Here is a 144179-nt window from a genome sequence, read left to right as displayed (position 1 = left end):
TATAGGGCTTCTTAACTGGATCTTGGAGTGCCCCAGCGTTGATTTTCCTGCAGCATTGTTTCTGTTGCCGTCGCTGCATTGGGACTATATTGATAATGATGGAGCGGATTAGGCGGTGGTCCGTCCAGCAGTCGTCCGCTCCTGTCATGGCACGGGTGATACGCATGTCCTCGTTCAGACGATGTCACAGTCGAGCAGATGCCAGTGCTTGGAGCGAGGGCATTGCCATGATGCCTTGTACTTGTCCCTCTGATAGAACATGGTGTTGGTGATGACAAGGTTATGTTCTAGGCATTTTGTCAGGACCAGTGTACCATGAGTTGGTTTTCCCTACCCCTTCTCTGCCGATTGCACCTCCCCAGAAATCTGTGTCCTTACCGACTCTGGCATTTAAGTTTCAAAGGAGGATCAGTTTGTCATCCATAGGGACTCGAGACAGGGATTCTTTGAGTCTGGAGTAGAATTCCTCTTTGGTCTCACCTGTTGCTTCGAGTGTTTGGGCGTACGTGCTGATGACTGGCACACTGGCTCTGGGCAAGGGTGAGCCGAAGAGTCATGAGACGTTCGCTTATCCCGCAGGGGGAGTCTGAGACTCTTGGTGTGGCTTCACCAGTACCCTGTACAATTGGAGCCGGACTTCTCTGCTTTTATACTCTATCCCCTTGCAATAAAGGCCAACATTCCATTTGCCTTCCTGATAACTTGCTGTACCTGCATACTATTTGTGTTTCATGCACAAGGACTCCCAGGTCCCCTTGTACTGCAGCACTTTGCAATTTTTCTTCATTTAAATTATAATTTTCTTTTCTATTTTTTTCTGCCAAATTTGGATAACCACATTTTCCCACATTATACTTTTTGCCCACTCACTTAGTCTGTCTATATCGCTTTGCAGATTTTTTGTGTCCTCCTCACAATTTTCTTTCCCACCCATCTTGGCTACATTACACTCGGTCCCTTCATCCAAGTCATTAATATAGATTGTAAATAATTGAGGCCCCAGCACCGATCCCTGTGGCACCTCACTAGTTACTGTTTGCCAACCAGAAAATGACCCATTTATCCCGACTCTCTGTTTTCTGTTAGTTAGCCAATCCTCTATCCATGCTAATATATTACCCCCAACCCTGTGAACTTTTATCTTGTGCAGTAACCTTTTATGTGGCACCTTATCGAATGCCTTCTGGAAATCCAAATACACCACATCCATTGGTTCCCCCTTATCCACCGTGCTCGTTATATCCTCAAAGAACTTCAGCAAATTTGTCAAACATGATTTCCCTTTCATAAGTTCATGCTGACACTGCTTGATTGAATTATGCTTTTCCAGATGTCTTGCTACTGCTTCCTTCATAATGGACTCCAGCATGTTCCCAATGACAGGTGTTAGGCTAACTGGTCTATAGTTTCCAGCTTTCTGTCTGCCTCCTTTTTTTAAATAGGGGCGTTACATTTGCCGTTTTCTAATCCGCTGGGACCGCCCCAGAATCCAGGGAATTTTGGTAGATTACAACCAATGCATCCACTATCTCTGCAGCCACTTCCTTTAAGACTCTAGGATGCAAGCCATCAGGTGTAGGAGACTTGTCCACCTTTAGTCCCATTATTTTACCTAGTACTACTTCTTTAGTGATTGTATTAAGTTCCTCCCTCCCTATAGCCCCTTGATTATCTACTATTGGGATGGTTTTAGTGTCTTTTACCTTGACGACCGATACAAAATATTTGTTCAAAGTCTGTGCTATTTCCCTGTTCCCCATTATTAATTCGCTAGTCTCATCCTCTCAACATTTACTTTAGCTACTCTTTTCCTTTTTATGTACGTGTAGAAACTCTTACTATCTGTTTTTATATTTCGTGCTCTATTACTTTCATAATCTATCTTCCCTCTCATTATTTTTTTAGTCGTTCTTTGCTGGCTTTTAAAATTTTCCCAATCCTCTGGCCTCCCACTAGTCTTGCCCACATTATATGCCCTTGTTTTCAATTTGAAACCATCCCTTATTTCCTTAGCCACGGATAATTATCCCTTCTCTTGCAGTCTTTCCTCCTTGTTGGAATATATTTTTATTGAGAGTTATGAAATATCTCCTTAAATGTCTACCACTGCCCATCAACCGTCCCATACTTTAATCTATTTTCCCAGTCCACTTTAGCCAACTCTGCCTTCATACCTTTGTAGTCTCCTTTGTTTAAGCTTGGGACACTGGTTTGAGATCCAACTTTCTTGCCCTCCAACTGAATTTGAAATTCACTCATTTCTAGAGGATCCTTTACTGGGAGATCGTTTATTAATCCTGTCTCGTTACACAGTACCAGATCTAAGATAGCCTGCTCCCTGGTTGGTTCCGCAACGTACTGTTCAAGGAAACCAAGCCGGATACACTATGATTTCTTTGTTTCAGGTGATTTCTTTGGGCAGTAAAGCACGGAGTACAGGGGCTTCCGGGATAAATAGAGACTCCTCACGTTCACATGCTATTATTCAAATCCAGCTTAAAGACCCAGCTCATACAATTGTTGGAAGGTAACCTTTTCTTCTTTGCATTTCAAAATTTTAAAATCTGATGAGTTGTAAAACATTAATTTAAAGCAAATACATAATTGTTTTTGTATTTTACGAGTATTGTACAAATAATGTGTTTCTTTGATGATATTGTTAATCTGAAGATTATCAGTATTATATGGAAACATCTTTCTGCAAGCTGTAAAGGTTATGGTTAGGATAATGGGAGTATAGTATTGTGAGTTGAGCAAGTGTAACTGGAGCTCAACACTGGATTCAATCGATTATACACAGTAACGATGGCAGCATGCTATCAGAAAAACATGATATTGGAATGATACAAAGCATCGCTATTGTTATAGTACTGGACTAGTACCCAGAGGTTTAGACTTGAAATCCCACACTTGTAAAATTGAATTCAATAAAGCAATAATTTGTGGTCTAGCATCATTTAATTTAAAACAAAATTGCCAGGTTGTCTGAAAACCCATTTGATAATTAGTTTACTAATGTCCTTCAGGTAAGAGGACTTGCTACCACAATCCATGGCAACATGTAACTCCAGTTACACACATTGTGGTTGATTCTTAATGACATCTGAGTTGGTCTAGCAAGCCACCTAGTTATCAGGACAACAAAGGAGGGACAATAAATGTTGTCCACATCCCAAGAACCAACATTAAAAAAAGTTTTCAAGAACACATTAGACTTCACTGCAAAACGGGAATCTTCGTCTCTTGATATTCACAAACAAGTATAACTCCAGTGTCTAATACTGATTTTCTTCCCAGGATTTCTTTCATTGACCTAGCTGGGAGTGAGAGAGCTGTTGATGCCAGAGATTCCGACAAACAAACTAAACTAGAAGGAGCAGAAATAAATCAGAGTCTCTTGGCTGTAAGTTGTTTGTACAGATAATCTGGGCTTTTCTAGAGAATACAATCACCTTTTTAAAAAAAAAAAACAACTAAAATGTACAATTGGCCAGGAGATACACTCTATTGTGGGCTGCACTACAGGGTGGTGTAATGAAGGGGATGATTTTAACTCCCAGAAGGGAAGCCAGAGAAAGATGACCGGCTTCCTGCACGAGAGTCTCAGTGGGAGGCCGTGCCAATTTTAACTGTCTGCCTCATTTGCACCTTGCCAGCCAGTTGTTTGGCTTTTGAGCAGGTCAAAATTGCAGATACTGGAGGCTGCCCGTCACCACTAAGGGTGAGGGATGGAATCAGGACCATGTCGTGGGTGTTAACTGGAGGGGGGGCAGCTGAGACAGACTTTCTATGTGGGGTCCGGAGGATATACAATACCTTATATAGACATCAAGGTGCTCAAAGATCAGCATTGAAATTTGTCATGAAGAGGGTTGTGATTCAAACCTCTTGAATTCTCACCTCCTGTCTAAACAAGAATTCATAGTGTTAATCGGAATTGTTGGGCAGAAAAGATGAGGGCAGGGGAATGGCAGTTTTGTAGCTATTGCATATACAGAATTTACATTGAGGAACAGTGAAATAACATTGTTAATTCAATTGTGAGGAAGATGATCCTGACATGGAACAACATGATATTTCACTTGTATCCATATATGTAGCCCATATTCTACAATAAAATTGTGCTTGTTACTCTTCCTTTTTTAGCTTAAAGAGTGTATTCGAGCTTTGGACCAGGAGCATACTCACACACCCTTTAGGCAAAGCAAGCTTACGCTGGTAAATTGTTTGTTTTCTTATAAGGCTTTATACAGATATTCCTCTTCATAAAATTTAGCATTGCACACCAGTTGAGATTTTTAAACAAGAACTGAAAGTTTCACCAGTGACTGTCCAATCCCATTTTTTCGGAAGCCTTTCAAAATTTATTCACATCTATAGGACTCGCATGCTTTGATATAGCAAGCAGCAATCCTCATGGCTATGAATTTAAGAATGTCAGGTGCATGAAGTAATTGAGGTTTTGGCATACCTTCTGAAGGCCATTTTGAGGTGGTAAGTTTAGCAGTGGCAGGACAAAAAATAGCTCTAGGGGTAGAACTTTACGTGATGGTAATTCGTGATGGTAATGCATATCAGCAATTCTTAAATTGAATAAATTGTGAAAGGCTTTCCGAAAGGCATAGTTACCTCTGCAGTTCACTAAGAATTCATCCTCGCCCCCTTCCTGCTCATCTATATCTTATGTCGCTTCATTCATAAGTAAGAGGCCAACGTTCAGATGTATGATCATACCTACTCCCCTAAAGACCATGACTGCCTTTCTGCTATCGGGCTGCCTGTTGACATTATGTTGTGGATGAACCAAAATTTGCTCCAATTGAACATTACAAAGCCCAAAGCCATGGTTTTCAACCACTGCCAAAAGCTCCACATGGTTCCACAGACCCCTTCTTTCATCAAGTCTTTGTTTAGACAAGGCACAACTTCAGCATTCTCTTCAACCCAGAGTTCTGTTTCAAACTCCATATGCTATCCATCTCTAAGACATCTTTTGTAACATTGTCTGCCACCATCCCCAACTTAACTCCATTCTCAGTAAAATCTTTATCCACACCCTCATCACCTCTGGACTCGATTTCCCCAATGCTTTCTTTGCCAGTTTTCTCTCCATAAGGTCCAAAACACTGCTGCCTACATCATGTCCTTCACTAAGCCTTCTTTACCCAACACCCCATCCTCACTGATCTACATTGGCTACCTCTCTCCAAACAAACCAAAATCCTGTCCTTATCTACAAATTCCTCCAGGACGTTGCTCCATCCTACTCAACTTCCACAACATTCTCGAGGCTTGCGTTGCCTCCTGTGTCCTTCAGGCTTCTGACTCTGGCCTCCTGTGCATTTTCTCCTCTCCCTGCTCGACTTTTGGTGACAGTCTTCAGATGTGTCACTTTTACTCTTTAGACCTCCTTTTATAAACCCCTCAACCTTTCTGTCTCTCTCCCTGCATTTAAGATGCCCGATTAGTCACCATAGCTCCATAGATACCAGAAAATTTGACATTTATGTCTGCTGACTATTCCACATGTGACAGAGCAGAAGAATGGGAGTCAGAGAGAGGATTGGGAGACTGGGAGCCAGATAAAAGCAACCCGTGGTGGAGAAGCCAAAAAAGATAGGAGTGTGGAATTGAGCCTGGAGCAGATAAATGCACTCTGCTGAGTGAGATACAGTACCATTCATTGCAATGACTTATGTATAAGATGATACTTCTGTCCCCTCATACATTGTCAACCCCAACAATGACCTAAATATATATGCAAGTGTGTATGTAGTGATGGGCTTAAAGGAGCAGTAATCTTATAAACAGCTGATCAAAAAATCTTCTTGTACTTCATTACTTGAATGATTTTAGACTGCATAGAAACATAGAAAATAGGTGCAGGAGTAGGCCATTCGGCCCTTCGAGCCTGCAACACCATTCAATATGATCATGGCTGATCATGCAACTTCAGTACCCCATTCCTGCTTTCTCTCCATACCCCTTGACCCCTTTAGCTGTAAGGGCCACTTCTAACTCCCTTTTGAATATATCTCACGAACTGGCCTCAACAACTTTCTGTGGTAGGGAATTCCACAGATTCACAATTCTCTTGAGTGAAAATGTTTCTCCTCAGCTTGGTCCTAAATGGCTTACCCCTTATCCTTAGACTGTTACCCCTGGTTCTGGACTTCATCAACGTCGGGAACATTCTTCCTGCATCTAACCTCTCCAATCCCGTCAGAATTTTATATGTTTCTCTGAGATCCCCTCTCATTCTTCTAAATTCCAGTGAATATAAGCCTATTCGATGCAGTCTTTCTTCATATGTCAGTCCTGCCATCCCGGGAATCAGTCTGGTGAATCTTCGCTGCACTCCCTCAATAGCAAGAATGTCCTTCTTGCCAAAACTGTACATAATATTCAAGGTGTGGCCTCACCAAGGCCCTGTACAGCTGCAGTAAGACCTCCCTGCTCCTATACGCAATTCTTCTTGCTATGAAGGCCAACATGCCATTTGCCTTCTTCACCGCCTGCTGTACCTGCACGCCAACTTTCAATGACTGATGTACCATGACACCCAGGTCTTGTTGCATCTCCCCTTTTCCTAATCTGCCGCCATTCAGATAATATTCTGCCTTTGTGTTTTGCCACCAAAGTGGATAACCTCACACTTATCCACATTATACTGCATCTGCCATGCATTTGCCCACTCGCCTAACCTGTCCAAGTCAGTCTGCGGCATTTTAGCATCCTCCTCACAGCTCACACTGCCACCCAGCTTAGTGTCATCTGCAAACTTGGAGATATTACATTCAATTCCTTCGTCTAAATCATTAATGTATATTGTAAATAGCTGGGGACCCAGCACTGAACCTTGTGGTACCCCACTAGTCACTGCCTGCCATTCTGAAAAGGACCCGTTTATTCCTACTCTTTGCTTCCTGTCTGCCAATCAGTTCTCAATCCTCGTCAATACATTACCCCCAATACCATATGCTTTAATTTTGCACACTAATCTCTTGTGTGGGACCTTGTCAAAAGCCTTTTGAAAGTCCAAATACACCACATCCACTGGTTCTCCCTTGTCCACTCTGTCTTCACAAAGGAAGACACAAATAACCTTCCGGAAATACTAGGAGACCGAGGGTCTAGTGAGAAGGAGGAAATGAAGGAAATCCTTATTATGCGGGAAATTGTGTTAGGGAAATTGATGGGTTGAAAGCCGATAAATCCCCAGCGCCTGATAGTCTGCATCCCAGAGTATTTAAGGAAGTGGACCTAGAAATAGTGGATGCATTGGTGATCATTTTCCAACAGACTCTGGATCAGTTCCTACAGACTGGAGGGTAGCTAATGTAACACCACTTTTTAAGAAAGGAGGGAGGAGAAAACGGGTAATTATAGACCGATTAGCCTGACATCAGTAGTGGGGAAAATGTTGGAATCAATTATTAAAGATAAAATGGCAGCGCATTTGGAAAGCACTGACAGGATCGGTCCAAGTTAGCATGAATTTATGAAAGGGATATCATGCTTGACAAATCTTCTAGAATTTTTTGAGGATGCAACTGGTAGTGTGGACAAGGGAGAACCAGTGGATATGGTGTATTTGGACTTTCAAAAGGCTTTTGACAAGGTCCCACACAAGAGATTGGTGTGCAAAATTAAAGTACCTGGTATTGGGGGTAATATACTGACATGGATAGAGAACTGGTTGGCAGACAGGAAATAGAGTTGGGATAAATGGGTCCTTTTCAGAATGGCAGGCAGTGACTAGTGGGGTGCTGCAAGGCTCAGTGCTGGGACCCCAGCTATTTACAGTATACATTAATGATTTAGATGAAGGAATTGAGTGTAATATCTCCAAGTTTGCAGATGACACTAAGCTGGGTGACGTTGTGAGCTGTGAGGAGGACGCTAAGAGGCTGCAGGGTGACGTGGACAGGTTAGGTGAGTGGGTAAATGCATGGCAGATGCAGTATAATGTGGATAAGTGTGAGGTTATCCACTTTGGTGGCAAAAACACGAAGACAGAATATTATCTGAATGGCGGCAGATTAGGAAAAGGGGAAGTGCAACGAGACCTGGGTGTCATGGTACATCGGTCATTGAAAGTTGGCATGCAGGTACAGCAGGCAGTGAAGAAGGCATAGCTAGGGGATTTGAGTATAGGAGCAGGGAGGTCTTACTGCAGTTGTACAGGGCCTTAGTGAGGCCTCACTTGGAATATTGTGTTCCATTTTGATCCCCTAATCTGAGAAAGGACCTTCTTGCTATTGAGGGAGTGCAGCGAAAGTTCACCAGACTGATTCCTGGGATGGCAGGACTGACATATGAGGAGAGACTGGATCGACTGGGCCTGTATTCACTGGAGTTTAGAAGGATAAGGGGGGATCTCATAGAAACATATAAAATTCTGACGGGACTGGACAGGTTAGATGCAGGAAGAATGTTCCCGATGTTGGGGAAGTCCAGAACCAGGGAACATAGTCTAAGGATAAGGGGTAAGCCATTTAGGACTGAGATGAGGAGAAACTTCTTCACTCAAGAGAGTTGTTAACCTGTGGAATTCCCTACCGCAGAGAGTTGTTGATGCCAGTTCATTGGATATTTTCAAAAGGGAGTTAGATATGGCCCTTATGGTTAAAGGGATCAAGGAGTATGGAGAGAAAGCAGGAAAGGGGCACTGAGGGGAATGATCAGCTATGATCTTATTGAGTGGTGGTGCAGGCTCAAAGTACTGAATGGCCTACTCCTGCACCTATTTTTCTATGTTACTAGTTACATCCTCAAAAAATTCTAGAAGATTTGTCAAGCATGATTTCCCTTTCATAAATCCATGTTGACTTGGACCGATCCTGTCACTGCTTTCCAAATGCGCTGTTATTACATCTTTAATAATTGATTCCAACATTTCCCCCACTGCCGATGTCAGGCTAACCGGTCTATAATTCCCTGTTTTCTCTCTCCCTTTTTAAAAATGTGGTGTTACATTAGCTACTCTCCAATACATAGGAACTGATCCAGAGTCTATAGAATGTTGGAAAATGATCACCAATGCATCCACTATTTCTAGGGCCACTTCCTTAAATACTCTGGGATGCAAACTATCAGGGCCTGGGGATTTATCGGCCTTCAATTCCATCAATTTCCCTAACACAATTTCCTGACTAATAAGGATTTCCTTCAGTTCCTCCTTCTCACTAGACCCTCGGTCCCCTAGTATTTCCGGAAGGTTATATGTGTCTTCCTTCGTGAAGACAGAACCAAAGTATTTGTTCAATTGGTCTACCATTTCTTTGTTCCCCATTATAAATTCACCTGATTCTGACTGCAAGAAATTTGTCTTCACTAATCTTTTTCTGTTCACATATCTATAGAAGCTTTTGCAGTCAGTTTTTATGTTCCCTTCAAACTTACTCTCATACTCTATTTTCCCCCTCCTAATTAAACCCTCTGTCCTCTGCTGAATTCTAAATTTCTCCCAGTCCTCAGGTTTGCTGCTTTTTCTGGCCAATTTATATGCCCCTTCCTTGGATTTAACACTATCTCTAATTTCCCTTGTTAGCCACGGTTGAGCCACCTTCCCTGTTTTATTTTTATGCCAGACAGGGATGTACAATTGTTGAAGTTCATCCATGTGATCTTTAAATGTCTGCTTTTGCCGATCCACCGTCAACCCTTTAAGTATCATTCGCCAGTCTATCCTAGCCAATCCACATCTCATATCATCGAAGTTACCTTTCTTTAAGTTCAGGATTAACTGTCACTCTCCATCTTAATGAAGAATTCTACCATATTATGATCACTCTTCCCCAAGGGCCTCGCACAACAAGATTGCTAATTAATCCTCTCTCATTACACAACACCCAGTCTAGGATGGCCAGCTCTCTAGTTGGTTCCTTGACATATTGGTCTTGAAAACCATCTGTTATACACTCCAGGAAATCCTCCTCCACCATATTGCTGCTAATTTGGTTAGCCCAATCTATATGTAGATTAAAGTCACCCATGATAACTGCTGTACCTTTATTGCATGCATCCCTGATTTCCTGTTCGATGCCATCCCCAACCTCACTATATTACTGTTTGGTGGTCTACTCAACTCCCATTAGCGTTTTCTGCCCTTTGGTGTTCCGCAGCTCTACCCATACAGATTCTACATCATCCAAGCTAATGTCCTTCCTTACTATTGTGTTAATCTCCTCTTTAACCAGCAACGCTACCCCTTTCCTTTCTGTCTGTCCTTCCTGAATATTGAATGCCCCTGGATGTTGAGATCCCAGCCTTGATCACCCTGGAGCCATGTCTCCGTAATCCCAATTACATCATATCCGTTAACAGCTGTCTGCGCAGTTAATTCATCCACCTTATTACGAATGCTCCTTGCATTGAGACACAGCCTTTAGGCTTGTTTTTTTTTTAACACTCTTTGTCCTTTTAGAATTACGTTGTAATGTGGCCCTTTTTGATTTTTGCCTTTGATTTATCTGCCCTCCACTTTTACTTATCTCCTTTCTACCTTTTGCTTCTGCCCCCATCTTACTTATCTCTGTCTCCCTGTATAGATTCCCATCCCCCTGCTATATTAGTTTAAACCCTCCCCAACAGCACTAGCAAATACTTTCCTTAGGACATCGGTTCCCGTCCTGCCCAGGTGCAGACCGTCCGGTTTATACTGGTCTCTCCTCCCCCAGAACCGGTTCCAATGTTCCAGGAATTTGAATCCCTCCCTCTTGCACCATTCCTCAAGCCACCTATTTATCTTAACTATCCTGCTATTTCTACTCTGACTAGCACGTGACACTGGTAGCAATCCTGAGATTTCTGCCTTTGAGGTCCTACTTTTTAATTGCAATTGCACTTCGCTTAATCATATTTTTTTCTAATGGTAAATACAAAAATTTAGTTGTCCCTAAACATATGTATGCATTTTTTAAGGTATTGAAAGACTCATTTATTGGGAATTCTAAGACCTGTATGATCGCTAATATTTCACCTAGCCACATAGCCACAGAACACACCCTGAACACTTTGCGCTATGCAGACAGGTGAGCAGCAAATTGCAAATTCTTTTACTACACCTGTTGTATTAAGATGAAGGGAAAATTGCACAAAGGAAACTGTGGGATAGTGGCTTAATTGTAACTTCTCAAAAAGCTTTTACTGAGGTTAGGGCTGATGTCACATGGTTCTTCTTCACACAAAGAGTGATCCAACACATAGAATTGACTTCCAGGTAATGTAGTGGAGGTGACAACCCTGGAATATTTTAAGAAACAGTTGGATGCTGTGATTGGGCAAGATTTGAATCTAGGTACCAGAAGTAAAAGGTTATGTGCAAACTCATCTTGGGAGTATGTTTATCCTGGCTGGGGAGTCCAGAACTAGAGGTCATAGTCTCAGAATAAGGGTTGGCCATTTAGGACTGAGATGAGGAGAAATTTCTTTATTCAAAGAGTTGTGAATCTTTGGAATTCTCTACCCCAGCATGCTGTGGATGCTCAGTCGTTGAGTATATTCAAGACAGAGATCAATAAATTTTTGGATATTAAGGAAATCAAAGGATATATGGATAGTGCGGGAAGGTGGAGTTGAGGTAGAAGATCAGCCATGATCTTATTGAATGGCGGAGCAGGCTCGAAGGTCCAAATAACCTATTGCTGCTCCTATTTCTTGTGTTCTTATATGCCACCCAGTATCTTGATTTAATAATGTATAAAATTAAGACATGGTTAAAATTCTAGGACTGTTTTTCTCTCTCTTGGGCTTTCTGACTAGTGTCTTGTAGTACTCGCAGAAAGAGACATGGTCATCTGGATAGCTGTGCCTAATGACTTAGCAAGTTTATCCAGTGCATAGCTAGCTAGCCATAGTTAGTGCTGAGTTAGCTGGTCTCAGCAGGGATAGTGGTGCAGGGCTATTGGTGCCCCTGGGTTAGAGAAGGGAAATTGGCCAGTTCAAGAAATAAATAAAACACCCTGAATAAGAGGAATAAATTAAATCTTCATGGAAGATGATATTTTGCTTACTTTTACATTTTTTATGTATTTAATGTTTTGAAAGCTTTAGAATTAGATAGATTTATTGAATCTTTTCTTTTGCTTTTTTTAAAATTAGCATCATAGCTTTTCAGCTAATTTGACTGTTAACATTTTCAGGGTAAAAGAATTAAAGAGAGGAGCCAAAACATCCAGCCCAATTATTACTAGATGTCAAGGAGTTAGAAGTCCATCTCCAAAACGTACCAAAGAAACACCTTGTAAAACATGGGGAGAAAAATCAGTGGTGAAAATGATGAAGCTGAGAATTCAACAATCTCATTGTGCAGCTGAAAATACAATGCAGCCTAAATCATCATCAGTTTATCATCCTCCCAGTGTTCTTCTTTGTTCCATACCAAAAATAGTCAATAAAAATGGCCTTTCCCGGTCCAGCTCAAAGGATATGTTACTTAGTCACACTACACCCATTAAGGGAAAGTTTAAGAAAGGATCCTTAGATGTCGACAAGAATACAAAGGATGGGGGTCCAACTGATAAGAGAATTACTAAAGAGGGTTTACTGAATAACTCTAAATCTGAAGCATCTAGAAGAATGCAGTGTGGACACAGGAATAATCTGATTCCAGAAAATCAATTTAGTGTAACTAGAAATGTGAAAGTTCAAGCAGTTTATCCCATTCAAAAAGAAATCATTTCAAGAAACAGGCTTCACTTTACTGAACAAGTAACAAAAAATTATTCACCCAATAAAGAAAATAATGCTGAAAGTTTTGAAAGTGACTGTCACAAGAATCCAGAGGCAACAGTGAACATGCATTTTCTGCAAAAGGAACGGGAAAGACACTTGCGTATTTATCATCAGCAACTCCAACAATATCAGCAGCCACCATTGCTGCAGAAGAAACTTCGCTATCAACCCTTGAAGGAGCTTTTCAGGCAATTCTATCAACCTAAAATTGGAATGACTGATGAGAAAAATGAGTACATTTCCTCACTGCAGAGTACTGTCCAAATGTTGTATGATCAGAATGAATGCCGTAGTAGTTGTGATTCATTTTCTGATTGCCAAAGCACGAATGATAAACAAAATCAGACCGATGGTAATCAAGATTTCTTCTGTGAAGTGGCAGCGGGTGAAGGAAGTGGAAGAAAGAATATTCAAGAATTCCTGTTTTTTCAAGATCAAAGTATTAGCCCAAGGGCAGAAGACAGCAATGAAAACAGTTCACTGTGGAGTACAGAAGAAGATTGCGTTGTCACCCATTCATCGGGAGATAACCCCACAGAAACATCCTATTCACAAAACAATATTGATAGTGGTCAAGAGAACATAAATCATTTATCACCTGACTCCAAAAAAACTCCACGGAATAAAAAGCAACAGTGTTTTTCAACTTATCACCAAGATGACAATGTTGCTATTTCACAGCATTCATTAATGCACAGTAATTTGTCTCTTGCTATAGATTTAAAAGCTACTGAAGCTGGAGATACCACTTTGTTTCAATCTAGCAGAAATATTGATGCCCATTTGAACTCACAATCTTCAATAAAAGGGATAACTGAAGATGAGCAGGTATGTAATGCAATTACGACCACTGACTGCATTTCTGAAGATTTAGTGATTGTTTCAGATAACCTTCTTTCCATGGAGAGGTCATTCTCAAAATTTGCACTTCCTGCTGATGAAGGAATGACAATCTCATGCAACCACCACTTTGCTGAGATGGAGGTTTCACCAGCTGATCCCTGTAACGAAGTTGAGGTTTCATCACCACCAACCATTCAGTTTGGAAACTGGGTGACTGTATCACATAACTATCTTGATAAAAATCAGAGTTTTTCACCAGATTCATTCCTCGATAATAAACAGCCTTGTCACAATCAAGAACTTATTTTGAATGATGGAATTAAAGTGCAGATGGCTGCACAAGATGAAAATGACCACTGTTCAAATATTAACTATGTAAACTCTTCTTATAAAGACCTCAACATTTTAACACCAACTTTGTCAACTAATGAAAGTTTAGGTTTTCAAATTCCATCGGTGCAAGACCCGAAGCATGAAGCATCACCTGGTGCCTCACTATGTGGGAGTCTGCTCTCCAAAGATATTAGCCAGACAAGCGTATGTAACGATTACAAACCAGGAATTAAGTGCTTTAAAAGTGAGCTTTATGACGCTGGCACTGAAGAAACTGAAATAAATTCTTTAATTTTACGCTTGCATTGTGGTGTAGCTTCCTCTGCTGGGGACAAAGCCATGGCATATCAATATTGTTCAGGTGCTGGAGAACAAAGCACTACAGCTTCATATTTTAACCAAATTCAGGATATCATTTCCACCCCAACAATTTCAAATAGCAAAACAACAGAACCGAGTGTGGATATTAAAGAATCACAGCAACAAACAAAAGGTTTGGTATCTGAAAGCAGTACTGAAGTGACCCTTAATAACTGTCATAATGAATATGAATTACAACTTCGGTGCAAGTCCAATCATAAGAATTTGATCGGCATATTTAAAGAAAAATTACTTCAGAATACTTCTGTTCAGTTAAGCCATCTTAATGCAGAGCAAGATTCAATTCCTACTACCAAAGAGTCTGTCAACCATAATAAAAACAATAACGAAGCAACAAGTCCTCAGGCAGATGGTAGTCAATCTGGAGGTTTACTAGTCCAGCACCTAGAGGCAATGGGAAAAGTGCAGTAAGTATGAAAATAAGTAAACTTTTAAATTGATATTTTCTTCCTTATTTAAAAGTCAAGATACCCTGTAATGGGCTCAATTTTGGCCCACCTCTTTTTTCGGCGCACTTAACGGCGATGTGGCGCTTTTCTCTGTTCAGAAGTGCGCCGAAAAAATTCCTCTCCACTTTGGTCGCTGTCCGGCCTCTCCCCAGTCATCGCACAGCGTGGCCAGTCGAGTCGGGGGTGGAGCCATCATCCTGCGCTGAAAACAGTGCTGGGACGACGACACATGCGCATTGGAGTTGGGATGTCCGTGCATGCGCAGTTGCGCCGAAATTTGGCAATCGGACACTTTTAAAAAGAATAGTAGCTGCTTGCGTTTTGCTGTCCGGTGAGTTTGCTTCCTGCAGCGTGTGTGTGCTCCGATGTCGACAGTTCCCGCCCCTATCCCTGGCTGAGTGGTCTCCCAGTCGTCCCCCACCTATCCCAGGCCGAGTGGCCTCCCGCACCAGCCAGCCCACTGTTGAAGTAGCTGCTTGTGTTTTTCCCTCGCTGCAGCCTGTTGCAGCCTATCCGGTGAGTTTGCTTTCTGCAGCCTGTGTGTGCTCCGATGTCGCCAGTTCCCGCCCCTATCCCTGGCCGAGTAGTCTCCCGGTCGTCCTGAACCTATCCCAGACCGAGTGGCCTCCCGCACCAGCCGTCCCGCTACCTTCCTGGGCTGAGTTTTCAGATGAAGGTAAGACTTAGTTCTATTTTTTATTTATTATTGAATGCTTATTACTTCTTGTGCTTTGTTTAGTGCTTTGTAAGTCTTGGTGCTTTAGGTAGGCCAAATGGCCTCCGATGTATCTATCTGCACTGATTTCTTAACTCTCCAAGGGTTTTCTGAGGTGGCCACATACGCTGGCCTAAGTAGATTTGGAGTAACTATTAGCTGGCCAAAGTGGCTGGTAACGCCCCCGTTTGAGAAAAACTAAACTAAACTAAAAAAATCGTAACTAACTCGCTTACACTACCGCAAATTGAATATGCAAAATGTGGATTTTTAAGATACGCCAGAAAAATCAAGTTACTCCAAAAAAAAATGGAGCAACTCTATCTCTACTATCAATATTTACTATAAATCTGGATGGCTGCTAACTAAGCCAATAATATAATTCCTGTTATTTGTGGCACGCATACAGATGAATTAATCTGTGCAAAATGTATGTGTAGCAGGTTTTCACCCACCTTATTAAAGACACCTCTCAGCAATCTTTGACATTTCTTTTCAAAGCTAGTAGTTTCTAGACTAGGAAGAGCAGGCAGTGTGAATCCTGTACACTATAAATCCATTTGATTTTTGGCTCTTCACAATATACTGTTTTTTTGTAAAGGATCACATCAACCATTTGATTATTAGCGCATCCAGAGAAATTACGGTCTGCCTGGGTCAACATTTTTCTAAAAAAGTTTTCAGATTGCCAATGGATGAAATTCTTTCTGCCAGTGATTTTAGCAAAAATACTGTTTTATACTTGTGTCAAAGCAAAATAAGAGGCACAAAGGTAGATGGTGGAGCAGTCAACCATGAAATAAACCCAAGAAAGAAATCTTTTCATAGTTTTTTGGTGCGTTAAATCAACCTCTACCTTTACCACTAGCAACGTTTATATGGACATGATTTATGTTCAGTGTTAGTTAGGCAGTAACTATGTAAATGGAAGTATAAGGAGGAAGTTTAAGTGGGAGTGGGTTTTGGGCTGGCGGGAGCCAGAGTGAGTGAGTGGCACACCTACCTAATATCAGCAGTGTGGGGCCTGGTTGATTTTAACAACAGGCCTCATTTGCATCAATTGGCAGGCTGCCCACTCGATTACAGCCCACTCACGTTTAGGGCGGGGTTTGCATTGGGCCTCCAGAAACCTATAAATCGTGAACGTACCTCTTAAAGGGAGGTTGCATTCACTGGCAGATTTGTTTCTGCTACTTTTTGTAAGGAAGAAATGAGTTACAAGGCTGCCCACAAATTCTCTGGTGCCTTTTTGGAGGTATTGATGGAAAAGGTGAGGGCAAGGAGTGATATTTTTCTCACTAATGGGAAGGAGAATCCAAAGGCCAACTGTACAGCAGTTCTGGAGAAAGGGTGCAGAGATGGTCAATTCCAATAGCATTACCCCCAGGACCTGGATACAATGCAGGAAACATGTCAATAACCTGACCAGAGCAGCGAGGGTGAGTACAGCTCTTCATTTCTCCATCTCTCTGTATAACACCTAGCAACAGTCCTTTCCCCTGCCCCCAGTACTCTCAATGCTTCACCTCCTTCTCCAACAATCACAAAGGGACACCATACAACTTCTTATCCTCATTCCAAACACAAACTCAGCTCTTGCATACTGCCTTCACAGTAGTCACTAGCAGCATTCTGTTCTCCGATGGTTGTAATTACTGAACATGGAATTTCTCTGATCATTCTTTCTTCACTTTACAATCCAGTCACTTTCTTTCTGTTGAACATCTCCCCATAGTGCTTGCTGTTTGTTTCTTCGGACCCTCAGCATAAGCACTACATGGGGTAATGCCACACATGTGCCCATTCCTTCTTATTAGCTACTTTCTAATTCTCTTCCCTTCTGCCAGATAAAATGGTTCATATTAGGGGAGGACCACCCAGCATCCAGGCACTGAGTGAAATGGAGCAGGCAGGCCTGGATATTATTAGCTTAGCAACAGTACCAAGTTTTTATAGATGACGAGGCTAAGGGTTTAAATGAGCAAAGTGTCTGCCTATTATCGGTATCCTTATACTTACCTCAAACAATTGCACATTCAAGCAGCTTAACAGTTTTATGATGCATAATTAAGTCTGTAATCTGCTAATGTCTAGCCTGCCTGTGCAATGTTAACTCTTATCCCTTTCTCTATTCTCTAGGTCCCCCCCAGCACCTTTACCCCATTGAGGAGGACTATCCTCCGGAAAATTAACAGTCAAGCACTCCATCCCTCCCAATCGCATTCACAGATATTGGCACCTTGGATGGGTTAGACCGTGAGTTCGAGGGGTAGGCACTTGATGAAGCACTCATATGAGTGAGCAGGGACTTGTGGAAAGGACAGCCCTAGGGATAGTGCTGGAGGGAAAGTTCTGCTCTAAGCTGAGGAGGACAGAGATGTTGACTTCAGTTGTTCAGCCTTCAAAAGAAAACTCTTTCCTGCACACATGCAATTATATGATTTATTGGAATGACTGCCAAGGAGATGCCATATCATGTCCGAAAGTTTGGGGGAGTCCACTTCCAGCTTGTGTGGCATCCTGTGGCAAGGCATTAGCACACTGTTGTCTTTCTTGGAGCATTTGGCAATCTCTGTGGACACCCCCACACCAGGAGTCTGTGTCACCAGCTCAAACTGATGGAACCTCAAAATTGCTTCCATCCAGATTCTCGGCTCCAACATATGCTCCACTGGTGGACTACGTTGATAGGAGCTGTAAAGGCATCACTGATCTGCTCAAGTCTGCTTTCCTTAAGTGGGAGTGATGAGGTGCAACCCTATGGGTGGAACAGTATCGCAATGGGGGCGGCCCATGTTGCCTGTACAAAATTGACAGGCTGGAAAACACTAGGTGCTTCATCAAGCCTGCCCAACACCATGATGGCCGGACCATCATCATCCTCTCTCAGGATGTCAGTATGCCTGCTTCTTTGCCAATACCCAAACTGCCCTGGCAGCAGCTGAAGTGCTTTCAAGCCCAAACTCCTAGAGGTCACCTGCTACAAGCATCTCAAGGGTCCTCACATGAACACCAGCAGCCTTCCACCAGCTATGCTGTAATCCTGGGGGAGCACCTCGTAGGAATGGTAGAGTTAGGAAACCATAATTGAAGAAAGACGCTATGGGTTGACATTTGGGTGAACAATTATTCAGGGCAATCAGTCTAACATTTAAGAATTGCCCTTTTCACATTGGGCACTTCTATCTGTAGTGTGGTTTCATAACAGCTCGTGTGTATTAACAGGAAGTCATAGATATGATAGGTGAATAAATGTTTCAAATGTCCTTTATTGCAGATTTGAGGGAGTGGTGAAGGAGGTAGCAAGGACTGTTAATGCAGAGGGGGATTGTGGAGCATTTCAGGGGAATGAGCAGGTCAATCGAAACACTCAGCTATCAAATCATCTCTGGCTGTGGTATTGTAATGGCCCTCCTTTTCTGATCCTTCCTCACCTCCCAAATCATCCTCATCAGGTGATGAGTGTTCCTGCTCCATGTGCAATCCTCTTTGTATTGCGAGGTTGTGCGACATGCAGCTCACGACTGTGATGCATGAGCCTCCCTGTGGGCTGTATTCAAGTGAGCCCCAGACTGATTGAGACACCTAAACTGTTGTTTCAGGAACCTTAGTGTGCTCAATGATCATCATGGTGTTCTGATGACTCTGGTAACACTTCAGTTGTTCAGGGGGCTGGGGTTGCGGAGGGGTCTCATCAGCCATGTGTGGAAGGAATAACCATTGTCCACAAGCAGCCATCCTCTAACATTCCTGGATACATGGCAGAGTGGAGGAATGGTTGACTGGCACAGGATGAATGCTTTGTGACAGGCCAAGAAACCTGGCACCTGTGCATCATTTGTTGACGGTGATCACAGATGAGCTGAACATTGATAGAATACAATCCCATCCTTTTAACAAATGATGCCCTGATGACTACATGACTACATAGGTTATAATCACTTGCACACAAGGGAATCCAGCACTGCGGCAAATCCCAAAGCCTTTTTATTTTGACTGATGGTGTCTATTGGGAAGGAGATGTGGTTGTTGTCCCTGGCAAAGGGGTGACCTGCTTGATTGATGCACTTATAAACTGCAGACTGTGTGATGCAGGAAGTATCCCTGTAGCAAGCTGTCAAGATCCTGAGGCAAAACATTTAAGGGCTATGGTGACTTTGACTATCAGAGGCAAAGCATGGCCACTTGAGCTAACAGGCAGTAGGATTTGTTTCAGAAGGCAGCTAAGGTCCGTGACGGCCTGCCTAGTGAAGCAGAACCTCCTCCTGCACAGCTCCTCAGAAAATCCAGGAAAGTTACTCGGGTCTTGTAGACCCTTGGAGCTGGATAAGGCCTTCTTTGAGCAGTCACTCTCACTGTTGCCTTCTAAGAGGCCCAACTGGTGCTCCTTGTGGCAGAGCAGCAAAGATTACTGTCTAATTACTCTTACTATAAAGTGTGCTTGTGTTGAGAACAGAATTCTGCTGTGATGCCTTCCACAGCTTAGGGGCCTGGACACTCACTGTTTACGAATGGTCACTTGGACTAAGTAGTGAGCTGGCCATACCATGGAACTGAACCCTGCAGGAGTCAGTGCCTTCAGGAGATCAGAGGGGAAATTGGTGAAGGTGGGAAGTAAACTTCCCTTTCAGTGGCTCCAGAAAGCCTTTGCCAGTAATTAGAACCCTTGCATTTTTCAGCTTCAAAGCTAGCTGGGAGCTAATGAACTGTAGTTTTAGGCAGCCTAAACCAGGGTAAAGTATAAATAAAATATGCTTGAAACACTCCAAGTCAGGCAGCATCTCTGGAAAGAGAAACAGAGTTAACATTTCAGACCGATGACCTTCGTCATAATTTTAAAGACCTCTATCATGTCTCCTTTTGAGTCTTCTCTTTTCAAAAGAAAAAGCCCCAACCTGTTCAATCTTTCCAGCATATTTTGTTTATACTTTTAAATTATGAATGTTTGAACAAGGTAGATGTGGAGAGAATGGCCCCAAATTTGGCCAGGAGTTGCTCTTTTTTTTTTGGAGCAACTTGATTTTTCTGGAGGTTAAAAATCCTCATTCTGCACATACTCCTAATCTTTGCTTCCTGTCTGCCAACCAGTTCTCAATCCAGGTCAGCACACTACCCCCAATCCCATGTGCTTTAACTTTGCACATTAATCTCTTGTGTGGGACCTTGTCGAAAGCCTTCTGAAATTACTTAAAATATTACATTAGTAATATTTATTACAGGGGCCTGATTATTAACCTGAAATAGGACTGCTATTCATTTTTAGAACGATGACATGAAATACAACTACAGTGCTGTTTCCTTTAAATCATTTAGATTTGGAATTCTGGGGCGTACATCAACTGGTTCTCCCTTATCCACTCTACTGGAAACATCCTCAAAAAATTCCAGAAGATTTGTCAAGCATGATTTCCCTTTCACAAATCCATGCTGACTTGGACCTATCATGTCACCTCTTTCCAAATGCGCTGCAATAACATCCTTAATAATTGATTCCATCATTTTACCCATGACCGATGTCAGGCTGACCGGTCTATAATTCCCTGTTTTCTCTCTTCCTCCTTTTTTAAAAAGTGGGGTTACATTGGCTACCCTCCACTCCATAGGAACTGATCCAGAGTCTATGGAATGTTGGAAAATGACTGTCAATGCATCCGCTATTTCCAAGGCCACCTCCTTAAGTACTCTGGGATGCAGACCATCAGGTCCTGGGGATTTATCGGCCTTCAATCCCATCAATTTCCCCAACACAATTTCCCGACTAATAAGGATTTCCCTCAGTTCCTCCTTCTTACTAGACCCTCTGACCCTTTTTATATCCGGAAGTGTGAGCTGCGAGGAGGATGCTATGAGGCTGCAGAGTGACTTGGATAGGTTAGGTGAGTGGGCAAATGCATGGCAGATGAAGTATAATGTGGATAAATGTGAGGTTATCCACTTTGCTGGTAAAAACAGAGAGACAGACTATTATCTGAATAGTGATAGATTAGGAAAAGGAGAGGTGCAATGAGACCTGGGTGTCATGGTACATCAGTCATTGAAGGTTGGCTTTCAGGTACAGCAGACGGTTAAGAAAGCAAATGGCATGTTGGCCTTCATAGCGAGGGGATTTGAGTACAGGGGCAAGGATGTGTTACTACAGTTGTACAGGGCCTTGGTGAGGCCACACCTGGAGTATTGTGTACAGTTTTGGTCTCCTAACTTGAGGAAGGACATTCTTGCTATTGAGGGAGTGCAGCGAAGGTTCACCAGACTGATTCCCGGGATGGCGGGACTGACATATCATGAAAGACTGGATCAACTGGGCTTGTATTCACTGGAGTTCAGAAGAATGAGAGGGAATCTCATAGAAACGTTTAAAATTCTGACGGGTTTAGACAGGTCAGATGCAGGAAGAATGTTCCCAATGTTGGGGAAGTCCAGAACCAGGGGTCACAGTCTAAGGATAGGGGGTAAACCATTTAGGACCGAGATGAGGAGAAACTTCTTCACCCAGAGAGTGGTGAACCTGTGGAATTCTCTACCACAGAAAGTTGTTGAGGCCAATTCACTAAATATATTCAAAAAGGACTTAGATGTAGTTCTTGCTCTACTAGGGGGAATCAAGGGTTATGGCGAGAAAGCAGGAATGGGGTATTGAAGTTGCATGTTCAGCCATGAACTCATTGAATGGCGGTGCAGGCTCGAAGGGTCGAATGGCCTACTCCTGCACCTATTTTCTATGTTTCTATTTAATTTGCGCCAGTGTAAGAGAGTTAGTTAGGATTTTTTTTAGTTTAGTTTTTTTTTTCAAAAGGTGGTGTTACCAGCCACCTATGCCTGTTTTGGCCATTTAAGGCAGTTTGGACAGCTAATAGTTGCTCCAAACTAACTTAGACCAGCATTTGTGGCCGCACAGAAAACCCTTGCGGAGAGCCTCCAAATGACAGTGTTATGATAGGAATGCTAATTTATTTTTAAAATCCCAAGCGGCAAGACTGGACAGGGTGTAGGTGCTATCAGCCTGATTAAACTGAGTATGGGGTTTTTACAAGAATAAAAATGATCTTGTAATGAAGGCTGAAGTATAGGGGCCACTTAAGCAAGGGAGGGTTTTCTTTGTAAATAATAGATCAAGAGCACTCGCGCTCTCTCCTAATGGATTTGTGTGCAGCATCAGAACACAGTGGATTTTGACTTCTGCAGCACCAAAGAATTGCCCTGACTAGGTTTAGAAATTTAAAATGTTAAACTTAACAAAAAAATCATGCCAAAATGTAAATTTAAATTTTGGTGTTCGGCATTGCGTAGTGTGACTCTGATAATTAGTATTATTTTAGAATTCTATGCAGTAGTGGGTGAGCTGTAAGATACTGCAGATAGGGAACTTTTAGTAAAGATAGCTAGATATTAAAGTACTGGAAAATCTTTGAAGATTCTTTCTTCCCCCCCCCCGTCACCAACCTGTTTCTTGTAGCCCTCAGCCCTCAGCGCGGGAAGGCAGCGGTCAGCCTGTGCGGCAGGCCACTCGGCCCGGAATAGGGGCGGGGCGTGTTGGGTCCCATGCTGCAGGCATCATCATCACAATCATGGGGGGAGCTACGGTGCACACGCGAACCATCCACTGCGCATGTGGACAGCTGCCACCGTTGTTTTCAGTGCAGGGTTGTAGCTCCGCCCCCCATTCCATGAGAAATGCCGCGCTGGGGCCTGGGACACACAGCAGAGCGGCCAGAATTGTTGGTAAGTTTTTTGGCGCCGTTTTGAGCGCACAAAGTCGACTCGTCTCGGGAGAGTGCGCCGGAAAAAAGGGTTCGGGAAATTTGGGCCCAATGTTTCCACTTGTGGGAGAATACAAAACTAGGGACCATAAATACAAGGTAGTTACTAATAAATCTAATGGGGAAATACGAAGAAATGTATTTACTCGGAGAGTGGTTAGAATGTGCAACTCGCTGCAAACTGTCATCTGGTACCACCCTTGTAACTTTTTTTACATTTTCTCCGGTGCTTCTAGGTCCTTTTTATAATATGAAGACGAGAACTGGACACCGTACTCCTCTAAGTGCGGCCTGACCAGGGTCCTATATAAGTTTAATATAGCTTCACTACTTTGGAATTCTAAAGCCCTAAAAATAAATCCCAGTGCTTTCTTAGCATTTTTACTTACTTTTCTGACCTGTAATGCTGCATTTAGCAATTTGTTCACCAGTATCCCTCGATCCCTTTGCTCTTCTACCCCATTCAATTTTTTATTTTCGACGGTATAGGTGATCTTTTTGTTTTTCCTAGCAAAGTGCATCACCTCATATTTATCTGTGTTAAAGTTCATTTGCTACTTAACTGCCCAGTCTGCAAATTTTTGAATGTCTTGTATTACGTTGCATTCTTCCTCCATGTTAATTCCCCAATGCCTTTCATATCCTCAGCACATCCCAAAGCACTTCACAACCATTTAAGGACTTTTGAAGTGTAGTCACTAGGGAATTATAGCAGCCAGATTGTTTACAGCAAAGTCCCACAAACAGCAGCGAGGTAAATGACTGGATAACCTGTTTTAGTTATGTTAATCGCTCAACCATTGGTGGCCGTGTCTTCAGCTGCCAAGGCCCTTACCTCTAATTCCCTTCCTAAATCTCTCCCCTTTCATAAAATCATAGAATGGTTACAGCACGGAAGAAGGCCATTCGGCCCATCGAGCTCGCACTGGCTCAGCTAGTCCCACTCCCCTGCCCTTTCCCCGTAGCCCTGCAATTTTTTTCCTTCTGATACTTATGCAACTCTCTTTTGAAAGATAAAATTGAGTCTGCCTCCACCACACTTTCCAGCAGTGCATTCCAGATCTTAACTACTGCCTGCATAACAGTTTTTTTTTGTTGCATCGCCTTTGATTCTTTTGCCAATCACCTTAAATTTGTGTCCTCTGGTTCTCCACCCTTTTGCCAATGGGAACAGTTTCTCTCTCTCTACTCTGTCCACACCCCTCATGATTTTGAACACCTCTATCAAATCTCCTCTTGGTCTTCTCTGCTCCAAGGAGGAGAACCCTAGCTTTTCCAGTCCATCAATGTAACTGAAGTGCCTCATTTCTGGAATCATTCTTGTAAATCTTTTCTGCACCTTCCCTGAGGCCTTCACATCCTTCCTAAAGTATGGTGCCCAGAATTGGACACAGTCCTCCAGTTGGGGCCGAATCCGTATTTTATACAGGTTCATCATAATTTCTACACTTTTGTACTCTATACCTCTATTTATGAAGCCCAGGATCGCATAAACCTTTTTAACCACTTTCTCAACCTGCCCTGCCACCTTCAACGATTTATGCACACATACCCCCAGATCTCTCTGTTTGTGCACCCGCTTTAGGATTGTACCATTTAGTTTATATGTCTTCTTCTCATTCTTTCTACCAAAATGCATCACTTCGTATTTTTCTGCATTCACTTTTATCTGTCACGTGTCTGCCCATATCACCAGCCTGTCTATGTCTTCCTGAAGTCTATCACTCTGCCCCTGACTGTTCACAATACTTTCAAGTTTTGTGTCATCTGCAAATGTTGAAATTGTGCCCTGTACACCCATGTCCAAGTCATTAATATTTATTAAGAAAAGTAATGGTCCTAGAAGCGTCCCCTGGGGCATACCGCTGTATATCTTCCTCCAGTCCGAAAAACAACCGTTCATCACTACTTTCGGTTTCCTGTCACTTAGCCAAGCGGCCACTGTCCCTTTTATTCCATGGGCTTTAATTTTGCTGGCAAGCCTATTATGTGGCACTTTGTCGAACGTCTTTTGGAAATCCACGTACACTACGTCACCTGCATTACCCTCATCAACCTCCTTAATTACCTCATCAAAAAACTCGATCAAGTTGGTTAAACAGGATTTGCCTTTAACAAATCCATGCTGGCTTTCCTTAATTAATCCACCCCTATTCAAGTGACTGTTAATTTTGTCCCTGATTACTGTTTCTAAAAACTTCCCCATTACTGACTGACCTGTAGATGCTGGGTTTATCTTTACACTTTTTTTTTTGAACAATGGTGTAACATTTGGAATTCTTCAGTCCTCTGGCACCACCCCTGTATCTGTGGAAGATTGGAATATTATGGCCAGTACCTCTGCGATTTCTGCTCTCAATTCCCTCAGCATCCTTAGATGCATCCCATCCGCTCCTGGTGACTTATCTACTTTATGTACAGCCAGCCTTTCTAATACCTCTTTATCAATTTTTATCCTATCAAATATCTCCACTATCTCCTCCTTCACCTTGTCTATGGCAGCATCTTCCTTGATGAAAACAGATGCAAAGTACTCATTTAGAACCTCAGCCATACCCTCTGCCTCCATGCATAGGTCTCCCTTTTGGTCCCTAATCAACCCCATCACTCCTCTTACCATTTTACTATTTAAATGCCTAAAGAAGATGATTGGATTACCTTTTATGTTGGCTGCCATTCTATTCTCATACCCTCTCTTTGCCACTCTTCTTTTTCACTGCTCATCTGACCTTTCTATATATAGCCTGATTCTCGGATGTATTTGCAACCAGACATCTGTCATACGCTCCTTTTCTGCTTCTTCATATTCTCTATCTGTTTTGTCATCCAGCGAGCCCTGGCTTTAGTTGCCCAACTCGTGGGAATGTACCTCGGCCATACCCGAACTATTTCCTCTTTAAAGGCAGCCCATTGTTCCACTACAGTTTTCCCTGCCAATCCTTGAATTCAGTTTACCCAGGATAGATCCGTTCTCAGCCCACTGAAATTGGCCTTCCCCCAATTAAACAGTTTTGCTCTGGATTGCTCCCTGTCCTTTTCCATAGCAAATCTAAACCTTATGATACTATGATCACTGTTCCCTAAATGTTCACCTACTGACATCTACTGACACCTACAGACCATCAACAGTAGTAGTGAGGTTGGGGACAGCATCAAACAAGAAATTAGGCATGCGTGCAATAAAGGTACAGCCATTATCATGGGCGACTTTAATCTACATATAGATTGGGCTAACCAAACTAGTAGCAATACAGTGGAGGAGGATTTCCTGGAGTGTATTAGGGATGGTTTTCGAGATCAATATGTCGAGGAACCAAATAGAGGGCTGGCCATCCTAGACTGGGTGATGTGTAATGAGAAAGGACTAATTAGCAATCTTGTGCGAGGCCCCTTGGGGAAGAGTGACCATAATATGGTAGAATTCCTTATTAAGATGGAGAGTGACACAGTTAATTCAGAGAGAAGAGTCCTGAACTTAAGGGAAGGTAACTTTGATGGTATGAGGTCTGAATTGGCTAGGATAGACTGGCAAATGATACTTAAAGGGTTGACGGTGGATAGGCAATGGCAAACATTTAAAGATCACATGGATGAACTTCAACAATTGTACATTCCTGTCTGGAGTAAAAATAAAATGGGAAGGTGGCTCAACCATGGCTAACAAGGGAAATTAAGGATAGTGTTCAATCCAAGGAAGAGGCATATAAATTGGCCAGAAAAAGCAGCAAACCTGAGGACTAGGAGCAATTTAGAATACAGCAGAGGAGGACAAAGGGTTTAATTAGGTCGGGGAATATAGAGTATGAGAGGAAGCTTGCCAGGAACATAAAAACTGACTGCAAAAGCTTCTCTATATATGTGAACAGAAAAAGATTAGTAAAGACAAATGTAGGTCCCTTGCAGTCAGGTTCAGGTGAATTTATAATGGGAAACAAAGAAATGGCAGACCAGTTGAACAAATACTTTCATTCTGTCTTCACGAAGGAAGACACAAATAACCTTCTGGAAGTACTAGGGGACAGAGGATCTAGTGGGAAGGAGGACCTGAAGGATATCCTTATTAGGCGGGAAATTGTGTTAGGGAAATTGATGGGATTGAAGGCCGATAAATCCCCGGGGCCTGATAGTCTGCATCCCAGAGTACTTAAGGAAGTGGCCATAGAAATAGTGGATGCATTGGTGATTATTTTCCAACAGTCTATCGATTCTGGATCAGTTCCCATGGACTGGAGGGTAGCTAATGTAACACCACTTTTTAAAAAAGGAGGGAGAGAGAAATGGGGTAATTATAGACCGGTTAGCCTGACATCAGTAGTGGGGAAAATGTTGGAATCAATTATTAAAGATGAAATAGCAGGCATTTGGAAAGCAGTGACAGGATCTGTCCAAGTCAGCATGAATTTATGAAAGGGAAATCATGCTTGACAAATCTTCTGGAATTTTGTGAGAATGTAACTAGTAGAGTGGACAAGGGAGAACCAGTGGATGTGGTGCATTTAGACTTTCAAAAGGCTTTTGACAAGGTCCCACACAAGAGATTGGTGTGCAAAATCAAAGCACATGGTATTGGGGGTAATGTACTGACTTGGAGAACTGGTTGGCATACAGGAAGCAGAGAGTCAGGATAAACAGGTTCTTTTCAGAATGGTAGGCAGTGACTAGTGGGGTGCCGCAGGGCTCAGTGCTGGGACCCCAGCTCTTTACAATATACATTAATGATTTAGATGAAGGAATTGAGTGTAATATCTCAAAGTTTGCAGATGACACTAAACTGGGTGGTGGTGTGAGCTGTGAGGAGGTCGCCAAGAGGCTGCAGTGTGACTTGGACAGGTTAAATGAGTGGGCAAATGCATGGCAGATGCAATATAATGTGGATAAATGTGAGGTTATCCACTTTGAGGGCAAAAACATGAAGGCAGAATATTATCTAAATGGCGGCAGATTAGGAAAAGGGGAGGTGCAACGAGACCATGGTTCATCAGTCATTTTAAGTTTGGCATGCAGGTACAGCAGGCGGTGAAGAAGGCAAATGGTATGTTGGCCTTCATAGCTAGGGGATATGAGTATAGGAGCAGAGAGGTCTGACTGCAGCTGTACAGGGCCTTGGTGAGGCCTCACCTGGAATATTGTGTTCCATTTTGGTCCCCTAATCTGAGAAAGGACCTTCTTGCTATTGAGGGAGTGCAGTGAAGGTTCACCAGACTGATTACTGGGATGGCTGGACTGACATATGAGGAGAGACTGGATCGACTGGGCCTTTATATACTGGAGTTTAGAAGGATGAGAGGGGATCTCGTAGAAACATATAAGATTCTGACGGGATTGGACAGGTTAAATGCGGGAAGAATGTTCCCGATGATGGGGAAGTCCAGAACCAGGGGACACAGTCTAAGGATAAGGGGTAGGCCATTTAGGACTGAGATGAGGAGAAACTTCTTCACTCAGAGAGTTGTTAACCTGTGGAATTCCCTACCGCTGAGAGTTGTTGATGCCAGTTCATTGGATATATTCAAGAGAGAGTTTGATATGGCTCTTGCGGCTAAAGGAATCAAGGGGTATGGAGAGAAAGCGGGAAAGGGTACTGAGGGAATGATCAGCCATGATCTTATTACATAAGAACATAAGAATTAGGAACAGGAGTGGGCCATCTAGCCCCTCGATCCTGCTCCGCCATTTAAAAAGATCATGACTGATCTGGCCGTGGACTCCGCTCCACTTACCCGCCCGCTCTCCATAACTCTTAGTTTTTTAACCAATAAGGAATTATCTATCTGTGATTTGAATACATTCAATGAGCTAGCCTCAACTGCTTCCTTGGGCAGAGAATTCCACAGATTCACAACCCTCTGGGTGAAGAAATTCCTTCTCGACTCGGTTTTAAATTGGCTCCCCCTTATTTTGAGGCTGTGCCCCCTAGTTCTAGTCTCCCCGACAAGTGGAAACAACCTCTCTGCCTCTATCTTGTCTATCCCTTTCATTATTTTAAATGTTTCTATAAGATCACCCCTCATCCTTCTGAACTCCAACGAGTAAAGACCCAGTGTACTCAATCTATCATCATAAGCTAACCCCCGCATCTCCGGAATCAGCCTAGTGAATCGTCTCTGTACCCCCTCCAAGGCTAGTATATCCTTCCTTAAGTAAGGTGACCAAAACTGCACGCAGTACTCCAGGTGCGGCCTTACCAATACCCTATACAGTTGCAGCAGGACCTCCCTGCTTTTGTACTCCATCCCTCTCGCAATGAAGGCCAACATTCCATTCGCCTTCCAGATTACCTGCTGTACCTGCAAACTAACTTTTTGGGATTCATGCACAAGGACCCCCAGGTCCCTCTGCACCGCAGCATGTTGTAATTTCTCCCCATTCAAATAATATTCCCTTTTACTGTTTTTTTTTCCAAGGTGGATGACCTCACATTTTCCGACATTGTATTCCATCTGCCAAACCTTAGCCCATTTGCTTAACCTATCGAAATCTCTTTGCAGCCTCTCTGTGCCCTCTACACAACCCGCTTTCCCACTAATCTTTGTGTCATCTGCAAATTTTGTTACACTACACTCTGTCCCCTCCTCCAGGTCATCTATGTATATTCTAAACAGTTGTGGTCCCAGCACCGATCCCTGTGGCACACCACTAACCACCGATTTCCAACCTGAAAAAGACCCATTTATCCCGACTCTGCTTTCTGTTAGCATGGATAGAGAATTGGCTGGCTAATACATTTCCGCTGACTCCGCGTACCTTTATCTTCTGCAGTAACCTTTTGTGTGGCACCTTATCGAATGCCTTTTGGAAATCTAAATACACTACATCCATCGGTACACCTCTATCCACCCTGCTCGTTATATCCTCAAAGAATTCCAGTAAATTAGTTAAACATGATTTCCCCTTCATGAATCCATGTTGCGTCTGCTTGATTGCACTATTCCTATCTAGATGTCTCGCTATTTCTTCCTTAATGATAGCTTCAAGCATTTTCCCCACTACAGATGTTAAACTAACCGGCCTATAGTTACCTGCCTTTTGTCTGCCCCCTTTTTTAAACAGAGGCGTTACATTAGCTGCTTTCCAATCCATTGGTACCTCCCCAGAGTCCAGAGAATTTTGGTAGATTATAACGAATGCATCTGCTATAACTTCCGCCATCTCTTTTAATACCTTGGGATGCATTTCATCAGGATGAGGGGACTTGTCTACCTTGAGTCCCATTAGCCTGTCCAGCACTACCTCCCTAGTGATAGTGATTGTCTCAAGGTCCTCCCTTCCCACATTCCCGTGACCAGCAATTTTTGGCATGGATTTTGTGTCTTCCACTGTGAAGACCGAAGCAAAATAATTGTTTCAGGTCTCAGCCATTTCCACATTTCCCATTACTAAATCCCCCTTCTCATCTTCTAAAGGACCAACATTTACTTTAGTCACTCTTTTCCTTTTTATATATCGGTAAAAGCTTTTACTATCTGTTTTTATGTTTTGCGCAAGTTTACTTTCGTAATCTATCTTTCCTTTATTGCTTTCTTAGTCATACTTTGCTGTCGTTTAAAATTTTTCCCAATCTTCAAGTTTTCCACTAACCTTGGCCACCTGAAACGCATTGGTTTTTAATTTGATACTCTCCTTTAATTCCTTGGTTATCCACGGCTGGTTATCCCTTCTCTTACCGCCCTTCTTTTTCACTGGAATATATTTTTGTTGAGCACTATGAAAGAGCTCCTTAAAAGTCCTCAATTGTGCCACTGTTTAGTCTATGTTCCCAGTCTACTTTAGCTAACTCTGCCCTCATCCCACTGTAGTCCCCTTTGTTTAAGCATAGTATGCTCGTTTGAGACACTACTTCCTCACCCTCAATCTGTATTACAAATTCAACCATACTGTGATCACTCATTCCGAGAGGATCTTTTACTTGGAGATCGTTTATTATTCCTGTCTCATTACACAGGACCAGATCTAAGATAGCTTGCTCCCTTGTAGGTTCTGTAACATACTGTTCTAAGAAACAATCCCGTATGCATTCTATGAATTCTTCCTCCAGGCTACCCCGTGCGATGTGATTTGACCAATCGATATGTAGGTTAAAATCCTCAATGATTACTGCCATTCCTTTTTCACATGCCTCTATTATTCCCTTGATTATTGTCCGCCCCACCGTGAAGTTATTATTTGGGGGCCTATAAACTATGCCCACCAGTGAATTTTTCCCCTTACTATCTCTAATCTCCACCCACAATGAATGGTGGTGCCGGCTCGAAGGGCCGAATGGCCTATTCCTGCACCTATTTTCTATGACACTTGCTCTACTTGACCCACCTCATTCCCCAGAACCAGACCCAGCAATGCCTCCTCCCTTGTCGGGCTGGAAACATACTGATCAAGAAAGTTCTCCTGAACACACTTCAGAAATTCTTCCCCTTCTCTGCCTTTTACACTATTACGATCCCAGTCTATATTAGGATAGTTGAAGTCCCCCATTATTACTACCCTATAGTTCTTCCACCTCTCTGTAATTTCTCTGCAAATTTGCTCCTCAATATCTTTCCCACTATTTGATGGTCTATAGAATATACTCAGTAGTGTAATGGCACCTCTATTATTTCTTAACTCGAGCCATATAGATTCTGTCCTTGACCCCTCTAGGACATCCTCCCTCTCCAGCACTGTAACATTTTCCTAAACTCATACTGCCACACCACCTCCTATCTTTACTCCTCTATCTTTCCTGAACACCTTATAACTAAGAATATTTAATACCCAATCCTGCCCTTTGAGCCAGGTCTCAGTTTTTGCCACTACATCATATTTTCATGTGACTATTCGTACCTGCAGCTCACTTATCTTGTTTGCTACACTTCGCGTGTTCATATACATACATTGTAAACCCATCTTAGACCATTCTGTATTCTCGCTTGGTTGGACCCCACCTAATACCTTACTATTTCTGACTTTCGTGCTCTCTGTCTCTCTCAATCCCTTGAGCGCTTTATTTCCCCTTTCTAGTGTTACATCCTGATGCCCATCCCCCTGTCAAATTAATTTAAACCCTCCCCAACAGCACTCGCAAACCTCCCCGCGAGGATACTGGTTCTGGCTCTCTGGTTGAGGCGCAACCCATCTGGCCTGTGCAGGTCCCACTTCCCCCAGAACCGGTCCCAATGGCCCAGGAATCTGAAGCCCTCCTTCCTGCGCCATCTCGCCAGCCACGCATTTATCCAGGGGTAATCTACAGATTACTACCTTTGAGTTCCTGCTTTTTAATCTCTTTCCTAGCTCCCTAAATCTGCCTGCAGGACCTCAACATATGTCATTGGTACCAATATGGATCACGATTTCTGGCTGTTCTCCTTCCCCCCTCAGAATGCTCAATGGCTGCTCAGTAACATCCTTGACCCTGGCATCAGGGAGGCAACATAGAATCCTGGAGTCATGACTGCGGCCGCAGAAACGCCTGTCTGCTCCCCTAACTATCGAATCCCCTACCACAATTGCTCTTCTACTCTTCTTCCTCCCCTCCGTGTAGCTGAGCCACCATTGGTGCCGTGGACTTGGCTCTGGCTGTATTCCCCAGAGGAACCATCACCCTCATCAGTACTCAGAACCGAATACTGGTTGGAGCGAGATGCACTCAGGACTTCTGCACTACCTGCCTAATCCTCCTTTCCTGTCTGGCGGTCACCCATTCCCTCTCTCAAGCTGTGGGGTGACCACCTCCTGAAACATGCTATCCATTCAGCTCTCAGCCTTGCGGATGCACCGCAGTGACGCCAGCTGCTGATCAAGCTCTGAAGCTCGAGTTCCTCCAGCTGACAACACTTCCTGTGCATGTGTTTATCCAGGAAACTGAAAGCATCCTGGATTTCACACATGGCGCAGTATGTGCATTCCATGTGTCTGAGCTGCCCTGCCATCCCTCTATTCAACAGATTATTAATTACTATACAGAAACATAAGACTAAGATTTATTTAATTCAATTTATTAATGTATATTAACAGTTACTAATTTAATATAGAATTAGCCGTTACTAATTTAATATAGTATTAACAGTTACTACTCTGCTAGCTCCTGTTTTATCCCTCACCAGCTATTTAACCCCGGCCCCTGACTTGAAGGAAAAAAAGGCGGGGGGGGGGGGGGTGGAAGTGACCTTTCATCATCATCATCATCATAGGCTGTCCACGAAATCGAGAAAGACTTGCTTCCACTCTAAAAGTGAGTTCTCAGGTAACTGTACAGTCCAATACGGGAATTACAGTCTCCGTCACAGGTGGGAGAGACAGTGGTTGAAGGAAAGGGTGGGTGGGGAGTCTGGTTTGCACACGCTCCTTCCGCTGTGCGCTTGGTTTCTGCATGCTGTCGGCGATGAGACTCGAGGTGCTCGGTGCCCTCCCAGATGCACTTAGGGCAGTCTTGGCCAGGGATTCCCAGGTGGCGGTTGGCATGTTGCACTTTATCAAGGAGGCTTTGAGGGTGTCCTTGAAACATTTTCACTGCCCACCTGGGGCTTGCTTGCCGTGTAGGAGTTCCAAGTAGAGCTGGCTTGTATCCACTGGAGTTTAGAAGAATGAGAGGGGATCTCATAGAAACATATAAAATTATGACAGGATTGGACAGGTTAGAGGCAGGAAGAATGTTGGGGAGTTCCAGAACCAGGGGTCACAGTCTAAGAATAAGGGTTAAGCCATTTCGGACCGAGATGAGGAGAAACTTCTTCACTCAGAGTGGTTAACCTGTGGAATTCTCTACCGCAGAAAGTTGTTGAGGCCAGTTCGTTAGATATATTCAAAAGGGAGTTAGATGTGGCCCTTAAAGCAGGAAAGGGGTACTGAGGTTGAATGATCAGCCATGATCTTATTGAATGGTGGTGCAGGCTCGAAGGGCCAAATGGCCTGCTCCTGCACCTAATTTCTATGTTGCTCTGCTTGCTTTGGGAGTCTCATGTCGGGCATGCGGATGATGTGGCCCACCCAATGGAGCTGGTCGAGTGTGGTCAGTGCTTCGATGCTGGGGATGTTGGCCTGATCGAGAGCACTGACGTTGGTGCGTCTATCTTCCCAGTAGATCTTGCGGAGGCAGCGCTGGTGGTACTTCTCCAGTGCTTTGAGGTATATGGCCCATGTCTCTGAGCCATATAGGAGGACGAGTATCATTACTGCCCTGTAGACCATAAGCTTGGTGCCAGATTTGAGGTTCTGGTTTTCAAACACTCTCTTCCTCAGGCAACCGAAGGCTGCGCTGGCACACTGGAGGTGGTGTTGGACCTCGTCATCGATGTCTGCCCTTGCTGATAGTAGGCTCCCGAGTTATGGAAAATGGTTCACGTTAGCAAGGCCCCGCCATTGGTTTTGATGACCAGGGGGCAGTGCTGTGTGGCGGGATCAGGTTGGTGGAGGAGCTTTGTCTTACAGGTGTTTAGTGTAAGGCCTATGCTTTCATACGCCTCGGTGAAGATGTTGACGATGGCTTGGAGTTCGGCCTCTGAATGTGCGCAGATGCAAGCATCGTCCGCGTACTGTAGTTTGATGACAGAGGATAGGACCACCTTGGATCTAGCCTAGAGGCGACGAAGGTTGAACAGGTTCCCATTGGTTCTATAGTTTAGTTCCACTCCAGCGGGGAGCTTGTTGAGAGCGAGATGGAGCATTGCAGCGAGGAAGATAGAGAAGAGCGTTGGTGCGATGACAGCCCTGCTTGACCTTGGTCCAAACGTGGATTGGGTCTGTGGTGGATCTGTTGGTCAGGATCATGGCTTGCATATCATCGTGGAACAGGCGGAGGATGGTGACAAACTTTTGGGGGCAACCGAAGTGGAGGAGGACGCTCCATAGTCCTTCACGGTTGACAGTGTCAAAGGCCTTTGTGAGGTCAAAGAAGACCATGTACAAGGGTTGGTGCTGTTTCCTGCATTTTTCTTATAGTTGTTGTGCATGACCTCATCTCTCTTATCTGGAAGGAGGAGAGCATGCCAGGAGATCTCAGAGATGCCATAATCATGACTGCGGCAACTACAGGGGAATCTCCCTGCTGTCGGCCACTGCGAAAGTCATCGCTAGAATCTTCCTCAACTGTCTTCTTCCTGTGGCTGAAGAGCTCCTCCCAGAGTCACAATGTGGATTCTGTCCACTAAGGGGTATAACGGACATGTGATCTTTACCAACCAATCATTTACCAGCAATCCTGTGATGTCATTCCTGGATTTTCTTTTTCTCTGGACGCTGCTCTCTCTATATTCTCACTGCTGTTCGCTGCTTCCTCACAGGTCTGTGCATTGCTCGGCCTCCCGCTCCCAATTGATTATTCCCGCTGCTTCCTTGCAAGTTCGAGCCTCTACTTCTCTTTCCTCCGAAGACGCTCTGTAAAACCTACCTCTGACTAAGCTTTTGGTCATCTGCCCTAATATCTGTATGTGGCTCAGTGTCTAATTTTGTTTTATAACGTTTCTGTGAAGCACTTTGGGATGTTTTACTATGTTAAAGAACTATATCCATCTTAAGCATGGGTGGATGGGTTCTTTATTTACCGTCTGATCTAAAAGGCTATATTATACTTTAGGAAATGAAGAATGTTACAATAGCAAGTTGCTTTTATATAGCGCCTTTAACGTGAAAATATGTCTTATGTATGTAAACATTACCAATGTATAAGACTTGCCACCAGGGGGCGCACCTGTGGGTGGCCCAATGGTCACCTGCACACCCTGGGCAAGCAGGTACAAAAGGCAGTCTACCATGCTGCCTCCACACTCGAGTTACAATAAAGAGACCAAGGTCACAACAGTTTGAGCTTAAGATATACAGTCTTGTGGAGTTATTCTAAATGTAACAATGTCTAAGATACTTCAGAGGTGTAAGAGTGAAAAAGAACATTAAGCCAAAGAAGGAGCTGTTAGATAGGGCCTAAGAAGGTTACAACACTCATAAGAAAGGATTATTTAGCTCTACTTCATATTTAGCTTATCCTAATCCGTATACGATTGATTGGCCTTTCCAAGTTTGGCACTTTTGCCACCTGGAATGCTGGGTCCATCAGTGGTGGAGCAGGCAGGAATTCTGCTGGGTAGCATCTTCCCCTCAGTCACACAATTTTCTCTGATGCGGCCAGCAAAGTTCACACCCATCCTCCAGGCGAGATCCAAAATGAGGTGCTGTAAATGGGTCCACCCAGTTTGTGTCCCTGCTAGGGGCCATCCAGATAACTGTTCCATTGCGGCCAAAACCTCAGAAATTCACGAGTGTGTTATTTTCCGGCATTCGGATTTTCTACATTTCTATCCATCAGCTAAGTGTATTATGTGGGGAATTTGAACTGGAAACCTGCTGTTATGCATTTATAATTACTCTTTACAGGGAATTTGGGGTGCAAAAGGCAATTGACTCACTGACTTTTCCCTCCCTCCTTTTCCCTACTACATAATCTGCAGCCTGCAGTTCTCTGGGTGAGATAGACAGTTGATAACAAGAACTTGCCAGAAAGGGAATCACAAATGTCATCATGTGTCATAAGGCAATGAATTGCAGCTCAAGAGAGCTATGCTTTCATGCAACCTAAGGAAATTATTTCTAAGCTGAAAGATTTGTGTGCACAATAGAAATGACAGTATTTTGGGCTGTATTGGAGATTTCAAAAGCCTTCCTTCTGACTTCACTTTCAAGTCCCCATGTAACTTTCAATTAAAGTATGAACAACTTATTTTATTTAGAGCCTCTGATAATGCAGAACATTTGATCATTTCTTTAACTATGGGAAGGGAGAGGGATTTGGTCCGTTTTGTTTTTGTTTTCACTTTTTCTATTATTATTTATCAGTGACTATCTCCTGTCTCTACATATCACTGATTCCCAAGTAAAGTTTTCTATGTACTAGTTCTGTTTCAACAATCGGAAGCAATCATTTCAAACCATTTTGTTCTTTGCACTCTAGGAAACTTGTTGTTCAAGCCCATTGTGAGCAGCTAGAAGAAACGTTAGCTCTTTTTGAAAAGGAAGAATATTTGCTGAACAAACTAACAATGTTGGTAAGAGATTTCTTTGTAATCCTAAACCAGGCAAAGCTGAGGAATATTTTCAGACAACTGCATTCTTTAATAATAAAAAAACAAATCTTTTCAATCACATACTGCAGGCAATAATCTTAAACCACCAGAGTTACATGAGTTTTCATTATGCATTGAAAAAGCTCAGGTGGTGACAAAGTGGGCCCTTAACAGATGCATGGAGGGGGGAGGGTGATTTTCAAGTTGCTACCACCCTATTTGTACATAAACAAGCGGGAATATCAAGAAATGTTTTAATCAATGTCAGATGACCTTTTTTATTTATTTGTTCGGGGGATGTGGGCATCACATTTATTGCCCATCTCTAATTGCCCCTGAGAAGGTGATGGTGAGCCACCTTCTTGAACTGCTGCAGTCCTTGTGATGATTCATATTATTGTTTCTTATAGCGGTTTGTTACAACTGAACGGCTTGTTAGGTCATTTCAGAGGGAAGTTAAGAGTCAATTACATTGCTGTGGGTCTGGAGTCATATATAAGAACACAAGAAATAGGAACAGGAGTAAGCCATACGGCCCCTCGAGCCTGCTCCGCCATTCAATAAGATCATGGCTGATCTGATCATGGACTCAGCTCCACTTCCCTGCCTGCTCCCCATAACCCCTTATCATTTAAGAAACTGTCTATTTCTGTCTTAAATTTATTCAATGTTCCAGCTTCCACAGCTCTCTGAGGCAACGAATTCCACAGATTTACAACCCTCAAAAGAAATTTCTCCTCATTTGTGTTTTAAATGGGCGGCCCCTTATTCTAAGATCATGCCCTCTAGTTCCAGTCTCCTCCCAGTGGAAACATCCTCTCTGCATCCACCTTGTCAAGCTCCCTCATAATCTTACACTTTTCAATAAGATCACCTCTCATTCTTCTGAACTCCAATGAGTAGAGGCCCAACCTACTCAACCTTTCCTCATAAGTCAACCCCCTCACCCCCAGAATCAACCTAGGCCAGGCCAGGTAACGATGGCAGATTTCCTTCCCTAAAGGACATTAATGAACCAGATGGGTTTTTACGACAATCTGGTAATTTCATAGTCACCATTACTGACACTAGCTTTTTATTCCAGATTTATTTAATTAACTGAATTTAAATTCCTCAGCTGCCGTGATGGGATTTGAACCATCGTCTCTGGATTATTAGTCCAGGGCTACTGGATTACTAGTTCCCTAAATTAACCACTATGCTACTGTTCCCCTAGAATGGTGACAGCCACCACCAATTCCGTCTCTGCCTGCTGGATTACCAGCAGTTCTTGCTGTGGAAACCAAGATGAATGGTACAAGTCAGGAAGGGGCCATTTTGAACACCCATTAAAAGGATGTTAAGCTGCAGTTAGGTAAAGCGGGATGCAGGTTTGATACATATTTATGCAAATCATTTGTGGGTTTTGAAGCTTAAAGGCTTCCACCCTTAAATGTCCTTGCTTCTTTAGGTATTGCAAAAAATGTACCTGCTCATCAAAACTGGTGCTTCCTTTCACTCACGACACTCACCTCTCCTTTAAGGTGCTGCTACAGGCCCTTTAAAATGGGCTGCCCAATAAATTATCTGCCCCAGATTAGCAAGCTGCCTACATTGGTAGCTCACTAAATTATTGTAAATAAGACCCCGCCATGAAAATGGCATGGGCCCCACTCCTTTAGGTGAGCATAGCCGACGCTCACCTATTGCCAGCCCGATATATATTCCATCCAAAAATTGTCCACACGCTGCTTCCATTAAGCATTTTTTTTTCAAATTGCCCTCAACCACTCTGGTCTCCCAGCCTAACCCTAACAGACTTACATTTATATACTGCCTTTCGCAACCTTGGGACACACCAAAGCCCTTTACAGTCAATTAAGTATTTTGAAGCTTAGTTATTGTTGTATTTGCGCACAGCAAAGTCACTCGAACAGAAATGGGTTAAATGACTAGATAATTTTTTTAGCGATGTTTGAGGGATAACTATTAGTTGGGACACTAGGGAGAACTCTCATACTCTTCTTCGAATAGTGCCATAGGTTCTTCTACGTCTAGCTGAATCGGCAGATGGGGCCTCGGTTTAATGCTGCCAGTTACATACTGCACTTAAGTGAATCGTGATGATAAATCAAACATTCTCTCATGGCTCTCATGGGAACAGCAGATCAATTTACTCTACTCAATCCTAGAAATTACAGCAAAGAGATCATTCAACATGTGCTTGTACTAATTTTGCACTCCCCTCAAATTTAGTTTTCTTGCTCAGTGTCCATTTTGCTCCTTCTGCACGCACAGGAGCAAATGTCGGATACCAAATTTTGCGAGAAAGCATATCTTTCGGGTACATTGGATATTGAAGAAGTCTACAGATAATTAGCAATGAGTAGATGAATAGCAATGATCCCTCCTTGTTCATTGGAAAAATCAGTATTATCAGGTGGATCAATTGTGCTCCATAAAAACATTTAAGTGACGTCCACGGGCTAAAAGTTCGCCTACCTTGCGCCTGTTGTTTTGCCGATATTCTGCCATTTTTGGCAAAAAACGCAGAACTGGGAAATTCGGGGAAGTCTTGCGCCGGCTGTTTTTAAGTACCCCTGGGGGGAGGACTAAGGACGTGCAAGCCTCGAAATAGCGCTATCACCAAAAATCTGGCTCACAGCGCACCCGTAGTTATGAGGAAAAGAAATGCCCAGGAAAAATCTGCATTGCAGCCCTTGGACCTACCAAAAAAGTAAGTTAAAAGTTTTTATTTTTAAATTCTTTTGCAGCGATTCGATAGTCTTGTGAATGTTTTGTGATTTTTTTTTTTGTTGCAATTTTTGGGGGGTGTTTTCCACCCTCCCAAAGCCCCTCTCGCAGCGGTAGCAACCTCAGAGAAAAGTTGCAGAAGATTTGCGTGATGAATCCTCGTGCAACGCCAATTTTTGCCGCTGGACGAACTTAAGCCCGAATTTGAGACCTCGTAGCGGAGTCAAAGTGGTATTTTTGGTGAAAAAATACCACTAACACCAAATATGGAATTTCTAGCCCATTATCTTCCTTTATAGAAACTCTTCGATTCATATGTATAATATATAATGCATACTTAAGTATTTTCAGCTTTAGACAACTGCCTGAACAATTATTTGTATTTCTTGGCAGGACTTCAAGGATTATATAACACAGCTGGAAGAGCTCCTGTTGCTAAAAGCTAAATGCATCCAGCGCATGCAAGGCCAGATTGAAAAGTATCAAATTTATTCTGGGGCAAAGTTTGACAATTCAATCACCAAGCTGACTGCATCTTAGCTTAGTGTAAGTTATAGTGGAATAGCCAGAGACAACTAGTGCCTATATCTGACCTTTCTACAATTTTTGCAGTGGTTGTTCTCATTTAAATGCAAGTTACAAAAATAAATCTCTACATATCTTCTCCATTTTGAGATCCAATGTTAAACTAGCTTATGAAGAAATGGTCTTGAATCCTAAATTTAAAACTATTTTCGTCCCTCATTCTCCATGCCTCAGCCTTGTTGGCCTGTGGTTCCCATCTAAGTGGCCTTGTTCATGTATGCCTTGACCAACTAATGATTATCTTGGTGGGGCGGAGGGCGGGCAGAAGAGATAAAACAGTTTTGCTTTGAAGTCAAGGTAGATAATAAATGCAACACTTAACATATCCAATCAATGCAAAGCAACAATAATCAAATCCAATAGACTAGGAACAAGAGTAGGCCATTCAGCCTCTAGAGCCTGTTCTGCCATTTCATGAGATTATGGCTGAATGTTTAACTATATAGCCAAAAAAGTATAATGCAAGTCAGAGGTTGACCTAATCAAACAATATAGTGCTCTGGTCAGAACATACCTTGTGCATTATGTCCATTTCTGGTAGAAGACACAAGGGATACATATACACAAAGAATAATTTATAAAAGGTGATATTATGGAGGTATACGAAATAGTTAACTGTATGGAAAAGTAAATATGGAAAATGCTTTACAGTAAACTCTGGGAATAGGTGAGGGCTTCAGTTTCAGGCTAGTGTAGGCCAGCTGTATGACTGATTTTAGCAAGTTTTTCTTTAGCTGGAAGTCCATTCAATGAATCTTGCCTAGAGTAGAAGTGAAAAATCTGGAATCATTTAAGAATCAATTGGATGCTGCAATTACAGAACTAGAGATTATCTGGGTGAATGAATTAAGATGGGTTGAATAGTGCCTCTCCTCTAATTATTTTGGGAAGATTAGAACCAAGTCAATTGTGTGTGGCAGATTCAATAATCTGGTATATGAGCTAGGTAGATCCAATCCATTGTAGAGGATTTTGTCTAATTATGGGAGCTGGAAGGGGATAGAGCTGTAACTGTGGGCTGGGTTCCTATCCACTCAACTCCAGGTAAAACTGCACACCAGTGCCCTGCAGGTACAGTAGTGCTGGCTGGACTGCAGCAGAAAGCTTACCAATTGCTTTGTCCTGGAAAGTAAAATATATTTTGGCTCTTGCTAATCTGTGGCTAGGTTTTATGGGCATAGTTAAATGGAGTGCATCTCTACAAGGAAAGTATGTACACTCCATATCAGGGAAACTAAAACTTTATTTTTGCAATGGTTTGAAGACTATTGAACATTAGGATGTGATTCCACTCATTTCAGAAACGTGACTGACACAAAAAATGGGAACCCGAACAATAAATGTTATAAGGTTAATTGGCCACAGTCATCATAGCTTCCATCCTGTTCTCCCTGAATAACATGCAATCCAACAAACAAATGCTGTATTCTGTATGGATCGGCAATGCATTGGATAACCTGCTGAGCCACTTGGAGGAGCTCTTTCACTCCTTTCAACTTCAGTCATATGTTGCACTTTTCATCATTTACATTTATTAATAAAGCACTGGTAAGAGCGGTATTAAAGTGGTGATCCTGAATTTGGCCCCATGTAAACACACACATCTTGTTGAGGAATATTGCAAGTAGGGCCCAAAGAATGAAATGAAAAAGCTTAATAAATGCCGACCTGTAGGAAAACACAATTTTTCAATGATCCTAACACTACTACAGACAACCAAGAAAAGAGAGCTTTGTGTATACTTGATCTCATTGATAGTAGAAAACACTCCAATCCAGTTTTCCTCACTTTATTTGATACTGTAGGTTCTGGATTTGAGAATGGCAAAATTTTCAACTCTCTTAGGAATTGCTCCACCCATAAGCAAAAATTGATAACAGGCAATAATGGATTAAACCAGTTCTTGATATTTCAAGAATTGGATACTTTATTACAGACTACATATGGGCATACACTGGATGGATGAAGTATTTGAAGTACCATTTATTTTACAATATTTTATTGCATGTGTTTGAAACCATGCAATTTCCTTTGTTTTTTTTCTATATCTGGTATATTTTCCAGTTTGAAAATTGTATTGAATATTTCATATGAATGTTAAAATCTAAATTATTTTATCAATTGTATTTCAAATAAAGAAGTGAGAAAAGTGAATACATTTTAGTAAGTTTGCCTTATTTAAACATTGGCTGCAGATAAATAATTTGAAAACTATTGTTACCACTTCAAAAGTTAGAAAAATCATTAGCTTCAGCAGTCTTTTTTGTGTAATTTGTTTAAAGAATACTAATAACCACCTCATGGGCATTCCAACTTGAAGGATTACAACATTCAGCAGTGTAAGGAAACCGAACTATCATGCATAGCTGCAGTGCTTTGCGTTAAATCAGCTTCCTCAGATGGTCAACACATTTCCTCAATTACACCAGAAAAATCACCCATTTTGGAAAAAAATTTAAACTCAGTCAGAAACATTGAAGCAAAAGTATGGTAAACTATAATTGTGACATTAATTTTTTAAAAAGCAAGGAGCTCTAACTGAAGTCATTTAGAAAAAAGATTCTCTGCCGCTGAAACCTTGTACTTCCCAATAAAAGTATGTTTTTTTAAGTAATTAAGCAAATTTGACAATCTCTGCCAATTTTGCTTCTTCCATTAAAGGTAGTTTGATCAAATTCAAATGTCAAATTATTGAATCTTATTTCCAGTTAAATCATGTTTGCCAATATTGATCAGTACATCAGGAAAAGATTTACAAAATATTACAAAATTTGATGGACTCAAAACAGTAACTCAAGTGCAATAGTTCGGCTTGAAATAAATTAGGGACATTAAATAAATAGTGTAGGTGGGAGCAGGAGGTTGGAAAGGGACCTCGATTAAGTGAGTGGGCAAAACTATGGCAAATGGAGATTAATGTGGGCAAGTGTGAGGTCATCTACTTTAGACCTAAAAAATATAAATGGGAGTATTTTTCAGAGGAGCAAAAAGATTTGGGAGTCTTTAAGTACACATCATTTAAAGCTACTAGACAGGTACAAAATCAATCAAAAAGGCTAATTGCCTTTATCTCAAGGGGGCTCGATTTAAAAAGAGGGAGGAAGTTATACTTCAGTTATATAGAGCCTTGGTCAGATCCTATCCTGGAGTACTGCGTTCAGTTTTAGACACCGCAGCTCAAGGATAAACAATGAACCCTGTACAAACGGATACCCCCAAAAAACAAACACTTACTGACAGTCCCAAATAACTTGCATTGTTTCTGGATACAAGCTGTATCTTGAAAACACAGGCACTCAGAAATTATGAACGATGGACAGCCCGTCAATGCACAATCAATTTACAACTTAAAACACCAAATACGCAGGTAACTGCAAGGCGGCAGCAAGTGTAATGAAGACCGCCAGCAAACATAGAATGCCGTTTTCTCTGCCGCTATCTCGGATTGAATGCTTGCCGCTGCGGATGCTGGGTCAAGAGATCGCCATTGCACAAAAGCTGAGCACTGCCAGTTGTGAGGCAATCAGGAATCGGGTCTTGAAATCGCCAGGGTGGGGGGGGGGGGTAAAGGAGGGGAGAGGAAGACTGGGGAATGGGTGCTTGGGGAGAGATGGGAGACTGGAGGCTTAGGAGGAAGAGATGGAAGAATGGTTTTCCCATTGGCACCTGATCACGGTTAGCCTCCTGGTTCGTGGAATTTCTCACAACTGCTGATGCGAAAGCTCAAAAAGATTTCCAACTACAGGCTCCCAACTTTTATCATATAAATCCAATAACATTTGTAGATGTCATGTGATCTGATGCCACATGATCAAAGCTCCAGAAATGCCAATGAGAGTTGGCAACCCTACTCCACCAGTATGTGAGGTATTGATGAGCTAACGGCCCCCTACCCACTCTCTAGCACTTCAAACATTAACTGCAGCACACGGGGGAGGGGGCCCCAGACATTGGGCTACAGGTTATTAATTTCTCTCTTCCCACCCCAGCCAATTTGGCTGGGCTCTCTCAGGCACTCCGGCCGTACAGCAACCACCTCACCATGTGCATGCTGCCAATGTAGCAGATAAAGGATCAGGACATCTGTTTAAAAAAGGGGGCAGACAAAAGGCAGGTAACTATAGGCCGGTTAGTTTAACATCTGTAGTGGGGAAAATGCTTGAAACTATTAAGGAAGAAATCACGGGACATCTAGATAGGAATAGTGCAATCAAGCAGACGCAGCATGGATTCATGAAGGGTAAATCATGTTTAACTAATTTACTGGAATTCTTTGAGGATATAATGAGCATGGTAGATAGAGGTGTACCGATGGATATGGTGTATTTAGATTTCCAAAAGGCATTCGATAAGGTGCCACACAAAAGGTTACTGCAGAAGATAGAGGTACGCGGAGTCAGAGGAAATGTATTAGCATGGATAGAGAATTGGCTGGCGAACAGAAAGCAGAGAGTCGGGATAAATGGGTCCTTTTCGGGTTGGAAATCGGTGGTTAGTGGTGTGCCACAGGAATCGGTGCTGGGACCACAACTGTTTACAATATACATAGATGACCTGGAAGAGGGGACAGAGTGTAGTGTAGCAAAATTTGCAGATGACACAAAGATTAGTGGGAAAGCGGGTTGTGTAGAGGACACAGAGAGGCTGCAAAGAGATTTGGATAGGTTAAGCGAATGGGCTAAGGTTTGGCAGATGGAATACAATGTCGGAAAGTGTGAGGTCATCCACCTTGGGGGAAAAAAAACAGTAAATGGGAATATTATTTGAATGGGGAGAAATTACAACATGCTGAGGTGCAGAGGGACCTGGGGGCTCTTGTGCATGAATCTCAAAAAGTTCGTTTGCAGGTACAGCAGGTAATCAGGAAGGCGAATGGAATGTTGACCTTCATTGCGAGAGGGATGGAGTACAAAAGCAGGGAGGTCCTGCTGCAACTGTATAGGGTATTGGTGAGGCTGCACCTGGAGTACTGCGTTGCAGTTTTGGTCACCTTACTTAAGGAAGGATATACTAGCTTTGGAGGGTGTTCAGAGACGATTCACTAGGCTGATTCCGGAGATGAGGGGGTTACCTTATAATGATAGATTGAGTAGACTGGGTCTTTACTCGTTGGAGTTCAGAAGGATGAGGGGTGATCTTATAGAAACATTTAAAATAATGAAAGAGATAGACAAGATAGAGGCAGAGAGGTTGTTTCCACTGGTCGGGGAGACTAGAACTAGGGGGCACAGCCTCAAAATACGGGGGAGCCAATTTAAAACCGAGTTGAGAAGGAATTTCTTCTCCCAGAGGGTTGTGAATCTGTGGAATTCTCTGCCCAAGAAAGCAGTTGAGGCTAGCTCATTGAATGTATTCAAGTCACAGATAGATAGATTTTTAACCAATAAGGGAATTAAGGGTTACGGGGAGCGGGCGGATAAGTGGAGCTGAGTCCACGGCCAGATCAGCCATGATCTTATTGAATGGCGGAGCAGGCTCGAGGGGCTAGATGGCCTACTCCTGTTCCTAATTCTTATGTTCTTATATATTATGTTCTTATCCCTTAATGGAAAAAGATCACAGGATTGCAATGCACTAGGAAACCCAACAAACAGAAAATGAATTGAAATCACATCCTGTGGGCAGGGCACCAGAATTAAGCACGATCCCAGTTGAAGGTAAAAACAGGAACACTACAGGAGATACAGCCAATCCTGGGATATTTGGCTCATATGGTTTACTGTACATAAAATGACTTGAAAAGAATACCAACTTATGCAAGTCCCCTTGGTGTCCCTAATTTACAGGTTTCACTGTTAAGACCTAGAAGGCGATGCAGCACAGATTCATCAGGATTATACTGGGACCTAAAGAATTAAATTGAGGAAAACTTGCATAAACTTGGCTTGTATTTCCGCAAGTATAGAAGATTGAGGGGGTGATCTGATCAAATTGATTAAAATGTTAAAATGAGTAGAGAAACTATTTCCTCTGATGGGGAAAATCAAGAACGAGGGGACATGATCTTAAAATTAGAGGTTGGCCATTTAAGAGGTAGTAGAAATCTGGAATTCTCCCTCAAATGGCTGTGGATGCTAGGAGCTTCGCAGTCAGCAAAGGATATATTTTTTAAGTAATGCCCTCAAGGGAGATGGTGCTACAGTGGATAAATGGAGCTGAGGTACAGATCAGTTATGATCTAATTGAATGACAGAGCAGGCTCAAGGAGCTGAATGGCTTGTTCCTGTTGCTATGTTCCTAAATTGCTGCAGTCAGTGAAGTTGTTCTGCTGGCCCTGTTTGCACTTTGAGCAGGTGCTACATCAATATTTTCATCAAGCTATGCCCAGAAATTAATTATAGGGTCTCCTTGGCAACATCCTCACCTTAAAGAAAAAAAATGGCTGTGTACATTTTAGCTGTCAGTACCGAAGTGTAAGGTACAAAGTTTGTATGCTACTGAATGAGATTATATTAAACTAGGATATACTTATGAAATTTATGATCTACAGTAGTTTTATTGCTCCAGAGCCCACAAGAAGCACCTCATCTTCATATTGCCATCACAACAAACAAGCGCCACAATTGGTTGCAGTACATCAGCGCACTGGCCTATCAACTCTGGGACTTGGCTACAAATCCAGCCCCGATTGATGGGATAAAAGTTCCCTCGCGTATTTGCTGTGACAGTGTAGGGCCATGGTTTTTTTATTGTCCATCTCACTTAGAGATCACAGGAGAAAGGTGAAATATAAAATATTGCGTAGTGAAGTAGGGTATGCTCTTACGAGGTTTGGATAGAGTACAGGGAGTTTTACTTTGCATACAACTATACTGTACAGGACCCAAGTGTGCTGGACACTGAGTCAATGCGTTACATTTTCAAACATTAAAATCCTCCACTAAGCTAAAGTCTTTTTTTTTAAAGAAATAACTGGCCTAGGTTTTCTTATGGTATGCCAACAGTAACCAATTAATTTTAATAGGTTATCAGCAATGTTAGGATTGGAAAACCTGGATAAGTGAACATATAAAGATTGGGCTTGTATTGCCCCAGTTAAATAACTGATCAACATTCCCTATCCAGGCTCACACGAGGAATGGACAAATGGATGAGGTAATAGAGGTACGTGCAGAGGAACAGCATCAAACACCAGTAGAAGACAACACAGGAGATGAAAGGGGTAGAGACGACAAATTAAGTTTTACAAATATTTTAGGCTTCTAGGGCTGTTGTTGATGCAAGCCATCAAAATCCCCGATATACATACCCTATGTTCATACAAAAGCACTGCTGCTGTACCACAGTGCCAGATTATACAAGTCCTCAATTTCTCTGGGTTTGAATCTCTCGTATCATGCAACTATTAGGATGGTAGAAGGCGAGCCAGATGAACATTGGTCTTTTTTCCCCCTCGAGCAATTGCTGTGTTCGCACAAGACAGGCACATTGCAGTAGAGATCAGATCCGAGGGGAATAAAATGTAAACCACCATCCCACCCAGCTGCTGTAATGCACCACCTCGCAGCTGATTTGAGTTGCATTGATAATCCTAATAATTGATTAGCTACCCTACCTCCAAAAAAATCATGGCCAGGAAATGGTAGTGGTACAAGGAGACTGCATAAAATCAAGCACACTTTGAAAGTTCCACATTCTAACAACTGTTAAAAGGAGAAAATGTACTGGATGGGTAGGAATATTTTGTTTCACCTCAGATGTATACATTTTGCATAAAGTTACATAAAGAACAAAATTGAAAACAGAATTAACTATGAAATTGTGACGACAGTTTGAATTGGAAGACCTTTGTCGAGGTTCTACGTCGGCTTTTCCTTAAACAAAATTTGAAAAACATTGGAGAAATGTTAATGATCTGGACTTGAGAATTCTCCAGTTATGTAATTTTGGTTCAATTACTCCAGAAATTCAGAAAGACAACAAAATACAACAATGAATATGTCAAGTTTAAATAGTAGACTGTACACATACAACAGCTTTCAAACATTTTAACCCATCACATTATCCAAACAGGTTTTCCCAAACTATTATGTTTAATTCAAAATAAAAATTATATTCAACTGGTCTTTTGATAATGGCTTAAAACATCCACTTTACTGCATGTTGATTTGAAAAACACATTTTAGCTTTGATAGGAAAACAATACATTTTATTAATGTTTAATTGTACCATCCATGATTTACTTCCAATATTCACATTTCATGGACATGAAATCCCATTTTACCAATGGTTTGCATTTGTTTGGTGATAATGCATTACATTTTTGAAGGCGCTTCACAGAGGTATGGGCTGTTGGTAGATGATTTTGGAAAGGTGGCTGAAGGCACAATTTAAAAAAAAAAGGTAGATTTTGAAGAGATGTTTAAAATGCATCGAGGGAAGTAGCAAGGCAAGGAGGTTTACGGTAGAAGTTCCTTAGGTGGACTAGATGTCTGAAAGTTCTACCACCTAATGAGGAATACCTGGAAGTGGGATGCACAGGAGCGCAGACCATCCAGGCCTGCTGGAAGAGGTTGCAAGGGTAGGGTATGGAAAGATCTGTAAATGAGGACAAGGTGCATTAGGAGACAGTAGAGGCCAGCAAGGGCAGGGGCGAGAGCCAACGAAGATCTATTGCAGGGCAGGATATGGGCAACATATTTTGGATAAGCTAGCATTTGTATGAGGAGGAGTTTGGGAGGCTTGAGAGCATTCAAAAAGTCAGGTATTGATCAGATCTAATTACAAAAATGATTTTCCTTTGAAAATGTTTCAATTGTACAAACTTGCAGCATGTAACAGATTAATTGTCACCGTCTCCAGCTGCATTGCAACCAAACCAAAAAATGCAACCAACTCGTCTTTGTTACTATTTTACTTATGGAACTCTACAAAAGTAGCAATTGTTAATGGATGATGCATAGAACATATATATATTTTTTTTATTTGTTATATCTGCATGAATTTCCTCCATCAACTTTTTCCATTAGAAATTCCTATATTCAAATTCATAATTGAAACTACTTATGTAAACTTTGCCAGTTTATATAGGCAGTTTCCCTTATAAATGTGAATAGAGGTTTCTACTAGAAATATATAAAAAAAGAGGAAAGAATGTATGACTTTAAAATGGGGACTGAATTACATTTACACATCTTGTTCCGATTATCCCCCATTCTCTAACCCCATTTCACCTGAAGACTACACTGGATTCTTCAAGAGATCAACTAGTATATTACAAGAACTTTCGGGTTCGGAATTATACTCCACAAGTGGACTGCACCAATAGCAAAAATCAACCAACTTGAGACACACAAATCCTTTCCCACAGTTCACTGTGAAAATTTTCCAAAAACTGTTTTAATTTATTGTACCATTAATTTTGAAATAGTTCAGTCATTTGACGTTAGAGCAATCATAAAGTAGGGTTAAAACGTTAATCAAAAGGCAAACACATTTTTATGGTTTTATTAGTACCTGTTTTTGCAGAATCAAACTTTAAGCAACTTCTTTAAGATTCAGAAATGCTTCTGATGTTTGAAGGTTTGTGAAACATTACAATACAGAACAATGCAACATCTGTTCTAATAGGAAAAGAAAAATAATCTGTCGTTGTTAAGTGAAGATTAATAATAAAGAAACACTCCGGAATTACAGCAGTGAGGAAGACATAATATAACATTTGACAACAGTAAATGAAACAAGTGCAGCGGCAACAAGACAATTTAAAGAAAGTGCTCAAGTAGATGAGAATTTCACCTCACGCTGCAATTCTTTTAAGAGTCTATGAATAGATTTCCTATAAGGGAATCTATGTGAAACAGACCCATACAGGGATGGAGCGTAGATCAATGCTGGGTTTCCTTTTTTTGTTTGTCTGTCTGTTAAGATTGAGAGTTTTACCCTCCCATTGTGTTTTCTAAACATAATGCATAGGTGGTAACACTATACCCAGGCAGTGACAGATGACAGACTAGTCCCAGTCTAATAATTCCTATTGCACTATAGGTTACTTAATTCAAATACAATTTTACAATAGCCTACAGTCCAGTAAATGTAGCCTTTGACAGAGGACAAAAAGCAGCTTGAACCTTGGAAAATTGCTATTATCCAGTTTTTCCACATACCTAACCAAACTCCAGTGCAAGAGTGGAAGATGCACATGTTTATACTTTTATTATTGGAGGGGGGGGGGGGGGGGGAGGAGGAAGGAGAGAAAATTAAAACAAAAATGGAATCAATTGATCTCTTGTGGCCACAGTGAGAAAGATGGGTTAAGGGTACTTCAGCCAGATTATAACAGCCTCCTTTGATCATTGAATGAGTCAAGCAAGTCAAAATATTAAGACTGCTACCACAGCAATCTTGCACTCAATTCACTTTTATCTTAAGACTTCCTTATAAAGCAAGAGATATTTCTTGAACTGTGGATTACTCTTCCCCCCCCACCCTCCACGCACACAAAAAACTCCAAAAAGGAATGAAATACACAGCCATGCTTGTATAAAACAGAGCTGGAAACTGAATCATATGTGGGATGATTTATTTTTTTCCTCTATAATCTCAATCAGGCTGAGATAGAAGGAGGGTTGCCTTCAGCTGGCTTCTGCACGGGTCATTAAGTCTTCCAGAGCTTTCTCCTGGTCATTGTTATGCAAAACAAGAACTTCCTTAATATCGCCCCATTCAAAGCCCATTTCTCTGAACTTCGACACGAGGTGAAGAAACTCCAGAGTCTGAAAGAGAAAATACAAGACCAATAAACAGGGATCTAACAGCTTTCACGTTAGAAAATTATTATAATTAACACATAAATTCATAGATTATAGAAAAATTTGAATCAGTGGGGTTTAGAATGTGCTTCAACACTGGTTGGTTTGAACAGTTTTATATTTATAAAGAGCTTAGTCTCATCTTGAGTAATTTGCTACCTGTGACTCTACAATACATATTCTCTGAATCAGCGTAAAGATGCTACTCTTACACAAAAGTAATACTAATTTGAGTATCTTCATACCACACGCCATTAATGACTTAGGATAGGTGACGTAATCCCCGACCTCTTCTGATTCAATGTTGCTCTGAAATTGACTGGCAGACTAAATTAAACTGATTCTTTAAGGCTGAAAAATCTGCAGAGGTAAGACCAGAGCTTGAAAGATTGATTTAAGCAAATTTTTGCTACTCTCGGTAAATTTATAAATCATTCAATTAATTTTTTACTTCAAACAAAGCATCCCTTTCCCCTCCTTAACCAAATCACTATTACAACAACAACAACTTTCATTTATATAGCACTTGAAACTCGTAAAACGTCTCAAGGCACTTCACAAGAGCATTATCAAACAAAATTTGACACAGCCACGTAAGGCGATATAGGATAGGTGACCAAAAGCTTGCTCTAAAAGGTAGGTTTTAAAGAGTGTCTTTAAGAAGAAGGAGAGGGGTAGAGGTGAAGAGGTTTAGGGATGGAATTCCAAAGCTTAGAGCCTTATCGGGTTGAAGGCACGGCCGCAAGAGACCAGAATTGGCGGAACGCAGAGATCTGGAAGTGTTGGGGGAGGTTATAGAGACAGGGAAGGACAAGACCATGGAGGAATTTGAAAGCAAGGATGTGAATTTTAAAATCAAGGTGTTGCCAGACTGGGAGCCAATGTCGGTGAGCGACCATAGGGATGATGGGTGAACAGGACTTGGTGCGAATTAGATATGGGTAGCAGAGTTTTGGATGAGATCAAGTTTACAGTGGGTGCAAGGTGGGAAGAGAGCATTGGAATAGTTGAGTCAAGGGGTAACAAAAGCATGGATGAGGGTTTCAGCAGATGAGTTGAGGCAGCAGCAGAGACACGCAATGTTACGGAAGTTGAAGTAGGCGACAGTGTTGGCTCAGTGGTAGCATTCTTGCCCGAGTCAGAAGTTTGTGGGCTGAAGCAACACTCCAGAGCCATAATCTAGGGTGACACTTCGGTGCAGCACTTCTAATCATTTCTCACACTAATTGGCTGCCATATTTTTCCTAAATAGTAACTACACTTCAAAAATATCTCATTGGCTATAAAGCAGTTTGGGACGTTCTGAGGTCATGAAAAGCCACTATATAAATGCAGGTTCTTTAATTATTTAATTCTAGGATCATAATTTTCTCCATTACAAATCACTTCCTTTAAGCTTACTCCCCTGCTTCCACCTCACATCCAATATCAACTGCAAGGCACTCATGGATTTCTATGCCTCCAAAAATTGAGGCCATCTATTCTGTGGCCTCCAGTATCTCTGCCCTCAGTAACCACACACAGCTCAAACACTCCCTTGTGTCTACCCCAACTGTATCAAACTCATCTATTCCATGAGATGCACCACTGCTCCAGAGACCACCCCACGCAGTTCCTAACCACCTGGGACAATATTTGTCGACATCAACTGTTCTCTTTCCTCATGCACTGTTTCCTCACTTTTATAAGTATTATAATCACTGCACTCTAAATTCTGTTCCCAACCCTGCCAATCTCTTCAACTAGTGTCCCATCCCCAAGTTCTGGAACATGCCAACACCACCTAACTCAATGGATACTTCTCTCACCATTCCAATCAAATCCCATTAGTCTGCTTTCTGCCCTGCCCAAAGTTTCAAGGCCACCCTGGTCAAAGTCTCCCGATGACACGCATTGTGATCCTAGTCCCCTCTGAGGTATTCTGATACAATCGATCACACCACCTCTTGATAAGCCAGAATTTCTTGCAGCTCAACACTGGCAAGATAGAAATTATCCTATTTGGCCTGCACCCCTTGGATGCTTATTCAAGCTTAATCTTGACGGTACGTATCGTCGGTGTCCTGTTCAATGTTGAGTTGAGCTTCAAACTCCATATGTAATCTACCTCCAGCGTTGTCCACCCCCATTGCTGCTGAAATCCACATCCACATCTTGGTCACCTCTAGACTTGACCTTTCTAACACCCTCCTTGTTGGCCTCCTGAGTTCCATTTTAAGTCACCTCAACTCACCCACAACTCCGCCATTCATACCTTATCCCATACAAGATCCTGCTGACTTAGTAATTCAACATATTGATTCCAAAAACTTTGTCCTAGGCCTTCAAATCCCTCCGTAACCTCACCTATCCCGCTTTTGCACAACAACAATTTATATACCGCCTTTCATCATCATACGCAGTCCCTCGGAGTCCAGGATGACTTGCTTCCACACTAGTTCTCGGGTGACTGACGTGTCCAATGCAGGACCTTACAGTCTCTGACACAGGTGGGGCAAACGGTGATTGAAGGAATAGGTGGGTCGGGTGCCTGGGTTACCATGCGCTCTTTCCGCTGTTGATGCTTGGCTTCAGCTTGCTCTCAGCTAAGTGACTAGAGATGTTCAGCACCTTCCCAGATGCTTTTCCTTCATTTTAGGCGGTCTTGGGTTAGGGATTCCCAGGTGTCAATGGGGATGTTACATTTTTTTCAAGGAAGCTTTGAGGGTGCCTTGAAGTGTTTCCTCTGCCTACCTGGGGCTCAGTTGCCGTGTCAGAGCTCCGAGTAGAGCGCTTGTTTTGGGAGTCTCATGTCAAGCATGGGGACAATGTGGCCCGTCCATCGGAGCAGATAAACATGGTCAGTGCTTCGATGCTGGGGATATTGGCCTGAGGAGGACACTGACATTGGTGCACCTATTCTGCCAATGGATTTGCAGGATCTTGTGAAAGCAGCGTTGGTGGTACTTCTCCAGTGTTTTGAGGTGCCTGCTGTACATAGTCCATGTCTCTGAGCCATATAGGAGGGCAGGTATCACCACTGCTTTGTAGACCATGAGCTTGGTGCTGAGTTGGAGGTTCTGGTCTTCAAACACTCTTCCTCAGGCTGCACTGGCACACTGAAGGCAGTGTTGGACAATGTCTGGTCTTGTTGACAGTAGGCTCCCGAGGTATGGAAAATGGTTCACGTTGTCCAAGGCCTCGTCGTGAATTTTGATAACCGGGGGGCAATGCTGTGTGGCGGGGGCAGGTTGGTAGAGGACCTTTGACTTACGGATATTTAGTGTAAGGCCCATGCTCTCGTACGCCTTGGTAAAGCTGTTGACATGGCTTGGAGTTCCGCATGAGTGTGCACAGACGCAGGCATCGTCTGTGTACTGTAGTTCGATGACGGAGGATGGGACGACCTTGGATCTGGCGTGGAGGTGGCAGAGGTTAAACAGATTCCCGTTTGTCCTGTAATTTAGCTCCGCTCCAGCGGGGAGCATGCTGAGGGCGAGATGGAGCACTGCAGCAAGGAAGATCGAGAAGAGCGTTGGTGAGATGACACAGCCTTGCTTGACCCCGGTCCGAACATGGAATGGGTCTATGGTGGATCCACTGGTCAGGGTCATGGCTTACATGTCATTGTGGAGCAGGTGGAGAATGGTGACAAACTTTTGAAGGCAGCCAAATCTGAGGAGGACGCTCCATAATCCCTCAGGATTGACAGTGTCGAAGGCTTTTGTGAGGTCGAAGGCCATGTACAGGGGTTGGTGCTGTTCCCTGCATTTCTCGAATCTGCCACGTGAAGGTGATCTTGTCCATTATGTCCCTTAGTGGGCGGAATCCGCATTGCGACTCTGGGAGGAGTTCTTCAGCCACAGGAAGGCGGCGATTCAGGAGAATTCCTGCGATGACTTTCCCTGTGGTCGTCAGGGGAGAGATTCCTCTGTCGTTACCGCAGTCGGACTTGTCACCTTTCTTGAAGGTGGCCACGATTACAGCGTATGCGATCTCCTGGCATGATCTCCTCCTTCCAGATAAGAGTGTAAAACATCTCAAGGTGCTTCATAAGAGAGTTAACAAAATTTGACATCGAGCCACATAGGGTTTATTACGGTGGATGACCAAAAGCTTAGTCAAAGAGGTAGGTTTTAAGGAGCATCTTAAAGGAGAAAAGAGAGAGGCGGAGAGGTTTAGGGAGGGAATTCCAGAGCTTGGGGTCTCGGCAGCTGAAGACCAGGTCAATAGTGGAGCGATTAAAAATGGGGGATATGCAAGAGGACAGAATTGCCCCCAGTTCCACGTCCCTACACACCAATTTTGGTCTAATGTGCATTTTCCCCCTCTTGCTGCCTATATTTTTTTAGTCTTACTACATTGGTCCCCATTTCAAGTGCTTCCATGAAACCTACTTTTTGGACTATTTTGGGGCATGCCTGCCTCAGGTCTGTTACCCAATTATGCTTTGCTACATTGAAGCATTATATAAATGCAAGTTGTGGTTAACTTTAAAATACTGCTTTGTTTAAAAAAATACTTCTTTCACACTATTTAAATATCTGTAAATAAGTACAATCTGATTTGTTAAAAGTTTGAGACTTAAAGGAATGATGGAGTGCAATAGTTGGGTACATTAAGTATTAAGTGTTGCACAGAAATTTAAATCACATGGAATGAACATCTGGTTACTCAAATTGTATTTTTCAGTCAGTAGCTCACAGGGCATCAAAGCCAAATGTGCAAGAATTACAAAGGAAAACAGAGATTAGAAACCAGTAACTTGCATGTATGGATACATTGCATTGGTTAAATACTGTTATATTTCTTTACATATGTCAGCCTTCTTTAGAACAGGATCCAATAACTAAAGTGTGGTTTATATTACTGATGGACTCTATGACAAGCAGATTCAGATCAATTGTTCCTGGGAAATGGGCAACACTGACCAGCAGTATTCATTGCCCGTCCCCCCATTGCCTTGTGACCACCGAATCAACCAGGGAGTATGGGATTGGAGTCACGTGTAGGCCAGACTGCAGAGAATGATCAAATTTACTGAATTCAGTTTTACAGCTTGCCATGATGGGATTTGAACTCTGAATTGGTAGTCCATAACCATTAGGCTGCTGTACCCCATTTATAACCAAATAGTTTATATGCACTTCAAGTTAGGTTTCTGTTCATATAATGCAGATAAATTCAACATCAAATATGGAAATTAGAGCACACAAAGTTCATTTGATGCTTGACTCACCTTTGGCTCTGAACAATGATACATTTCCAGGCCCTCCTCCACTAGGGCTGGTTCAAAGCCCTGCTCACAGAGTCGTCCATGAACAAACAAGTAATCGAGCACCTGAAATGTTTAAATATAGGTTGCAGGAACATTAATCAAACTGATTTTCTCTTGAGAACTGCTCCATAATAATACAGTAGAAAGTTTTGTTTCCCTATTACAGATGCTGAATGTGTTAATTCTAAGCATATGAGCAGAAGTTGTGCGTTCAGATCAATGCATGCAAAATAGCCCGATTAACTCTACCAACATCCAAGGGCACACCATCCTGACTTGGAAATATATCGTCGTTCCTTCATCATCGCTGGGTCAAGATCCTGGAACTCCCTCCCTAACAGCACTATGGGAATACCTTCACCACAAGGACTGCAGCGGTTTAAGGAGGCTCACTGTCACCTTCTCAAGGGCAATTAGGGATGGGCAATAAATGCTGGCCTTGCCAGCAACGCCCACATATCGGAACGAATTTAAAAAAATCTTAATTGCAATTTTCATTCTTCATTAGTTACCATATCCTCTACATACCATAGCATTCGTTAAGTGCCTTGTTTCGTACAAATACAAGGATGGATACAAATAGACAGATTCTTCAGAAATGAATGCAAAACTAAAGATGTGGTCTGAGTCTGCCCTGCATTGGATGAACATTTTGAGTACTGAGTCTAACAAGTCCTTTTCAACTTTTGGCTACAGTCCCCATCACTCACATGGTCCACACTTAGCCCAGGCAGCTGCCTATACCAGGCAAATAGCATTAACCATTTTGCATTACCATAGGAGTAAATTACAAAGCGTGCTTACTATTTTGGGTAGTTCAATAAGTACTTGCCTTGTACTTATCGATTTAAAAGGCAGTGCTGATTTCAGCCAAAGTTGGTTCTTCAAGCAGTTTCAATTGGCTGTTTGCATCTCGTTAAAGTGCAATTACCTTACCGATAAGATTCTGGATGCAACTGCTAACAATTAGAAGGTCTGAACAGGGATAGCATCTGTGTACCTCCTTAACCAGACTGAAGAATCCTTACTGAGGCACGCAGAGTCTAAACCAGGAAGTGCAAGTTAAAATATTTAATTCAATGTAAAATCATGTACAGAAAGCAAATAGAGGGCAAGTAGTATGGGATTTTGAGAGAGAGAGAGAGAGAGAGAGAGAGAGAGAGAGAGAGAGAAAGAAAGAGAAAGAAAATGTTTTAAAAAATGGTTCTCATTTTTATACAATCTCCAATAATTAAAATCTGAAGGATGAAATTCCACACTTGCAAAAGTTGATTTTCAGTGCCAGAGAGGTTGTTTGGTAGTAATTAAGATTTATCATGCCGTTAAAAAGTCACTTACGCTTGAATGGACAAGCCCCAACTCTTTCTGGAGTTTTTAAGTTGGTAAGTACTGCAAATTCACACCCTTCATGTGTTTGAATGCCGCATCTCTAGCAAAGCTTGTGGTGGAGCTGGGCAACTCAAGATAATAACTTCCCGATTCCCGCATTTAACTGCGCATGTGCGGTTGCCAGAAGTTCCTGTCCAATTTACTCCATAATAACGTTGAGTGCTAATAGCCTCACCGTTACTCCCACTGCAAAATCTGGGCCATTTTGTCCAGCTCATTTTGTAATTAGTGAGCTCCCTCTTCCAATTCCATTGATCCTCCTAGTTTGGTATAATCTGAAAATTTGACCAATTTGTGTTAGGTTCCCGAGTCCGAAAAGATTATGAAACCTAGTGGCTAGTGGTCCCAACACTAAGCCATCCCACCCACCGTCCCACCCCATCCTTCAGCCTGATGTAACTAACAAGTACCTGAAGTTTTCTACTCTTAAGCAAATTTCTTATTCATAGCTAGAATTTACCTTAAATACACAGCTTTGAGCTTAATCAATCCCCAGAATTAAAATGGCAAGCAATTCTCCACCCAACTCCCACGTTAACCTTTCTGACCTCGACCTCCTGCACGGTTCCGATAAAGCTCAACAGAAACTAGAGGAACAGTAGCTCATCTTTCTATTAGGTGCTTTACAGCCTTCCAGTCTCAACATCAAGTTCAACCATTTCAGATCATAACCACTGCTCCCATTTTTTGGGGAAGCAGGTGCTGGTAATGATTCTGCAGTTCATTAAATCATTCCTGCCTTCCACCCCATCACAGACCTCTTTTATTCTTTCCCTCCTTCCCCCTCTTTCCCTGCACCTGTACTTGCCTAAAACCTGTTACATCTATAATGTTTTCTTTTGAGCTGTATGCAGTTTGGAAGTGTTTGCAGTGAACTCTTCATTCACTGTCACCTCCTTGGAGCAACCTCTCTCACCATTTAGAAATCACTTGTCAACTCAACCTCACCTGCCATCTATTCCAGCAGCATCGGTGCCCTTGAAAAAAATCTCACCTTGATCATCAGAATCCCATCACGATCAGCCCCAACATCACTAAACGCACAAGCATCACAACACCACCACCAACCTTCTCCGCAATCACCTGATGCTGCACAGGACACAGGGCATCAGCACCCGACCACATTGCTGACCGGGAGGCCAGGGATGGCCTCACCATGGCCACATTTACTTCACTTGACACTGTATACCCTGGCTGCCACATGATGCGCTGGGTTGGCACCACCCCACACCAGCATCATAAAGCATCCCTGCAATGCCCAAGTCATTCCTTTCACACGCATCATCATTGTGCAGGATACCCTTATGTCTGACCATTCACTACAACTCACTAAGCCATTTCCAAAAGGTGTCCAAGTACACAAAGTGTTGAAAATAAAGATTTCAATGTTTGACAACACATTAGCAAAAACTCTACATGAACATTGGGTTAGTTGATATGATTGGACAAGGATAAGGGTGAGTCGGAGGGGTGGCTAGTGAGATGGAGAAGTAATAATGTAGATAGAGAAGGATGGATGGAGGTGCAAGGTCAGTTGTTGAGTAAGGATGTGCAGGAGTAGAGTAGGGAATGCAGAGTGATGGGGATGTGATGAGTGGCACAGCAGGATGAGGTTGAGTGTGACTTTGCAGTAATGTTTCGTGATCTACTGAGATCATTGAAAGGTTTGCACCACTGCAGCCATTCCTTCTGACAACATCCCTGTTTGTGCCCTCCTGTGCAGTTTGCAACCTGGCTGCGTTGGTGTCCTGGAGAGGTCTCTTCCACCCATTGGAAGGAATGAGAACCATCCTGTGTGCTGTGACCCCCACCATAAGCATCTGGAGGGAGTCAAGGGAGAGCCTGGATGCAGCCGTGCACCTTTGTGCAATGCTAGTCAATGTTTGCAGCACCTCAATGCTGTAGAACATGGACAGAAGAACTGTCAAAAAAAGTTGGCCATGGTCCCTTTAAGGAAACCGGCTGATAACGCATCAGATGACGTCATCAGACTCACTTCCTGTTAATTGGCTGGGAACCTCGCAGAGCGGGCATAACAAGCCCTAACGGAAGATTGTGTTAGGAGGCCGGGTTGGAGCCGGGGGCGTGTTCCCCACATGCCACCAATGCCGGCCGCATCCGTCTCGCCACTGTTGGCGAAATCGTGACCATGGAGTGGGCTCAACATAAAGCCATTCCAGGTATTAATCACTGTGAACAGTGTTTCCCAACATCAGTCCTGAACGTGCCTTTTTACCAATTTCTACCCATGTCCTCTAATGCTGCAGTAAAGGTTTAACCAAGTCATTCAGAATTAACCTCTTCCATTCTGCTTAGTATCTTGTATTCTTTTAGAAGGTCTGTTTCTCCTTCACCTCCTTGCATGGCTGAACAGCTCAAGTCTTTCCAAACCTTTTCTCATAATTCAGACCTCTGATATGAGGGATCAGCCCCAGTTCTTTGTTGCATCCTTTCTAGGATTTGAGCATTTTCCATGTGGATTAATGGCCAGAACAGAATGCAGTATTCAAGATATAACTTGAGTAGAGCAATACACAGCTTATAGAAACATAGAAAATAGGTGCAGGAGTAGGCCATTCGGCCCGTCTAGCCTGCACCGCCATTCAATGAGTTCATGGCTGAACATTCAACTTCAGTACCCCATTCCTGCTTTCTCGCCATACCCCTTGATCCCCCTAGTAGTAAGGACTACATCGAACTCCTTTTTGAATATATTAGACTTAACCTCTACTGATTTGACAATATAGCTCAAGCATTCAGTATGCTTTGTTAAATGCTGTATTGCTATGACTGGACATTATTTCATGCTTCATCAAACTTATCCAAAATATTTTGAACTGTTGTTGCTGGAGTCTGCACACTTGTACAACTTCCACATCAGCCAGTACAGTTCTTTACTCCATTATCCTGAGCTTTCTTGTAATGGTATAATTATACCCAAGGTGATGTGAATCATAGGTTATTTTTGCATCGACCATCATTTTCTTTGATGTGATTTAAATTACCATTGACTGCTTCAGAGAACTAATTTTGATAAAACTGATGTGAATGTGGCATAGTTGACACTGTAGGAGTTCATTTGTAAGAAGATTAAACAGATTAATTCTGGCAAAGTAAATTGCCATTGGTTCTTCAACATTAAGGTAACTACCATTGGATGCAACTTGGATCCAGCAGAACAATTCACCCACTGCTAACTCTGCATCACTCTGAAGATGCCGATCTCAAAATTGTATCTGCAGTGTAACACACTACCTTTGCTGAATTAAGGGTGGTGTTAAATGATCAACTAGACATGGGGCTCTATTTTTGCCACCATTGATGGCGCCCGCTGATTTTTTTTGGAGTAATCGTGAATTTGCAACTTTCCTCAAAGTTTGTACGCCAATGGCAAATGTCAGGGCCAGATTTTTTGGCAGCAGTCTGATTGAAAACTGGATTCTATGCTCTTTTTGGCTATTTTCCCCAACACCGATTTTTAAATTTTTAGGGCAGCGCAGAGTGACCTTAAGTACCGTTCAGAAAAACCCTACGTTAACTTTAGAAAATCGGGGCTCAGGTCTGTATCGGAGCTGTTTCTTTGCAGTTTTGTCTTGCTCATAAATATAGTTTATAAGGATCATGTTAAAGTACGTTTCTTTTTCATCTCTTAACATTAAAGATTACTTATTTTGGCTCCGGCTCCCGGTCCCGCTCCAATCCCGAGTCGAAAGGACCCCACCCCTGATCCTGCTACAATCCTGGGCCGAATGCCCCCCCCCCCCCCCCGATGTCCTGCTGCAGTCCTGGGTTGAATGGCACCCGCCCCCCGCAAGCCCTGGCTGTGGAACTTCAAGCTTCAACCCTCTGTCTCTCGTTACCCTGGAAACCTTAGCTTTTGGCACAGACTTGAAGCTCCACCCCCAGATTTAACTTCAGGTACCACAACGGCAAAATGAAATTTAACTTTGGCGAAAGTTGCAACTTTTTTTCGGGCACAATCAGGTACACATATCAGCTATTAATCCTCATGGGTGCCAAAAATCAGCGAAGAGGAAAACTGAGCCCTAGGTCAGTTACTGCACACATTCAGGGACAGTGTTGCATGACAAATATACGCTGACTTCTTTGCAATTTTATCAGTTACAAGAGATAAAAAATGGAATTGTTTTAAGAGGTGTTTAGCAGCACTTTATTATGTGACTAGTTACTAGAACTATTTTTCTTTGGAAATTCATATGAACACACTAACCCGTTTCACACAACAGTCTAATTAGTACTTGCGTTGCCTTCACTTGCAATGAATCTCAAAAGGGATATAGCACTCTTAAATCCAGCTGTTTTCTTATTAACCTAATTTTTAATACATGATACAAACAGAATACATAAGACCCATGAGCTATTATTTCTAATCCACTCATGGTGCTGATAAGAACTCACTTGTACCAGCAAGGTCATAAAAAGTAGGTATTCATAATGGATCCTTGCTTTCCACCTTTCAGAAACATGCCTACAATATTTAATTAAGCTAAGTAAATTCCCTTTAACAATGATGTACATCTTTACCTGTTCTAGGTTTTCTCCTCGTTTCTGCATTGCTTTTATTACATTCTCACAGGAGTATCCCATACTAACTATGGTTTCTGCACACTGCCTTTCACTTGGAGTCAATGCTTGAAGTGGATCAAGACACTCTGATCTCTTTGATGTGTCTCCGATGTTTATGGTGAACAATTCTGCAGCAGGATGGTTTTGAGAATTAACCTATTTATAAGACAACAAACAGGAAACATAACCTAAAATACAATTTTAGATCAGTGATGTTCATCTCCAAAATTAAAATTTAAGAGAACATATTCATCATTGAACAGATTGCACAGAATTTTAAAAAAACTTATTTCACGAAACAATCTGAAGAGTTCTTTAATCCAAGTTAAATTCACAAACAGTAAACCTAATAAAATGTTCATATTGCACAGGTGAGGTACAGGGTAAAGCTCCTTAAGCTCTGCTTAAATAACGTGCCGTAAACTCAGCCTGAAAAAAACATTTGATATTTCTATTTCCCATAATGAACAAAACTATAAATTTGGTATCAAATTATCAGCAATTTTGTGCGGTAGACATGCACTGTACTACGGTTCCCAAACTGATTTAATGCAGGATCTTTACAGTTGGCAGAAAGAACAGTGACTACTGCAACAATGCACTATCCTCACTGCAATATGTAATCTTCAACTGTTACATTTTGCATCAATGGGAAGCTACTTACCAGCTTCTGTAAATCATTATTAAAGTAGGAATAGAGGCACAGCAGCTCACTATCGAGATTATTTTTACTTGAAAAATCATGTCTTGGATCAGTTTTGCACCAGGCATTTTTAATGCTACCACCAAAAGCACAACCTTGTCAATGCAACGTCCAGTTGGTTTTGTCATTTGGTAATTGCACTCCAGTGCACACTTATCCGTTTGGTATTGCATTTTTGTAGAGGCAGACCAATACCAAAAAGGCACACGAGAACACACCAGGTGCTCTTCTGCATAACTAAGCTGTTCAAATGGATCTCATCATCAGACGTCTGACTTGCAACCACAGCTTTTGTTCAGTTTAAACAATCATAAAATACTGGAAGGAATTTCCACCCAAAGTCTTGATGATTCATCTATTACTCTTTTAAAAACATCTTTTACCATTAGATCCTGGTACACAGTCAAATAATTTGGGGAACTCCACTATAACAATAAACACCTCAGCCAGGCTGAATGGCAAGTGATCAGAATAATAAAGACTTTACACTATTTCACATGGTGATGCAATGTGGTTAGAAGAGCTTCGGGAGGGAGGGTGAGAGCAAGGGAAAGGAGAAAGGAAAAGAAAAGAACTTGTACTTATATCACCTTTCACCGACCTCAGGATGTTTCAAAGCACTTTACAGCCAATTAATTACTTTTTGAAATGTAGTCACTGTTGTAATGTAGAAAAATGCAGCACCAATCTCTCACAAAAAGCAATTAAATAAATTATCAGATTATCAATTTTTAGTGATGCTGATTGAGGGATAAATATTGGTCAGGACACCGGGATTAACTCCCTTGCTCTTCTTCGAATAATGCCATGAGATCTTTGACATCCACCTAGAGGGCAGAAAGAGGCTTTGGTTTAATGTCTCATCTGAAAGACGGCACCTCCGACAGTGCAACACTCCCTCGGTACTGCACTGGAGTGTCAGATTTGATGTGATCAAATCTCTGGAGCGGGGCTTGAACCCACATCCTTCTGACTTAGAAGCCACAGTGCTACCACCGAAACTTGCTGTAACAAAGAAAAAACATTGTACCTTTTACAAATATAGTGGACTTCTAATGCAACCATAAATTTTTTTTAAGCCGGTTGCAAAATTATTTCCATGTTTATTTGCCTGAATGTCCGTGTTTATTTACCTAACTAAACTGCTAGTAGTAACTACTACTAATTACAAAACATATTTTAAAAGTTTTTTAAAAATGCAACCAACCAATAGCACAAGTTTGATTTTATCAATGTCTGCATGTAGAGCGGTAGGATAAGAACTTAGGAAATAGGAGCAGGAATAGGCCATACAGCTCCTTGAGCCTGCTCCACCATTCAATAAGATAATGGCTAATCTTTGACCTCAACTCCACTTTCCTGCCTAATTCCCATATCCCTCAATTCCCTTAGTGTCCAAAGATCTTTCGCTCTGTCTTAAATATACTCAACGACTGAGCATCCACAGCCCTCTGGGGTAGAGAATTCCAAAGATTCACATCCCTCAGAGTGAAGAAATTTCTCCTCTCAGTCCTAAATGCCTTACTATTATCCTGATCCTGAGACTATAACCCCTAGCTCTAGACTATCCAGCTAGGAGAAACAGCCTCTCAGCATCTGTTAAGCCCTCCAAAAATGTTCAATGTTTCAATGAGATCATCTCTCATTCTTCTAAACTCCAGAGAATACAGGCCCAATCAACTCAATCTCTTCTCATAGGACAACCCTCTCATTCCAGAAATCAATCTAGTGACCATTCATTGTACCCCCTTAGGCAAGGAGACCAAAACTGTACGCAGTACTCCAGTTGTAGTCTCACCAAAGCCCTATATAATTGCAGCAAGACTTTGTTACATTTAGCCTTCATTGCAAGGTGGTTGGAATATAACATACCATTTACTTTCCCAATTGCTTGCTGTACTTGCATGTTAACTTTTGATATGTAGGATACAGGCTTTCAACAATTCACCCAATGGCAACCATTTAACTGCAACAGCAGTTCTGGAGTGGCACTGAGCAGAGGTTGCTTCATAGGTCAATTTAGCACTATTTTGGTCACTAATACATCTAACATTTTTGAGTTGATGCCTAAATAGTTTCATCAATTCCCAATTTTAAAAAAATTATTCAGCTGTTCGACTGTTCAACTGACTAGACACAACATTCATGGTTTTGTTCCTTGTGTTTTATAGTGGTTTACTTGCATAAAAGTCATACAGCATTTGGACCTTCTGTGGTACTCTCCATGTGACAGTGGAGAACTAAAAATGGGTAGATGAGAGAAGAGATAGCAATACCAGGGTACTATGCCCGCATAGCAGCCATTTGTTGTAAATTAATTTTGTGATCAATTGGATCTGTAAATGTTTAAGTAACATACTTCATTAACAGATAAAACTAGGGAGGCAATGAAGGTAAAGGTAGTGGTGACCATTTTGAAACAATAAGTTTTGGTAATAAACGAAGAGCTTGCATCATCCCCATTTATTTCATCCACTTGTATACAATATCTTGTTACACAAGTAAAGCAAAATTAAACAAATACCTTTCCACAGATTAACATGGAGAACCTTTTATTTCAGTTATAGGTAGGGTAATTAGAAAGTCATATTAATAGTATCGCGTAGCATGTGAAGAATAATATGAGTCAGTCACCAAGCACATTAGTACTTTGAATTACCTTATATGGGATATTTCACTGAAGCCCATGCAAACTGATCCAAAGCAGACACATTATACAACCCTTCTATCTCATCAGTTATTCTGATATCTTATCAAACCGATTAGACTTTTAAAATATTCTAGTATGTGCGTGTATGTACGTGTGTTACAGGTCACAAAACAATTTTTTAAAAGTCAGAACAACGGTTTCCCATTTTTTGCAAAAGTATGACCTTTTAAACAGTTCTGTATGTTTGTTTTCATTTTAGTTTAGATAACACTTTTCCACTAATACCATTGTAACTTCTCAAGGGCAATTAGAGATGGGCAATAAATGCTGGCCTTGCCAACAACGTCCACATCCCAGGAACGAATAAAAAGATAGTAACTACTTCCAAAACCTCCAGGATAGACATACACTACACAGCTGAAATCTCAAAATTAATTTGTCAAACAGTGGTTGCCAACAGAATTGTTTTGCCACATTTTAGGGCATAATTTTTAAAAATAGGATTATCCCATAATCACGTATTACCAAGGTTATTAAAATGTGGTCTGAGCTAAACACTGAAATTATAAATGTGCTATCAATTGCAAATTCTCTAAAGAATTCAGAAAAGAATAACTATGTTTCAAAGCATGAAGCCAAACAAGCAAAAAGTGTTAATACAGAATATGTATAGCTTGATGTGGTTATGCAAGTGAGAGCGAGAAGGGGTGGGGGTGGGGGTGGGGGTGGGAGGGGTGGTGGGAAGGGAAAGAGAGAAGGGGGAACAAAACCATGTGTCCAAGTGGCCATAGCCACCGCCCACTCAACCAATTTCCCTCCTCCTCTCCCTTCCTATTTGTTCCCCTTAAAGAGGTTTTGTTTGCTTTCAAAATTCAACTTGTTTCAACTTGAGGAAAGAAACTATCTGTCTGCCTTTCCCTCACCCCCTACTCCTGCCATAGATGTTTAGAAATTAGAATCTCGGTCACAGGTGTAAGCCATTTCTAAATGTCAACAAAACACAGATGAAATAATTAGCTGGTTTTAAAATTTAACTAGCGTTTTTTTCATTAAAGTAACATTACAAGAGAAAGACAATTTTTCTCCCTCTCGCCCCTGTTCTAGGACCAGTCTGTGTCTCTCCCTCTTTCTCTCTCCAACCCCCTTCCTCACTGTCTGAGATGCTGTGTGTGTGTGTGGACACAATCAGAATATTATCATGTTTTTCTCTCTCAGACATAACCTCTGTTTAAAAAAAAACGCAAATTTTACCTTAGCAAAACTTTTAAAATTTGTTCTCTAGTTTTTCTTTAAATAATTTTGAAAACTTTTGGGCAAAACTGCTAGAAGCTAACAAATAAATATCCTGAGTTTGGTGACTGAATGGTACTGAAGCATCTTGTGAAGTTAGGTATGCTGCGTGTGCTCAGACTGCATAATCCAAATTCAGCTCATGGCATCAGAGCTCGGAGAAAAAATATTAACTCTAAACCCAGGCTTTTGGGAATGGCTGAGCCTTTCAAATAAACATTCATGAAAACATAGAAAGACACAAATACAATGCTTAATTTACCAGATAAACTTAATTGTGTTATTGTGAAATTTATATATTTTTATTTTGGTTAAACTTTTATTCTAGCATTAAAAAAAATTCTGAGGAAGTAATAGAAATTCAGGAATAGTTTAGAAAAATTAAGAGTAACAAGTGGTCATATTGCACAGTGACAATGGCACCCTTCCATTATAAATGTGGACATAAAGAAATTCAAATTGGAGGGTATGACATGGTAGCCATTACTGAGACATGGCTGCAAAACGGTCAGGACTGGGAACTAAATATACCAGGTTATAAGGTCTACAGCAAATATTGGAAAAATGGCAGAGGGGGAGGAGTAGCCTCAGTGATTAAGGATGAAATCACTTAAATGACGAGAGGATATAATGAGAGGTCAGCAGGCGGTGGAAACTTTATGGGTAGAATTAAGAAATAGGAAAGGATTTAAGACTGTAGTGGGAGTTGTGTATAGGCTCCCTGGTAACAGCTGCAAAGTGCGTGATTGTATAAATGCAGATATTAGACAAGCATGTAGTAAAGGCAGAGTGGTTTTAATAAAGCAATTTAAACTTTCATATAGATTGGGATAAGCAGACAAGCACCTGTCAGAAAAGTAGTGAATTTCTTGAATGTGTTCGGGATAGTTTTCTACAACAATATGTTCTAGAGGCAACAAGGGGGAAGGCAAATTAGATTTAATAATGAGTAAGATTTAGTTAACAGCCTAACTGTGTGTGTGAACATTTATCCAATAGCGATCATAACATGATCACGTTTAACGTAGCACATGAAAAGGAGAAACGTGAAACAGCCAAGATTCTAGATTTGGGCACGGCCAACTTGAAAGGAATGAAACTGAGCAAATCTGTTAATGGGTAAAACGACCAAAGATCAGTGGGAGATGTTCAAAAAAGAGAATGTGATACAGAACCAGTTTATACCAGAGGGGCAAGAACTCTATTTGCCAAACAAATCCAGCCAAGGACGACTAAATAGGCAAGGAAGGGACAACATAAAACTGAAAGAAAAAGCATAGAAAAATGCAAAAAATTGCAGAGATCCTGGCAAATGGGAAAGATACAAAGAACAGCAAGGATCACAAAACAGATAATAAGAGCTACAAAAAGGGAGTATGAAAAGAAATTTGCAAGGGATATCAAAATCAACACAAAGAAGTTTTACAATTATATTAGGAAAAAGAGCAATGTTGGCCCCTTAAAAATGGAAAGCAGTGCTATTTGTCAATGATAATAAGGAAATGGCAGACATTGAATAATTATTTTGCATCAGTATTTACAGTAGAGGAAGAGGATAACATACCGGAAATTCAAAGGAAACTAATATTGAAACAGGGACAGGGACTCAATGAAATGAACGGCAATAAAATAACAGTAATGAAGAAAACAAAGTGACAAATCCCCAGGACCAGATGGTTTCCACCCCAGGGTTTTAAAGGAAGTAGGTGAGCACATTGCAAATGCCGTAACTATAATCTTCCAAAGTTCTCTTGATTCAGGAACCGTGTCTTTAGATTTTAAAATTGCGTATTTCATTCCGCTATTTAAGAATGGCGAGAGAGGGAAACCAGACTAGTTAGCGTAACTGCTGTCGTCGGGAAATTGCTAGTGTTTATAAATTAAGGATAGGGTGACTGAACACCTCGAAAATTTTCAGTTGATCAGAGAGAGCCAGCATGGATTTGTAAAAGGTTGGTCATGCCTGACAAACCTGATTGAATTTTTTGAGGAGATGAATAAAGTAAATGGGCAGGGGAATGTCTATGGATGTTATTGATAAGGACTTCCAGAAGGCAATTAATAAAGTCCCACATAAGAGAGACTGTTAACCAAGATAGAAGCCCACGGAATTGAGGGTAAATTATTGACCTGGTTAGGTAACTGCCTGAGCGGCAGGAGACAGAGAGTAAGGATAATGGGTAGGTACTCAAATTGGCACGATGTGACTAGTGGTGTCCAGCACGGATCTGCGTTGGGGTCTCAACTATTCACAGTATTTATTAATGACTTAAATGATGGCATAGAAAGTCATGCATCTCAATTTGCCAATGACACAAAGGTAGGCGGCATTGTAGGCAGTGTAGATGAAAGCATAAAGGCTAATGGAATGCTGGTTTTTATATCTTGGGGACTAGAATACAAGGGGGTAGACATTACACTGCAGCTATACAAAACCGTGGTTAGACCACACCTGGAGTATTTTGAGCAATTCTGAACACCACATCTAAGAAAGGATATATTGGCCTTGGCGAGAGTGGAGCGTAGGTTTACCAGATTGATACCCTGACTCCAAGGTTAAGTTACAAGGAGAGATTACATAAATTAGGATTGTATTGCCTAGAACTTAGAAGGTTAAGGGATGATCTGATCCAAGTTTTCAAGATATTAAGGGAACAGATAGGATAGATAGAGATAAATTATTTCTGCTAGTTGGAGATTCTAGGACTGGGGATGTAGTCTTAAAAATTAGAACCAGACCTTTCAGGAGTGAAATTAGGAAACACTTCTACGCAAAAAGGGTGGTAGAAGTTTGGAACACTTCTGCAAATAGCAATTGATGCCAAATCAATTGTTAATTTTAAATCTGAGATTGATAGCTTTTTGTTATCTGAAGGTATTAAGGGATATGGGCCAAATGCGGGTACAGATTCAATCTCCCAAATCCGGAGTTCCAAAATCTGGAAAATGTTCCGAAATCCGGACGTTTTTAAAAACGGCGACAGTGGTATTTATTCGCCAAAAAAAGCGCTAATCACTCCGCTATTTTTTTTAATATAAAGAGTCCCAGTGGTAAAAATCAGCGGAAACCGTGGTCCTCGCCAACGTTAGTCCGAGGCCGATTACCGCTGCGAGTTGGGCCTAGGGAAACACAAAATAAAACATGCAAAAAAAACAAAATTTAAAAAAATCATAAAACATTCAAAAGACACTTAACTATTGAATCGCTGAAAAAATTATAAAAACTTCAATTGACCTTTTTTGCAGGTCTTCATACCTACCGCTGTTTCTAGGGCTACAACGCAGGTTTTTCTCCACCCAGAATACGGGTGCGCCAAAGGTCAAAATTCGGGATGTCGGAAATGTGCGCTGTGTCCTGGGGCTGGCTGCTCCTCTTCTCCCCACTACCTTTGGTGTTTCCTCCTCGGTCGAGTCAGCGTGCTGTCGGCAAATACAGATGCACGATAGTCGGCCCAAGGGTTTCCGGATTTGGGACTTCGGATTTCTGTTCCGAAATCCGGAAATACCCGAACCTCAGCATTTCCAGGATTTGGGACATCGGAAATACGTTCCAAAATCCGGAACGGCCTCGGTCCAGAGGTTGAACCTATATATGGAGTTAGGTTGCAGATCAGCCATGATCTCATTGAATGGCAGAACAGGCTCAAGGGGATGAATGGTCTATTCCGTTTCTATGTTCCTAGGAATTTATAATTTTTTTAAAAGTTGACACAAAAAGTGTGACTAAAACATAACGGAGTCAAGTGGCGCAGGCAGCTAGTACACACAGATACACACATAAATATATAGCTATCGTACAGTTGGCAGTCACCCAACTGAATATTTATCAAATGGTAAACCAGTGAGCTATTTAGTTGCATTATTTCTTTCAGATGAACAATAGAATGTTTTACATATCCCTGAACTGAAGTGATACTGCTTTATATTAACACAGGTGTAATTCTATCATTATGTATTCATCTTTCAATTAAGTAGGATTTATCTTGGTAGCCACCTATTCGGTTCTCAGACTTATCACATCAGCATCAAGATGAACATTTTATAATAATAAACTTTCAGTTACATAGCGCCTTTAACATAGTAAAACGTACCAAGGCACTTCACAGCGGGGTTATAAGACAAAACAAATAAATTTGACACCAAGCCACAAAAGAAGAAATTAAGGCAGATGACCAAAAGCTTCCTTAGAGGTAGGTTTTAAGGAGCATCTTAAAAGAAGGAAAGAGAGGTAGAGTGGCGGCGAGGTTTTGGGGCGGGGGGGGGGGGGGGGTGGTTCCAGAGTTTAGGGCCCAAACAGCTGAAGGCACGGCCGCCGATGGTTGAGCAGTTTGTGGGCCCAAATTTCCCCATGCGTTGCTCAGCTTTTTTTTGGAGCAACTAGACTTTTTTTTTGGAGTAACTTAAAAATCTAAATTCTCCACATTTAAGTTGCTCCAGTATAATTGAGTTAGTTAGGTTTTTTTTTTTAAGTTCAGGTTTCTTTTCCCAAAAGGGGGCGTTACCAACCACTTACCCCGGTTTTGGCCATTTATGCAAGTTTAGAGTTAAAACTTAATCTGGCCTAAGTGTCCACTTTTGTGCATTCTGAAAAATCCTGCGGTGAGTTAAGAGTTCAGCGCATGTAGCCAGAGACAGAGGGTGGGAAGCATTAAACATTAAAGCACTAAAGCATTAAACACATCACTTGAACCATAAAGAACCATATAAACCATAACATTTAATAAATAATAGAAAATGTAAAATAAATAAAGTAATAATTAGTAAAGAGTCTTACCTTCCCGACTGGAGCACGTACCGGCAATGCCCTTCAGCCAGGCCTCGGTGGGGGAGCCTCGCAGCCACAGCAGCAGTGTAGCCGTTCTGCCGTGGTCCAGTACAGACTCCAGTCGGGTTGAGGATACCTTCTACTCTCGTTTAATCTTTTTGGTTGTTTGGGTTTTCCCCCGTCGACTATTTGTCATATCTGGGTTGCTGTGGATTTGTGTCTTTCTGCTCCCACTTCCCTTGGAGCGCTAAAGCCAGCAAGAGGGGTGGTAGTAGTACAAAGGAACCTTCCTTCTCTTAAAAGGAAAGGGTCAATGCTGCAGGCTCTGCATGAAATTGATGCCCCTCATCACCGACGGCAGCCGCGATTCGCGATGATCAGTGCAGGGCTGCCCTGCCCTGCCCTGCCCCGCCCCCGCCAGATCAAAACTCTTCGTTTTCCCCCACCCTCCCCAAACTCTTCCCCTCCCCACCCCTCAAAAAACTCTTCCCCGATCAAAACTCTTTCCCTCCTCCCCCCCCCCCCCACCAACCTGTCTCTTGTAGCCCTCAGTGCGGGAAGGCAGCGGCCGGCCTGTGCGGCAGGCCATTCGGCCCGGGATAGGGATGCCGAGCGTCGGCGCCTCCCACACAACCTGCATCTCACACACACAGATCCTGAAAGCTAGGAGCTACTGCGCATGTGCGCACACTCTAGTGCGCATGTGCAGAGGTTCTGACACTGTTTTCAGCGCCGGGAACTGGCTCCACCACCGAATCCAGTTGCCACGCCACGCCACCATGGAAGAGGCGCTGGGGAGCAGCCAAACTCGGCCCAAAGATTTTTAGCGCCCTTGGACTTCTACAAAAGCGGTGCACCTCTGGTGAGTGCGCCAGAAATCTGTACTGGCCAAATTTGGGCTCATAATGAGGAATGTTCAAGGCGGCAGAATTTGAGCAGTGCAGACATCTTGTGGGGTTGTGAGGCTGAAAAAGATTACAGAGATAGGGAGGAGCAAAGCCATGGAGCGTTTTGTAAACAAGGATCAGAATTTTGAAATTGAGGCATGGTTTAACTGGAAGTCAATGTAGGTCAGAATTTTACCAAGATTCTTATATTTATTTCAAATGTTGCTAGTTGGTAACCCTTTAGTAGCTTTTTTCTTGTCTAAACCAGTGGTTTCCTGTGCCTACAATATCAACTTGCATTTATATACTGCCTTCAATGTAGTAATGAGATCTGAGAGATAGTGATTGTGACCATTTTTAAAAAGGGGGACAAGTCCGACTGCGGAAACTACAGGGGCATCTCCCTGCTTTCAGCCGCTGGGAAAGTTGTCGCTCGAGTTCTCCTCAATTGTCTTCTCGCTGTGGCTGAGGAGCTCCTCCCGGAATCACAATGCGGATTTCGTCCCCTACGGGGCACAAAGGCCATGATCTTTGCAGCACGCCAGTTGCAGGAAAAACGCAGCGAGCAGCGCCAGCCCTTATACATGGCAGTTATCATGGGCGACTTTAATCTACATATTGACTGGGCTAACCAAACTGGTAGCAATGCAGTGGAGGAGAATTTCCTGGAGTGTATTAGGGATGGTTTTCTAGACCAATATGTCGAGGAACCAACTAGAGGGCTGACCATCCTAGACTGGGTGATGTATAATGAGAAAGGACTAATTAATAATCTTGTTGTGCGAGGCCCCATGGGGAAGTGTGACCATAATATGGTAGAATTCTTTATTAAGATGGAGAGTGACAGAGTTAATTCAGAGACTAGGGTCCTGAACTTAAGGAAAGGTAATTGCAATGGTATGAGACGTGAATTGGCTAGAATAGACTGGCGAATGATACTTAAAGGGTTGACTGTGGATAGACAACATTTAAAGATCACATGGATGAACTTCAACAATTGTACATCCTTGTCTGGATAATAAAATGGGGAAGGTGGCTCAACCGTGGCCAACAAGGGAAATTAAGGATAGTGTTAAATCCAAGGAAGAGACATATAAATTGGCCAGAAAAGCAGCAAACTTGAGGACTGGGAGAATTTTGTAATACAGCAGAGGAGGACAAAGGGTTTAATTAGGAGGGGGAAAATAAGAGTATGAGAGGAAGCTTGCTGGGAACATAAAAACTGACTGCAAAAGCTTCTATAGATATATGAAAAGAAAAAGATTAGTGAAAACAAACATAGGTCCCTTGCAGTCAGATTCAGGTGAATTTATAATGGGGAACAAAGAAATGGCGGACCAGTTAAACAAATACTTTGGTTCTGTTTTCACGAAGGAAGACACAAATAACCTTCCGGAAATACTAGGGGACCGAGAGTCTAGTGAGAAGGAGGAACTGAAGGATATCCTTATAAAGTGGGAAATTGTGTTAGGGAAATTGATGGGATTGAAGACCAATAAATCCCCGGGGCCTGATAGTCTGCATCCCAGAGTACTTAAGGAAGTGGCCTTAGAAATAGTGGATGCATTGGTGATCATTTTCCAAAAGTCTATCGACTCTGGATCAGTTCCTATGGACTGGAGGGTAGCTAATGTAACAACACTGTTTAAAAAAGGAGAGAAAAAATGGGCAATTATAGATCAGTTAGCTTGACACCAGTAGTAGGGAAAATGTTGGGATCAATTATTAAAGATGAAATAGCAGCGCATTTGGAAAGCAGTGTCAGGATCGGTCCAAGTCAGCATGGATGTATGAAAGAGAAATCATGCTTGACAAATCTTCTGGAATTTTTTTGAGGATGTAACTAGTAGAGTGGACAAGGGAGAACCAGTGGATGTGGTGTATTTGGACTTTCAAAGGGCTTTTGACAAGGTCCCACACAAGAGATTGGTGTGCAAAATCAAAGCACATAGTATTGGGGGTAATGTACTGACGTGGATAGAGAACTGATTGGCAGACAGGAAGCAGAGAGTCGAGATAAACGGGTCCTTTTCAGAATGGCAGGCAGTGACTAGTGGAGTGCCACAGGGCTCAGTGCTGGGACCCCAGCTCTTTACAATATATATTAATGATTTAGATGAAGGAATTGAGTGTAATATCTCCAAGTTTGCAGATGACACTAAACTGGGTGGTGGTGTGAGCTGTGAGGACGCTAAAAGGCTGCAGGGTGACTTGGACAGGTTAGGCGAGTGGGCAAATGCATGGCAGATGCAGTATAATGTGGATAAATGTGAGGTTATCCACTTTGGGGGCAAAAACATGAAGGCAGAATATTATCTGAATGGTGGCAGATTAGGAAAGGGGGAGGTGTAACGAGACCTGGTTGTCATGGTTCATCAGTCATTGAAAGTTGGCATGCAGGTACAGCAGGCAGTGTAGAAGGCAAATGGTATGTTGGCCTTCATAGCTAGGGGATTTGAGTATAGGTGCAGGGAGGTCTTACTGCAGCTGTACAGGGCCTTGGTGAGGCCTCACCTGGAATATTGTATTCAGTTTTGGTCTCCTAATCTCCTAATTCTTGCTATTGAGGGAGTGCAGCAAAGATTCACCAGACTGATTCCCGGAATGGCGGGGCTGACATATGAGGAGAGACTGGATCAACTGGGCCTTTATACATTGGAGTTTAGAAGGATGAGAGGGGATCTCATAGAAACGTATAAGATTCTGAAGGGACTGGACAGGTTAGATGCAGGAAGAATGTTCCCGATGATGGGGAAGTCCAGAACCAGGGGACACAGTCTTAGGATAAGGGGTAGGCTATTTTGGACTGGAGATGAGGAGAAACCTCTTCACTCAGAGTTGATAACCTGTAGAATTGCCTACCGCAGAGAGTTGTTGATGCCAGTTCAAGGGGTACGGAGAGAATGATCAGCCATGATCTTATTGAATGGTAGTGCGGGCTCGAAGGGCCTACTCCTGCACCTATTTTCTATGTTTTTTGATCTTACAAAAGCCTTTGACACGGTCAACCATGAGGGTCCATGGAGCATCCTCCTCCGTTTCGGATGCCCCCAAAAGTTTATTAACATCCTTCGCCTGCTTCACGATGACATGCAGGCCGTGATCCTTACCAACGGATTCATTACAGACCCAATCCACGTCTGGACCGGGGTCAACAAGGCTGCGTTATCGCTCCAACCCTCTTCTCAATCTTCCTCGCCGCCATGCTCCACCTCACAATCAACAAGCTCCCCGCTGGAGTGGGACTAAACTACAGAACCAGTGGGAAACTGTTTAACCTACGGCGCCGCTAGACCAGATCTAAGATCACCCCAACCCCTGTCATTGAGCTGCAGTATGCGGACGACGCCTGCATCTGTGTACATTCAGAGGCTGAACTCCAGGATATAGTAAATGTATTCACTGAGGCATATGAAAGCGTGGGCCTTACGCTTAACATCCGTAAGACAAAGGTCTTTCACCAGCCTGTCACCGCCGCACAGCACTGCCCTCCAATCAAGATCCATGGCGCGGCCCTGGACAACGTGGACCATTTCCCATAACTCGGGAGCCTCTTATCAACAAAGGCAGATATTGATGCGGAGATTCAGCATCGCCTCCAATGCACCAGCGCAGCCTTCGCCTTCTGAGGAAAAGAGTGTTTGAAGACCAGGCCCTCAAATCTACCACCAAGCTCATGGTCTACAGAGCTATAGTAATACCCACCCTCCTGTATGAATCTGAGGCATGGACGATGTATAGAAGGCACCTCAAGTCGCTGGAGATATATCACCAACGATGTCTCCGCAAGATCCTGTAAATCCCCTGGGAGGACAGGCGCACCAACATCAGTGTCCTCGACCAGGCTAACATCCCCAGTATTGAAGCACTGACCACACTCGATCAGCTTCGCTGGGCAGGCCACATAGTAAGCATGGCAGATACAAGACTCCCTAAGCAAATGCTTTTCTGCGGAGCGCCTTCATGGTAAACGAGCCAAAGGAGGACAGCGGAAACATTATAAGGACACCCTCAAAACCTCCCTAGTAAAGTGTGACATCACCACTGACATCTGGGAGACCCTGGCCGCAGACCACACGAGGTGAAGAAAGTCCATCCGGGAGGGCGTTGAGCTCTTTGAGTCTCACCCAAAGAGCATGAAGAGGCCAAGCACAGGCAGCGGAAGGAGAGCGCGGTAAACCAGTCCCACCGACCCCTTCCCTCAACGAATGTCTATCCCACCTGTAACAGGGTCTGTGGCTCTCGTATCGGACTGTTCAGCCATCAACTCACTCACTGAGTAGATTCCGAAGGACTGCCGATGATGATGATGATGATGATGAATGTAGTAAAATGTCCCAAGGCACTTCACAGGAGCTAAATCAGACAAAATATGATGCCAAGCCAAAGAACAAGATATTAGGATAGTGACTAAAAGCTTGGTCAAAGAAGTAGGTTTTAAAGAGCATCTTAAAAGGAGGCGAGAGGTATCGTGAGGCAGACAGGTTTAGGGAGGGAATTCCAGAAATTGAGGCCCAGACGATTGAAGGCACTGGTGTAATGAAGGACATGGAGGACACACAAGATGCCAGAGTTGGAGGAACGGAGAGTTTTCAGAGTGTTGTAGGGTTGTATACAGGTCATCTGAAATTAAAGGAATCTCTGAGGATTCAAGTTAGAGGTCCTCAGAAAAAACTGGGATTCCCATGTTCACTACAACTGAGTAGCCTAACTATGTCATCTGATAATTGTGCATACCCATCCTAAGAATATTCCTTTACTAACTATAGAAGCAATGTGTCCATTCTCTGTTCATTTTCAGAAGCATAATCACCCATTTGGCTCGCCAAAGTGGCTCTTCCCATCAAAGGGCACCTGTAATATCTTGTCATTCAGCTACTAGGAAGCCCAAGGCAAAACACTGTGTGTCAGTTGAACAAAATCCTTTGGGTGACAGAATGGGCTCCTAAATTCAGAGAAGCCACCCAACTTACTATCTCAGTGAGCTCACTTATTAAGCTCTTTAAAAGGGCCTGATGTAGCCTTTACCACAGCCTGAAGCGTGATGCCCAGATGACCCATCTGCCCCAATCATGTGGACTTATGAAATGGGGGAATAGAATTCAAGGACAGCACAAAAGTGTGGTCAAATGGACAGTCCTTGACAGAGGGCGTCAACGTCATACTGATTGTAAGTTTCAACATGTCATAATTATGGATAATACTACATAACACTGGCACAGGCCAGTTGGCCGAATGGCTTGTTTCTGTGCTGTAAATTCTATGTAAACACATGCATGCATGAGGTTGGAGAGCAGGACGACTGTAGACAGCAGCTGTATATGCATATACACATACACAACCAAATAAATAGCGATTTGTACAGTAGGATGTTAGTGCAAAAGTTCACTCCAGAGTCACAAATACCAACTTTCTGGTGAATGCACTAGAAGTTTCTGCTGACTGGAGGAATGCACCTTCTGCTGACAAGGAACTGGCAGTGGGAGTGAATAGGCCATAGTCAAACTACTCTGAAAGGGCTAAGTAAACTCAACTCAAATATTTGTAACTGATTCAGTCAACTTAAATTTCACTGCAGTGGCTATATAATCTGTGTGACCTATACAACAGGATACAATAAAAATCTTTCCCCACAAGTTATTAAATACTTGAACAACCGTAAGAATTAGTTTGAGGAATCTGCAACCAAAATTTTAAAAGTTAATTTGAATCTTACCAGCTTCGCTGCTTTTTGAAATGAGTTCTCTGTTCCAGTTGTTGACATAACTGGTGAAACATCTGACCTGGAAGAAGACAACGCTGTTGTGGTGTTATCAATCCGAAGGTCAAAACTTGAAGAGGAACGCATGGATGTAACAGGGAAGTTATGTCCATTCAAACCACTAACTTTGTACCGCTCGCAGTTCTTTACTGAACTATACAACGTGCCATTGGGTAGGCTTGTGCTGTGGAAAGTGCCAATGAGCTTAGCAGTCTTCTCGCTCTCATCAGAATCCAGTTTAGGAAAGGACAGAGATTTGATATTGCTAACAGATGAAGCAGGTGGGAGAGATACTTTGGCAGAAAAGAGCACTTTTTCACAGTTCTCCAACTGTGGCAAATTTACGAGGCCATTTGGCTTGTGAAGAAATTTGAAGTCTGAGGTAGCCTCCTCTGTTGAGGCCTGCACTTCTGGGCTTGGTAATGCATCTGTGGGTCCCACAATCTGCACATCCAGGCCATTATCCAATTGTGGAATGATCATTGGTCGTGAACTCGCCTGAACTTCAAGAATATTTTTGAGTTCCTCTTTATCATTTAGTGTTTTCAACTCCAGTTTATCAAAAGGATCCTCTTCACTTTCAAAGTCTGCAAGATTGAGTTTAGTTGTGTAAGGGGGACTTGGGTCTTTTTGTTTTACAGCATTGCTGTTAGCTGGCATTGGGGTTAGAATGTTGTTGTGCCTTAGACTGGCAAGTATAGGGTTAATAGTCAGTGGAAATGCTGAAGAATGTTGTCTACTTGTTTTCTCCGAGAATGCCTCAGATTCAGCAGTCACTGAAGAAGCTTTCCAGTTTAAACTGGCTGCTTCTTGTGCAGCTTTAATTTGTTTTATTTCTTCAGCCCATTTTATCGTCCTCTTCTCTAAAGAGAAATCGAACTAAAAGAAAAAGAAACATCACATTTTACTATTAAAGTTTAAGAATAGTTTGAGAGAAACACGGCTAACAAACTTTTCATTAATCTCCCCAAGATTCCATGTTTAATAAAATTATATAGGAAAAGTAAATGAAACATTATGTAAAAGAGCAGAAAAATTACTTTCAATAAATTAGCAGTCACATTTCTTGCAATAAACACAAAAACTAAATTTTTTCAAAAGTTACTTTAAGACATGTGGGGAGAGAAATTCACTATCGCCCTGTTTGAGGCGCGAACTTTTAAAAGTTTGAAAAGTTAGCGCCAGACACTCACAATTTCAAACTTTAAAAAGAATTTGTCGTTTGCGCTCCAAGAAGGAAATGGTGCGCTCCACTTCCTTCTTGGAGCGCAATCGGAAGCAGGCGGACGGTGAGTTCAGCAGCACTGCACACAAGGCCGTGCAGAGCTGCCGCTCTGAAAAGCTCCTTCCTTCCCTTAAAAGGGAAGGGCTATCGCTGTAGGCTCTGCAAAATAAAAACAACTTACCTGGACCTGATCGATCGCAGGCAGAAACCTGCAAAAAAGCTGGAAGAAACAAAAAAAAAGAAAAGTTTAAAAAAAAAACTTACCTGGGCCATCTCGCTTTTAAGTATCGCTCCCGAAGTAGCCCGCTGCCCAATGCACGCTTCCTGCAGCCGTCGGTGTTTGTGCCATTGCTGTTGCAGGGGATGGAAGGCAATTTCAGGTCTACCGGGGCGATGTGCACAACAATGATGTCACTATTTCCGGGAGAAGGAGAAGGAGATCAGGGCCGTAGCCGTAATCGCCATAACCGCAAAACTCCTGCCGAATATGTCAGGAGTTGATGTTATCGCCGTGCCTAGTCACAAAGCCATTTGTGCCCTGTTAGCACCTCCTGGGGGAGCTTACGGGATGCGCAAAGGCACCCAATTTTGCCTCCATGGAGTTTCCCTGTTATGAAATTACATCATTGAGGTTAGTGGTACTCGAACTACTTACTGTCCAATTATTATACTGAAACGAGATTGTAATATTTGAACTCTCTATAAAGTGGCGTGGCAGTTATAATGTCATCTCCTAGATGGAAAAAACCTGGAAAATCAGAATCTCAACTGGGATAAATATAGAAGCTTTCACAAAAGTGAAAGTTATGACAGTCTTAGCTTGTCAGGGGTGTAGTGCAGGATGGGAGAATTTTACACTGATTGAACACTGGTAGGTATTGGTCATGACGACAAAGTTCAATGAGTGCAAATAAGTGAATTTTTACCTGTGCTACACGAGTGGGTGGATTGCCATTAAGCATCTATAATGCACAAAGTCAATTTCCAGCAACATACTTTTCCTGGTGCTTACTAATGCTGCAGTTAGTGACTGGTGAACACAGTACAAGAGATACAACAAAATGACTTCTCTGAATTCTCAGTGGACAAATGCATAATGGTATCATGCAAGAGAGTTCAGAACGGTCCCAGTTTTTATTCCAGGTCTGTGTCAAGACTCATTTGGGTTGTAGTTTCCTGGGTCATAGCGTAAATACCGTTCATAATCAAAACAGCCTGATATTCACTGTACAGGCCCACAGAAAGAAAGACAATTTGGAAGGGTACTGGATACTCGTCAGTGTCTAGGGAACTGCACCACAGTATAAGTTAGCAACTACAGGCAAAGGCAAAGGCAGCGAGGAAATGAGGAACAAAATTGGGGGAGTGAAGACAGACCAAGAAAGTATAAAAATAGTTCCTGTCAGGTATCTTTGTAATGCATATTAAAGCACAATGATATGAAATGGAAGGTTAGGGCTTGTAACCACGATTGGCCACATGGTGAGTTCAAGACATCAGGATACGTACCGAAGAAGAGGTACTTTCCCACAAAAACTGAGGCAGAATTAGAAGAAATAAAATTCCAAGAGGGTGAAAATGATCCACGCTGCTTTTATGTAGATCCTAGTGGATAGCTCAATCATGGAATGGACAGTGAAAGATGCAAGGTGCAAGCATCTAAAGAATTTTTTAAAATTGTGATATAAACTCATTTCAAATTCATCTGAATGTTGGTTTCATGCTTTTTTTAAAGTTTATCCTATCAATAAAAGAAAGCTAATTTGGACAGTGCCACAGTCTCCCATGTTCCAACGAGTTCAACTTAATATAAATAATGCCCAAGGTGCTTTACAGAGGGTAAAGGATGTACATTAAGGCATGAAGCAACAGATTAAGAGGTCAAAACGGGTTTGGAGATGACTTTGAAAGGTGGAGAGAGAAGTGGAAGTGGCGAGGTATTTGGAAGCGAGTTACCAGAGACAGCTTTGGAATGTTAAAAGCTCTGCAAGTTAACATTCCACTTTGGCCTCTGAGTTTTGAACTGCTTTAATCCATTTTTTCTCTTCTCACAGCATGAACAAGATGACTACCATCAAGCTCTTTTCACCTCTTTACTATTTAAAACAAATCCATTTCTAGACTATTAACCTATTAAGATGCTATTTTGTACTAATTAACAAATTTGACTAGTGATTATCACAGTTTTGGTCAGTTCTATATAGCAGCTTATCTACCATTTCTTTCCAGTTGAAGAAATGTCTATCTAAACCATCAACCTACCCTTGGGTCTCTACCCAAACCATTAACTTATCCTTTCAGATATGGACAGATATGATGTGAACATCCTGCTCAAAGATATGTCAGCCCAGTAGTTTGAATGCTAGGCAAATGGTATGTAAAAAGGCAAATGGTATGTTGGCCTTCATAGCTAGGGGATTTGAGTATAGGAGCAGGGAGGTCTTACTGCAGTTGTGCAGGGCTTTATTGAGGCCTCACCTGGAATATTGTCTCCTAATCTGAGGAAGGACGTTCTTGCTATTGAGGGAGTGCAGCGAAGGTTCACCAGACTGATTCCTGGGATGGCTGGACTGACATATGAGACACTGGATCAACTGGCGTTTAGAAGGATGAGAGGGGATCTCACAGAAATTTATACGATTCTGACGGGACGGGACAGGTTAGATGCGGGAAGAATGTTCCCGATGTTGGGGAAGTCCAGAACTAGGGGACACAGTCTTAGGATAAGGGGTAATGTGGAAATGTATTTTTATCTAAGCTGATACCACACGGTATTTTTGTGCCCTTTTTAATATATAACAAAATGGAGTCCTGGTCCTTCCAGAAATTTCTGCATAAAGCAGTCGGCTTGCATAAACAGCTAAACCTGGCTTGAAAGGGCTGATAGCCACCAGACAGCTAGGAGGCAAGTCCTGCTGAGACAAGTACCCAACCCCCCCCCCCCAATGGTGCTCTCCTATTGTCTATACGACACCAATTCCATGCCACTCCACCCTTTTCGAAGTACTCAAACCACCAGCCATTATCTCTTGTAGAGACCTCATCCATTTGATGCAAAAAGATAACTGACTAGGAAACTGGACAATCCTGACACAATGCAAGGCAGGTAATAGCTCATTACCACACTCTCATCGAATAATGGCCGGCTGGCCAACTAATAACCCTGACAAAAGGAAATATCTGGAAACCATGTCAGGACAAGGATGTAGTAATTAACTCTTTATCTGTATTCACTGACTGCGAGACAGAGCCAATACACAGGGAGAGGCCATAACTTGGGTTTTACTGTATAAATATCTTGTGAAACTGTACCATTTCGGAGGTGTTCACTTAACCATTGACTGAGTGTGACCTTTCCCTTGCTAGCAAGTAAATTAAAGAAACTTTTGCCGGAGCTGAAGGTGTCGGAGTCATTTATCGGAGGTCGAGATTTCGACAGTTACTTCTTGGAGGTTCCACCGAGATGCATACTCTCTGCCCTGTGAGTAAAACGGATACAGGCATAGTGCCTCTCCAGTGAAAGGCTTCAGTGGCCAAAACAAGGTGAGCCTTTTGCTCACAAGAGGTTTCTTCACTGTTGAATCGCATATGTAATCTGTTGTCCACAGGGGAGGTACTGCAATCTACGAGACTCGACATTTAAAAGCTAAAGTTATTTTTTATAACCCTTTCTTTCTCAGCTCGCAAGCAGAAGAGAACTGGTTCTGGAAAAATCTCGAAACAGCCCGGGGAAGGTTTCAGTAAGTAAGGTAGAAACAGCGCTATTAGGGGGGAAAAAAAAAGGTTCTTAAAAGGTTCTTATGTGATAAGATTAGAAAAAAAAAACGCTAATCGATCGAAGGTTCTTATGTGATAAGAGTTAGGGTAATGGAACCATAAGTTTTATAAGTTTTGTAAGTTTTATTAGGATAGGTTAAGGACTCTGTCTGTAGTGGCGTACAACGCAGACTGAAAATTGATTATTTGTTTAGATAGAGTTTAAGGTTATGATTTGTATACTCGCGTGAATGTTGTTTGTCCTAGCTGTCCTTGTTATACTGTTGTGTGCAATACCTTTGTGCGACATTGCAATTAGAGAAACGGGAAAAACAAGGATTGATTAAGAAAAGAAACAGAACCTGATTGATCAACTACAGTTGGTTCGTGCCAACATATCTCACACATCCAGACTGAGCCCAAATTAAGAGCCTTTTCAGGCCACGTAACGGCCAGAAGAAGTGGGCGTAGAGAATTCGGTTGGCCGAAAGGATTGAGAGATCAGAAACTGTGGAAAATCTTAATCATTCAGAATGGATGCTGGAGCAAGTTAAAACACCACAAAAGGCACACCAGCCTATGTCATGCTCCAGAATTGTGGTCAGTCTTCAACTGAACAAAGAAAAAAGGGTAAAGTGGACCAAGGGTGAAAACAGGCCATTTCCACCCGATGGTTCATTTAATTTAGAGAGAATAACATGTCCAGAGGAGTGTCTTATAAACAGAGATCCAGGTAGAAGGGGAAAAAAAAAGGAAAGTAATAGAAAAGGCCTGGGTTCCGATTCTTCAAGCCCATGTAAAATTAACAGAGGAAGTAAAACAAATGTAAAACAAAAAGAGAACCGGATAGTGACTTATCGATTCAAAAAAAAATAAAGCTAGCCAAAAAAAATAGCTTTATTGAATGGAGAGACACTTTTGTGAATGTCTTGTCTTTGAATGAGAGTGCTTCTGTGTTTTTTTCATGTGTCTAGAAACCTGTTTGGAAAGGATGTGGAGCTGCCCGTTTGTTTTAGCTCCACCCACTTTTTCAAACAGAGTGAAGATTTTTAACCCTTCAGAGTGTTGTCCTGTATGTGGGAAGTTTAAAACATTTTAAGTTAGAAACGCAGGTGTGGATTTATTCGGATGAGAAGTTACGGAGCTAGGAAATGCACAAAGGTTAGGTTTGTTGAGACATGGTCCCGGTGGTTAAAAAAAAAAAGAGAATTTATTTGACACACTCACTTACTTGTCGAAAGAAGACACGCAATCATGGATTATATTGGTATGAAAGACATAAATTTAGTCTAGGAGTAAGGTAAAGAACGGGGAAGGGAAGTTGTAATGCCTTGTGAAGTTGTAATGCTTTTTTTTTTAAAGTCTTTCTGGGTCTCTCGAGGTGCAGGCTGCGGGAGTACACTCCCATTGTCCTTGGTGTAAAATCTTGACGCGAAAGCTTCTAGCTCAGTAAGAGGATTTTTTTTTTAGATAAAGAGTGGCAGTACAATATTTGAATTGGGATTTTGAGATATTTCAGGTGATCTCCTTGATCAACATTTTGGGTGTATTGGAAAAATCTTGTTTTATAATTTTATTAAAAGGCTTCCAAACCCAAGTACTTTACATTCTGTGATCTGTGAATCACGATAAGCATAAATGAGAAGTCAGTGTAACACACAGATTCGTCCAGTTCAGAAGCCCAATAGTGACAAATGGAGGTTTGTCCATGACCCACGAGCTGTGAATGAATCTACTATATTCTCACAATGCTTAAAGAAGGATTTGGAATGAAGTATCCCGGAATGCTTTCCAAAGTCTTAAGCAGTCCCTCACTTCAGCACCAGCCTTGGGATTACCAGATTACAGTAAGCTATTCAACTTATTTGTGCATCACAAAATTGGGTTTTGCACAATCTGTTTTGACTCAGTTACATGGGGACAGGCAGTGACCGGTAGCGTATTTCAGTACCCAACTAGACCCATTATCACGCGGACTTCCAGGATGTCTTCCTTCGCTGGCAGCAGCTTATTATGCTATACAACAGGCTCAGACAATAACTCTAAATCATCCGACCATTCTATACATCCCACACTGTCGAGATTTTACTTACTAAATGTGCCACCCAACACCTAACCTCTGCAAGAACCACTAAATATGAAGTCGAACGGTTATCAAATCCAAACCTTATAATTGCTCAGACCCGCCACCCACTATTAATGACGTGCTGACCTTTCAGACACAGGCCAGTACGAAGGAGGTGGTGACCTGGACGAAGGATCAATGTTATAAAAATCCAGAAGGAATATGGGTTCACCACGACGGCCGCGTGGTGGCACCCAAATCCTTACTTCCATGGATTGCCCGATGTGTTCATACATTCACACATGCAGGCAAAGGGGGAATGGCAGATTATATTTTGGCAACTTGGTATGCATCAGGTATTTCGGCAATTGCAAAACAAATCTGTGAAAATTGTGTTACCTGTCAGACAATGAATCCGGGTAAGACGGAAAAAGTAGAATCTGCCTCCCACCCAAATCCAGTCGGGCTTTTTGTACATTTACAAATGGATTTTATTGAATTACCTATGTGTATGGGATTCAAGTATGTATTAGTTATTGTAGATGTGTTCTCTAGATGGATTGAAGCCTTTCCATGTAAAAAGGCCGATGCCACTACTGTTGCTAAATGTTTGTTAAAAGAAATCGTACCGCGCTTCGGAATCCCTGCTAAGCTTTCTAGTGATAACGGGTCACATTTCACGGGAACTGTTATAAGGGAAATGTGTAAAGCTTTACAGATTAATTAACGTTTCCATTGCAGTTATCATCCACAATCAGCTGGATTTGTTGAAAGATATAATGGAATGCTTAAAAATAAGCTGGCAAAACTATGCAATGACACTGGACAGAAATGCTGCCCTTAGCTTTGATGGTAATGCGATCTGCAACCAACAGAACAACAGGCCCGTCACCGCATGAGATAGTTATGGGACGACCCCAACGACTACCTTTTACAGCACCATTTACTGCAAAACAAATGGACATCCACAAAATGGAGGAAAATATGTTGAATTATTGTATTGCACTAACCAAATGTATTTCCAGCTTTCATTCACAGGTAAAGGAAGCTCAAGTCGAGTCAGCGGAAGGGAAGCGTCATAACCTGGAGCCAGGGGAATTCATTTACATCAAGATTTTTAAAAGAAGAGCAGTCTACAGCCAAGATTTGAAGGACCATACCAGGTCTTGCTGGCGACTAATACTGCAATCAAGGTAAAGGAAAGACCAACATGGATCCATGCGTCCCATTGCAAAAGGGCACCCAACCAGGAGGAAGGGAAGAAGGAACCAGAGGAACAGAAAAAGGAAGACTGAATAAGGAACTGTACGGACTATGGGGACTGATGGTGCTGGGCTTGACAGATTTTTACTTTGCATTATTGATTATACCAGGGGTACAGACACGCCACCGAAGGGAACTGCAAGTAAACGTATTTATGGCACTGAGTCATAAATATGCTCAAGAAAGAAACTTATCGAGTTGTTGGATATGTTCCCATGTACCTGTCCACTCCAAAGGGGGTATTCCCTTGAGATCTGTCCCCTTTAACGAATCAGAAATGGTAGAATGGTTGATAGTGCAAAATAGGACAAACCTAACCAAGGTGTCAGAAACGAAGGAGCAAACAGAATGGAGGTCAGCAGGGTATAAACTTACAGCCTTCCAGGGATGGTACCAGCCCAATTATGATAATAACCGACAGCCACCCTTCCTAAGCATTACTCCCAGAATAGGAAATCCTGAAGGTATAATATGCCTAGTGAGTAATGAGACTAAAGGACCAGAAATGGGATGCAGCAAGTGTTCCCAAATGACTAAATGGCAAGCCACAACTAATCCCACTGATGGGAGAAAGATAGCAACCGTTGGCTGGACAATGGTCCATAACAAAGCCCCAGGTGAAGGGTGGGAAGATGAAACCACTCAAGTATGGATGGCGAGAAAGGACCAGGAGCTGACGTCCTATAAGTGCACCTACTTTATTTGTGGCCATAAAGCCTACCCATGGTTACCAGCCAACTGGACAGGGTCCTGTTACTTAGGATATGTGGTACCCTTTATCAAATCAATAAAGACTCTAAGGGATGCCTATGGAAGTCATAGATTTAAACGGGATTTGACATGGAATATTCAAGGTAATGGTGCCACCCTCTGGAATAGCATCAACCAAATGCCAGTTACGGGAACTGGCTAACTTAGTCGAATCAGTAGCCAACTCGACTTCCCAAGCCTTTGAAGGGGTGAATGATGAAATGGTAGCTATTCGAACAGTGGCTCTCCAAAATCGTATGGCCTGAGATTATCTCCAAGCCAAGGAAGGAGGGACATCCGCATTAATAGGTGGAGAATGCTGTACGTATATCCCAGATAAATCAGAAGAAATCGAAAGTCTAGCTGAATACATTAGGAAAAAGGTAATAGAGTATAAACAGACAGTTGGCCAGGACGGTATCACCTTGTGGGGTTGGGCATCGGGATGGTTGGGATCCCTAGGGAGATCTGTGGTACAGGGTTTGATCATATTCCTGCTGATAGTCTTCGCCCTATAGCTATTATTTGTCGTCGCTAAGTGTTGCTGTGCCAGGGTGGGAAAAACCATGTTACCTACCGAGACCACGGCTAGAGTTATGGTAGCAACAACTGCTGAAGGCTCTTGTGTGGAAATGGAAATAGAGAGACTGTACAAGATCAGAATGGATTAAGTTGTCCTTGTGAAGGACAAAATGGGGGAATGTGGAAATGTATTTTTAACTAAGCTGATACCACACGGTATTTTTGTGCCCTTTTTAATATATAACAAAATGGAGTCCTGGTCCTTCCAGAAATTTCTGCATAAAGCAGTCGGCTTGCATAAACAGCTGGCTTGCATAAACAGCTAAACCTGGCTTGAAAGGGCTGATAGCCATCAGACAGCTAGGAGGCAAGTCCTGCTGAGAAAAGTACCCCCCCCACCATGGTGCTCTCCTATTGTCTATACCACCCCAGTTCCATGCCACCCCACCCTTTTCGAAGTACTCAAACCACCAGCCATTATCTCTTGTATTATCTCATTATCTCATCCATTTGATGCAAAAAGATAACTGACTAGGAAACTGGACAATCCTGACACAATGCAAGGCAGGTAATAGCTCATTACCACACTCTCATCGAGTAATAGCCAGCTGGCCAACTAATAACCCTGACAAAAGGAAATATCTGGAAACCATGTCAGGACAAGGATGTAGTAATTAACTCTTTATACGTATTCACTGACTGCGAGACAGAGCCAATACACAGGGAGAGGCCATAACTTGGGTTTTACTGTATAAATATCTCGTGAAACTGTACCATTTCGGAGGTGTTCACTTAGCCATTGACTGAGTGTGACCTTTCCCTTGCTAGCAAGTAAATTAAAGAAACTTTTGCCGGAGCTGAAGGTGTCGGAGTCATTTATCGGAGGTCGAGATTTCGACAGTAGGCCATTTAGGACTGAGATGAGGAGAAACTTCTTCATGCAGAGAGCTGTTAACCTGTGGAATTCCCTACTGCAGAGAGTTGTTGATGCCAGTTCATTGGATATATTCAAGAGGGAATTAGATATGGCCTTTACAGCTAAAGGGATCAAGGGGTATGGCGAGAAAGCAGGAAAGGGGTACTGAGGGAAATGATCAGCCATGATCTTATTGAATGGTGGTGCAGACCCGAAGGGCCGAACGGCCTACTCCTGCACCTATTTTCTATGTTTCTACGTCTCATGCCCGTGAACCAGTTCAATAGATAGCCTGGGTTATCCTCAAACTAACAAATTCCCAGCCAGGTTACCATCTGAAGTGCTTAACAATAAAACAGATGCTCCTGATGGCTCAGAAAGTTTATCTAGTGAATAATTGAGTAATACTGACCTCTAGATATTCCAGGATTGATGTTAAATACAGTAACATGCACTTGTATAGTGAATATTGCAATAGGTTTTGATGGCTGGCCATCACAAACTGAGTATATGGCTGACCTACGTGGGCTGCAATTTGCAAATTACAACAACTTGGGTCTGCATAGCACCTTCGACGAAGAAAATGTCCCAAGGTGCTTCATTGAAGCGTAATTAGACAACAAAAAACAGCCAAGAGATATTTGGAGGGGTGACTAAAAACTTGGTCAGAGATGGGTTTTAAGCACGGTCTTAAAAGGAGAAAGGCGTCAAGGGGCGGAGTGGTTTAGGGAGGGAATTCCAGAGAATAGGGCCTAGATGACTGAAGGCACTGCTGCCAATAGTGGGGCAAAAAGAGTGGGGGACGCACAAGAGTCCAGAATCGTATGAATGGAGAATTCGGGGGTGCGGTGTGCAGGACTGGAAGCTGTTGGGGTAGGACGAGGTCATGAAGGGATTTAAACACGAGGATGAGAATTTTAAATAAGGCATTGGGGGACCTTGACCAAGAGACAATATACGTAAACAAGCACAAGTGACGGATGAAGGGACTTGATGTGAATAGAATCAGGCAACCAAATTTTAAATTAGATGAAATTTATGGAAGGTTAAGGATCTAAGGCCAGCCAGGGGTGCATTGGAATAGTCAAAATCCAAAGCTGACAAAGACATGAATGAAGGTTTCAGCAACAGATGGATATTGCAGAGGTGCAGGTAAGAGGTCTTTGTGACGGACAGGATATGGAGTGGGAAGTTCAGCTCAGGTCAAAGAGAACACCAAAGTTGTGAACAGCTGGTTCAACTGGAGACAGTAGCCGGGGAGTGGGATGGAATCAGTGGTGAGGGTATAGATTTGTGGTGGGGGCTGAAGGTGATGGCTTCAGTCTTCACAATATTTTACTGAAAGAAATTGTGGCTCATCCAAGACTGGATAGCGCACAAGCAGTGTAACAACAGAGGCACTGGAAGGGTCATGCAAATTGATGGAGAGGTAGAGATGAGTATTATCAGCATACTTATGGAACCTGATCCCTTATCTTTGGATTATGTTGCCAAAGGACAGCATGTACACGAGAAAGAGGAGTGGGACATAAGAACATAAGAATTAGGAACAGGAGTAGGCCATCTAGCCCCTCGAGCCTGCTCTGCCATTCAATAAGATCATGGCTGATCTGGCAGTGGACTCAGCTCCACTTACCCGCCCTCTCCCCGTAACCCTTAATTCCCTTATTGGTTAAAAATCTATCTATCTGTAACTTGAATACATTCAATGAGCTAGCCTCAACTGCTTTCTTGGGCAGAGAATTCCACAGATTCACAACCCTTTGGGAGAAGAAATTCCTTCTCAACTCGGTTTTAAATTGGCTCCCCTGTATTTTGAGGCTGTGCCCCCTCAGGATAGGTCATTGGGGGCTCCAGCGGTAACAGTTTGGCGTGGAAAGAGAAGCCATTGCTGGAAATGCTCGGCCTATGACTGGATAGGAAAAGTGAAACAAAGTCCCACTGAGCTGGACAACAGAGGAGCAGCAGAGATCAAGAAGGACAAGGAGGGTTAGTGCACCATGGTCACAGTCACAAAGGATATCATTTGTAACTTTGATTAGGGCAGTGCCAGTGCTGTAGCAGGAGCAGAAACCTGATTGAAGAGATTTAAGCATGGGGTTGCAGGAAAAAGGTGCACAGATTTGGGTGGCAACAACATATCCAAGGCTTTAGAGAGGACAGGAAGTTTTCGGATGGGCCAGTAGCTTGTAAGGACAGAGGGGTCAAGGGTGGTTTTTTTGAGGGAGGTGATGACTGTAATTTTAACAAGAATAGGGAATAGTATCCGAGGAGAGGAAACCAAGTTCCTGGCCTCTTTCCACCCCCTCCGATTCCCCCCCATCTCCCCGGCGATCTCCCCGAACCCCACTCCTCCCCGGCCTCCGATCAATCGATTCTCCCCCCCCCACCCCTCCCACACGCCTCCCCCATAACTCCCCTTCTCTCTCCCCAAGCTTCTCCGGGGCCTTGATCCACGGAGCTGAACAAAGTGTGTGTCCACGCTGCACTGCAGGGTACTGCACATTTGTGGCCGGACTTCTGTGCCGGATGCATGCACAGTATGGGTTGGGGTGCGCATGGGCAAAAGGGGGCGGGTCCAACCACGCACATGCGCAGAAGGACATGAAAATGTTTGTGCAGATAATCACTTTGGAAAAATAAGTCCATGAGCTCCTTGTACTTGTTGGAGTTGAGAGTGGAGGGAGCTTGGGGGAGAAGTTTAAGGAGATGGTTGATGGAGAAAATAAACCAGGAGGTATCATTCCTCTCTAGGATGATTCTTGAGTAGGGAGTTTTTGGAGAGTAGAGGAAGGCTTGATAGGGTCCAGTCAGATAGAATGATTGATATAGTTAGAAGAATGTTGGGGGTTGTGGGTGATACAAGGAAGTGAACAGAGATGGCCTTTTCTGTGATCAAGACTGGAAGAAAAGAGGCCATATGAGATGGCACGGGCTAGGAGATGACCGTGAATATGGGTATACATGGAGGGAGAATGAGGGAGGATAGGAAGGCAGTGAATTCAGAGGGAGGGCCAGGGGAGTTGAGATTGAGATTGAAATCACCAAAGATGAAGAGCTGCTCAGTGGAAAGGAGGGAAGATATCTCAGTAAGAAACTCAGGATGGCGCTTGGGGATGCAGGAAAGAACAGAGGTATTAAAGGAGGCGGGAGTGGTGGGACATGGTACGATACTTGAAGGACAAAATACAAGAGCTGGAGAGACCAAGGTGTGATTTGGTGATAAGGGCCACACTGCCACTACGGTGGCTTAGGCGAGGCAGACAGTATAAGACAGGGCCTATGCTAAGCATTTTTGTGGTGTTATGAATCCATCTTTAGTAAGTCACTCATTATTTTTCTCATTTTAGTAGCCACTGTCTGGAACGTATACCTTTGAAAAGATTAGTATGATGCTTGTGTTTTCCTTTTTGAAAGATAGCTGGCAAAGTAATTCTCATCAGACATTACTGTATATTACCAAATGTACTGTACTGAGAATCAATTACAGTGAGGTGACCTAATTTCTTGTATGCCACTAACCTTAACTGGAGTTTTACGGCATTGTTATTTTTAAGGTTTAGGGTTGTATGTCATTTTCAGATTCAAAGATGATCTCATTTGAAGTCATACTTATTCAATATAAACAGGTTCAAACTAGTTTAACAGATCCTGTACATTTAATGAAACTCCTTATGCTTACAACCCACCATTGCAAGTAAACAGAGCTGAAGTTATAAACAATTTCTTTGGAAAATGTCTCACCTTTCTCTTCTCCCCACAAGCCTATTTAGTGCATCTCATTCACTCTATTGTTTGCGCACAGGAAGGACAAACAAAGCACCTATTCAGAGACTTTTACAGATATAGTCAACATTGATTTAACCCACCAGGAAGTTTGGTTGAGAAATATGTCAAGACAAGATTACTTCAACAATATCCTACTGATTTCTGGGGGGCCAGAGAATAGGAACAAGAAAATCACAACATATATAATTCTACCATCTGTAAATTATTTATTTCATCTTACCTATTGACTGTATTAAAATAGGACGTGCTTATTTGCACTAGTAAATTGCTGTGATTGGCTCTCCATGACCACATGACCCGATTGTTGATTTATCCTCCAAGGGGACCAGACACTTCCAGCAGTTTCTCTGGAATGTGTAATTAGAACCACCCAGCCCAAGTTCTCAGAGCCTTTGCAAAGTGTAATTCGAGCCATTCTGACTGCTGACTCCAGACAGGATAGAGCTCCCCCATCCCAAGTACCTGACATTACCCCCGCCCCCCCATCGCACCATAGATGGGGCATTGTGTGTGGGTCACTGATTGTTAACAGGTTTATTCGGTATGAAGTGAATAGTGACAGCGTCATGACTTCCGCATTTCATCCACTCCAATGATGTCACTTGTCACATACGCACCAAGCTTTCTGAGAAATCGGTAAAGGGTAATGAGTAAAGGGGGTGGGTTTGGAAGAACATGATCCATCTTCCATGAAGTCTCTCACTCTCACTCTCTCAGGGATGGTTTTCTAGACCAATATGTCGAGGAACCAACTAGAGGTATTGGCCATCCAAGATGGGTGATGTGTAATGAGAAAGGACTAATCAGCAATCTTGTTGTGTGAGGCCCCTTGGGGAAGAGTGACCATAATATGGTAGAATTGTTTATTAGGATAGAGAGTGACACAGTTAATTCAGAGACTTAGGATCCTGAACTTAAGGAAAGATAACTTCGATGGTATGCGACATGAATTGGCTAGGATAGACTGGTGAATGATACTTAAAGGGTTAACAGTGGATAGGCAATGGCAGACATTTAAAGATCACATGGATGAACTTCAACTTGTACATCCCTGTCTGGAGTTAAAATAAAACAGGGAAGGTGGCTCAACCGTGGCTAACAAGGGAAATTAGGGATAGTGTTAAATCCAAGGAAGAGGCATATAAATTGGCCAGAAAAAGCAGCAAACCTGAGGACTTGGGAGAAATTTAGAATCCAGCACAGGAGGACAGTGTTTAATTAGGAGGGGGAAAATAGAGTAGGACAGGAAGCTTGCTGGGAGCATAAAAACTGACTTCAAAAGCTTCTATAGATATGTGAAGAGAAAGAGATTAGTGAAGACAAACGTAGGTCCCTTGCAGTCAGAATCAGGTGAATTTATAAATGGGGAACAGAGAAATGGCAGACGAATTGAACAAATACTTTAGCTCTGTCTTCACGAAGGAAGACAGGAATAACCTTCCGGAAATACTAGGGGACAGAGAATCTAGCGAGGAGGAGGAACTAAAGGAAATCCTTATTAGTCAGGAAATTGTGTTGGGGAAATTGATGGGATTGAAGGCCGATAAATCCCCAGGGCCTGATAGTCTGTATCCCAGAGTACTTAAGGAAGTGGCCCTAGAAATAGTAGATGCATTGGTGATCATTTTCCAACAGTCTATCGACTCTGGATCAGTTCCTATGGACTGGAGGGTAGTTAATGTAACAGCACTTTTTAAGAAGTGAGGGAAAGAGAAAACGGGGAATTATCGACCGGTTAGCCTGACATCGGTAGTGGGGAAGTGTTGGAATCAATTATTAAAGATGAAATAGCAGCGCATTTGAAAAGCAGAGACAGGATCAGTCCAAGTCAGCATGGATTTATGAAAGGGAAATCATGCTTGACAAATCTTCTGGAATTTTGAGAATGTAACTAGTAGAGTGGACAAGGGAGAAACCAGTGGATGTGGTGTATCTGAACTTTCAAAAAGCTTTTGACAAGATCCCACACAGGAGATTGTTGTGCAAAATTAAAGCACATGGTATTGGGGGGCAATGTATTGACGTGGATAGAGAACTGGTTGGCAGGCAGGAAGCAGAGAGTCGGGATAAACGGGTCCTTTTCAGAATGGCAGGCAGTGACTAGTGGGGTGCCGCAGGACTCAGTGCTGGGACTCCAGCTATTTACAATATACATCAATGATTTAGATGAAGAAATTGAGTGTAATATCTCCAAGGTTGCAGATGACACTAAACTGGGTGCGGATGTGAGCTGTGAGGAGGATGCTCAGAGGCTGCAGGGTGACTTAGTCAGGTTAGGTGAGTGGGCAAATACATGGCAGATGCAGTATAATGTGGATAAATGTGAGGTTATCCACTTTGGGGGCAAAAATACGAAGGCAGAATATTATCTGAATGGTGGCAGATTAGGAAAGGGGGAGGTGCAACGAGACCTGGGTGCCATGGTACGTCAGTCATTGAAAGATGGCATGCAGGTACAACAGGCGGTGAAGGCGGAAAATGGCATGTTGGTCTTCATAGCTAGAGGATTTGAGTATAAGAGCAGGGAGGTCTTACTGCAGTTGTACAAGGCCTTAGTGAAGCCTCACCTGGAATATTGTGTTCAGTTTTGGTCTCCTAATCTGAGGAAGGACGTTCTTGCCATTGAGGGAGTGCAGCGAAGGTTCACCAGTCTGATTCCAGGGATGGCAGGACTGACATATGAGGAAAGACTGGATCGACTGGGCCTGTATTCACTGGAGTTTAGAAGGACGAGAGGGGATCTCATAGAAACATATAAAATTCTGACGGGACTGGACAGGTTAGATGCAGGAAGAATGTTCCCAATGTTGGGGAAGTCCAGAACCAGGGGTTACAGTCTAAGGATAAGGGGTAAGCCATTTAGGACTGAGATGAGGAGAAACTTCTTCAGAGTTGTGAACCTGTGGAATTCTCTACCGCAGAGAGTTGTTGATGCCAGTTCATTGGATATATTCAAGAGGGAGTTCGATATGGCCCTTATGGCTAAAGGGATCAAGGGGTATGGACAGAAAAGAAGAAAGGAGTACTGAGGTGAATGATCAGCCATGATCTTACTGAATGGTGGTGCAGGCTTGAAGGGCCGAATGGCCTACTGCTGCATCTATTTTCTATGTTTCTATGCCCAACACTCATTCACTCTCTCTCCCCCCCCCCCCCCCCCCACCTCCCCAGTCTCTCGCTCTCCCTCTCACCTCCCCAGTCTCTCGCTCTCCCTCCCCAGTCTCGCTCTCTCAAAAACATAGCCTGCATCACCATTCAATAAGGTCATGGCTGATCATTCACCTCAGTACCTCTTTTCCTGCTTTCTCTCCATACCCCTTTTAATCCCTTTAGCCGTAAGGGCCATATTTAACTCCCTCTTGACTATATCTAACAAACTGTCCTCAACAACTTTCTGCGGTAGAGAATTCCACAGGTTAACAACTCTCTGCGTGAAGAAGTTTCTCCTCATCTCAGTCCTAAATGGCTTACCCCTTAACCTTAGACTGTGACCCCTGGTTCTGGACTTCCCCACGGGAACATTCTTCCTGTCTCTAACCTGTGCAATCCCGTCAGAATTTTATATGTTTCTATGAGATCCCCTCGCATTCTTCTAAACTCCAGTGAATACAGGCCCAGTCGATGCAATCTCTCCTCATATGTCAGTCCGGCCTTCCCGGGAATCAGTCTGGTGAACCTTCGCTGCACTCCCTCAATAGCAAGAATATCCTTCCTCTGATTAGGAGACTAAAACTGAACACAATATTCCAGGTGAGGCCTCACCAAGGCCCTGTACAACTGCAGTAAGACTTCCCAGCTCCTATACTCAAATCCCCTAGATATGAAGGCCAACATGCCATTTGCCTTCTTCACCGCCTGCTGTACCTACATGCCAACTTTCAATGACTGATGAACCATAACACCCAGGTCTCGTTGCACCTCCTTTTCCTAATCTGTCACCATTCAGATAATATTCTGCCTTCCTCTTTTTGCCACCAAAGTGGATAGCCTCACATTATACTGCACCTGCTATTCATTTGCCCACTCACCTAACTTGTCCCAAGTCACCCTGCAGCCTTTTAGCATTCTCCTCACAACTCACACCGCCACCCAGTTTCGTGTCATCTGCAAACTTGGAGATCTTACACTCAATTCCTTCATCTAAATCATTGATTTATATTGTAAATAGCCGGAGTCCAGCACTGAACCCTGCGGCACCCCACTAGTCACTGCCTGCCATTCTGAAAAGGACCCGTTTATCCCGACTCTCTGCTTCCTGTCTGCCAACCAGTTCTCTATCCACGTCAATACATTACCTACAATACCATTGGCTTTAATTTTGCACACTAATCTCTTGTGTGGGACCTTGTCAAAAGCCTTTTGAAAGTCCAAATACACCACATCCACTGGTTCTCCCTTGTCCACACTACTCGTTACATCCTCAAAAAATTCTGGAAGATTTGACAAGCATGATTTCCCTTTCATAAATCCATGCTGACTTGGACCGATCCTGTCACTGCTTTCCAAATGCTCTGCTATTTCATCTTTAATAATTGATTCCAACATTTTCCCTACTACCGATGTCAGGCTAACCGGTCTATAATTCCCCGTTTTCTCTCTCCCTCCTTTTTTTTAAAAAAGTGTTACATTAGCTACCCTCCAGTCCATAGGAACTGATCCAGAGTCGATAGACTGTTGGAAAATAATCACCAATGCATCCACTATTTCTAGGGCCACTTTCTTAAATACTCTGGGATGAAGACTATCGGGCCCTGGGGATTTATCGCCCTTCAATCCCATCAATTTCCCCAACACAATTTCCTGACTAATAAGGATTTCCTTCAGTTCCTCCTTCTCGCTAGACCCTCGGTCCCTTAGTATTTCCCATCTCCGATGTTTTCTCTCCCACAGAAGGCAGCGTAAATGTTCATGTAGATAATCACAGCGATAATCTAGGCAAACGTCCTGAAGATAATCCACAAGCTAAACACACGCGCCACAGCTCCACATTGCACAGTTCCAGCTCACGATACAGGCCCGACTTCCGGTGTCGGGTTCAAGGAGTCTGCGCATGTGCGGGAGGATGGGGGCGAAATCCAGTAAGCGGTGGTACGTAGGTGTCGGGGGCGGATTCCGGGGCACGCAGGCGTGGAAGGATGCTCAAAAAACGAGTGCAAATAATCACTGATTAAAATAAAGGACGCAAATGCCGTCAACGAACCGGAAGCGGTCTGCGCATGCGCGCTGCCAGTTCTTCGCGGGAGTGGGTTAAAAAAGCCGGAGAAAGGATAAGGGTTGTGGAGAAAGCCGGGAATATATGAAAAAAGTTGGGAAGGAAGCGGGCTGGTCAGAAAGCTGGGAAGGGAGCTGGCAGGTGAAAAAGTTGGGAAGCCGGAGTACTTCTCAGATTCTCCGTCTGGTATGGTGAACGTTATTTTTTTAAATTTGGAACCCGATAGTTATGCGCAAAATGCTTCTGCGCAGCTTCCGGTAGCTTCTGGTTCGTTGACAGGTGTCATTCCCTAAAACAAAATAAATGAGGATTTGATAACATTTATGGAATGTGTATCATTTTAGTTGATTAAAAACAAAAATAAAACGGTGAATTCAAATAACCTCCAGCATTTTCTCTCCTGTTTGCTCCATTCCCCAGTCACAGAGCTAGCAACCATTTAGTATGATGTGTACCTTGAGATTTTCCCTCTTTACTTTTAAGAAAACACACTGCCTCTATTATTTCCAATAGATTGATTGTGTATTCCTTTTAAACGTTTGATGATTAATTTTCAGTTATTTGTATTGGATTTTATAGACTTCACCCCATCTATACTGGTGTAGAGCAATTCTTATAGCACAAAACAAATCTGCAGTTGAATAAAATGATTTTATTGAAAGTGCCTTTAAAACAAAATCAGAAATGTTTATTCTTAAGATCAAGACAATCTGATCTCATGTACTGCTCACAGAATCATGCAGTACAGAAAGAAGCCATTGACCCATCGTGCCTGTGCCAGTTCTTTGAAAGAGCTGCCTTATTAGTCCCATTCCCCTGCCCTTTACCCATAGCCCTGCAATTTTTTTCCATTTTCAAAATGTATATCCAATTCCTTTTTGAAAGTTACCATCTAAGCTGTTAAAACCCTTCATAATTGTGAACCCCTCTATTAGTTTCAGTTTCAGAATAAGGGATCGCCCATTTAAAACGGTGATGAAGAGTAATTTCTTCTCTCAGAGAGTCGTGAATCTTTGGAATTCTCTACCCCAGAGAGTTGTGGAGACTGGGTCATTGAATATATTTAAAGTGGAGATAGACAGATTTTTGACATACAGGGGAGTCGAGGGTTATGGGGAGCGGGCAGGAAAGTGGAGTTTAGGCCAAGATCAGATCAGAATGACGGAGAAGGCTCGAGGGGCCAAATGGCCGACTCCTGCTCCTATTTATGTTATGTTAAATCTACACTTAATTTGGTGGGGGTTCATAGATAAAGGAAGAATATAGCAGTTTCTTATCAGAAGAGTTTTGTTGGGGTTGAGGTAGGATGCCCCAGAAATAGTTTTTTGTACCCCAAAGCTTCTAATTTAAATGACTTAGATTCAGAAGCTCAATGCAAACTGGTCAAATTTGCAGTCAATGGCAAATTAGAAGGGACTGTTGAATTTGAGAACTACAGAAACATTAAACAAAATATGTAAAAGGACAGACCAATAGCTGATTAAACTTAATATGGACAATTATTATAAGTACTGTGCTTAAGGGTCAAATAGCTAACGATGGAGTAGAACAACGGCTTGGAATTTTAATAGACTTGACTCTCAATTGTGAAACAACCACCAACATGACAAATAGAATACTGAACGATACAGCCAAAACTGCATAGCACAACTCTGAGGAATTCATGTTTAAACTTTATGTTGCTCTCGACAAACTGCGTGCGGCGTCCACTTTTGGAGACACAAGGAAGACATTAAAGCCAGAGAATAGGAACAGACTGACCTCTAGTAACAGCCCTGAAAAACAGCATCGGAGAGGTGTCCCGAAAGATAGTAAGCAGAAGAAGTACATCCAGAACATTACTTCAAACTAAACCATTGCAGTTGGAAAAAGATTGTAACTATTTTGAGGAAATTCTTCAAAGAATGATCAACACGTGTAATATTGGCATAAGAGCAGCAGGAGCTTTATTCAACATCAAACTGAAATAACCCAGAACAATTGATGCAGACATTGATTTCAAGTGAAAAAAAATCCATTCCTAATTCAAACAGCCGTCATCACGATTAGGTCAAAAGTTCACTTATATAAATAAAACTTGAGTTAATCATACTCACATGGCTCTCTCGCAATAGTCTAGAGCAGTCCGATACACAAAATCCGACAGGAATTCCCACTTTGGCAGGAATCTTGAACTTATCACCAATCTTAAATGGGACATCATCAAGATAACTAAAGGCCGCTCCTAAAAACAAGCAATTGTGTTTATAAAGCTTACAAACAGATAACATTCATCATTTATCAAAACGGATCACAATGTTGCAAGAACCTTCTACTTTATCATATTAGATTTTGGAGTAATCATTTTATCTCTTCACCTAAATGAGCTCGTCAGTTTAAGTTTTAAATAGTAGTATTTCTTAAAATTCATCCTAGTGTCCATGAACTTTTGCACATTTTGCCAAAACACAATCACATTTCAGTTTAATTTGTACTGTTTATATTACTGTCACTAACACATCTCAGATTACAGCAGATATGTTCATTGTCTTTAGGCCATTCAAATACTTTATAATCCCATCACTTCCTTTTTAGACCCTTTTACCTTATATATTGGATGCTGGACAGCTAAGACAAAACAAGTTCCAAGCTCCCATATTTATATTGTAATTTGCCTCTGCTTTCGTGTAGACCACTGAGGAATATTCTGAAAATAAAAGTGCAGTCTTCTGCACATACAATGTAAACACACAATATTGTTCGAATTCCCTGAATTGCGCTCAATTTATTTTTTTAAATTGGATTTGTGGGCCTGGGAATTGATGATGAGTTGGCTCCATATGTCATTGTACTGGCACCAGATGCTATTTTGCTTCATGATGCAAGTACACTAAAGACACTAACAGTTTATGTGCATTTAGCAGGCCATAGGAGGAGCCAGATGTTCTGACAGAAGAACATGACCCATGGAAATAGTAAGTCTCACTGCATTTAAAAATTGCACCTTCAGGAGTCAAACATACTTACAAAATCGTCAGCCGTGGCTCAGCTGGTAGCACGCTCGCCTCGGGGTCAGAAGATTGTGGGTTCAAGTCCCACTCCAGAGACTTGAGCACGAAAATCTACACTGACACTCCTGTGCAGTACTGAAGGAGCACTGCACTGTTGGAGGTGCTGTCTTTCGGATGAGACATTAAACCGAGGCTTCGTCTGCTCTCTCAAGTGGACATAAAAGATCCCACAGCATTATTTCAAAGACGAGCAGGGGAGTTATCCCCTTGTCCTGGCCAATATGTATACCTCAACCAACGTCACTAAAACACAGATTTCTCTGATCATTATCACATTGCCGTTTATGGGACCTTGCGGTGCACAAAGTGGCTGCCGCGTTTCCTACATCAGAACAGTGACTACACTTCACAAGTACTTCATTGGCTGTAAAGTGCTTTGGGATGTCCGGTGGTCATGAAAGGCGTTATATAAACGCAAGTCTTTCTTTTAGAAAAAAAAAAGTGCCTTAATGTATTTTAAAAGATAGATTATTGCAATAACTGCCATAATCTTCAATTTCCTTCTCTTGGAAAAGGACGCAAGGCAGCAAATGTAGAAATAAAACAAAGAACTTGCATTGCAAGGAAACTACTTTGCATCAGTCTTCATTTCAGAAGACAATGCTGACATACTAATGTTGCATCACACAGTTGGCTTTTAAGTAGAAAGTGTTGATGTGTGTGTATATATAGTCTTGGATACAATAAACGGTCTCGAAATAAAATCAGGCTGCTGGTCCTGACAGCATTTATGTGACAGTGCTTAAAGAAACAGATGATATGCTCAGCCAGCCCGTTTATTCATATATTTAACATCTCACTAGGGTTTTGGATTATTCCAGTGAACTGAAGAAAGGCCCATGCAATATTCAAAATGGTAATCAAGCAGACTATATTTGATGGGAGAATGGGCTTGCCTCTGATAGATGTTGGTGGGAAAGCTTTCAGAAACAATGGCCTGAATTTTGCTGCACTAATAACGGCGAGGCGGTCAGCATTCGCAGTTATTACTGGGTAAAACTGACATCAACTTCTGGCATCCGCACGTTCAGTTAAATGCATAAATCCGGAAGTTGCTGTCAGTGATACCCTGCTCCTCCACAGGCTGCACTGTTGCAGTCTTCGCTGAGTATTGAGATGTATTGTCAGGACAATCCAATAATGCTCACTAAACTGTCCTTGTACAGGTCCTTGGTTAGGCATCATCTAGAATAGATAGGTTATAGAGGAGGAGGGGACATGCATACAAGTCACTTGCGACCCCATATCCTCTCCAACACCAAGACTGCCTACTTCCACCTCCGTAATATCATCCTTCTCCTCCCCTGTTTCAGCCCACCTGATGCCGAAACCGTCATCCATGTCTTTTTTTACCTCTACACTTGACTATTCCAATGCTCTCCAGGTTGGCCTCCCATCCTGCACCCTCTGTAAACTTGGAACTCATCCAAAACTCTGCTATCTGTATCTTAACGCACCAAGTCCTGTTCACCCATTGCCCTATGCTCACTGACCTACATTGATTCCCAGTCCAGCAACACCTCAAATTTAAAATTCTCATCCTTGTTTTCAAATCCCTCCATAGCCTTACCCCCTCACTACCTCGTACGGCCCTTTTGTAACCTCATACAGCCCTAAAACCCTCAGATTTCTGCATCTCCAATTTTCTTTGCTCCACCATTGGCAGCTGTGCCTTCAGCTGCCTAGGCCCTAAGCTATGAAATTCCCTCCCTAAACCCCTCTGCCTCCCTCTCCTTTAAAATGCTCTTTAAAACCAACCTCTTTGACCAAGCTTCTGGTCATAATATCTTATGTGACTTGGTCTCAAATTTTGTGGAATAATTGCTTCCGTAAAGCACCTTGGAATGTTTTATAACTTTAAAGGCTTTATATAAATGCAAGTTGCAATTGTAGGTTAGATGTTTGGAGGATTCTCTTTTCACATTGGAACATCGACCTTTAAAACCAGACGCGGCACATGCAGTGAGGGCAGATTGGCTGCAAGTCTTCAAAGGGAAGGTGGATGAGTTCCTAACTGGCTGACATCACAGCGTACGAAATATAGGTGGGAAATTGAGTGATGTGTCTGCTGGTCACTGTGGTCTCCTGGAATTCATTTGATCACCTTTAGGGGTCAGATAAATTTCCCAGATGTTTTCCCCTAAAATTATCCTAGGTATTTGTTTCCTGTTCCAGGAGTTGGAGGCAATAATACAGACCATTGTATTAGGTTGAACCATGTATTGGTTGTAATATACTAAAATACCCTGGATTCTGGGGAGGTCCCAGCAGATTGGAAAACTGCAAATGTAACGCCCCTATTTTAAAAAAAGAGGCAGATAAAAAGCAGGAAATTATAGACCAGTTCACCTAACATCTGTGGTTGGGAAAATGTTGGAGTCCATTATTAAAGAAGCAGTAGCAGGACTTTTGGAAAAGCATCAGTCAGGCAGTGTCAGCATGGATTTATGAAGGGGAAGTCATGTTTGACAAATTTGCTGGAGTTCTTTGAGGATGTAACGAACAGGGTGGATAAAGGGGAACCAGTGAATGTGGTGTATTTAGACTTCCAGAAAGCATTTGACAAGGTGCCACATAAAAAGTTACTGCACAAGATAAAAGTTCACGGCGTTGGGGATAATATATTAGCATGGATAGAGGATTGGCTAACTAACAGAAAACAGAGAGTCAGGATAAATGGTTCATTCTGGGGTTGGCAATCAGTAACTAGTGGGGTGCCGCAGGGATCAGTGCTGGAACCCCAACTATTTACAATCTATATTAATGACTTGGATGAATGGACTGAGTGTAATGTAGCCAGAGTTTGCTGACGATACAAAGATGGGAGGAAAAGCAATGTATGAGGAGGACACAAAAATCCTGCAAAAGGACAGACAGGCTAAATGAGTGGGCAAAAATTTGGCAGATGAAGTATAATGTTTGAAAGTGTGACTTATGAGGAAAGGTTGAGTAGGTTGGGCCTCTACTCATTGGAATTCAGAAGAAATGAGAGGTGATCTTATCGAAACGTATAAGATTATGAGGGGGCTTGACAAGGTGGATGCTGAGAGGATGTTTCCACTGATGGGGGAAGACTAGAACTAGGGGGCATAATCTTAGAATAAGGGCCACCCATTTAAAACGGAGATGAGGAGGAATTTCTTCTCTCAGATGGTTGTAAATCTATGGAATTCCCTGCCCCAGAGAGCTGTGAAGGCTGGGTCATCGAATATATTTAAGGCGGAGATAGACAGTTCTTTGAGCGATAAGGGAGTAAAGTGTTATGGGGAGCGGGCAGGGAAGTGGAGCAGAGTCCATGATCAGATCAGCCATGATCTTATTGAGTGGCGGAGCAGGCTCGAAGGGCCAAATAGCCTACTCCTGCTCCTATTTCTTATGTTCTAGTATAGGACAGGTTAGAGGACCAACTGATCTTTTCCTGTCTGTTGGGTTTGTATGTAGTCTGAACAGTGGCAATAAGAAGGAAATTCCACCTGAAATTCACAATAGCCGCCACTGACTTCAAATAACTTGATTGAATGATTATATATTCAATTGTTTCAATTAAGACCTTTGGGGATCCTATGAGGGAGGAAATTATGTGTTAACATTAAGTCAAAAGGGTACACTGTTGCTACAATTCAATTGATGATTGTGATTTATTTCTCCATATGAAGCTTACCTGTTACCTATGCTTACCGGTTTCTTAAGATAGCTGAAGTTTGATGAAACAACTGGTAGAAAGCTGAACTCTAATTTAATTAACTGTAGCCTTGGAAATAATTTTGAACAATTATTTTAAGCTTGCACAAACAGCACATAGGGTGCATAACATCTTTTATCTATGATTTTTGCTCATTTTCTGTGTTGCTGAAGTGATGCAATCCATTACTCCAAGTACAAGCTGATAATTCTACATTTTAGTCGTCTGCCAGAATAGTAGGTGTTGATTTAAAAGTAAACAATAAAAAATGACAGCAAAAGTGTTTTTTTTTAAAAAACTGAGGCATTTCTAAATTCAATTCTCAGAACGGTCCCAATGATTAAAAAAAAGATTCAGGCATTTTAACACATCATTTTGGTCCCGAAATTGCATATGGTGGAAGTCCCATCCCGTGACCTATATTTGGGTTACCACCCCCGACAGCAAGTGGAGCACAAAATATCCACTTGCTCAGGAGTGGGATGCGTAGCGCTGCCATGCATACGTGGCCCTCACCTTCATTAAAGGGGAAGGCCAAGCCGCCGACTCTGCGGGCGGGAAACGGGGCCATCCCTGGACCACCAGGTAGCGGGGTGCCATGGCAGTACCCCGGCACACAAGCGGAGTGCCGAACTGCAAGATCGTGGCACGGATCTCGCGATCGAGGGTGAAGGCAGCCATTTTTATTTTTACATTTCCCATCTCCCCTTTAGTTATTGCCCCGCGAGCAGCCTACAGCCTGGTACGCGCCCCCTGAAGCTGTCGTGGGCATTGCCCATGGCAGTTTCACAGGGCGCTACCGAAATTTTGCTCCAGGGCGAAAACAGGTCGCTGCATACAGTGATGACGTTGTCATCGCCAGCGTGGCAGGACGTTATTGGATACCTCCGCCACCGCTAAACTCTCACGGAATTTTGCGGGAGTTGGTAGCGGTGCTGCGCCCGGGCGAAAAGAAGTTTGTGCCACAGCGCCCCAAATTATTCCCCCTTTATGTCTATTTTAAATTGTCTACTTACTGATGTGGCGTTTCTTACGATGAGCATTAATGACAAGCAAACCAGCTAATTCTAAAACAATGACTAACACAACCTGAACGATGCATTAATTTTTTTTTTAAGTAATTAATTGTTTAACCTATGCAGGTACAGCGTCAAGAATCCAGAGTTCCCGAATCCGTACTCTGGGACAATCCGTGGCGGGGTTGCCCTGAATCCGGGAAATGTTCCAGAATCCGGACCCCCGTCACCGACCTCGCCCCCACCGACTTCTCCCCCACCGCGGGCCAACCCCCTCCCCCGGGCCAATTCCCCCTACTGCCCGACACCACTCACCCTGCCGCTCGAGCCCCTTCCCTCCCCCCACCTACCTTGGCCTGGGTGTTTCCGAACTCGGGACGTCATAAAAACATTCCTAAGTGCGGAAATACACAGACTCGAGTGTGGCCTCAGTCCCGAGGCTTCCGGATTATCAATGCTGTACCTGTATCATGCATGCATGGATGGGTGGATTAATGAAAGCCATTTTCAGGATGTTGTATTAAGAAGGGTTACCAAAGACCTGATCAAAGAAAAGGGTTTCCAGAACGATCCTAAGGAGGAAAGGGAGGAGCACAGGGAGAGAATTCAAGAGCATGGGGTCAAGGTGGCTGAAGGCGCAACCACCAATGATGTGCTGAAGAGATGGAAGATGCAGAAGAAGTGACGGGGGGGGCCGATGAAGGTCAGCGAGGACGGGGGTGGAGGGAGAGAGGGGCTTGGTATGGGAGAGAACATAGGCAGAGCTGAACTTTATGGCAAGTGCAAGATGGGAGGCTGGTGAGGACAGCACTGGAATTGTCGAACCTGTAAGTGACAAAGGCATGGACGAGGGTTTGAGCAGCAGATGGGCTGAGATTGAGCGTGGTACCTCATTATTCAAAGAACATAAAACAATGAAAAAGATGCTGTGTCAGTTCACTAGGATGCAACCATGGAGGAGTTTTGAAGAGAGACTTGAGACGCTAGGGTTGCTTTCATTAGAGCAGCGATATTAAGTGGTGACTTGAATAAAGATTTCAAGATTATCTGGCGTTATGCTCGGGTAAATAATGATAGATTGCTTCCACTGGTTGGTAAGATTGTAACAAGAGGGCAAAGATTTAAGATAATTACAAAAAGAATTAAAGGGGAGATTAGAAAAAAAATGTTGCAGGCAAGGTGGTTAAAATGTGGAATTATCTGTCAAAACATTTTGGTGAAGCAGAACCTATAAATGCTTAAGTAAATCAAGGAATGGGGACCATTAACTACTGGTCAGTTAACTATCATTTCACTTAAATGCTGGAAAAAAGAGCTAGTAGTCTGTTAAAACACAATGTACTTATACACATACCAGAGTTCTGAAAATCTGATCCCGATTTCCTAGAGGCCATTTAGAATCTGGAAAAAAACAAAGTAATGATGATTAATCACCAGAGATAATGGGGGAAGCGGAGCCAACACACACTAAACTATACACTGTATTGGAGTCAAGATTATAAAGCTTGTGCCGGTGATAATAGGATTGTTATGACAAATTTAAATTTACATCTGTAATGGCACAAATTTGGCAAGACAATAACAATAAAAGCAGAACTGTACTTCAATTCACTACTTCACCTCCAAGGCCCATCTAAGTGGCTAGTTTGGTGCTGGTTTACATTGTGCCAGCTCAAGTAGAATCGCTGAAGCCAACATAGCGCTTACAATTCAACGATGTTACAAAACGACAAAATATATTTAAACTGAACTACTTACGGACATGCCCACTACATTGCCATTTAATTGATCCTGGCAATCAATGAGCATTCAGCCAGCCAACAGCAAATTGCATCCAATGGGCAAGTTTCTTCTGAAACCATTGAAGACCCTGCACCCTCAACTGAATCAGCAGTGAATATTTAAAGCACTTGACTCATACTGGCCTTCCATGTCCATTTTTTTTTAAAAACAGGTATAATGTCCAAAATCTGGAGTTCTAAAAACCGGTATTGTCCGAAAAACTGTGCAGATTACAAGAGTCGTTGGCTGGAATCCGGACATATTTCCCGAAAACCGGACTTTTAAGCTGTACATACCCTTTTCCAAGCATGAATCCCTAAAAATACGTAGCCCGGCCCGGCCCGGCCTCGAGGTTGCCAGATTCAGGCCGTCAGATGTAATGCTCCGAAATCCGGAAATACCCGAAACTCGGCCCGGGGTTTCCAGATTCAGGACGTCGGATTTCTTCTCCGATATCCGGAAAAAACCGAAAAGGCCTCGGTCCCAAGGTTTCTGGACGTTATACCTGTAATTCTGTGTATCAGCTGTAATAATGAATAATGCTTTCACAGATATCTTTGACAATATTTTGTAAAAAGTGTTATGCAGACTATTATGTCATCAATCCTTAACTTGGTTCTCCTCAACAATATTCTTACTTTTCAGGAGCATGGCGAAGAAGCAGAGAACAAGACTGACCCCCCAAAAAAATGATACCTAAAATGAGATCAATTATTTCAAATACTACATTTCCCATCATCATCTTTCAAAATGGGGTGGGTTACCTTGCTGTAACAACTGATCACCCACTTCTCTTTCTCTTCATTTCCACTTTTATTTTTATCCTGCGATGAAATTAACTTACACCATAGAATCATACAACGCAGAATGAGGCTACACAGCCTGCACCAACTCTTTGAAAGAGCTATCGATCACTCCCCTGCTCTTTCCCCATAGCCCGACATTTTTTTTTCCTTTTTAAGTAAATTATGTCCGTAAGCACTCTTGTAATGACTCCACGAGGCAAGGTATTGTACTTGAACTGTGGTGACCTTAGTCCATTTATTACAGCTCCTGAGTGAGGGTACAGCATGGTGAGCTCCCTTTTATACCTGGTTACCTGTTGTGTACAGGTGACCCCTAGGTCTCCACCAGTTGCACCCTCTGGTGGTGCAAGCATAGTGTAACAGTGTGATGGTACATCCAGTAGTCTTATGTAAATGTACATTCAGTATACAGGGAGTATACTTATGTTATACATACACATCACTCTCCCCCAAATCTTGTGCCACTGGCCTTGCATTATGTGCTCTGGCCTAGACTCGAGTGCCCAAAGCCCTTGCACCTTGTCTATGCTTTGGCTAGGCTCTCTCCCTGTTGGCCCCCCGAAATCCTTATTGTCACAACATTGGGAAATGGTCAGCAGTGGACGGTTTAAGGTCGGAGTGCGAGTTGAGTGGGTTCTGGGTGTGATCCATGTGTGTCCATGGCTACATCCATCCATTCCCCCACCCCCTCCCCCCCCATACATAGACCATGTTAGTGGCTCAACACCTGCATGTGCATACAAGAACAAAAAAAACATAGGATTAATTACATCATTATTTGGGTTCTGCAGTAGTGGAACAAGTACATTTTACAGGTAAGGTACATACATGGTATCACAGTCTTGCCCCTGGGTTGTGTAGGTGCAGGTGGGTGAGGACGCTAGTTCCAGAGTAACCGACTGTGTCCAGGTTGTCTGATGGCGGCGCTGCGCTCCCTGCCAGCTGGGTGGGCTAGGATCGCTCACCTGGCTGAGTCTCAGGGCCTTTGCCGTTGCCTAGTGGTGGGCAGAGCCACAAGTGTGTGTGGCCTCCCTGTCCTCCTTTGAGGGCTGCGCTGTCTCTTTGCTGCCCTTCAGCAATAGTGGGAACCTAGTCATCCCAGGTCCCGTTGGGGAAGCTGAAGGGTGCTAGCCCCTTGCTCCCAGTACTGGCCCTGGTGGCCAGAGAGGTAGAGCCAATCAGGGGCAGAGTACCGGTAGTGGTGCCTTTGCCGTCCGCTGATCGGTGGCCCTGCAGCTGGTATGCTCCCTGTGTGTGGCCACGCTCCCTGGGGCATCACATTGGTCCCGGAGGTGCAGGCTACATGGTCGGGTAGCCCGCTGGGCCTGGGTGCTTCCGACGGGAGGTTGCCCTTGGTTTTGTCGGCATGCATATAAATCCCGGCATCACACATCATCACTTCATTGGTTCCGACCGCAATCACCCGACTTATCATGGTTAGTTACATTTACAAACTTGAATGTCAGTTATATCTTTTACATATGTATCACCGGCATCGCTGTATAAAGAGTGGAACTGTCCCTTTAATTGTGATGGGTTGCCGGGCTCCTTTAAGAGGGCTTTGCAATCTTCACCCCAATCTGGTTTGCTGCTCGGCATCACGTGTTGCTCCATCAAAGCTGCCCCTCATGATCTGGCCATCGCCATCTTTACTTCAGGCGCTTCACCTCGTGGTTCGGGCGCCATCTTCTTTCTCTCCATGAGGTAGGCTGCGGTGATCCTCTTCTCCCCAGGTTCTGCCATGGCAGCAGGGAAGTTGCCTTCTGCGCCGATTTTCTTCCTCCAGTGTCTTGCCACTGGAGCCTGGAAGGTGAGGTCGGATCGTTTCGGCTGGATCATCTCGCATTTGGGATGAGCGGTCTGTGTTGTCTCCACGCAGTCGAGTTGAGCGGCTGGTTTTTCAGGTGCTGTGCTGGATCCAACTTCGGGGTTGCGGAGGACGTCGATCGCTGGAGGTTGGAGGTTTTCCCAGCTCCAACGGATCTTTTTCATCTATCTTCTTCCTAATAGTGTTGGACCATCCCCAGCAACGATCCACAAAGGTAACTTGTGCATCGCACCGTCATGGGACACCTGGACATCCATGCTGCCAACGACTGGGAAGGTGTCGTTTGTGTAGGTGAGCAGCTTCAATGGATCGGGATCATTTTAGGTCCTTCGACTGGATTGTCCCAGAGTTTCTTAAAGACTGCCTGATTCATCAGTGACTGGCTCACCCCTGTATCCACCTCCATCGTGACTGGAACTGTTATGTATGTAAACCTGTAATTACCATGTCTAACCACCAGAGGGCTTATCCTCTGGAGTACCAAGGAATCCCACAATCCCTTGGGAACACCTGTATATAAGCCCTCACAGGCTGGAGACACACTCTGAGATCTGTAATAAAGGACTACGGTCACACTTACTTTGAGCTTGCAGTATCTAGTCTGACTCTTTATCCAAGGCATAACAACTGGCGACGAGATACAGATGACAAATCCCAATGCAACAATGCAGAGAAATGTGGGCATCCTGGAGACATTTTCGGAGGGAGATGATTGGAAAACCTTCGTGGAGCGACTTGACCAACGAGCTGGAAGGAGAAGGGAATGCTGCCAAACGAAGGGCGATCCTCCTCACCGTTTGCGGGGCACCAACGTATGGCCTCATGAAAAACCTGCTCGCTCCAGCAAAACCCACAGACAAGTCGTACGATGAGTTGTGCACACTGGTCCGGGAGCATCTAAACCCGAAGGAAAGCGTTCTGATGGCGAGGTATCGGTTCTACAGGTACAAGCAGTCTGAAGGCCAGGAAGTGGCGAGCTATGTTGCCGAGCTAAGATGCCTTGCAGGACATTGCGAATTTGGAGGACACTTGGAACATATGCTCAGGGACTTCTTTGGTATTGGCCATGAAGTAATACTTCGCAAACTTTTGACTGTAGAGACCCCAACCTTGAGTAAAGCCATAGCGATAGCCCAGGCGTTAATCTCCACCAGTGACAATATCAAACAAATTTCCCAACACATGTAGATACTGGATTCTTTTCCCTTCAATCTGTTTCAGCAAATTCACTGACACACGAACACTTTTAGTCTTAGCAACATAAGACCTTTATTCTGTAGATTCTCCGGCCAGGACTTGTTAAGATAAAGGGAACACTCTCGATTCGAGCCTGTCCACCTTTCTCCTGACAAGTCTCGTAACAGTACAAAAGCTCAACACTTATACATTGTTACAGCAGAACACATTTGAGTGACACTCAGTTTATACAATCATTGGTCGATTTCCCCCATAGCATACCCAATTGCAGGCTAACAACTCTCCAAATAGGGCGGGCTCCAGGGATGTGTTTATTGTTTCGATTTTCATAGCATTTCCCTATTTCATGGCTGGATATAGCAGCCCCTCGTATGACTCATGTCTAACTTTTGCTTTTTCGCGTAACTCGTGTTTGACCACAACTCTGAGTAACCCCTTTTTGTGCTGACATTGTAGTTATCACAGCTTGACATCTTTGGTCAGCCATTTACCCATGATTCCCTATCTCCATCCTTTTGCTACCTTCTCTAGCCATCTACCACTTTCGCAATCCTTTTTCACATTCTCACACACTAGTGCTGCTGCAAGTACTGTGAACAAAGTAACGTTGTTTTCAAATCGAAATGGACATAGCAGGACTTGCACACCTGTATAGAAACATAGAAAATAGATGCAGGAGTGGCCATTTAGCCCTTCGAGCCTGCACCGCCATTCAATAAGATCATGGCTGATCATTCCCTCAGTACCTCTTTCCTGCTTTCACTCCATACCCCTTGATCACCTTAGCTGTAAGGGCCATATCTAACTCCCTTTTGAATATATCCAATGAACAGGCATCAACAACTCTCTGCGGCAGGGAATTCCACTTGTTAACAACTCTGAGTGAAGAAATTTCTCCTCATCTCAGTCCTAAATGGCCTACCCCTTATCCTAAGACTGTGTCCCCTGGTTCTGGACTTCCCCAACATCGGGAACATTCTACCCGCATCTAACCTGTCCCGTCCCGTCAGAATCTTATACGTTTCTGTGCGATCCCCTCTCATCCTTCTAAACTCCAGTAAATAAAGGCCCAGTTGATCCAGTGTCTCCTCATATGACAGTCCAGCCATCCCTGGAATCAGTCTGGTGAACCTTCGCTGCACTCCCTCAATAACAAGAACGTCCTTCCTCAGATTAAAAGACCAAAACTGAACACAATATTCCAGGTGAGGCCTCACTAAGGCCCTGTACAATTGCAGTAAGACCTCCCTGCTCCCATACTCAAATCCCCTAGCTATGAAGGCCAACATACCATTTTCCTTCTTCACCGCCTGCTGTACCTGCATGCCAACTTTCAATGACTGATGAACTATCACACCCAGGTCTCGTTGCACCTCCCCTTTTCCTAATCTGCTGCCATTCAGATAATATTCTGCCTTCGTGTTTTTGCCTCCAAAATGGATAACCTCACATTTATCCACATTACACTGCATCTGCCATGCATTTTGCCCACTCACCTAACCTGTCCAAGTCACCCTGCAGCCTCTTAGCGTCCTCCTCACATCTCACACCGCCACCCGGTTTAGTGTCATCAGCAAACTTGGAGATATTACACTCAATTCCTTCATCTAAATCGTTAATGTATATTGTAAAGAGCTGGGGTCCCAGCACTGAGCCCTGCGGCACTCCACTAGTCACTGCCTGCCATTCTGAAAAGGATCCGTTTATCCAGACTCTCTGCTTCCTGTCTGCCAACCAGTTTTCTATCCACGTCAGTACATTACCCCCAGTACCAGGCACTTTGATTTTGCACACCAATCTCTTGTGTGGGACCTTGTCAAAAGCCTTTTGAAAGTCCAAATACACCACATCCACTGGTTCTCCCTTGTCCACTCTGCTAGTTAAATCCTCAAAAAATTCCAGAAGATTCGTCAAACATGATTTCCCTTTCATAAATCCATGCTGACTTGGACTGATCCTGTCACTGCTTTCCAAATGCGCCGCTATTTCATCCTTAATGATTGATTCCAACATTTTCCCCACTATGGGGTAAAAGCCAATAAAATGCCTTTGAGAAAGCTAGGAAGCCGTTACGCTCAATCAAATTGCTTGTGTTGTATGATCCATGTAAACATTTGGTACTAGCATGTGATGCGTCGTCGTACGGGGTCGGGTGTGTATTGCAACAAGCTAATTATTTGGGAAATTGCAACCAGTTGCTTATGCATTCAGAAGTCTGTCTAAGGCCGAGAGGGCCTACAGTATGATCGAAAAAGAAGCGTTAGCGTGTGTTTACGGGGTAAAGAAAATGCATCAATATCTGTTCAGGCTCAAATTTGAATTGGAAACCAATCATAAGCTGCTATTTCTCTCTTTTCTGAAAATAAGGGGATAAATATGAATGCATTGGCCCGCATCCAGAGATGGGCGCTCACGTTATCCGCATACAACTACGCCATCTGCCACAGAAAACTGTGCCGATGCTCTCAGTAGGCTACCATTGCCCACCACCAGGGTGGAGATGGCACAGCCTGCAGATTTAGTTATGGTAATGGAAGCATTCGAGAGTGAGCAATCACTTGTTACCGCCCAACAGATTAGAACCTGGACGAGCCAGGACCCCAGTAAAAAAAAAAACTGTGTGCTCCACGGGCATTGGTCTAGTGTCCAGTTAGAGATGCAGGAAGAAATAAAGCCTTACCAGCAGCGCAAAGATAAAATGTCTATACAGGCAGACTGCCTCCTATGGGGTAATCGGGTAGTTGTGCCAAAAAAGAGCAGAAACACTTTCATTAGTGATCTCCACAGCACCCACCCAGGCATTGTAATGATGAAAGCGATAGCCAGAATCCACGTGGTGGTGGCCCAATATCGATGCAGACCAAGAGTCCTGTGTGCACAAATGTATACATGTTCTCAGTTAAGCAATGCACCCAAGGAGGCGCCACTAAGTTTATGGTCTTGGCCCTCCAAACCGTGGTCTAAGATTCATGTCGACTATGCAGGCCCATTCTTGGGAAAAATGTTTTTAATGGTTGTAGATGCGTACTCCAAATGGATTGAATGTATGATAATGTTGGCAAGCACATCCGCTGCCACCATCGAAAGCCTACGGGCCATGTTTGCCACGCATGGCCTGCCTGATGTCCTTGTAAGTGACAATGGGCCTTGCTTTTCCAGTGCTGAATTCAAGGAATTCATAACCCACAATAGGGTCAAACATGTCACGTCTGCCCAGTTTAAGCCAGCGTCCAATGGTCAGGCAGAACGAGCAGTTCAAACAATCAAGCAGAGCTTGAAAAGGGTAACTTGAAGGCTCATTGCAGACTCGCTTATCCCGAGTCCTGTTCAGTTACCGCACAAGGCCCCACTCGCTCACTGGGGTCCCTCCCACTGAACTGCTCATGAAAAGGGCAGTTAAGACAAGGCTCTCTTCAGTCCACCCTGATCTACACGAACAGGTAGAGAGCAGGCAGCTTCAACAGAATACAGATGATCGCGCAAGTGTATCACACGAAATTGAAGTAAATGATCCTGTATTTGTGTTGAACTGTGGACAAGGTCCCAAGTGGATTGCTGTCACTGTTTTGGCCAAAGAGGGGAGTAGGGTGTTTGTGGTCAAACTCGCAAATGGACTCACCTGCAGAAAACACTTGGACCAAGCCAAACTCAGATTTACGGACTATCCAGAACAACCCACAATAGACTACCTTTTTCGACCCTCCAGCACACACACACACACACACACGTGGCAACCAACCCAGCGGTTGAACACGAAGCAGAACCCATCACCCGCAGCAGCCCAGCAAGGCTCACCACTCCCAGCAGCCCAGGGAAGGCCCAAACAACTCACCAACACCAGCATTTGCACCGAGACAAATCAACCAGGGAAAGGAAGGCCCAAGATCGACTCACATTGTAAATAGTTACACTATTTATTTGGGGGGTGGGAGGGGGGGGGGGGAGGGGAAGAAAGAAAAAGAATGTTATGTATGTAAAACTGTAATTACCATGTCTAACCACCAGAGGGCTTATCCCCTGGAGTTCCAAGGGATCCCACAATCCCTTAGGAGCACCTGTATAGAAGGCCTCGCAGGCTGGAGGCGCACTCTGATCTGTAATAAAGGACTACGGTCACACTTACTTTGAGCTTGCAGTATCTAGTCTGACTCTAAGACAACAGGAACACCGTTGATTTCGACTTCCATTTTCAACGGGGAACTCTCGGTAGTGCAGGTAAACAGTCCATACACCTCATCGTGGGGCTGAGCTGCCTCATGGACTCTCTCTCCATCGTCGCTGGAGTCTGGATGATTGGCCAACTCTTCATCGACTCGGAGTACAATTTCTCTTGCACATTCGCTGGAGATGGCCCTTCGTGTTACAGACTTTGCATGTATAATCTTTATAGCGGCACTGGTGGGCCGTGATTTCCTCCACAGCGCCAGCATGGGGTTGCTGGTTGGCCCCATGTGGCGGACTCAGGGTTCTGTTCTCTCTTCCCAGAGAGAGAGAGAGAGAGAGAGAGAGAGAGAGAGAGAGAGAGAGAGAGAGAGAGAGAGAGAGAGAGACTGCTTGAAGCAACCTTGTCTCTAAAAGGCGGCAGTCGGTTTACAGTGCTTGCTGGGTTAGAGTCCTGGAGGTGAGTTATCCGCTTGGAATCGCAGGCCGGGCTCACGTTAATTGCCTTCTGCAGGGTGACCGTGGTATCCGCAGAGAGCAGCTTGTGGAGAAGGCCCTCATGGCCGATTCCAATAACGAAGATGTCCCACAATGCTTCAGTGAGGTGGTCACAAAAATCACACAGTGCAGCCAATCGGTCTGAGGTCTGCAGCATATTTTGCGATTTCTTGGCCTTCAGGCTGCCGGTGGACGTAGAACTGGTGTCTGGCTGTGACGATGCTCTCTTTAGGTTTGAGGTGTTCCTGTATCATCGTTATGAGCTCCACATATGTTTGGGTTGTTGTCCTCGCAGGGGCTAGCAAGTCCCTGATGAGGCCATAGACGGTGGGCCCATAACTGGTGAGCAGGACAGCTCTGCGTTTATCAGACAGCGAGGTCGGGTTGTCTCCCGCCAGGTCAGTCGCAATAAAGAAGTGTTTGAGCCTTCCACAAAGGCATCCCAATCTTCCCCATCGGCGAATTGTTGAAACATGCCAAGGTAAGCCATTTTCGCGTGGAAATTCGTAATCTCGTCGCCAGTTATGTCCGTAAGCACTCTAGTAATGACTCCACAAGACAAGGTATCGTACTTGAACTGTGGTGACCTTAGTCCATTTATTACAGCTCCTGAGGGTACAGTATGGTGAGCTCCCTTTTATACCTGGTTACCTGTCGTGTACAGGTGACCCCTAGGTCTCCACCAGTTGCACCCTCTGGTGGTACAAGCATAGTGTATACAGTGTGAAGGTACATCCAGTAGTCTTATGTAACTGTACATTGAGTGTACAGGGAGTATACTTAAGTTATACAAATACAACAAAGTATACCTGTATATCCAATTCCCTTTTGAATACTACTATTGAATCTCTTCCATCTTTTTTAAAAAAAATCATTCTTGGCTGGGTGTTGCTGGCAAGGCCATCATTTAACAACTATCCATAGTTACCGAGAAGGTGGTGGTGAGCCGCCATCCTGAACTGCTGCAATCCGTGCAGTGAAGGTTCTCCCACAATTCTGTTGGCTGGGGAGTTGCAGAATTTTGAAGCAGAGACGATGAGTTGATATATTTCCAAGTCAGGATGATGTGTGACTTGGAGGGGAACTTGGAGGTGGTGGTGTTTCTATGCGCCTGCTGTCCTTGTCCTTCGAGGTGGTAGAGGTCGCGGGTTTGGGAGAAACCTTGGCGTGTTGCTCCAGTGCATTCTGTAGATGGTACACACTGCAGCCACGTTACTCTGATGGTGGAGGGAGCGTATGTTTTTTTTTAACATGGTGGATGGGGTGCCGATCAAGCAGAATGCTTTGTCCTAGATAATGTTGAGCTTCCCAAGTGCTGTTGGAGCAGCACCCATCCATGTAAATGGAAAGTGTTCCATCACACTCCTGGTTTATGACTGAGAGGCTTTGGGGAGTCAGGTGGTGAACCACTCGCCACAGAATACCCAGCCTCTGACCTGCTCTTGTAGCCACAACATTAGTTTGGCTAGTCCAGTTCAGTTTCTGGTCAATGGTGACCTCCAGGATGGTGATGATTGAGGACTAGATGATCGTAATGCCAAGGGGAGGTGGTTAGGCTCTCTCGTGTAGCACCAATGTCACATGCCACTTATCAGTCTAAGTCTAGATGTTGTCCAAGCCTTACTACATGTGGACATGTGCTCCTTCATTATCTGAGTAACTGCGAACGGAGCTGAACATTCAGCAAACATCCCCACTTCTGACGGAGAGATGGGCATTGATTAAATAACTGAAGATAGTTGGCCCAAGGACACTGCCCTGAGGAATTCCTGCAATGATTGGCCGCCAACAACCACAATCATCTTTCTTTGTGCTAAGTATGCCTCCAGCCACTGGAAAGTTTTCCACTGATCACCAATTGACTTCAGTTTTGCTGGGGTCCCTTAGTACCACACTCACTAGGATGCTCGCTTGATGTAAAGGGCAGTCACTCTCCCCTCCCCTCCGGAATTCAGTACTTGTGTCCATCATTGGACCAAGATTGTAATGCGATCCGGAGCAAAGTGGCCCGGGTAGAACCCACACTGAGTATCAGTGAATAAGCCTGTTTCCAATCTAATGATACCTCAGTAATACCTGGTGATTCCTTTATAATAATTGTCTCAGAAATGTCCGATCTGTTTCAGGACTCTGGAATAAATAAAAGACTTGCATTTATATAGCACCTTTCATGACCACGGTCTCAAAGCACTTCACAGCCAATGAGAACTTTTGGAATGTAGACACTGCTGTAATGTGAGAAAAGTGGCAGCCAACTTGCGCACAGCAAACTCCCACAAACAGCAATGTGATAATGACCAGATAATCTGTTTTTTGTTTTGTTAATTGAGGGATAAATATTGTCCAGGACACTCGAGATAACTTCCCTGCTCTTCTTTGAAATAGTGCCATGGGATCTTTTACATCCACTTGAGAAAGCAGATGGGGCCTCGGTTTAACGTCTCATCCGAAAGACGGCACCCCCAACGGTGCAACACTCCCTCAGCACTGCACTGGAGCATCAGCCTAGATTTGTGTGTTCAAGTTCCTGGAGTGGGGCTTGAACCTACAACCTCAAGAGTATGCGCTACCCAAAAAGGGCTCAAAACCAATCACCAAGGATATCCCTGGTGATGAACTGGTTGAGCTCCATTAGCCGGTCTATGATTTTCATTTTGTTAATATCAAAATCATTAATTTTTCTTTGTCACATTTACTTCTTATAGTTAGCAGTTTGCCATATCTGTGTGACACCAATTACTTTTAATGGGTAATACCACCTGCTTATCGATAATTATTATACTAACCTTTCAGTCTTCCGAAACTAGAATGGTGCTGTGGCACAAGTCACAGAAGTTCATTAACCCTGAGCCCGCTTCCGATCAGACCTGAAGACTTTGAGAGAATCACGGTCCTGCTCATACTACCAATTTAATCATCTACCTGGTTAACGGTACCTCAACCTTTGCCACTGATTTATGTAGCAGCCCAACCTATCTATCCATACTGCAATGAGGGTTCACCACCGCACCCCCCTCCAACTTTCCTGTTTCTGTTCACTCATCTTCACCACGACCCTTCCATGTATCAGTTCCTACTCGTCGCCACCAGGCTGTCCCCCTTGCTTGCTTCTCCTCATGATGCCTAGCCTTTGCTGGTTCTGTGGCATAAGTGGAATCAGCTATTTTAAAATTGAAAAGCAGTCTTCATGGAACTGCCAAAGATAAAGTATCAGAAAAAGAAGTGGGTGTGAGAGGAAGCCTCGTGACTGAGCAGCACACTATATGTTTGTCACGAGCTCTGCTCCTCGCCGGTCCCGACCCCTCCGCTGGGCTCAATCTCACTCCAAGATATGCCACCAATCAGCTACCTGGATTCCGGTGATGTCGATTTTGTCACCCTCTTGGGACGGCTCGCGCTTCTCCCTGCGGTGACTAGCTCCTGGTGTTTCCAACCAGGTTGGGTTGGCATTGCGCTGTGTCCTGGGTTGCTGGTCTTCTTATCCCGTGTAGCTCCTGATGTTTCCAACAGATCGGGTCATCACTGCAGGTCGGGACCGGCGAGGAGTGGAGGTTGTGACGCGCGAGGTCCGGAGGTCGGAAGTGGTGAGGAGAGGTCGGGTCTGGCAAGTCCTGGAGGAACGGCAAGATCAGGACCCAGGAGTGGCGCAGTGTGGACTAGCAGTGGAGTCGGGGTCCAGGGAAAGAGCAGCATGGGCCAACAGCGAGGTCCTGAGGGCCAAACTGCGTTCTATGAATTCCAGGGAGAGGGGACCTGTGGGAAGGAGGATGTAGGACAGTAGGAGTACGTTAGTGTGCATGTACTAGGCCCAAGCAGCAGAGCCTGGTATCCAGTCATCTTGGATCCCCTTGCCACTTGACCAAGACCTTGCTCGGTCAAGCCAGTGTGGTAGCTGGTGTGCAACAGCCACCCGATGTTAAAAGAATTCATGCATAGGCCTCTTCCACCCTTTATAATGAAGTTCAGGACCTGGAACGTCAGAACCCTCATGGTCAACCCAAACAGCGACAGATCAGAACGCCGTACTGCTATCGTGGCCTGAGAACTCAGACATTTTGATGTAGACATCGCCTGCTTAAGTGAGATTCGGCAGGCAGGGGAAGGCCAGCTCAAAAGAACAAGGTGGTGGTTACACCTTCTTCTGGAAAGATTAGCCAGCAGAAGAACGTCACCTCCACGGGGTAGGCTTCGCCATAAAAAATGAGCTAGTTGGCCGTCTCAGACTCCCATTCGGGATAAACAAACGCCTCATGACCTTTTGGCTTACCCTAGCCCGGAACCACTGCGCTACAGTCATCAGTGCGTATGCCCCAACACTGGAAGCTACAGGCGAGACCAAAGAGGAATTCGACTACAGCCCTGTCCCAAGTCCCAAAGGGTGAGAAGCTGATCCTCCTTGGCAACTTTAACACCAAAGTTGGAAAGGACACAGACCTCAGGGGAGGTATGATTGCCAAAGAGGGGATAGGGAAAACCAACAGTTCCCCCTCCTGACAAAATGCTTAGAACATGGCCTTGTCATAACCAACACCTTGTTCAGTCAGAGAGAAAAACATAGAAACATAGAAAATAGGTGCAGGAGTAGGACATTCGACCCTTCGAGCCTGCACCGCCATTCAATAAGATCATCGTTGATCATTCCCTCAGTACCCCGTTCCTGCTTTCTCTCCATACCCCTTGATCCCTTTAGCCGTAAGTGCCATATCTAACTCACTCGAATATATCCAATGAACTGGCATCAACAACTCTGAGTCCTAAATGGCCCAACCCTTATCCTAAGACTGTATCCCCTGGTTCTGGACTTCCCCATCATCGGGAACATCCTTCCCGCATCTAACCTGTCCAGTCCTGTCAGAATCTTGTAAGTTTCTATGAGATCCCCTCTCATTCTTCTAAACTCCAGCGTATAAAGGCCCAGTTGATCCAGTCTCTCCTCATATGTCAGTCCCGCCATTCTGGGAATCAGTCTGGTGAACCTTCGCTGCACTCCCTCAATAGCAAGAATGTCCTTCCTCAGATTAGGAGACCAAAACTGAACACAATATTCTAGTTGAGGCCTCACCAAGGCCCTGTACAACTGCAGTAAGACCTCCCTGCTCCTATACTCAAATCCCCTAGCTATGAAGGCCAACATACCATTTGCCTTCACCACCTGCTGTATCTGCATGCCAACTTTCAATGACTGATGTACCATGACACCCAGGTCTCGTTGCACCTCCCCTTTTCCTAATCTGCCACCATTCAGATAATATTCTGCCCGTGTTTTTGCCACCAAAGTGGATAACCTCACATTTATCCACATTATACTGCATCTGCCATGCATTTGCCCACTCACCTAACCTATCCAAGTCACCCCGCAGCCTTTAGCATCCTCCTCACAGCTCACGCCGCCACCCAGTTTAGTGTCATCTGCAAACTTGGAGATATTACATTCAATTCCTTCATCTAAATCATTAATGTATATTGCAAAGAACTGGGGTCCCAGCACTGAGCCCTGCGGCATTCCACTAGTCACTGCCTGCCATTCTGGAAAGGACCCGTTTATCCCGACTCTCTGCTTCCTGTCTGCCAACCAGTTCTTTATCCACGTCAGTACATTTCAAAATCAAAGCACATGGTATTGACGGTAAAGTACAAGGTTTCATGGCAACACCTTCAATCCAAGCACTGGCATCTGCTAGACTACGTCATGATCCAAGCGAGGGGCCGCAAGGATGTCTGCATCACCCGCGCCATGACAGGAGCCGATGACTGCTGGACGGACCACTGCCTAATCCGCTCTGTCATCTCCATCAATGTCGCCCTAAAACAGCGGCGGCAACAGAAACAATGCCACAGGAAAATCAACGCTGGAACACTGATAGACCCTGCTAAGAAAGCCCTATTCAACCAGCGCCTCACCACCATCCTGACGACTTCCAGTGATCCAGAGACGCAGAGTGTCCACAGCACTTGGTCTGCCCTCAAGGCCTCCATAATTAGCACCTGTGAAGACACACTCGGGTCACTCGATCAGAATGACCAGGAGATCCAGGACCTAATAAGCCACAAGCGCAAGGCATTCTTGAACTGGAAACAGCAACACAACTCGTGAGCAAGAAAGCAGTTCTACAGACAACTAAAGGCCGACATCCAACAAAAAGCTCGCGACCTAAAGAATAGATGGTGGGTGGAGAAAGCGCAGGAGATCCAGCAACTAGCTGACAATCACGACGTGCGTGAATTCGTTATCGCAATCAAGACCACCTACAGCTTAAGCACCCAAGGTCCTACCCCACTGCAGGCCAAGAATGGAGAGGTACTCATCAAGGCCAGATCGGCAATCATAGCCCGCTGGAAGGAGCACTTCGAAGATCTCCTTAAACGAGACTCTGTCTTCGACACGAGTGTCCTCGACTCCATCCCGCAGCATGCTATCCGCCACTACCTCGGCACAACCCCAGCCCAGCATGAGGTTGAAAAGGCCATCCGACAACTGAAGAACAAGTCAGCAGGAGCAGATGGAATCCCCGCCGGAACACTAAAACATGGCGGAGAAGCACTACTGGCGCTACAGAGAAAGTCAGCACAAGAATCCTCCTCAATCACCTTCTCCCAGAGTCGCAATGCAGATTCTACCCACTCAAGGGCACAAAGGACATGATTTTCACCGCGTGTGAAATTCAAGAGAAATGCAGGCAACAACATTTTTATAGATTGAGTAGACTGGGTCTTTACTCGTTGGAGTTCAGAAGGATGAGGGGTGATCCTAGAGAAACATTTAAAATAATGAAAGGGATAGACAGGATAGAGGCAGTGAGGTTGTTTCCACTGGTCGGGGAGATTAGAACTAGGGTGCACAGCCTCAAAATACGGGGGAACCAATTTAAAACCGAGTTGAGAAGGAATTTCTTCTTCTCCCAGAGGGTTGTGAATCTGTGGAATTCTCTGCCCAAGGAAGCAGTTGAGGCTAGCTCACTGAATGTATTCAAATCACAGATATAGATTTTTAACCAATAAGGGAATTAAGGGTTATGGGGAGCGGGCAGGTAAGTGGACCTGAGTCCACAGCCAGATCAGCTATGATCTTTTTGAATGGCGGAGCAGGCTCGAGGGGCTCGATGGCCTACTCCTGTTCCTAATTCTTATGTTCTTATTAATGTTAGGGAAGTCCAGAACCAGGGGTCATAGTCTAAGGATAAGGGGTAAGCCATTTAGGACTGAGATGAGGAGAAACTTCTTCACCCAGAGAGTGGTGAACCTGTGGAATTCTCTACCACAGAAAGTTGTTGAGGCCAATTCACTAAATATATTCAAAAAGGAGTTAGGTGTAGTCCTTACGACTAGGGGGATCAAGGGGTACGGCGAGAAAGCAGGAATGGGGTACTGAAGTTGCATGTTCAGCCATGAACTCATTGAATGGGGTGCAGGCTCGAAGGGCCGAATGGCCTACTCCTGCACCTATTTTCTATGTTTCTATTAACACAAACCTCTGTACATGGCCTTCTTTGAACTCACAAAGGCCTTCGACAATGTCAACCGTGAGGGATTATAGAGCGTTCTCCTCAAATTCGGCTGCCCTCAAAAGTTTGTCACCATCCTCTGCTTGCTTCACGATGACATGCAAGCCGTGATCCTGACCAACGGATCAACCAAAGACCCAATTCAGTTACGGACTGGGGTCCAGCAAAGCTGCATCATCGCACCAACGCTCTTCTCATTCTTCCTTGCTGCAATGCTTCATCTCACCCTCAGTAAGCTTTCCGCTAATCTACAGAACAAACGGGAAACTGTTCAACTTCCGTCGCCTCCAAGGCCGTCCCATCCTCGGTCATTGAATTACAGTATGCAGACTACTCTTGCCTCTGCGCAAACTGAGGCTGAACTCCAAACCATCTTCGACACCTTCACCGAAGCGTACGAGAGCATGGGCCTTACGCTAAACATCCATAAAACAAAGGTCCTCTACCAACCTGCTCCCGCCACACATTACTGCCCCCCCCCCCCTCCCACCCCACCATATCACAATCCATGATGAGGCCTTGGACAACGTGAACCATTTTCCATACCTCGGGAGTCTACTGTCAACAAGGGCAAACGTCAATGAAGTCCAACACTGCCTTCAGTGTGCCAATGCAGTCTTCGTTCACTTGAGGAAGAAGTGTTTAAAGACCAGGACCCCAAACCCAGCACCAAGCTCATGGTCTACAGAGCAGTAGTGATACCTGCCCTCCTATATGCTTCAGAGACATGGACTATGTATAGCAGGCACCTCAAACCACTGGAGAAATACCAACGCTACCTCCGCAATATCCTGCAAATCCATTGGCAGGATAGACGCACCAACGTCCGTGTTCTCGCTCAGGCCAAAATCCCCAGCATCGAAGCATTTGACCTTGCTCGATCAGCTCTGATGGATGGGCCACATTGTCCGATAAGAGACTCCCAAAACAATCACTCTACTCGGAGCTCCGACACGGCAAGTGAGCTCCAGGTGGACAGAGGAAATGCCTCAAGGATACTCTCAAAACCTCCTTGAAAAAGCGCAACATCCCCATCGACATCTGGGAATCCCTGGAACAAGACCACTCAAAGTGGAGGAGAAGCAACCGGGAAGGCGCCGAACACCTCGAGTCTCTTCGCTGGGAGCAAGCAGAGGCCAAGCGCAAACAGCGAAAGGAGCGCATGACAACCGAAGCACCCCAGCCACCCGTCCCTTCACCCACTGTCTGCCCCACCTATGACAGAGACTGTAGGTCCTGCATCAGACTCAGTCACCTGCGAACTCATTTTTTGTGTGGAAGCAAGTCATCCTCGACTCCGAGAGACTGCCTAAGAGGAAGAACTTCATGGCTGATATACAGGAGGCCTGTGATGAAAATGAGGCAAAAGATGCAACGGCACTAGCCGGTCTTCCTTTTAAAACCTTTTGGTCAGGGCAGTGGGAGGGAGAGCTGAAATCAGAAAGGGGAGACAAGGAACAGTAATGAAAGTGACAGGGGAAATAGGAAAAGTTTAGCGAGGATAACAGAAGAGAAGAATGGTACCAGGGCAATACAAAGTAAAGCTGGGGTGGGGAAGTAAATAGGGATGGGAACATGAAATAAGTCATGAAGAGGTCATGACAGGAGCAAGAGAAGACACATGCCTGCCCTTCACCCACAAAAATGCAAAAGGCATAGAAGAACAAAAAAGGTCATAAGACACAGAAACAACACACCATAGAGATAACCACAAAAGGGACAAAGAGAACACCAAGAGGAAACAACAATCAGACAGTTCCAGCACAGAAGGAGGCCATTTGACCAATCATGACTGTGCCAGCCAAAAGAGAGCTATCCAGCCTAATCCCACTTTTCAGCTCTTAGTCCAGAGCCTTATCCGTTACGGCATTTCAAGTGTATATCCATGTACTTTTTAATTATGATGAGCGTTTTTGCCTCTACCACCCTTTCAGGCAGTGAGTTCCAGACCCCCACTACCCTCAGTGAAAAAGTTTTTAACTCCCCTCTAACCCTTCTAGTTACTTCAAATCTATGTCCCCTGGTTATTGTCACCTCTGCTAGGGGAAATAGGTCCTTCCCATCCACTATCTCGGCCCCTCAATTATATACACCTCAATCATGTCTCCACTCAGCCTCCTCTGTTGCAAAGAAAACAACCCCAGCCTATCCAATCTTTCCTCATAGCTAAATTTCTCCAATCCTGGTAACATCCTCGTAAATCTCCTCCATACCCTCTCTAGTGCAATCACGTATTTCCTACAATGTGGTGACTACAGTACTCTAGCAGTGGTGGTGGGGAGTGGAGGTCTGGACCAGCGGGGAGCGGAGATCATGACTGGCTGAGGAGTGGAAGTTGGAAGCAGAAGGCGCAGCACGGGCCAATAGCGAGGCTGTGAGGTCGTGAGGCTCACATTGCGTACTATGAATTCCATGTAGTGAGGTGTCCTGTGGGAAGGAGGAAGGAAGGCAGTAGGAGTATGTTTGAGTTTGTGTGCATGCATTTGCACATGCGGCAGAGTCTAGTCTCCAGTCGTCTTGGATCCTCTTGCCACTGGACCAAGATCCTGTGGCTGCTGTGTGCAACGACCACCCAACGTTAAAAGAATTCACGCACAGGCATCTTCCACCATTTAAAATTAGTTCATCAGTCACCCGAGTACTCATTTTTAGTGTGGAAGCAAGTCATCCTCAATCCCGAGGGACTGCCTATGATGATGAGCGGTGGCCTAACTAGTGTTTTGTACAATTCAAGCATCACTTTCCTGCTCTTGTATTCTATGCCTCGGCTATTAAAGAAAAGTATCACGTATGCCTTCTGAACCACATTATCTACCTATCCTGCTACTTACAGGCATCTGTGGACATACACTCCAAGGTGCCTCTGTTTCTCTACACTTCTCAGTATCCTAGCATTTATTGTGTATTCCCTTACTTGGTTAGCCGTCCCCAAATGCATTGCCTCACACTTCTCCAGATTGAATTCCAATTTATTCGTTCCGGGATGTGGGCGTCACTGGCAAGGCCAGCATTTATTGCCCATCCCCAATTGCCCTATAGAAGGTGGTGGCAAGCTGCCTTCTTGGACCACTGCAGTTCTTTTGGTGAAGGTACTCCCACAGTGCTGTTACGGAGGGAGTTCCAGGATTTTGACCCAGCGACGATGAAGGAATGACTATGTATTTCCAAGCCAGGATAGTGTGTGACTTGGACGGGAACGTGCAGGTGATTGTGCTCCCATGCGCCTGCTGCCCTTGTCCTTCTAGGTGGTAGAAGTTTGGGAGGTGCTGCCGAAGAAGCCGTGGCGAGTTGCTGCAATGCATCTTATAGATGGTACACCCTGCAGTCATGGGGCACCAGTGGTGAAGGGAGTGAATGTTTAAGGTGGTGGATGGGGTGCCAAGTAAGTGGGCTGCTGTGTCCTGGATGGTGTCGAGCTTCGCGAGTGGTATAGGAGCTGCACTCATCCAGGTAAAGTGGAAAGTATTCCATTACACTCCTGACGTGCCTTGTAGATGGTGGAAAGACTTTGAGGAGTCAGGAGGAGAGACATTCGCTGCAGAATACCCAGCCTCTGACCCGCTCTTGTTGCCACAGTATTTATATGGCTGGTCTAGTTAAGTTTCTGATCAAGGGTTACCCCCAGGATATTGATGGTGGGGGATTCGGCGATGGTAATGCCGTTGAATATCAAGGGTAGGTGGTTAGACTTTCACTTGCTGGAGATGGTCATTGCCTGGCACTTGTGTGGCATGAATATCATTTATCAGCCTAAGCCTGAATGCCATCCAGGTCTTGCTGCATGAGGATATTGCATCAGGAGTTGCGAATGGAACTGAACACTGTGCAATCATGAGCAAACATCTTCACTTCTGACTTTATGATGGGAAGGTCATTGATGAAGCAGCTGAAGATGGTTGGGTCTAGGACACTGCCCTGAGGAACTCCTGCAGCAATATCCTGGGGCTGAGGTGAATGGCCTCCAACAACTACAACCATCTTCCTTTGGGTTAGGTATGACTCTAGCCAGTGGTGAGTTTTCTACCTGATCCCCATTGACTTCAATTTTACTAGGGCTCCTTGATGCCACAACTTGGTCAAATGCAGCCTAGATGTCACCTCACCTCTGGAATTCAGCTCTTTTGTCTATGTTTAGACCAAGGCTGTAATGAGGTCTGGAGCAGAGAGGTCATGGCAGAACCTAAACTGAGCATCAGTGAGCAGGTTATTGGTGAATAAGTGCCGCTTGATAGTACTGTCGACGACACCTTCAATCACTTTGCTGATTATTGAGAGTAGACTGATGAGGTGGTAATTGGCCGGATTGGATTTGACCTGCTTTTTGTGGACAGGGCATACCTGGGCAGTTTTCCACATTGTCGGATAGATGCCAGTGTTGTAGCCATGAGGAATATGCCGGGCCATGAGGTTACAGATTGTGGTGGAATTCAATTCTGCTGCTGCTGATGGCCCACAGCACCTGCTAGATCCATTCTGAATCTATCCCATTTAGCACGGTAGTAGTGCCACACAACACGAGAGTGTGTCTTCAGTGTGAAGACGGAGCTACGTCTCCACAATGACTGCGGTGATCACTGCTACCAATGCTGTCATGGACAGATGCATCTGCAACAGGTAGATTGGCGAGGACAAGGTCAAGTAGGTTTTCCCTTGTGTTGGTTCTCTCATCACCTGCCGCAGACCCAGTCTAGCAGCTATGTCCTTCAGGATTCGACCAGCTCGGTCAGCAGTGGTGCTACCGAGCCACTCTTGGTGATGGACATGGAATTCCCCCAGCCAGACTACATTCTGTGTCCTTCCTACCCTCAGTGCTTCTTCCAAGTAGTGTTCAACATGGAGGAATACTGATTCATCAGCTGAGGGAAGGCAGGAGGTGATAATCAGCAGGAGGTTTCCTTGCCCATGCTTGATCTGAAGCCGTGAGACTTCATGGGGTCCGGAATAAATGTTGAGGGCTCCCAGGGCCACTCCCTCCAGACTGTTTGCCACTGTGCTGCCACCACAGGTGGGTCTGTCCTGCTGGTGGGAGGAGTCTGTCTGGGACATTTACTCTCAGAATCATACCTTTCAGTCAAAGAAAAAAAACTTGGATTTATATAGCACCTTTCACGACCACCAAACATCTCAAAGCACTTTACAGCCAATGGATTATGACTATGTCAGGCTGTTGCTTGACTAGTCTGTGGGACAGCTCCCCCAATTTTGGCACAAGTCCCCAGATAGTGGCAAATGGGAACAGTAGCATTTACGGGATTAGTAATCCAGAGGCCTGGACTAATCAGAGGAGGACTTGCAGGGTCAACAGGGCTGGGTGTGCCATCGTCGTGTCCAAAGCCGGTGCCAGGTGATCCATCCGGTTTTATTCTTATTATTGTTTCTTGTAGTGGTTTGTTACAACTGAGTGGCTTGCTAGGCCATTTCAGAGGGCAATTAAGAGTCAACCACATTGTGGGTCTAGAGTCATATATAGGCCAGACCAGGTAAGGATGGCAGATTTCCTTCCCCAAAAGGACAAAGGAACCAGATGCGCTTTTACGACAATCCGATAATTTCATGGTCACTGTTACTGACACTAGCTTTTTATTCCAGATTTATTTAATTAACTGAATTTAAATTGCACAGCTGCTGTGGTGGGATTTGAACTCTCATTTCTGATTAGTCCAGGCCTCTGGATTACTAATCCCGTAAATGCTACTGTTCCCATTTGCCACTTTTCTGGCCACCTGACCAGTCCATTGATATCTTCCATACAATGCCACCAAGATAAAAACACAGGTAAGACGCAGACCATACCCTGCAACTTAGTGAGCAATGACACAAGAGATCCACTCGTTACCAAGAAATAAATTACCATCAGGATTCAGATTAGTTCAAAAGGTGGTCAAACGCTCCATTCGCAATTAGCATAGTCATGTATGTAACCTTTATGTAACAACACTGCAATACTGTATATACGTAAGAAATGCACACCTTGAACACTCCTCACCTGGTCATCCAGGTATATAAAGGGAGGTCCCAAGCAGGGTCATCACTTCTTGGTCCTGTGAATAAAGGTTCAGGTCATAGAGTGACCTTGTCCATAGAATGTGTGGATTTGTGGTATTGTGTAAGGACATTACATTGGCGACGAGAAACGGGAATCAACGACCCACGAGAATGGCCACCGGCAGCACAGATGAACGGTACTGTGTTGGTGAAGACTGGGACGATTTCACTGAGAGGCTCCAGCAGAGTTTTGTCACGAAGGACTGGCTGGGAGACGCAGCAGCCGACAAGCGAAGGGCTCATCTGCTGACCCGCTGTGGACCCAAGACTTACGCGCTCATGAAAGACCTGCTAGCACCCGAGAAGCCGACGGACAAAACCTTTGAAAAGCTCAGCAAACTAATCGGTGAGCACCTCAAACCGGCGAGCAGCGTACACATGGCCCGACACAGATTCTATACCCACCGACGTCGAGAAGGACAGAGCATACCGGATTTCGTTGCGGACCTCCGGCGCTTGGCTAGCCTCTAAGTTCACAGACACCTGCAGGGGGGAGATGCTAAGGGATTTCTTTATTGAGGGCATCGGTCATGCTGGGATTTTCAGAAAGCTAATTGAGACCAAGGACTTGACCTTGGAAGCGGCGGCGTTGACGGCTCAGACTTTTATGGCGGGGGAGGAGGAAACCAAGATAATATACGCGCGCAATTCTGCCTCCAACGTGGCAATGGATCAGGGAGTCAATATCATAAACATGACACAGAGCCCCGCAGGTAGGCAAGGGCAGTTCGACACACCCCAGGCTGCAAAAGACCCAAAAGAGTAAGTCTCCAACAGAGACAATGGCAGGCTGAACGGACATTTACGCCCCCCCCAGTGGACAATGTAGCCCAGGATGGGCCAGTGACACCCACTAACAGGGTGCTCAAGAGCAGTCAAAGGGACAATCAGCGAGGAATGCCTGGTAACAGCTCTTTTGTTCACAACAATGGGAATCTCAGTTCATGCTGGAGGTGTGGGGGCAGACATGCTGCCAGGACTTGCAGGTTTCAACAGTTCGTCTGCAGAAATTGTAACCTCAGTGGCCATTTAGCCAGAATGTGCAGAAAGCCTGTAACCAGGCTAATATATGAGGCGGATGAATCAGATGAGGGGGCTGCAAGGCAGGATGACGCTTGGGGCAAATCAATGGACGCTAAAGTTCAGCGGGTTCATGTGGCAAACATTCACAGCTCATATACCAAAACGCCACCTATGATGATGAAAGTCCTATTAAACGGCATCCCTGTACGCATGGAGCTGGACACGGGGGCCAGCTAGTCACACATGAGTGTTCAACAATTCGAAAAGCTGTGGCCATTCAAAGCCAGCAGACCTAAACTAAAACGCATTGAGACACAATTACAGACGTACACCAAAGAAATCATTCCAGTGCTAGGCAGTGCAATGTTGGCGGTCACACACAATGGGTCGGTGAACTGGCTGCCGCTCTGGATTGTCCCAGGCAATGGTCCTGCACTGTTGGGGAGGAGCTGGTTAGCTGAGATGAACTGGAAATGGCGGGGGGGGAGGGGGGGGATGTGCACGCCATGTCATCTGTGGAGCGAAGTTCATGCTCACAGGTCCTACAGCAATTTGAGTCACTATTTCAACCTGGCGTCGGGACGTTCAAAGGTACCAAAGTAGCTCGTCACCCCGGACGTCAGACCAGTGCACCACAAAGCCAGAGATGTGCCGCATGTGATGCGGGAGAAAATTGAAAGCAAGTTGGACCGGTTGCTGAGAGAGGGCATCATCTCGCCTGTTGAATTCAGCGACTGGGCGAGCCTATTCGTTCCCGTCCTAAAAGCGGATGGCTCGATCAGGATCTGTGTCGACTACAAGGCCACTATCAACCGGGTGTCCCTACAAGACTAATACCCGCTCCCGAGAGCGGAGGACCTTTTTGCCACCTGGCAGGCGGTAAGCTGTTCACCAAGTTGGACCTCACTTCAGCCTACATGACCCAAGAACTGGCCAATGAATCTAAACTACTGACCACCATCACCACGCACAAGAGACTGTTTGTTTACAACAGGTGCCCGTGAAAAATCGCGGCCGCTGATCGAATGCCAAAGAAACATGGAAAGCCTGCTCAAATCCATTCCCATTCATATTTCAGGACGACATCCTCGTGACACCGAGGAACACCTCCACAACCTGGAGGAGGTGCTACGCCGACTGGACCGGGTAGGCCTGGGACTCGAAGTCTAAGTGTGTGTTTTTGGCTCCCAAGGTCGAGTTTCTGGGCAGGAGGGTTTCGGCCGACCGAATCCAAAACGGAGGCAATTTGACGAGCGCCCAGGCCCTGCAACACATCGGAGTTGCGTTCATTTCTGGGACTCTTGAACTATTTTGGGAACTTTCTGCTGAACTTAAGCACATTGTTGGAGCCGCTACACGTGCTCCTGCGTAAAGGTTACGATTGGTTTTGGGGGGACTGTCAGGAACGGGCTTTCAATCAGGCTCGGAACCTACTTTGTTCAAATAATTTGTTGACCCTGTACGACTCCCGTAAGAAATTGGTTCTGACACGTGATGCATCATCCTATGGGGTTGGGTGCGTGTTGCAGCAGGGTAACGCTGAGGGCCAACTACAACCTGTGGCTTATGCCTCCAGGTCGCTCTCTCAAGCTGAACAGGGATATGGGATGGTTGAGAAGGAAGCACTCATATGTGTCTATGGGGTGAAAAAGATGCATCAGTACCTTTTTGGCAGGAGGTTTGAATTAGAAACGGACCACAAGCCGTTAACATCACTGCTGTCAGACAGCAAGGCTGTCAATGCCAATGCGTCAGCTCGCATGCAGCGATGGGCTCACGCTCGCTGCGTACGACTACATCATCCGGCACTGGCCCGGCACCGAAAACTGCGCTAACGCGCTCAGCAGGCTTCCACTGGCCACCACTGAGGGGGGCAGCGGAGCAAAGCGCTGAGATGGTCATGGCTGTCGATGCCTTTGACAGCGCAGGCTCCCCCATCACAGCCCGCCAGATCAAAATCTGGACCAACAGAGATCCCCTCCTATCCTTAAGAAATGTGTCCTGACTGGGGATTGGGAGCCCGCACACGGAGCATGCCCTGAGGAGGTCAGACCGTTTCACAGACAGATGGATGAGCTCTCCATCCAAGCCGACTGCCTACTATGGGGCAGCCGGGTAGTCATGCCCCAGAGGGGTAGGGAAGCATTCATCAGGGAACTCCACAGCGAGCACCCAGGCATTGTGCTGATGAAGGCCATTGCCCAGTCACGTGTGGTGGCCGGGAATGGATTCAGACCTGGAACACTGTGTTCGCAGGTGCACGACGTGTGCCCAGCTAGGTAATGCCCCCAGAGAGGCCCCGCTCAGCCCCTGGCCCACCAGGCCATGGTCACGTAGACTACGCGGGCCCGTTCATGGGAAAAATGTTTCTCATTGTGGTTGATGCGTACTTGAAATGGATCGAGTGTATCATTTTGAATTCGTGCACGACACCCACCACCGTGGAGAGTCTGTGCGCGGTCTTTGCGACCCACGGCTTGCCGGACATCCTTGTTAGTGATAATGGCCCATGTTTCACAAGCTACGAATTCCGGGAGTTCATGTCGGGTAATGGCATTAACCATGTCAGGACAACACCGTTCAAGCCGACCTCCAATGGCCAGGCGGAACGTGCGGTCCAAATCATAAAACGAGGCATGCTCCGGATTCAAGGACCCTCCCTTCAATGCCGCCTATCGCGCCTCCTGCTGGCCTATAGGTCCCGACCGCACTTGCTTGGGGGGTCCCGCCCGCGGAGCTACTCATGAATCAAACACTCAAAACTCGGCTGTCCCTCATTCATCCAGTCCTGTCCGACATTGTTGAGGGCAAGCGCAAGTCACAAAACGAGTACCATGAGATGTTGGCCACGCCACCGCCAGTGAACGAGCAACAAAAACATTCAGCAGCATGTACAATCCCTGCGGCCAGCCCGGACAAGCCGGAATCACCACAGGTGACAGACGCATGCCAAGGCTCAACAACCAGAGCCCCAACTGCGGCGCTCCACAAGAGAGCGTCGACTGCCTGAAAGACTTAATCTTTGACCCCATAAGACGTTGGGGGGGGGGGGGGGGGGGAAGAAAGAGAGGTGATGTCATGTATGTAACCTTCATGTAACTGTAACCTTCATAACACTGCATACTGTATACACCTAAGAAATGCACACCTTGACCACAGGGGGTGAACTTGTGGGAGACACTCCTCACCTGGTCATCCAGATATATAAAGGGAGGTCCCAGGCATGGTCATCACTACTTGGTCCTGTGAATAAAGGTTCAGGTCATGGAGTGACCTTGTCCATAGAATGTGCCTCATGTGGATTTGTGGTATTGTGTAAGGACATTACAAGCATAATTGGTTAATTCTCTTTGAAGGGTAACAAATTGCCCTTAGTAATGTGAAATTTTACTAAAGGGAAGTTTGTTAAAATATGTCAGACAGGAATGTTACTTAGAGCTGCTGTGTTGTAATGCTGCCTCCCAAAAGCACTTTGATTTTCTACGCTCATTTTGACCATGTGTCAACACACCAAACAACCAGACAATGTTCAAAATTACTTCTACATCAAAGGACATCAGAATGGATAAAGATCCCAGAGCTGGCTGCTACTTTCTATTTTCTGATACATGTCAGGAGTAGGCAGCCACTTACGTATTCCTACATCGACCATCGTTTTAAGGTTGCCAAGTGGGTCTGGGGAAAACAACAAGGTCTTTTTAACAGGCAACCGTTGTCTGTATGCCCAAATATTACCTGTGCTGTAAAGCATGACTTTATCTTGGCTTCTGAGAAATTAAATCAATTTTTACATGATATGAATTGAGTCTAGTATTTGATATTTTCCAGCTTCTAGATTGACAAAATGAATAATGGCATCCTGTGAATTCTAGTAAGCAATTTACCATGATAGGGTTTGCTAAATCCCAGTTATGCAAACTCAATGTGGTTGAGACTAAAAGGTTTCAAAGCATAAAGGACATGGTCTGCTATCAGACCATTTGCACAAGAGGTGTGAGAAAAAGACTGAACCATAACAAAGTGCTATATCACTTAGAAACAGCTATTATACATTCAAACTGATTTTAAATAATTCTAAATTATTTTAAAACTATTTATTCTTGCACATTATGGGCCCAAGTTTCGAGCCGCGCCTAGAACGGCGCAGTCCCGACCTGGACACCCCTTTTTCGATCCACAAAGTGCGCCTAAAAAAAAAACCTCCAGATTCTCCACCTCCCTGCAGGTCCTCTGGCCCTCGGCGCAGCGCAGCAGGAGCTGTAGGGGGCGGAGCCAGGTCCCTGTGCTGAAAACAGTGCCGGGACCTCTGCACATGCGCGCTACAGTGGGCGCGCATGTTCAGTAGCTCCAGGCGCCCAAAACTGTGTGGGAGGGGCCAAAGCACGCAGCCACTAGTCCTGGCCGAATGGCCTCACTGGGGCTACGTGCATAAGGCTCCTCCCACAGCCAGCTCCTGCTTCCTCCCGACCCGACTCGACTCCCGCTTCCCCCTCCCTGCCCCCGGACCCGACCCGACTCCTGCTCCTGCTCCTGCTCCTGCTCCTGCTACCCCCCCCCACCCCCCCCCGCCGGACCAGACCAGACACCGACACCGACCTGACTCCCGCTTCCCCCCCGCCCCCGGACCCGACCCGACTCCCACTCCCACTCCTTCCCCCCACACCGACCCCCGCCCCCAGACTGGATCCGACCTGACCTCCCTCCCCCCGACCTGACCTCCCTCTCCCTCCCTCCCTCCCTCCCCTGAACCGAACCGACCTCCCTCCCACCACCCCCCCAACCCGCGCTCCCCCCGACCCGACCCAACGCCACCTACCTGTAAATCTGGTGCTGGGGATGGGCCCGGCCCGTTCAGCCTCCCTGCCCCCCCCCCTCCTCCAAACCTCATCCCCCCCCAATCTCCTTTCTCCCCCTTCTCCCCTTACCCCCTTTACCCTTCCCTCCCCTCGCTGTCAGAAACACAGACACTGACAGACAGAGAATGAGAGACACACACAGACAGACAGACAGAGAGATAGAGACACTGACAGACACACTGGGGGGGGGCATCCCAGCACGCTGTTGGAGGGTTCCCGGTGCTGCAGTCGGTAAGTAGAAAATGTTTTATTTATTGATTTTTTAAAAAATTATTTCTTATTAATTTTTTGTGATTGATTTATTGGTTGATTTATTGATGTATTTATCATTTATTATTGATGATGGCTCTTTATTTGTAAAACTGAAGTGTTTAATGTTTGTAAACTTCCCTTTAAACCCCCCTCCCCCCACCATTCCCTACGCCTGATTTGTAACCTACGATTTTCTAAAGTGTAGACAAGGTTTTTTCGAGCGTACAAAAATCTTCACTTACTCCATTCTAAGTTAGTTTGGAGTAAGTTTTCACTCACAAAACTTTGAAATCAGGAGTAAGTGGCCGGACACGCCCCCTTTTGAAAAAGAAATTCTGTTCCAAAGTGAAACTGTTCTAACTGACTAGAACTGGAGCAAACTAAATGACAAGAATTCCGATTTCTAAGATACTCCTTTCTACACCAGTTGCTCCTAAAAATCAGGAGCAAATCATGTGGAAACTTGGAGCCTATGATACTGGTTAAAAGATTTTGTTTTTTTAGGGATCAGTGATGCAATGGGTTAGCATCCTATCCTTTTGCCTCAGAGCAAGATTTGAGACCAGCCGGGGCTAATGGGATTAAAATTTCTCTCTGACTTCAGTTATTACATGAAATGAGTTTGAACAATCTCAATCCAGTTACGACTGGGAATGGAATCTACAGTACTAAAGAATTCACAATTTGGCACTAACTCAGAGAGGCCATTATGATGGTTGGTGTAGGATGTTTAAGACATCCTTCAAAGTTTGGGGAAAGAGACAGTGTTGATGTTTTACACTACAGCTTGTACTATACACGACGTGAGAAAACTTGATATTGACACGAAGGGCTAGAAAATTGTTTTTTGGTGAAAACGGTATTTTTTTCAACAAAAATATCGCTTTCGCTTCGAAGCCTAAAATTCAAGCTTCAATTTGCGTAGCAGTAAAAGTCAGCGTTGCACGAGGATTAGTGGCGCAAACCGTGAATTTACTGCAATTTTACTCCGAGGCCGATACCACTGCGAGAGAGGCCTTAGGAGGGGGGGAAAACACCAAAGAAAATAGCAAAAACCAAAAAAATTACAAAATATTCACAAGACACTTAACTATCGAATCGCTGAAAAAGAATTAAGAAATAAAAACTTGAACTTACCTCTTTTGCAAGTCTTCATACTTACTGCTGCTCCAAGGGCTGCAACACCTGCCAGTATTTTTGCGCTAAATACGGGTGCATGCCGAGCCAAATTTTTGGCGAAAGTGATATTCCAAGTCTTGCATGGCAGAGGTCCTCTCCCCAGTGGTTCTTAAAAACCCCGCCGCAAGATGGCTCTGAATTTCTGGAATGAAAAGTTCTAAACAGAGTCTTTGTTTACAGTTTTTATTGGAGGCAATGATACTTGGACAATAAACAAGATGATGAGAAGGCTGCAGGTTCACAGGGCGATTAGCCTCCCAGGTATTTCCCATCTTCCTTACAATAGCCTTGTTGGGAAGAAATATTGGAAAGACTGAAGACATTGTCTTTGGGCACCGCCACAAACTCCGTTCCCCGGCCATAGTATCAATCCCTGGCAACTGTCTGAAGCCGAGCCTGACCATTTGCAACCCGAAAATGAGCTTCCGACCACATATCAGCTCCATCACCAAGACTGCCAATTTCTACCGATGTACCGTCATCCGACTCAGACTCTGCCTCAGCTCATCTACTGCTGAAACCCTCATGCATGCCTTTGTTACCTCTAGACTTGACTATTCCAATGCTCTCCTGGCCAGCCTCCCATCATCCACCCAACATAAACTTGTGCGCATCCAAACCTCTGCTGTCCATATCTTAATGCACTCCAAATCTTGTTCACCCATCATTGCTGTACTTGCTGACTTACATGGGCTCAAGGTCCAACAATGCCTCAGTTTATAAATCCTCATCCTTGTTTTCAAAACCCTCTATGGCCATACCCCTCCCTAGCTCTGTAACCTCCTGCAGCCCTACAAGCCTTCAAGTTCTCTGCATTCCTTTAATTCTGGCCTCTTGCTCATCTCCAATTTTAATCGCTCCACATTGGCGGCCATGCTTTCAGCTGCCTTGGACCCAAGCTCTGGAATAAACCTATGTTCCTCTCTACCTCTCCTTCCTCCTTTAAGATGCCCCTTAAAACCTACATTTTCACCAAGCTTTTGATCACCTGTCCTGATATCTCCTTCTGTGACTCGGTGTCAAAAATGTTTTCATTGTTATCACTCTTGTTTAGTGCCTTGGGATGTTTTGCTACATTAAATGCATTACATAAATTTAAAGTTTTTTAATCCTCAGCTTACATCATACCTCCTCCATGACCTTCACTCTTGGTTTACACGAACTCAGCATTCCAGAAAGTGAGTCCCATAACAAAAGCTGTCCTTACATGTATAGAAAAGGTAAACATATAGTAGTCAAACAGATAGTCTTGGGTAGTTCCAGATGCATCTATCTTTTATGACGACAATCAGTACAGCCTGGTAGATTTGAGCTGATTTATTGACATTCTAGAGATATTGTCTGTTTCAACTGATTCTGCAAAAACAGTCTGAACTACAAAATGGAGTCCTGAACATAAAATGGATTCTTTAATAAAAGTTCCCTACCAACATTCCTAACTGTAGTGTCCCTCAGGTGAAAACTATAGGTCCTCATCATTTATCCACCTCAAGTTTGAGGAATTTATTGTAGACTCTATTTATATAGACACTACAAGCACAGAAGGAAGCATTTCGGTCCATTTTAAAGAGCTTAGAGCTATCCAATTAGTCCCACTCCCCGGCTCCTTCCCCATAGCCCTGCAATTTTCTCCATTTCAAATATTTATCCAATTCCAGTAAAAGTTACTATTGATTTTGCTTCCACCACCCTTTCAAACAGTGCATTCCAGATGATAACTCTCTGCGTAATACAAAATTCTCACCTTATCTCACCTCTTTTGTCTCAAATCTGTATCCTCTGGTTACCGATCCTCCTGCTAGTGGAAACAGTTTCACCCTACCTACCCTATCAAAATGCCTCATATTTTTGAGCACCTCTATTAAATCTCCCTTAACCTTCTCTGCTCTGCTCTGCTCTAAGGAGAACAATCCAAGCTTCTCTAGTCTCCCCACATAAACACCCTTATCTCTGGTATCATTCTAGTAAATCTCCTCTGCACCCTCTCCAAGGTCTGGACATCCAAATGGTAAAAATAAGTCATTAACTTAGCTACCAACTTTACAAAATGGTCATATTTTGGTATTGTCGGGCTCTCAACTGAAGCAACACTTTTTTGAAAACCAATCATCAGAGTCAGCCTAACTAGGTTAATTACATTCTAAGAAAACCAGACAACTAGCTAAGAAACAACTACTCTCCATCAACCTACCCGTGGGAATGCAATACCAAGAAAGGTTCTACTCCAAATACAGCTCAGCACTGATAAATATAGAGCATCTGCATTCATGTGAAATTTGACCTTTTATTTTCTCAAAAACAGTTTACATAAAAAAGCTAAGATTCTCCAGGACAGAATGTGGCATTACTGAAACTTTCCAAACATGCAAAACTCACTTGTATAACCAGTGATGAATTATATTGCACCTTTGATTATACAGTGCAAGTACTGTATCTGTTATGTCTTCACTCATTCTGACTTAAATGCTACAGACTCTCAGAAACCGTATCATTCACATCTTACCCTATGATTAACACTGCCAATTGCCATACAAAAAAATAAAACCCGAGTTATTTGATAGCAAATTAGTTTGAGTAATAGTTCTCTAAAATCCTGGATGTGCTACTTGCTAGTTTGTAAATTTATGAACACTTTTGAAAACCCTTTCAGGCATGTATCAGTCAACAACAACGTGTATTATATAGTGCATTTAATGTAGTGAAATGTCCCAAGGTGCTTCACAGGAGTATTACACAATAAAAATTTGACACCCGAGTCACATAAGCAGAAACAAGCGCAGCTGACCAAATGCTTGGTCAAAGAGGTATGTTTTAAGGAGCATCTTGGAGGAGGAAAAGGAGGTAGAGAGTCAGAGGAGAGGTTTAGGCAAGAAGTTCCAGAGCTTGGGGCCTAGGCAACAGAAGGCACGGCCACTAATAGTTGGAGCAATTATAAACAGGGATGCTCAGGAGGGCAGAATTACAGGAGCGCAGACATCTCTAATGTCTGACAGGTGGCTGGAGGAGATTACAGTGATAGAACACAATAAATAGGAGCAGGAGTAGGCCATTTAGCCCCTCGAGCCTACTCCGCCATTCAATATCATGGCTGATCTGATCATGAACTCAGCTCCACTTCCCTGCCCGCTCCCCATAACCCTTTATTCCCTTACCGCTCAAAAATCTGTCTATCTCCGCCTTAAATATATTCAATGACCCAGCCTCTACAGCTCTCTGGGGCAGAGAAATCCATAGATTTACAACCCTCTGAGAAAGAAATTCCTCCTCATCTCAGTTTTAAATGGGCAGCCCCTTATTCTAAGACTATGTCCCCTAGTTTTAGTTTCCCCTATGAGTCGAAATATCCTCTCTGTATCCACTTTGTCGAGACCCCTCATTATCATAAATTTCAATAAGATCACCTCTCATTCTTCTGAACTCCAATGAGTATAGGCCCAACCTACTCAACCTATCCTCATAAGTCAACGCCCTCATCTCTGGAATCAACCTAGTGAACCTTCTCTGAACAGCCTCCAATGCAAGTATATCCTTCCTTTAATATGGAGACCAAAACTGTACGCAGTACTCCAGGTGTGGCCTCACCAATACCCTGTACAGTTGTAGCAGGACTTATCTGCTTTTATACTCTATCCCCCTTGCAATAAAGACCAACATTCCATTTACCTTCCTGATTACTTGCTGTACCTGCATATGAATTTTTTGTGTTTCGTGCACAAGGACCCCCAGGCCTCTCTGTATTGCAGTACTTTGCAATTTTTCTCCATTTAAATTATAATTTGCTTTTCTATTATTTCTGCCAAAGTGGATAACCTCACATTTTCTCACATTATACTCCATCTGCCAAATTTTTGCCCATAGGGAGGGGCGAGGCCATGGATTTGAAAATAAGGATGAGAATTTTGAAATCGAGACGTTGCTTAACTGGAAGCCAATGTAGATCAGCAAGCACAGGGGTAATGAGTGAGTGGGACTTGGTGCGAGTTAGAACATGGGCAGCCGCGTTTTGGATCACCTCTAGTTTACATAGGGTAAAATGTGGGAGGCCAGCCAGGAGTGCATTGGAATAGTCAAGTTTAGAGGCAATAAAGGCATGGATGAGGGCTTCAGCAGCAGATGAGCTGAGGCAAGGGCAGACTCAGACGATGTTACGGAGGTGGAAATAGGCGATCTTCGTTATGCTGCGGATGTGTGGTCGAAAGCTCATTTCAGGGTCAAATATGACAACCAAGGTTGCGAACAGTCTGGTTCAGCCTCAGACAGAATTTGGAGAGAGGGATGGAGTCAGAGTCTGGGGAACAGAGTTTGTGGCAGGGACTGAAAACAATGGCTTCGGTCTTCCCAATATTCAACTGGAGAAAATTTCTACTCATCCAGAACTGGATGTCGGACAAGCAGTCTGATAATTTAGAGACCGTGGAGGGGTCGAGAGAAGTGGTAATGAGGTAGAGCTGGGTGTCATCAGCGTACACGTGGAACCTGACGCTGTGTTTCCAGATGATGTCGCCAAGGAGCAACATGTAGATGAGAAATAGGAGGGGGACCAAGGATAGATCCTTGGGGGCCACCAGAGGTAACGATGAGGGGGCGGGAAGAGAAGCCATTGCAGGTGATTCTCTGGCTACGATTAGATAGATAAGAATGGAACCAGGTAAGTGTAGTCCCACCCAGCTGGACGACAGTGGAGAGGCATTGGAGAAGGATACAATGGTCAACCGTGTCAAAGGCTGCAGACAAGTCAAGAAGGATGAGGAGGAATAGTTTGCCTTTGTCACTGTCACAAAGAATGTCATTTGTGACATCCATTGCTTTAAAATCAAAGATCCGCAATGCTCGTCATTATTTGAGTTTTATTTTGCTGATTTTTTTTTTTTTAAGTTGTGTCCCTGTACTTCACTTTGCAACTTAAATTTTCAAATACTTTCATAACTTTATTTATGCTTCCTTAATTCCCACTCTTGAAAATGAAAGTGGAACTCCAGTATGAATTGCCTCAGATCCAAAACCTTTCCTGACTGCGCTGAAAATGTCATTATCAATGTTAAAATATTCTCAATCTTAGTATTTAAACAGTCCTTATCCACTTATCACTGAAACATGGTTGTAATTGTGATCAATTCATTGAGATTATACTTCAATTTTTCCATTTTATAAATCATAAAATATCACACCAGCAGCTGGACAGTACGTTGAAAATGACAACAGCCATCCAGTATCAGAAACTTAGGACTTCCATCACTCGTTACACACAGTCCACTCTTCTAAATAATCAAATCACATCATTGCAAATATGAATTAAGAAAATGGATTTTTGAAATTTTGAAAAAATATTTAAAAAGATACAGAACTTTAAGTTCTTTTGTTCATTTGTTTCCAGCACTGGGGCTGAATCACAATGATAATGCAGCTGTGCACTGAGTTCATCCTCAATGCCAACAGGAAAGAGCCAAGAGGAAACAGAAAGATAAAGGATTAATGAAGATGATGCTATGGAAAAAAAAGGGGATAAAAGGCAAAGGAAGGTACATAGAAATAAGAAGAAAGCAATGAGACAAATATAAGAAAAGTAGACAAAAACAGAAGAAAAATATTGCAATCATTACTCTTCTAAAGATACTGACACATGTTGGGGTCCAACTCCAAAGGCAAATGTGCCTTTCTAGTACCTCACCCAAATGTGAGATTCAAATCTAGACACTAAGAGTAGGCAGGCAATTTGAGCAAGGCATCAAACCTGCCAATACACAACTTAGAAATGCAACTTCAAGCAAAATGTAAGCACTAAAGCATAACTGAAGAGGTGGGCAGGTTCAATCCTCTGTTCTGCTGAATTTCCAACCAATACTGAGCAGACATCTGATGCCTCCCCATAGGGATGGTGCAAAAATTAAGAGTTTGCCTGTGTCAGTTGAAGTAGAGTACTTCCTGGCAGAGGCCTGAAAAAATGACCACCCATAGGTTTGTGGCTTAGGAAGACCGATACTGAGGAAAATCATACCCTAGTAAAATCATATGAATTCATCTTGAACTGTTACAAAGAACAATGTTGAGGTTTGGAAGACTCATAAACTGCACTTCATGAAAGGAAATCTAAAATCCAGTCATCAGTTGCATATAGAATATGGTGTTATCAGAAAACGGAAAAGTCTAAACTTAAAACCTTTTCCAAGTGCAGCAGGCTAACAAAGCTTTGAACAAAAAAAAATCCGCACACACTTGAAATGATTTGTCTAAGTTACTTTGTTAAAAAAACAATTGTAATATGATCCGTCACTTTCATACATCTCATATTTATCCCAATAGCTACCATAATAAACTTGATTTCAGAAAGCATATGAAATAGATAATAATGTATTAGAAAACTTACATAATTCAGGCAATCTAGATACTCAAAATGTACAAATAAAACACGTACGATATGTTTAGGATATGCAGTGTACTTACAAATCACCTATAGTGGACGATTTTTAAATGCAAACCCATTATCTTCAAGTTTTAGCTGACAAAATGATGTGCGAAGTGTCGACAGGGGCGTTTCGAAGGGCCTCGTATCCGACTCAACACCAACAGAAGCCGCAATACTGGAAAACTACCATGGAAAACGGGAGTCTGGACGCGAAATAACCGAGTGACGCGCGTTATCAAGACTCGATCTGAATATTTACAATCTGCAGGTTTAAGTTTACTCCTTCGCTTTCGCCCAGTGACTGTGTACCTTTAACCGACAGGGTTAAAGGCTGCGCTCCGCTACAATCCACTAACCAACACGCACTTTAAATGGCCCCGATGCTTACCTACGGGTTTTCTATCTCCCGGAACGTTCACTACAATGTCCTGAACAAAATTAACTTTGTTTTTAACTAGATAAATGTGACACTATTTCCTGCTTCATTGCAGGACGCCATCTTACCCGCTGGCGATTGATGTCATGGCGCACATCACGTGAACTATGCCATTTCCCCACTCCCAATCGCCGCCACGCTCGGTTACGTAATGCTCCGCGCCGCTCGCCTGTCGCTGCACCGGGGAGACTGGGCTGGCGAAAGGCACACTGGGCTGCTGCGCATGCGTTGTCTCAAATCGTGCCGATTTGAGCTCAACCATCTTTAATATTGGCAAAAGCAACGTTGAAAAGTTATTTCAAGTAAAGACAACCGTCAGCATTGAGGAATTTTAGATTCCAGATAAGATAGACCTACTTTGAAA

At 43.7% G+C, this 144179-nt stretch overlaps 2 protein-coding genes across 5 annotated transcripts in view; one reads left to right on the top strand and one right to left on the bottom strand.

The window, feature by feature from the left end:
• Window positions 1-42715, top strand: part of LOC139239443 (kinesin-like protein KIF24) — a 148480-nt gene extending 105765 nt beyond the window's left edge. The window contains exons 7-13 of the mRNA XM_070868192.1: window positions 2406-2527; window positions 3298-3403; window positions 4147-4218; window positions 10927-11036; window positions 12147-14702; window positions 37132-37225; window positions 40370-42715. Of these exons, the coding sequence (XP_070724293.1) occupies window positions 2406-2527; window positions 3298-3403; window positions 4147-4218; window positions 10927-11036; window positions 12147-14702; window positions 37132-37225; window positions 40370-40516 (3207 nt within the window). The 3' untranslated portion in view covers window positions 40517-42715. The remainder of the gene's footprint in view (window positions 1-2405; window positions 2528-3297; window positions 3404-4146; window positions 4219-10926; window positions 11037-12146; window positions 14703-37131; window positions 37226-40369) is intronic.
• Window positions 42716-48488: 5773 nt separating this feature from the next.
• Window positions 48489-143920, bottom strand: ubap1 (ubiquitin associated protein 1). 4 transcript variants are annotated; one of them, XM_070868205.1, is made up of 7 exons: window positions 143768-143920; window positions 107202-107248; window positions 100196-100323; window positions 78557-79480; window positions 62504-62701; window positions 56531-56632; window positions 48489-51276 (listed from the first exon to the last, which is right to left on the bottom strand). In XM_070868205.1, the coding sequence occupies exons 2-7, from the start codon at window positions 107239-107241 to the stop codon at window positions 51136-51138; spliced, it is 1533 nt and encodes a 510-aa protein (XP_070724306.1). In that variant the 5' UTR covers window positions 107242-107248; window positions 143768-143920; the 3' UTR covers window positions 48489-51135. The 4 variants fall into 4 exon arrangements, with proteins under 4 accessions (XP_070724306.1, XP_070724324.1, XP_070724315.1 ...); XM_070868223.1 differs by having other exon boundaries at window positions 143884-143913; XM_070868214.1 differs by lacking the exon at window positions 143768-143920 and adding an exon at window positions 143418-143509.
• Between the last annotated feature and the right edge of the window lie 259 nt (window positions 143921-144179).

Source organism: Pristiophorus japonicus, chromosome 2, assembly GCF_044704955.1.
Source record: "Pristiophorus japonicus isolate sPriJap1 chromosome 2, sPriJap1.hap1, whole genome shotgun sequence".
Lineage (NCBI taxonomy): Eukaryota > Metazoa > Chordata > Chondrichthyes > Pristiophoridae > Pristiophorus > Pristiophorus japonicus.
Note: the sequence above shows the minus strand (reverse complement) of the source record. Positions and strands in the feature narration are given on the sequence as shown.

Bases quoted from the DNA above. Each gene is read 5' to 3' on its own strand.
- ubap1 (XM_070868205.1), bottom strand. From the start codon at position 107,241: ATGGCCTCTAGGAAATCGGGATCAGATTTTCAGAACTCTG. The intron at 100,324-107,201 runs GTATGTGTATAA...GCTTGTTTTTAG, and splicing joins ATCAGATTTTCAGAACTCTG to GAGCGGCCTTTAGTTATCTT. The intron at 62,702-78,556 runs GTAAGATTCAAA...TCTTATAAATAG, and splicing joins TTCAAAAAGCAGCGAAGCTG to GTTAATTCTCAAAACCATCC.